This window comes from Dreissena polymorpha, chromosome 1 (assembly GCF_020536995.1).
Source record: "Dreissena polymorpha isolate Duluth1 chromosome 1, UMN_Dpol_1.0, whole genome shotgun sequence".
NCBI classification, from domain to species: Eukaryota; Metazoa; Mollusca; class Bivalvia; order Myida; family Dreissenidae; genus Dreissena; species Dreissena polymorpha.
In genome coordinates, this window is record NC_068355.1 from 120,459,626 (window position 1) to 120,603,804 (window position 144,179).

General features: G+C 34.0%; 6 protein-coding genes across 6 annotated transcripts; 5 read left to right on the forward strand and 1 right to left on the reverse strand.

Moving 5' to 3' along the window:
• The first annotated feature begins 18,997 nt into the window (after window positions 1-18,997).
• LOC127847164 (ctenidin-3-like) lies at window positions 18,998-21,031 on the forward strand. Its single transcript, XM_052378875.1, has 5 exons — window positions 18,998-19,051; window positions 19,186-19,255; window positions 20,067-20,387; window positions 20,565-20,705; window positions 20,953-21,031. The coding sequence occupies exons 2-4, from the start codon at window positions 19,207-19,209 to the stop codon at window positions 20,690-20,692; spliced, it is 498 nt and encodes a 165-aa protein (XP_052234835.1). The 5' UTR covers window positions 18,998-19,051; window positions 19,186-19,206; the 3' UTR covers window positions 20,693-20,705; window positions 20,953-21,031.
• Window positions 21,032-35,762: 14,731 nt separating this feature from the next.
• Window positions 35,763-36,515, forward strand: LOC127847028 (uncharacterized). Its single transcript, XM_052378576.1, has 2 exons — window positions 35,763-35,811; window positions 36,265-36,515. Exons 1-2 carry the CDS (start codon window positions 35,763-35,765, stop codon window positions 36,513-36,515), a joined length of 300 nt encoding a protein of 99 aa, XP_052234536.1.
• A 13-nt stretch (window positions 36,516-36,528) lies between these two features.
• On the forward strand, window positions 36,529-63,062 carry LOC127847071 (uncharacterized). Its single transcript, XM_052378706.1, has 3 exons — window positions 36,529-36,660; window positions 36,851-36,968; window positions 62,893-63,062. Exons 1-3 carry the CDS (start codon window positions 36,529-36,531, stop codon window positions 63,060-63,062), a joined length of 420 nt encoding a protein of 139 aa, XP_052234666.1.
• Window positions 63,063-70,762: 7,700 nt separating this feature from the next.
• On the forward strand, window positions 70,763-72,642 carry LOC127847157 (acanthoscurrin-2-like). Its single transcript, XM_052378863.1, has 4 exons — window positions 70,763-70,820; window positions 71,627-71,983; window positions 72,183-72,317; window positions 72,568-72,642. The coding sequence occupies exons 1-3, from the start codon at window positions 70,772-70,774 to the stop codon at window positions 72,302-72,304; spliced, it is 528 nt and encodes a 175-aa protein (XP_052234823.1). The 5' UTR covers window positions 70,763-70,771; the 3' UTR covers window positions 72,305-72,317; window positions 72,568-72,642.
• Window positions 72,643-89,182: 16,540 nt separating this feature from the next.
• LOC127866895 (acanthoscurrin-2-like) lies at window positions 89,183-91,045 on the reverse strand. The gene is made up of 4 exons (XM_052407750.1): window positions 90,967-91,045; window positions 89,836-90,159; window positions 89,507-89,641; window positions 89,183-89,257 (listed from the first exon to the last, which is right to left on the reverse strand). The coding sequence occupies exons 1-3, from the start codon at window positions 91,013-91,015 to the stop codon at window positions 89,520-89,522; spliced, it is 495 nt and encodes a 164-aa protein (XP_052263710.1). The 5' UTR covers window positions 91,016-91,045; the 3' UTR covers window positions 89,183-89,257; window positions 89,507-89,519.
• A 2,773-nt stretch (window positions 91,046-93,818) lies between these two features.
• On the forward strand, window positions 93,819-95,433 carry LOC127866905 (keratin-associated protein 21-1-like). The gene is made up of 4 exons (XM_052407760.1): window positions 93,819-93,885; window positions 94,552-94,848; window positions 95,041-95,172; window positions 95,356-95,433. The coding sequence occupies exons 1-3, from the start codon at window positions 93,837-93,839 to the stop codon at window positions 95,157-95,159; spliced, it is 465 nt and encodes a 154-aa protein (XP_052263720.1). The 5' UTR covers window positions 93,819-93,836; the 3' UTR covers window positions 95,160-95,172; window positions 95,356-95,433.
• The last annotated feature ends 48,746 nt before the right edge of the window (window positions 95,434-144,179 follow it).

Below are 144,179 nucleotides of genomic sequence, written 5' to 3' on the forward strand. Positions count from 1 at the left end.
ATATCCGTGTCCCACCATTTGAAATCTAGATTCATGATTGAACTTATATGCATATTAGCGTCATTGTCGCCTTCACTTCTTTTTAGTGACTTGATTGTTTCTCTCTCAAAATTACGATAATGCAATTTCCCATATTCAGTTACAGAAAAAGAGTAATTTATTAAGCTAATTACTGTAGCAAACTCTCAAATTAATGTTGAACTCAGTTTTAACAATTTTGTACATTCTGCTTTTATAAACTCTTTTTTGTCCACTGGCAAATACACAATCATTTTCTCTGAATCAATGACGTGACCCAAAAAGATTATAAGTTTTGTAGGTATCATTACAGATTTCTCATTGTGCATCAGGAAACCTAGCTTTGTTATCTTAGCATTGCTGTTTTGATTTTCCTGCAAGCAGACTAACATCTATAAATCCAGAGGAAACATTGCCTGCATTACGTAGAGTGGCATACAATGGCTTCATTATTTTAGTAAACCACAGAGGTCCGTGTGAAATTCCATTTTGACAGCCACGGAATTGATAAGTGTTGTTTCTCCATTAAAACCTTAAATATAACTGATCTTCCTCAGCCATTAAAATTGAATAATATGCATTAGGTATGTCTACGGCTGCCATGTACATATCTTTGGTAATCAAAGTGAGAGCGTTTTCAAAGTTGTCCATCGTAAAATGGCGATAAGAAATAAATGCATTCAAATCTTTGAGATTGAGTATTAATCTATACGCATTTCTTTTCTTTAATCTGAGAAATATTGGGGACAAAAATTGTTTTTGATCAAAGTCCACAAGCGTAATTACATCTTGATTCAGGAGTTTTTGTATTTCTGCATCAAAGATTCCTGGTCATTAAATTTCCTATTTTGCAAATAAGTTCGACATGGTTTGAGATTGTCTACAAATTCAATAAGACAATTTTCTATTATATCAAATACTTTTTTTATCTGATGTTATATTTTGCCATGCTGAAACAAAACTGGCTAATCTACAAGCTTAAATTTGTTCACTTACCGCGTTTAATTTCTGTGTTTGACCCCTTCTCTCAGAGGCAGATTTTATTCATCCTGCCCATACTTTGATGGCCCTTGTGAAGGGAAGGTGTAAGCAAAAGGACTCTGTTCACCTCCTCTCGTTTGGCCTTAGCCTCTATTCCGGCCCCGTAATCCAGGTCTACCCCTGTACATATAACTGCCTTGTCCGTAATGTCCAGACATTTTAAACCCAATCTTAGCCGATTCCTCAATTTATCTTGCTGTTTTGGATATGTTATCACCAAAAAGGTTCATTTTTATCCCATTTTTATACCGACATTGACGGTATAACACCTCATGGAATAAACTAGCCTGTCTCCCACCTTATTGAATATACCTGTCGCGTGCACAAACTACGTTTTATTCTACCACTGTATGATTTTTCATTACAAATCTTTATAGTCGAGAAAACCTTAGCTTTAAAATTATACGAACTTCAATCTTTTGATCGAGTCAAGGGACATAATTTTTCGCCATCCGTATAATGAATTAGCTGATTGATGGTGTCATAAAATGACATACTTATTGGGTCATTTTCCAAAAATATGTGATGTCATATTTTGGTGTATACGAAACTAGTATATACTACTCATCATTTGCTAAGGATCACTTTGTTTTGGTATGTGTAATTTGAAGTTGTTTTTTTTTAAAACAAAACAGCTTGTGTTTTCCAATATATGAGTGCGTATTCTACATAACCAATAACCTGTCTTATCGAATTTGTTTACACATGCTTGCTAATTTGCTCATAAAAAGCAATACCCACGAAAAAGCCATGACAATTGGCCTTGCACTTGACAAACACATTGGGAATATGCTTCAAATCTACACTTTTAGCTCAATCATTAATATTGAAAGTTGTTTGAAATGGCAAACTATTGCGTAAAAAGACGTCTTACCTTAGGAGAAATGAATAGAGGTGTTGGGATGCTGGAAGTAGCAGCGTCACAACGTCACATGGTACGTCAGCTTGGCGTTTCACAGAGCGTTGTAGCCAGGATGTGGAGCCGCTACCAAATGCATTTCGATGTTATCCCCAGATACAGGGTAGGTCGTCAGAGGGCTACTTCGCAGGCGCAAGACCGTTTTATCGTGGTACAAACCCGACGTCATCGCTTTATGAACGCCACGGCCCTTCAGAATGACTTGCAGAATGCATCAGGGGTTCGGGTTTCAACTCAAACCATTCGAAGCAGACTGCATAGTGTTGGCATGAGGGCGAGACGACCTGCCATTCCTATTCCATTGATGCGCAGCCACTTCCAGGCACGTCTCCAATGGTTACAAGATCACACAACCTGGTGTTTAAATGACCGGACACCAGTAATCTTCACAGACAAGTCTAGATTCTGTGTAGATTTTACAGATAGACGTGCCCGGGTGTGGAGAATAACCAATGAGCGATTCGCACCAGTATGCATGCAGGGGAAGACCGATCTGCATTTCATTGATAACGGAACTATGAAAGCTCAGAGATACGTCAGAGAGGTCTTGGATGTATACGTCCGTCCATATGCCGGTGCATCAGGTCCAGATTTCATTTTAATTGACGAAAATGTAAGACCTCACAGAGCCATGGTGACCAATGAGCACCTCCAGGCTGAAACATTCGTCAGGATTGAGTGACATGCAAGGACTCCGGACCTCAATCCCATAGAGCATGTCTGGGACATGCTTCAGGTTGCAATATCTGCACGCCCTGCCAAGCCTATTACAATCCAGGACCTACGACAAGCCCTCCTAGAGGAATGGGTTCGATGCCCACAAGACAGCATCCGTGGGCTTATCAGCAGCATGAGAAGGCGATGCCAATCAGTAATCAATGCCAATGGGAACCATACACGATATTGAAATGATCCTTGCACTGTTTGAAGACTTACAATAATTTCAATTCTGACACACATGCACTAAAACCTTAAAAAGTCACCCCTAGCTAGATTCAGCATGTGTCACGCATCAATAATAAATCAATACATAAAAATTAAATAAAAACACACATTCTAATATCAAAACCTGCAAAATAACAAATTAAAATGAACGTAATCGATAATTGAAGATTATGCGAAACAAAATTAAAAATGAACCTAATTTTGAGTAGTATATTATGCGATGTCTGGGAATAAAACATTAAAGACGCGCATTTTTGCGTTTAAATCCTGGATGTAATTATAAAAAACAATGCATATTCTATGGACTACTTACCTCGGATGGAACCGGTGAGAGAAAGGATTTAGATTACATGCAGATCTAGCTAATTCATGCTATTGATGTTCAGAATGTGCGTGCCTATTTGGGAGTAAAATTGTGTGTGTAGAACATATTGATGGGTGTGTATTTGGGTTGAGTAATCTATTCGACTTGTTTGTGTTTGGATTAAAGATGGCGTAAGGGTATTGTCTTTGATGAAAGAAATTTTATTCAGTAAGAATAACCCGTTTTCAACAAGTGTTTCAAAATTTAATAGAATTATGACGGATTATCTTGTGTTGGGTCACAAACTACATGATGTGAAGGCTAGATCTAGACGCCATCAAAAACTGCAGCGTCCATGAAAAAATAAGGCGAGTATAGTTTTTTTGTTAATTTATGTTTAGAACGACTCTGTGTGTATATCTACATGTACATGAATGTTGACATCGATATCACTTTGTCAGGAGCAATCGCCGCCATATTTGATTTTGATAATTTTCTTTAAAAATAAAATGACTTATATTAAAGTAAAATCTTCTTTTGGCGGTCGTTATGTGTTACAATTTGCATGCTGCGTAAAATTGAATCGAGGCATATGGTGATATTTTTTCTCGTTTAACAGTTTTTGTGTGATTTTTTTAAAGACTATTTTGCGTACTAGATCAAATACGTTCTATATCACTACGCATGGTTACATTCGTTATATTTTAAGCGCTTTTAAGAATGAATTAAAATTATTGTTAAGGTTATTAGATCTATTTATGTAAAATGTCACGTAGGAAAAAATCAAATGGGATAAATAGAATACTAGGATTAGCGTTGAATACAGAGAAGTTTCTGTTGCTCGGCTCGAACACGGAAATATTCGGTTTCAAGGCTCGCGCTCCCGGCGTTCTAAGCCTCGCAACATAATCTCTTCTGTATTAAACGCTAACCTAGTAAGAGTGTGGCCACCATTTTATTTGTATTAACCTTTTAATATAATGCGGTGACGATTAGAAAAAAACTGATTGAGTAAGAAAGCGGAAATAATCAAAGAGTCGTATTTTAAGAAATATAATGGTCATGACCCCAAACAATTATTCATATGTTATGTGTGCTTATTTACATTTTAGGACAATCATATACAAATTTTAGTATTAAATACATTTTGAAAAATGACCATGTTCATTATTAAGACAACTGTATTTCACAGTCATAGTGGACACAGCCGTATGAAGTATAACACAATGCAAGATAAGGAAATATACTGCGACTCTATGTGTTATGAAAAACGATATATTTCAATTCGATATTAAAAAAGATATACCAATATAAATAGAGTTCATTTCGTTTATCCTTTACTTGATAAGCGACTGCTTGAGATATACGATGAAAGAGTTTTAATTCAATCGGTCTTCGTCAACGTTGCAGGATTTATCAGAAAGCGTGACTTTATCGACAATCCAGCTACTTGGTATTCAGAATAAGTATCAACATAATTAATGAGCGCAACCAATGTATGATTATTAATCTTTTAAAAAACAATTAACGTATACACTTTTTACACTTTGTGTTTAAAGGCCGACCACATTAGCTCTCTATTAACTACAGAAAATAGCATAAATCATATTGCGTTATGGATGTCATAATATTAATAATCTCAAATGAAACAAACATACTTGGTGTAAAATGTTATCATTGGTGTGCAAATTAAAGAAGGAAATGTAATTAAAATATATAACGACGATAAAATCACAAAACAACAGCCCCGACGGTTAAAATAAAACGAATTTGAAAATCACGAATGTCTGTTACAGAAAATTATATATATATATATATATATATATATATATATATATATATATATATATATATATATATATATATATATATATCAGTGTCATATCAATAATACAATAGTATATTAACGTTAACAAATATGCAAACTTAATTAAATATCAAGGAAACATGTGCTTATTATACGGCAAACTGTTAGTACAAGTAATCAAAGCAAATATATATTCTTATGTAAGACATGTACATCGTTAAAGGTTATGCGAAACAGTGACAATTAAGGAATTTTACGAAACATATATTAAAGACAGTTATATCACGGGTGTAGCTTCACTTAGTAGATACAAATGTACGTGATTACTGTAAACGTTATTCCATTTAACATTCAAAATGTTCCTTTTGAAAAAAATTGCCAAAGCTTTTGTTCGTTGAAGTTTTCAAAACGGAAGGCTATTTTATTAATACATGTTCTAAATTGCTGATTCTGTCATTCAAACACGTCGCGTATGATGCAATTGTAAGCATATTAACGTATATACAGTCAAACCTGAATTCAGCGGTCAGTCAAGGGAAATGACCAAAGTGACCGTTGTTCACAGGTGACCGTTGAATTCGGATCACAATTTTAAGATGGTTTGTCAGTTGGTAGTATTGCGACGTCGTTACCCCACCCAGTCGTTTGCATACAGTGTTAAACAAATGCTCATTGCCGTTAACTAAGCATAATAACAGAATTTACTTACATTGAATAATACAGAATAATATTTTATAGATTTAATTTCATATTGTTATTAAACTAAAGCAATGACTTTATCAACGCTAGTATAATTGTTTAATCATGCATCTCGATCATTCAGTTAATAAAACTTGTCACGTTCCGTTGACGTCACGTCCGTACAAGTCTAAAAAGCGGATTCGCTTTCATAAACCAATAGTACGGTGATATTGTACCGTTCTAATTCAAAGAAAAGACGCAACAAGTTTGTTTAAATTTATTCGTACGCAAACATCACACAAAAAGCATTTTAATTCAACAACCTTATACAAAATACAACGCTTCAAACTCACATTTGCATTCGAATCATACTCCTCCATAATTTCTCGCTTACGCTTAAGCACACTCTGCATTTGCGTACGTCACAGAGCTCACTTGCTATTACACGCGAACTTTTTTCAGATTCAAATAGTTTCAAACACTTGACTCGCTCCTCTAATGTGAGGAACTTACGTTTACCACTCATTGTTATTCCGTGATTTATTATTCCGATTGCTTTTAGAAGTGTTGTGAACGCTAGAAAGCTCTTTTAAAGAATGATCCGAAATGTTATTTTAAAATCGATACTCAATGTTGTAAGTACAATGTACTAATTAGCGGTCATTTAATTAGCGATTATTACTTTAGACGTGTCAAAAACTCTGACATATTTTCTGTTGAAGAAACCCCCACAATTTTTCCCGGAAAACAAACCTTCTCAACACCTTATTATTTGTTTACTCGCAGCGAGCCGCTTTTATAATATCAAATGCAATTACCGCTATCAAACGCTTTAACCGCAAAATAGACGGACAAAAGATGTGCAGTGTTTTTAATTTTCGCGACTCGAGACGACTGACGCGCGACCGTTGATTTCAGTTCAAACATGAATTTCGGAGTTGAATATAGTGGCCGTTGGCCGTTATGGACAGTTGGCCGTTAAATTCAGGTGTAATCTAGAGTGTTTTTCGTCGGGGGGATTCCAGACTGACCGTTGTCTGCAGGTGACCGGTAAATTCAGGTGGCCGTTAGGTCAGTTTCGACTGTATTCTTTAAAACAGAATGACCAAATGAACAGTATAATCAACAAAGTATTAAACTCTTGTAAAAAATTATATTGTATTTTGATTGATTATGCTAAATGTTTTGACAGTATAAAACATTCATTACTACGGTAAAAATTAATTACAGCACACATAAGCTCTAAAATGGTTTCCGCACTCAAAGTCATGTATTCGTCAGTGAAATAAGCCGTGAGGCTACATAATCAAATATCCGAATAAATCAATTCATACTCTGGTGTTAAAAAAAGGAGACCCGTGCTCAAGCAACCAATTCTATTTTCGTTAATGACGTTAATGAAAATATTAATTCCAACGATATGAAATTCGTTTTATTGTCTTATATCGATGATCAAGTCCTATTTGTAACTTCGCCCGCATCAGCCCCACTAATGTTAAATGGCTTGAAACTTTGTTTAATAGATTAAAATTGAAAATCAATATTAGCAAAAAAAAAAGTTAAGGAAAAGTACGGAAACATAAAAAATGTGCGGGAACAAAAAACGTCACGTTACCACAAATGCGAACGACCACGGCTATTTTATGGACAAAACGTCAATCGAATGTATGTTTTTTTTTTATTTTCTCCATTTTAGCAGAATACATGTTACAATGCCTTGGTGCACCGTACACAGTGCAAATTCTACTTTTCATTGATGTATTGCTCATATTTTAGGCATAATACTTTTTGAGAACATTCAAAGAAAAATATCGAATTCGATGATGTAGACGACCACACATCTTGTTTCTGTGTGCGTTTCTCTTTTAAAAGACAATGTTGTCAATGTTAAACTATACGAAACAGACCAACAGAACAGCTTCGAAATCTAAATGGTTTTAAAAAGGTTATTAACAGTGTATATAGTATCATTATAAGGGGAAAAATAAATGTGCGAACGACCACCATGCCGCACAGTTCTGGTCACACTCTTATGGTAAATCCTTGGACTTTTCCAGCAGATGATATTTATGCGAACGTCCCGTACGGCTTATAAATGGTCTATAATAAAAATATATTGTTATATGCATGAATATTCTATGACTATATACTAAATTATACTAAAGTGTAAAAAGGTACTAAACAAAACGCATGTTTAATAATTAAGTGTGGTCGTTCGCATACATTTACATTTCAAGTGTGGTCGGTCGCAAACGTTTTTCAAGTGTGGTCCACTGCGGGGAATCACGTGGTTTTATTTTGATATGGAACACGGAAAATGGCGGCGTCATTGTCTCGGTAAGAGTAACTTTTTTGCTTCTCGTACTTAAATTCGAGATATTAGCTTAAAATGATGTAGCCCATCATATGCGGAATCGAAATCCGCGTCTAATGATATCTTACTTTTATAAATTAACAACCTACTTTTCTCATATACCTTTTGAATTTATTTCAAAGTGAATTATTTAAAATGATAGTTTTCACGGAATAAAGACATTGTGTCATATATTTCATAAAATAAACATAGGTCATACCATATTATTGCATGATAAATTTGAGAAACATAATTTGGAATATGTATGATATTCTGGACGGCTTACCATTTAATATGTAAATAAATAAACGCGTAAATAAAAATGATATTTTTCACGGAATAAAATGTGTATGATATGTTTCACGTAACAATTGTTAAAGAGCTAGGTTAATATTTATTTTCAGACTTTGGTTGTGTCGAATCTGCGGCAAAGCTTTTCAAAGCGCCTCATGGTTAATAGATCATGAAAGAAAACATACAGGGGTAGCGCCATACAAATGTTGTGGACGGATGTTCTACAGCAAAGCTAATTTAACAAGACACAGGTGAGATGGTATTGTGAATATTAGGCATTTTCAGAAATGTTAGTGCGAAAAACATTGTGTATTTAAGCACAGATGACTATTCCCCCCCCAATTATATTTTATAACTGTGTATAGCCGATTATTCCGACACATTGCAACCAAAATTATTTCGAAATCGGTATAATATTTACGTTGCCATTATTGTAATTGCTGAGGTGGCTCTTTAGAAATGTACATACACATTGACAACGCACGAAATGTATACTCCATTGGTACGAAGGATTTTCGAAAAAGAAAACCAAAATCACCAGGTTTATTCGATTGTGTTTTGTCATTTATGATAAAAAAACGTTTGGCATATAAAGATGGATCGATTTCTTGCCGGGACATGAGTTTCAAGACAATACTCAAACTTCGTTGCACCGTTTTTAGTGGCGGATGTGACAAATTGCGTATCTTCTAGAATGGCAAAAGTTTAAAAACATTCGCATTGGATCAAGTTAAATCCACTTTTTTTTTGCTTCACAAAACGTCAAGTCACCCGATAAAATATGAAATACTTGACCAGTTTAATGGTTACACAGCAATGTTTTGTATTGAATTACAGGAATGTGAGGCATCAAAGTCTAACGTGTAAATCTTTTTTTTTCTTGTATGTTTTCTTATGCACACTGGTCTTTTCTTTCATTTAGGTGCGCAGCACATAACGAAACTAAAGATTTTGCGTGCGAGACATGTGAGAGGTCATTCGCAATAATGGCAGACATAAGAACGTACAAGACACATCATCAAGAAGCGACGTTTAAATGTGACACATGCGGATATCAAATGAATAGGAGAGACCAAAATGATGATCACATGGCTATGCATCTTGGGGCCAAGAATCATGTATGCAAATGCGGAAAGACATACACTCACAAGCCGAATTTGTATAGGCATCCGAAATGCAAACATGATAAAAAGGGAATACTTCTGCAGTTGCAAGTTATAATACGCAATCAGCTTAAGAAACTGCAACAAATTTTGACCCAATGTATAGTAAGTGATTCATTTCAATTGATCGTATAGATGCAATTTGTACACAGCCATATTGTGATGATTATCCTCAGGGAGAGTGATACGCTTTTGTTTATTATTTTAGTTTTTGAAGGTGATTATGGTGATTTTGTTGTGCTATGTTCTCATTATTAACAATTTTGATTTAATTTAATTATCTGTGATATTGCTGATTAGTGAACACATAAACGCTAATCCATGTTTCCTATTATTGTTTTGAAATAAATAAAGCAAAATAGCGCTTTGTTATTGTACAATCATTTAGAAACAGCAATTTATAAGACATTCAAATTACGGCGGCAGTTTACATTTGAACAGCTTAACTTATCCTACACCCTTTTGAACGCATAGAATTTAATCTTGCATATTGAGTACATGACAATGTTACAAAATTCGTTTGCATGCAACAAAATATATAATAACATACCAGCATTAAATTGAAAATCTGTTCACCATTTGGATGAATATTCACAACACACTTCTTAGACATCAGTCAAAATGCTGCATCGGCGGCTATGTCTCAAACTCTATAGCATGTGATAATAACTCAAACAACGCTTATATAAGACGTAGGAATGACAAACAATATGTGAATAAATTGTACCCTGATTTTGAATAGTTTCAACTTTTAATTTGTAAACCAAACTGCCGTTTTTGAAAATTGTCAGATCAAAATTATTTATTCTTCCATACTGTCTTTTTTTTCGTTAATTAATGCCCATCTTGTCAGATGGCAGGATTTCTTCGCGCGTTTCCCAACGTAAACCGAAGGACCCGAGCTGTTAAGACGTCATTGAGGAAAACATTGTGCCCATCTTCTTTCTTCCCTTTTGATCTTCTTTTTCTTTTCGTACACAGTCGAAACGGGTGTGCCTTCTACGCAGATTCTGCATTGAACCTGGTTGCTCAAATACGATTTCCTCGGACTCTTCTGCAAGGTTGTAGAAGTGCGAGCTACTCGTGCGGTAGGAGAGACATCTGCGAAAATTAAGCATAATACGCATATTAAACACAATGCACTAAGGTTAGATATTCCATTATTAAGATAAAACTTCAGTTAAGTGAAGAGAGGGTCGCGGTTAATGTATGTGTTAGTTTACGCCATTTTCAAAACATGGTCGATCATACGTACATGTATCACGGCTGCCAAATAACCTAACCGCACTTTGTCCTGGGCTTTACCGGTACTAAGTGCTAAAACATATACTAGTAACTGAGAAAATATCCGACGTTTTATTTTTCGCCTTAAGACAATACGTGAAACATATCATACAATTAACGTGAAACATATCATAAATTTGTATTCCGTGAAACATATCATTTTTGGTTTTTTATTTATTGTGCAGAAAATGCGATGTTTTCAGACCCTCAGACAATTTGTTTGTAATGTAAAGAAAACCTGGTATATATTTAAAAAGAATAGGATTTGAGGAATGTCGATATTTCTCAAATTTGTGAAGAATTCATTTAAATCCGTGAAAACTATCACTGTCATGCATTCGCATGTGGACGAATTCAAAGGGTAAGCGAGAAAATTACTCAGTAATACATGAAATGTAAGGTACCATTACACGGGGAATTCGATTCCGCATATGATAGGCTACATCTTAGCAAGTTAAAATCAAACATTTAGGGACAATAAGAAAAAATAATACTCTTACCGAGACAATGACGCCGCCATTTTCCGTGTTCCATATCAAAATAAAACCACGTGATTCCCCGCAGTGGACCACACTTGAAAAACGTTTGCGAACGACCACACTTGAAATGTAAATGTATGCGAACGACCACACTTAATCATTAAACACGCGTTTTGTTTAGTACCTTTTTACACTTTAGTATAATTTAGTATATAGTCATAGAATATTCATGCATATAACAATATATTTTTATTATAGACCATTTATAAGCCGTACGGGACGTTCGCATAAATATCATCTGCTGGAAAAGTCCAAGGATTTACCATCAGAGTGTGACCAGAACTGTGCGGCATGCGTATCTAGATCCAGAGCAGTCGTTACTGATATTACAATCAAGTAAGTTAGTTGGCCTAACTGTAGGCTATGAAAACAAACTTCGTTTTGTTTATCCCGATAGTACATGTATGCTCAATTCCGATCTTTATGACAAAACAAATATCAAACGGAAACCACGTTAATTGTTTAACTTCGAAATAGGTTAGAAATGTTTTAACTTTGAAAATTTTGAAGTTACAAATACTTAAATACCAACTATATAAAATTGTTTCAATATATTTTATCATACTATTTGCGCTAACTGATGTTTACAATAATAAAGCTCAATGTGGTATGTAATTTTACAGGGACCATTTCTTTGATCATGAAAAGGGAGTAAGAAGAAAGGCGGGACTGTTGATACGGACAGAAACTCTCTACAAAAAGGCGCCCTTGGTGTTAGGTGGGAAAAAGCTAGAAAAAAATGAATCCAAAGTGCTGGTTACTTCTTAAATGGGCTAAACAGACGTCATCTAACTTTCATTGTGTTTTGTGTACTATATTGGAACAGCAAAACGGTGAATTCGAATGTAAATTATATAGAATATATACCAGCTAATGACATATTTATTTAAAGGTTAATACTTTTACGAACATATACCAACTGAATGTGCATTTTTTCTACATATTGTGTACGTATCCCATGCGTCAGTGGCGTTTTTGGATACGCAACTTATCGTTTAACTTGTTATAAGTGTTAATATATGCATATTAAATTTCATAAATAAGGTTGAAGTCTTATGAAATATGCAGTTATTTTCAATGGTGTTGAATGGTGAAACGAATGAAAATTAACATTAATATCCTTTCAATCACAAAACTGTAAATTTATTTTATTTACCACAAACATTTTTCATGAACTATTTATTATAAAAATAATCAAAGACAAAGATCACAGTGCGGATATTTGCAAACATAAAACTGTCTGTTTAAAATGTATATGTACGTTTTCCTGAATACATTATCACAGAACATAAAAAATAGCACTGAGTGTAAATAGTCATAAATCATCATATTAATGACTACGCCATATGGAACATCAAGTATGCATTAATATAATACAAAAGCAAAAGCAAACCATCAATGAAATTGTGTTGAAACTTTTGGCTAAAATGTTTATATTATATCTGTATTATTCAGGTTTTTGTATCATGTGACTCATTTCTACTTCAAATGAGCATAACAAATTGTATAAACTATTTTAATGAATCTACAGCATCGTCACGTTAACGCATTAACAATATTAACAAACGAAACATGAACTAAAGAACAATGTTTTTATAAACGATTTATCACAAGCACCAATTTATAACAAATACTATGGCACTAGAAAAAAAACACAACCGAAATGAAGATGCAAAATACCCCGAAATGGCTCCTTTCAAGCAGGTGTTGATGCCAAAATTGTGTTTCGTCTACACATTGATCACACACAACGATTAGGTGTTAGACGTAGATATTCGAATTAGTCGCCTAGTTTCATGGAGCAATACTCTGAATAAATGGACATATCGACGGTTACCCCCTCTATAAATACATATATAAAATACAATGATTGTAAGGTATATACCACAAAAATCAATACTATGTTGATGAAATAGTTAAGAAATATAAAAGCTAAAATATTGTTTAACCAACACGTCCTCTGGTCGATTTAAACTCACGCTTATGGAATCCGTTTGCATCACATCAAAGTATACAATAAGCATATTTACAAGTCCAGTATCTACAGTTCGCTTTTAGGTATTACAATGTACATTATATCACTTTAAACTACTACAATGTTGCAGCAGTTGCTAAAATATCCCATGGACAACTTTGTATAATGATTGAAATATGTATGCTACTAAGTGACTATCAACAAGAGATCTACGTTTTGAGCAATAATTCTAATATTTTTTAAAACTGTATAAGCTGCCAAGTCACTATTAAATAGTGTTACATCCACATAAATAACGTCTTGCACTTTTACAATTTGTCTGCCCATTTTCCCGCCGCATGTGCTTCTGCATGTCAGCATTTGTAGGAAATGGCTTACTGCACTTGATACTCACGAGTGCCTTCTCTTCGCCATGTATATGACATCTAAAATTATAATTATCATTACCATTTAATAGCGTTCAATTCTCAATTTTCATTACTACAAGCTGCTAATTAAGCTCATGTTGATCCCATTACAAACATAAGCAAGTAAGACTTTTGGCATGTGACATGGTATACTAGTTATTAAAAAGAAGAATTTAAAAGCCTATTTTTGTATTAATTACACTTTTTGACAAACATAATGCAATATATGATTTACAAAATGATTGCACCTGTGCCTGTTCAGATTCTCCTTGCTGAAATACACGTACTCGCATCAGGTATATCCCTTCCAAGTCCCACTGTGACTCATTTCATGCTGGCGCAGAGTCGACTTGCTTTTAAGAACGTTGTTACAATAGCGGCATATCTGTGGGTTTGCGTGATCCATCTGAAATATACATTTCATGGAATGCATACATGTGTCAAGCATACAGTGTGTGGTCGTTCACCTATAACTCGAGTGTGGTCGTTCGCCAATTTCAAAACAAATGTGGTCGGTCGTTCTAAATAATAAAACAATAATATGGAGACTTATATTTGGTCTTATTTGAAAAAAAATACACATACTGACAGAAATAAAACCTTCAGTTTTAATCGCTATAACAACAAACACAGATATTTATAAAAATTTGTGGTCGTTTGCATCGTCGAGTCCGATGTTTGTCTTTGAATGTTCTCAGAAAGTAATATACCTAAAAATATGAGCAATATATCGATGAAAAGTAGATTTCGCACTGCGTACGGTGCGCGATGACATTATATCATGTGTTCTGCTAAAACGGAGAAAATATAAGAAAACATACCTTCGATTGGCGTTTTGTCCGCAAAATAGCCGTGGTCGTTCGCATTTTTGGTCACTTGACAGTTTTTGTTCCTGCACGTTGTTAACCGACAAACAAGTTTTAACTTTACTCTATAAGGCGAAACATTAGAAATCGATACATCATTCAAATACAGGTGTTAACTTGATTTAAAAAATGGAAACCGGTATAAAACAATAAAAGCAATATCAGAACACGGAACAGAGCGCTTTATCGACTTTTATCTGTTGTAAACCGTTCCCAACTAAAGAAAAATTATATCCTTTCAATAAATTTGTAACCCCGGTTCTTTTTGTCAACAAATCAATAAATCTATCAGAGTTATTGGGGGAAATTAGGACGGTACTCCTTCTCTGTCATACGGAAATTAAACATATTTAATTATTGGTTTAAAATAATATCATGTACAAATGATACAAATGATAGTCTCATAAAAATAACATACAATGACGCAAATCAAAACATAACGTACAGCAAAAGAAACTTGGCTTATCATATCAAATCAAAACTAGAGCAGCTGGGTTTAACTTTTGCTTGGAGGAAACAAGATACACTAACAGAAAAATCTTTAAAAAACATCAGAAATACACTTACAATCTAATTAAACAAGGTTAATTTGATCATTACAAACAACACTGGTGCAGTAAAACTAATACTTCGTCAAGACTAGATACATATTGCCGCATCAAGAATACGTTTAATACAGAACAGTATCTAAACATAATTACAACGGATCAATTTAAAATAACACTAATTTATTCCGCCTATCATCACACAGATTAGAGATAGAATGAGGTCGATACCACAGTATTGCTCGGGATAACAGAAAATTAAAATTGTGTAATCTTAATGTCGTAGAAGTGAGTATCATTTCTTATTGATATGTCCAATTTACAAAGATATCAGAAAACATATTAAAAGTCATATTATAAAACATGGCAAACATTAAACAAGTTTGATTCATTAATAAGAAAACAAAATAAACAATAAATAATAAATCTTTCGAAATAAATTTGATGTAGATCAGAGTGTTCTTTATCTCATTTTTTATAAGAAACTGTCATTATCAATGTTAAAGTAACATATGCTATGCTATAAATCAGTTCATCTCTGTTAAAGTGAGTATGCACGATTTCATCATGTTAAAATTGTAATATATTAATAAAAATATGTTACAATAACACAAAATAGGCAAGAAATTTTTTACATTAAAGACGAATTTCATAAAATGCGACAAAGACAAATAAGCGCCGCGAGCCGATTGTGACGAAGATATTTTGTGCATATTTTCGTACAATAACCGAAGCATTCGTCTTTTTATTATGATCAGAGTTAGTGCTCGTGTGTCGTATGGATAAATATCGTTGCAGGAAATAAAAATGCACCGTTAAACTAAATTTAGATTCATATCGTTCATGCATGATACACATGCTGGCGAATTCGACTGTACAGACATTTTCGATTGCAGAATTAAATATCTGGCTTATTGCGCATTTTCGACACATGTTCTTCTTAACTTTTATTTTATTTTATATTGAAATATATGCATTTTATTTAAATTCAGAAATATTTGACAAAATCGTGCATACTCACTTGAACTTCTACCATGACTTAATTTTCAAATTTGTTATGATCCATGTCGTCAACCTTATGTTTTTTGGCAATTGGCTAAATAGCACTTGTAATGCTTAACAGCTAAAAAATGTTGTTGTTGTTGTTGTTGTTGCATGTATATACAAAGCAAATAGGATGATGAAGATGAAGATGTAAATGAAGATGAATATAGGGATAATACACGTTTTCGAGGGCATGATCATCTGCGGGCGCTCGAAAAATCCGTTCCTGCCCGAGTGCGCCGAGGCTTTACCTTCGGAAAGGCAGTTTTCGATTTAAAATGTGTTTAAACAGTGGATTAATGCAAAGTTGAAATGCAGCGCGCAAAGTAAGAAATGATGAATAATTTTGGAATTTACAGCAGGAACGTTGAAGGTACATAAACACTTACATTAACAGCATAGTCTTTTGAAAGTGTTGAGTAAATAACCTTAACTGCATTGACGTTGCCAATAAAATAAAGCTGATGTCAAGAGAGTGCAGATGGTATAACTTGAAAAGTGGATTGAAATAGTGATTATCCCTGCATGCATGAGGAAACTGGTGCTTATTCAGTTCCCCATTTATGCTTGGAAAGTCGTCGAAGGCTGGAGAAGGGAAGTAACTGCGCGTGGACCAGATTATGGATATGAAAAACACATTACAGGGCTTGAACGGCACGTGAATCGCATTGTTAATACACGATTTCTCCCGTTCAAGCCCTCCTTGTACCAAGTTTCTGCACCCCGCCAGAGGGCATTATAAATAGAGTTTATGCAATAATATATATTTATGATGATGATGATGATAACGTTCTTAAGCGGAGAAACAAGTTTAAGCCTGTTTACAAATACTAATAATATTTTGTAATATGCATTAGTTTCCTTATAAAGGAAACCAACCTGTTGCTTTTTACAAAGCCATGTCCCGTGCGCATAACCACATTATTTTGAACATTTTTGCTTTTTAATTTTTAAAATACATTTTGTTTAACATTTTAACTTTCTCATCTTCCTCGCTACTGATCTCTTTATGAAAATTAAGCAATTGAGCAATTAAATAAAAATACATTTACACATGGCAAGGGATTATTCAAGCAGGACGGACGTAAGTATGCACGTTCACCTAAATAAAATGCATCGTTTATCATTAAACTCACCTTCATAACACCTTCCTCTTTTCAATTTATGATTGTCGGACGCATTTTATAATCTTTATAACCTAGTTTGATGTGCAAACAAAATACTTGCTGATAAAAAAACTAAACACGTAATATCAACATTATTAGCGAATACTGACATCATATACATGACAACCTTCCAATAGACGATATAATTGTGTGCGGTCATTTCCAATGCAGTCTGCTGAAATAATTTTGAACACATGATAAGCCTAGATATATTTTAAAATATATTGTTTAACAAATATATATTTCTGTTTGCAAATATTTGATACAAATGTTGCTTCCAGCTTGTAGATAAAATGAAAAAAACAGTGTACCCTGTAGATTCATGAAGTTGGCACTGACATTAAAATTCGACATTCGAATATCGAGCTGGTTCGAATGTCGAGCCATCTCTGACATCGACATTCGGCAAAAGTCCCGAATATCGAGCTGGGACGAATGTCGAGCCAGCTCGATATTCGTTTTTTGCCGAATGTCGATGTCAGAGCTGGCTCGACATTCGTCACAGCTCGATATTCGAATGTCGTATGTCGATATCAGTGCCAACTTCACGCTACCGTACCCTATGATGCACTGTGGACTATGGCATAGCAAACGCTGCAATTTTCAAGGTCATCCAAGAAAATGTTATTTAATCTTAAAAAACAAAATCTTGGCGTTTATCTATGTTTTTTTTTAATTTAATATTTGTGATATCAAAATATAACTGCATAAAAGTATGCTGCTATTATATATAAATGAAGAAGATAATTAATATAAAGTACAGTTTCTAAAATAGAATGCTTATTACAATTTGCAGAAGTGAAAAAATGCAAATAAGACATTAAAGTTACAAAATATAAACATTTTTATCTTGCTCAAGTAGTTAAATGTAAAATATATCTGTTTAAGCGATGTTAATTTTATATTGAAAGTTTACTTAGCAAATCTATTTCTCTGAGACGAACTATTTAATTGTTAATATTTATTTTCTTTTTATATAACACAACTGCAATTTAACAATGAACTAACACACTTTTAAGGTACATTATTCTTTCTAATGTTGTTTCAACAAACCTTGACGACAAAAACGTAGTAAATTATATTCGATTTATACTATTTACATACTACTAAAATGTAATAGTACAATACTTGCGTTAATGTATTTATTTTGTGGGCGACGGCAAATGCGGTCGAAGTTCAAAGTCCCACACAGAAACATACATTAATTGTTTTCCATCAAATGCATATTTTATTAACAAATACATTTTTGAAGACCACATTAAGTTTTTTTTTTAATGTATGCATTACATTGAATATATATGTCCTACTAACAAAACCTTATTGTTGATCGAACCATTGTGGACACATGCGTAAAGTAGGAGTAAAGTATGAAATTACGAGAAAGAATTTCTTATTAGGTCATTCAATACATTTAAATAACTTTAAAAGTATACATGGTTCACCGGCTATTCACGTATAATCAAACAAATTTATCATGATCTCCAAAGACACAGAATCAACGTACACGAGTATTGACTAGGCTAGAGTCCGGAACATCCTAAAACACACGATACACTTCTGTTTGTCTATTTTTAGCTGACATGTGAATGCTTCTTATCAAAATGAACTAAAGATAATTATGACGCAAGTCAGTGGTAATTATCATAATTTATTCAGTTGGTAGCATACATTGAGCGTACTGAAGTAAAAAGACTGAATAAGTATGATTGATAATTTTGAATATTTTTTATGTGAAATCTGTCTATCAAATACAATTAAATAAATGCCAATTCATCTCTGGTATTTTCGGGCGATATAAGCCTATATAAGCGTGCATATTCTCCTTGATTGTCAGTCCTTCAGACCCATCTGCACCATGAACGCCTTTCTAGCGCTCGCTGTTTCGTGTGTCCTGCTTTGCACCGGTAGGTGATTATCTTATCTGTACAGTTTTGACTTACGTATCTTATGATTTTTATTTGTAATAACAATGCTATTGAATGCTTGTGTTTTCGTGTTTTAAGTGGACTTAACTGAATATCCTTCTAGGGATGATATTGCCATTGAACATGACCGACAGAAAAGCATTTATACGCATATCAATTTTCTATAAACGCCAACACATGCTGAATAAAAAATGGTAAACCATGTAAAACTTTGTATAAATATAACAAACAATGTTTATCCATATGAAACTATATATAGTCATTCCCCGCTACTGAAAAATGAATAAAGCATATATATTTGCGAAAGCCGTAAGCCAACAGTAATACCGTAAATGAATAATGTTTGCATTTTGATTAAGCCATAAAAATCTTATTGTAGTGTTATACATTTACTTGCCAGCATGACAGCAAACTCAGTAAATGAAATGATGTAAGCGAGGGATGATTTTAGTTTGACTTTCATGATACTTCTACTATACTATTAAGCTTACTTATATTCTTGATAATTTGCCATTCATTTTCGTTATAACATTCGCGCAACATTTTTGTTTTGTTTATCCAATATACAACAGAATGTAATTTAATAAGTTGTTTATGCACTTGCAAAGTGTATAGTATAGAAATTTAGTACTTACATTTGTATGAGAATGCAATTGACTTAACGGTATTTACAATTATGCGTATTTTTTCATGTAACATACATTTTTGAGGACCAAACGTTCGAAATGAAAACGCAATTATTTGATTATTACCCCTTATGTCTGAGCACAGTTTTCATTGCGAAATTCAGCCTTAGCCGTGCCAAAGAAAGGCCATGGAGGTGGTTACGGCGGTGGTTACGGCGATGGTTATGGCGGTTACGGTGGTTATGGCGGTAGCTACGGGGGCGATGGTGGTTACTTAAGCAGCTACGGCGGTGGATACGGAGACGGTGGTTATGGCGGTGGATATGGCGGTGGATATGGCGGTGGATATGGCGGTGGATATGGCGGTGGATATGGCGGTGGCTTCGATGGTGGCGTCGGATTCGGCGGTGGATATGGAGGATCATATGGAGGCGGATACGGCGGAGGATATGGAGGAGGCGGATACGGTGGATGGGGCGGCTTTGGTAAGTTTGACTATTCAACCACAATATTACAAATTGTATTGTTAAATGATAACATAGGAAACCCTGATAGCTAGAATTTATAGCGTTCATTAATACATTACTTGCGCTGTTGTGTGCGTTTCGTTGTTGTATTTCAACGAACTATAGGATATGCATTGTCCAGTTGTGTTTTAATAGGCATGCAAGCCCAATGCAAGTGTGCGCCTAAATGTGGAAAGTTCCAGAAGTTTGTTGGTAGATGCCCCTGGTGCAAAAAGGGATGCAAGCTCGTCTTCTGCTGCAGGAGGAAGAACACCAAGTATTAGACGCGATACAACGGTGCGATTCAGTGATTGATCAGATCTCTTTAAAGCTAAGAACAATGAAGAAATCTGAATAAAAAATAGTTAAGATTAATAAAATATTGATATGCAATCAATAACTTACAATACTTTTAGCGTGTTATACTGTTGAAAAAAAAACAACAACAACAGAATTCAAAACTCACAACAATCACAATCATCACACCATCTTTACTACAAAAAATGTGTGTTATTTTTGACAAGTGTTTACTTCTACACTTCAGGAGACCGACGGATTCCACTACATCGACAACATACTCAAATATTATGTGAAAATGTAAAATAAAGCATTTAAAAATCTGAGTTGTAGTTGTGAAATTGTTTAAATTTATGTGTAAAGGCAACAATGAAGCCACTAAGTACAACATAGTTAAATTGACGGTTTCTTACAAAGTGTGTTTGCATGTTTAATGGTTGGTACACTAGTATCATTAGGGAAGTATTTTACTATAACACTGTCCACTCATACTGAAGTACTGGTAAATAAAAATATTAATTACAAAAGGACAACATAATCATATCAAAATCAGCATGGTTGAGCATGTTTAAATATTTAAAACATTTTTATGACATTTAGTAAAGGCTTATGATATGGAAACGTATATGGTACACCCTGATACTGTGATGATGTCAACATTCTATGACGGCATGATATGAAAAAGGTGTCATGTCGTCAAAAATAACTCATCATGTCGACTAAAACAACGATGGCAAGTCATTTTCAAAAGAGCATGACGCCTAAAATTATGTTGATTTGTCGACATAAGATATGTTGTCAAGACGTGAACAATCCGCATGTTGGAATAAGAGCCTAAATCTCGTACAATATTTTATCCTTTAGCCGTTTTGTAAATTTAACTATTTCTGTGTTGTTTACTGTATGACGGCATCTATCTTGATGACTTGCAAGTAACAAAATGTTGACATGGCGATATAACTGAATGAGTCGATATAATTTATGTGGACAAATGGTGTTGTTTAAAAATTATGGAATCGTATATGGTACCCAAATAATATGGTCATGCCGGATTAGTTTATATCGACATACTGTGAAATAACATGGTATGTCGTCATTGTATTGGGTTTCAAAATCTGTGTTAGGGTTTTAAAAAATGCTCATAACTTCTATGTCACTTCAGATATAACCTTCATATTTGGTAAGCATGTGTATATGGACAAGACCTTACCATACGCACACAATGTTTGACCCCTTTTACCTTGACCTTGAACTTAGGGTCCGCGTTTAGGTTTCAAAATCAGCGTTCAGGTTTCGAAAATTTATGTATGTATGTATGTATGTATGTGTGTGTGTGTGTGTGTGTGTGTGTGTGTGTGTGTGTGTGTGTGTGTGTGTGTGTGTGTGTGTGTGTGTGTGTGTGTGTGTGTGTGTTGTGTGTGTGTGTGTGTGTGTGTGTGTGTGTGTGTGTGTGTGTGTGTGTGTGTGTGTGTGTGTGTGTGTGTGTGTGTGTGTGTGTGTGTGTGTGTGTGTGTGTGTGTGTGTGTGTGTGTGTGTGTGTGTGTGTGTGTGTGTGTGTGTGTGTGTGTGTGTGTGTGTGGTGTGTGTGTGTGTGGGTGTAGGTGTGTGTGTGTGTGTGTGTGTGTGTGTGTGTGTGGTGTGTGTGTGTGTGTGTGTGTGTGTGTGTGTGTGTGTGTGTGTGTGTGTGTGTGTGTGTGTGTGTGTATGTGTGTGTGTGTGTGTGTGTGCGTGCGTGCGTGCGTGCGTGCGTGCGTGCGTGCGTGTTTGTGTGTGTGTGTGTGTGCGTGTGTGTGCGCGCGCGCGTGCGTGTGTGTGTGTGTGTGTGCGCACGCGTGCGTGCATGTGTGCACGTTCGTTGGTGTGTGAGTGCGCGTGCGTATGTGTAAAGTGTGTGTTTGTAAAATGTAAACAGCTTATGTGTTTCGAGTCGTTAGTTCTCGATTTACACTATAACCAAAAAAAAAGGGGCTGTGTCATATAACAATAACAAAACAAGAAAAACAACACCATGGTACCTGTCGACTTAACGAAGCTACAATACTACTCGGTCCATACTAATATGCATACATAAACAAACGACTAATGTTTTACAAATATAATATTGTACAATGGCATATTACGGGTAATTGTTTTATCACGCTATATTCCCCATTAGTATATCAAGGCCTCTAAATGAGCAAATATAAAAGTATATATTACTACTACTTGCATGTGTGCGTGTGTGTGGGTAAGTAAGTGTGTGTGTGCGCGCGCGCGCAAGCGTGTGTGTGTGTGTGTGTTTGTACATGCGTGCGTGCGTTGCGTGTGTGAACTTACACCGTATGAGATTGTGTCTTATAACAATAGACATAGATTAAGATGGATTATATAAGTATGATATGCTTAAAAAAGTACGTATCTTTATCGAATTAGAGAGAGAAAAAAGTACTTAAGTTAGGAAATTACAAACAATAAAAAACCTAGAGAAAAACAGGACAAAAAAAACACACAACACAGATATTAGGGTGGTTTAGTTACAATGTCATGATTAAACTGGTTTGCACACGTATTACAAATACGTGAATATAGACTGTAAATGATATGATATAACATAAAAAAACCGTCAGTTCTAATACGGAGAGCCCTATGTTACAGGCGTCGATTTGTGCTAGCTGAAACCCTGCTGGCGTACGATAGTGAAGCTACCGCCTTCGGCCATGGTTTGTTGAGCCACGTCTGAAAATGTTCGTAATCGATTATCTCAGAGCGCTCTTTACCTCTCTGAAGCGTGCATAAAGCTTCCATCGAACGACCACGCTCGCTCCACAGTCTCAGGGTCCTTCAGCCTAACGATCGCTAGAACTTCAGCGTATAATTTTGTCAGGTCTTCATTCAAGAAAACACCGGAACCTTTGAGTAGCTTTGCATTTCGCATTACATCCGATTTTGTTTGGCGCCGTATGAACCTGACGATGACCGGTAGGATCTTCTCTCGGTGATATTTTCCTATCCTATGCGCTATGTCTATATCTTCTTTTTCAACGCGCAGACCAAGCTTGGAACTTAAAAGGGACGACACCTGTTCAGTCAACGCTATTGACGACTGAAATTCTTCGTCTCCTTGTAGACCCGTAATTCGCAAATTGTTTCTACGGCTATACTGCTCGTGCTTATTTAACATTTCTGCAGTATGCTTTTCTGAGTCATTCAGCTTTATTTTCAGGTCTTGTAGCTCTTTGTCTTTGCTTTTTATTTGACAATGTAACGATTCAATGTCCTTTGTCTGGTCGAATATGTTGCATTCATTGATTTCCAACCTTTTGACGACTGATCTCAAAAATTTATCTTTGACTTCATCGAACGTTTCCTTAATCATGGTACGAATAATGGAGGTGTAATCTTTCGTAAGGACTGTAGACAATTTGGAACTAATCTCTTCGAGCCGCGATATTATTGAGCGAATTGATAAACTTCCATAGATTGTTGCTTGGGACTTTCATGTTCAATTTTTTTCTTTTTCGAGTCTTTCTTGGACGTCTGCCCCTTTAAACTTTCGAATACAGACGAGTCTTATGAGCTATTGTCTGTTAACTCGCTCGCAGAAGATGAATGCTGGCGTTTGTTCATGATTTCACAACTAACACGGGATTAACGGGACAGTATTCACAATAAACCCTTAAACACTCTTGTTCACTTTAGCTACTGTCACGGTGAACTATTAACATTGATGCGTCACGGAGGCGCCAGACAATGACAATGACAATGGCAATCACAATGACCTTATGTGTGTATACTAATATTATGTCAATATCCAGGGTCTTTCTCACACCCCACCCGTCAATAGAAAAATACAAAAGCTTGAAAAAAGGCCTTCTCAAAGTCACAAACCTCGTTTTATTTTTTACATGTCACATCCTGTTCAATAAACTTCACATCACTCACAAATGTTATTTGTGTGCCTCACACGCGTTTTTTAGAATTACATTTTAAATTGATGCTCACTCAGCCAGAAGCGGATTGTCTTCATTATGAAATTGGTATTATTGATTTTTTCAGACAAGTTCGAAATTGGTACTGATAGGTGGAGCAAAAATGGCCGCCATGGGGTGGAGCAGTTTTCCCTTTTCGTTTATAATGTAAACATGTAAAAACTCTAGAAGTTGCATTTTTATCCCAATCTTCATGAACTTTGGTCAAAGCGTTTGTTTCCTTGATACTTTTGTATTGTAAAATGGTTTTTGTCAATCAGTATTAAAAACCAGGTCGGGTAATTTTCTATATATGCTTATATTAAATACTTTGGAAGATCTTAACCTCGACTTGAAATCAGCCTTTGTCATATAAATGCTCTGATATATTTGCACACGAGTTAAACTCGTCTTTAATTTTATCTCATTCCCTCGGGTGAGCGACCCAGTGCCTCTTAGCCCTCTTATTTGTGTTACTTGTTTTTGTTGTTTAAGGACATATCACTTTCTGAAATAGTCAGAAGTGGTTAGAGTAATGTCAAAAAATAATTCATCATATTAGCATTCTATATTAAGTTTGGAACAATATGCAGAACTAAAATGTCATATACTTCAGTGATACATGAACCAGTTCTAATGAAATCTTTCAAACAGAGTAAATAATCACATGATTTCACCTAATAAACCACTTTCTTCTTGTGCATTGTAAGTCCTTATTAATTTTATTTATTTTTTGTTCATAAATCCATTGACATCAGCTGGAACCTACACTACTGTAGAAGATAATGTTAGAGTATGATTAAATAAAACACATTAAAAACACTGAAAAACAAGATAATTTTTTGTAAGAAAAAAAAGGTAAACAACTTGAGTCTAAAATAGTTGGGAAAAGTATGGTTGACCAGGATGACAAATATAAATTTGATTAAAACTTTTGGAAACAGTGTAAAATATCACTTTAACAAACACATTGATGTATCATTTTTAAATTATCTTTTCTGGCCCACCTTACTTTTTAATTTCCCCCACCACTATAGTGGTGGGGACATATTGTTTTTGCGCTGTCTCTTGGTTTGTTTGTTTGCGTCAAACTTTAACATTTGCCATGACTTTTGCAATATTGAAGATAGCAACTTGATATTTGGCATGCATGTGTATCTCATGGAGCTGCACATTTTGAGCGGTGAAAGGTCAAGGTCATCCTTCAAGGTCAAAGGTCAAACATATAGCTTCAAAGCGGCGCAGAAGGGGACATAGTGTTTCTGACAAACACATTTTTGCTCAAGTTTACTATTTTTTTACTCTAGTTGTTTACATTTTTTCTTGCACAAAAGTATCCCTTTTTCAGTGTTTCTAGTGTATAATATTTAATAATACTCTAACATTATCTACTACAGTAGTGTAGGTTCCAGCTGGTGTCAACGGATTTATGAACAAAACAAGAAAATAAGGACTTCCAAAGCCCAAGAAGAAAGTGGTTTATAAGGTGAAAACATGTTATTATATACTCTTATTGAAAGATTTCATTAGAACTGGTTCATGTATCACTGAAGCATATGTTATTTTAATTGTGCACATTGTTCCAAACTTCATAATACAATGTTAATATAAGGAATTATTGTTTTACATTACCCCACTCACTTCTGACCATTTCAGAAAGTGATATGTCCTTAACTTTGTTTTCATTTGTCTTAGTTTTTCTGAATAAATACTGATGAACAGTTTGAAACTCATTAGCTGTTATGTGTTTTATAAATCATCTTTTTAAATTTGATATTTAGAATTAGAGATTTATCATTTAAATTATCAGCTTCTATGCGAAGATTTGAAGGTCAACTTATGTTAAATCTGAATAAAGTTTTTATTGAATCGTATATTAATGCTCACCATTATGTATCTGCTTGATACTTCACTGCAGCTATTAAAGTGTTACCTTGAACGCGCTTTCCGGGCTTTTAAATGTAAGATGTTTACATATCTCTAGTTGAAAATGTGCATGTTTTGTGTGAGAAACTAATTTGCATAAAGCCGAATTAAATACCAAAACTAACGTACTTACATCGATGAAGCGAAGAAAAGAGCGTTTCAATTCTTATACATGCAATTACGATTATCATTCTGCATATGTTTTCAATGGTTTGGCTCAAATACAATATAATTTGGGATTTATTCGTGCATGAATTTAGTAGGCGCCCCTTTTACAATACGCAGTTTTGACTGTGTGCATGTCGCACATGGCATAATTAAACCAAGTTGCCCCACGCTCGATTTCCTCGTGCGCTTCGTGGAGGCAACTCGCTTCATTGAATATTAAAGCCCAGTCAAATGATATACTATAGCCAATCAGAATAATGTACACTAGTGAAACATAGGGCAATTGTAATTATGTAATAAACTGCAAGAAAAATAAAATGTTATTAAAGTCAATCGTTACTTAAATATTCGCCGTGCATTTTTGTCGTTTTACAATGATGACTGCACATAAAATTGGCGATTAAATGCATAATTCGCTTTCAATAATCCAGTTGAGTATATATATATATATATATATATATATAGGGTCAGACCATAGACCGATCTAGTCAAAGGGTACGTGTATTACAACTCATGTAAAACTATACCGGGTCGTAAACAAATATTTCAAATTTTTGAAAACATTTTGATAAGTAATGTGCGATTTGGACATAATATGGAAATAAAAGCAAACTACAACCTTACTAGCTTTGAAGACTGTTCATGTTTTGGTATTATTGACACAGCTGTGTAGGTGATTTCGCTTTAGTGCAAATTTTGACGGACAATGAAGAAAGACCGATCACATTAACTAGCCCTAAAATTAATCTACAAATAACCCAATTTTGTGTCACATTTGAATAATTTTCCATTTCCTCAAAAACGAATTATTTGACCATTCAAAAAAAAAAATCTAATTGCAGTATGAACATTTATTTCAAACATGTACTATATACACTGGAGTTTCAGGAACAGAAAATCAAGTAAGAAAATACAAAATAAACATATCATATATTTGCGACAGTGTCAATATTAAATATAAGATTTACAATAGTCGTTTTGTTTAATATACTGAAGTTTGAAATAAAATGTTAATACATCTTTTAAAAGAACCATATTTTAAAAGGAACATTCCACAATTAACGAGGATTTCATAACAAAATGACCGCCATGTTTTCAAACAATTAGTAACGTTTCATTCATTCTTTTGCAATCTAACAATAAAATAAAGAACATTGTGAATCTGTTTTTGCCAAGTTTGCAATGTCTGTAAATGTGTACAACAATATGAGCTAATTTATTTTAGCAAACAAAATAACAACGTTTAACTACTTCAAGATCAATTCCAATAACAAGAATATCAATTTGTGTTGCTTATCGAAACATTGTAAATAAAACTCGAAACGAAACTAACTTGAACTAAACTAACTTAACAATTAAATTTGCAAAATATAACCAATTTTCAAGCATATATTTTTGCATATGTAATTAGTAACCATCCAATATTTCAGTGAAGGCCAATAACAAAGAAGTCGCACTTTCAATCGATTCAGGAACTGGCAGTTGCTCCCGCTGCATTTCACACACATGTTCTAGGACGGGTATGAAGTCATCTTTACACCCAAACTGCGGCTTCTTTACAAAGTATCTCTCTTGAATACAATCAATGGTTTCCAATTCGCAAGGAAGCCGAAATGAAAAACCTCAGTGCCACTAAGACACAAATCTGCAATATATAACAAAGTTTTGAGTCGTTAAACACACGTTTTGCATGTATTAGCTAAAGAGAAATATCTAAACGAATCAATCGAGATTTAAGCTCTCTAAATGCCCATAAAATCCAACTAACACATTAATATTTATTGTTTGCAAATGTTATTTTTACCTTTATACCAAGCATTCCTGATGTAAAAATTGACTGTCTGAGGCCTTGCGTGTTTCAAAAGAATATACCAGAGACTAAACATCTGTTCGACGCGGGAAGTCATGAACCAATCTTGCAATAATGTGATGATGTCAAAATTATATGACGACATGATATGAAAAAGGTGCCATGGGTTAAAGAGCATGACGTCAAAAATTATGTAGATTTGTCGACTTAGATCACGTCGACCAAATGTATTTTCGGGAAAAGCCGGAAACATTTACGTCGAGACTTCAACTTAATGTCGTTATGACGAGTAAAATGAAGGTGGGAAAAGCTACAAAACTATGTCAACATACCATGTTATTTCACAGTAAGTCGGTATAAATTATTCCGGCATGACCACATTATTGGGGTGTACCATATACGTTTCCGTACTTATGATGCTGCTTATTCATTGAAGTCGTTTAGAAATGAGTCGCGTTCTGAGAAAACTGTGCATAATGCTTGTGCGTAAAGTGTCGTCCCAGATTAGCCTGTGTAGTCCGCACAGGCTAATCAGAGACGACACTTTCCGCCTAAATTAGATTTTTACTAAAAAGAGACTTCATTTAAACGAAAAATGTCATAAAAGCGGAAAGTGTCGTCCCTGATAAGCCTGTGCGGAGTGCACAGGCTAATCTGGGACTGCACATTACGCACATGCATTATTCCCAGTTTTCTTAGAACACGACTCAATTTCATGGTCAATGAGCCGTTTTGGAGACTTTAGAACAGCCTCAATAACACTTTTCACGCCTACCCTAGTATGTTAATACTAATATTGCGTCTACTACTTATATTAATACATCCTCTTCTTCAACCACTACCAGTACAGCTGCTGTTGCTGCTGCCATTGCTGCACATATAATTGCAAAGTGTAAATATATTTTGCGTAAAGGGAAAACATGTTTCACAAATATATGTAAATACATGTTACATTTACATACATTGGTCCGAGTGTATATGGCATACACACTAATTATATATAAGCAATAACATATTTTATCCGTGTTACACAATTGATAATAACGGCATGTTTAAAAGTATTTACCTGACTTAAATGGTTCGTCGAGGTGTTAAGTAAGGCGTAAAAAATGTTTCCACTTTTTGTTTGGTTTGTCTAGTTATACAATTCAACAAACATAACAACATGTTTTCTAAGCTTCGCATATTGCTTACATCCTAGATTTATCCACATTACTTGTCTAAATGTGTTGGTTGTCACCGCGACAATTGATCCAAAAAATAATCATGTTCATGAAATTATGAAATCTAACAAAAAATGTTTATGCCAAGATGTTTTATATTTAATCCATTAACACAAAGCAAACAGTTGGCTTATTTTCAAGTGTTGAATATAAATGGTAAGTGCTCATGACGTCATATAAAATACGTATACTTTTAAGACATGCGCATTTATACAATGCTTCTAAATTATGTTTAATAATACAGTTTATTTCATATTACTCTTTCCATCTGCATAATACGCCATCGGAGTTGTATTTGATCAGAAATAAAAAACGACTAGAACATCACGCTAGTCAAGAATTCCAAGATTATATATAAGTCGAATGGCTCGAGCTGAACTTTAGTTCAAAACGCATATAGATGAAGGTATTTTACAATAAAATTATTATATGAGTTGTGTTCTGAGAAGACTGGGTATAATGCATGTGCGTAAAGTGTATTCCCAGATTAGCTTGTGCAGTCCGCAATGCTAATCAGGGACGACACTTTCCGCCTAAACAATATTTTCGGTAAGAAGTGTTGTCTCTGATTAGCCTGTTCGGACTGCACAGGCTATTCTGGTCTGACACTTTACGCACAAGCATAAAGCCCAGTTTTCTCAGAACACGACTCATGGTTGATAAGGTGTCTTTTTCTGTTGTGCTCAGTGTGTCGTTTCATGTTTTGGATTGTGCATGTTTACTTGTGATAGCCATGCAGCAATCTATATAATTATTTGAAGCTTCAGAGTGTTTAAAGGCTGTGTTCGTTGAGCTTACAAAAGAAAGTAAAAATTAAAGTCATATCATAAAGATATAAAGGGTGGTTATAACCACGGTTATTTTTGGAAATATTACTGTTCGTTTTTAACTTGATTCAATCTAATGTACGCATTAAATTAAACCTCACGATTGGCTTCAGCTATAATTCCAAATTACATGTATATTATGTTAGTTTTAAATAACCAAGATTTTGTCGGATGTCGGAATCGGAAAATATCGCGCAAAATACAACATTCTTTTTGTTCGTCGACGTATATTCATAGGATTAATAAATCATACAATTGGCAAACACATGTATTTCACATGTTTATTTAACATTCATGTATTATATTTTAAACATGTATACAATATGGTTTAAATATGTATGCATAGACACAAAAACAAGTGATTTACAAGTAAATCATATACACACTACATGTACACGTGCCACATCTTCTAAACATTGACAAGTAAAATATATACCTAACAGGTTAAGCATTTACATGCAACAAAGAAAATAATTAACATGTACCAAGTACATTATCTACAGGTTACAAAAACATCATCACGTTACAAGCAAAATACTTACATGATATAAATTAAAATGAAGAAAATCGTAAATTTTGAGTATGGTAAATCACACGACAAAGTACTCTTCCTAAGACCTTCAGAAATTATGACATTACACTCATATTGGCTTTTATAAAAAAAATGTTACATCATCGACGCATATGCGTCCGTTTATAACATTCGTTTCCATATCACAATATTCAACCATTGTTAGAAATGATTTGTGAAAGTCAGCAATACAACTTCTTGCTTGTGCAAGCGGAGATATTTTCGAGCGTTTTTGATCCTTCAACTCCATATGCCTTTTTAATGCACCGTACAATTTCTCCAATAACGCATCTGCAAGCACGTTTTAGTGTACATGTATATTTGATTAATTAAATATGACTTTTCTTTTGCTTGCCGTTTATCCTGTAGTTTTGGATGCAGTGTGTGTATCGAAATTATAAATAACCACAACTCATACTAATATGCAAGATTATTAATCCATTTAAAAAAATTGAAGTGTAATCATGTTCATGTACTTAACCGACGTTATTTTTATCCGAATCAAACATCACATACGCACATTTTGTAATGCATTATTAAGTTATTTGTCAAAACACACAACGTAAATATAGATATATTTCAAGGTCAGCCAACACTTGACGCACAATAAAGTACAGGAAAAGACATTCATTACGTTCGTTAAAAAGTCATAATTACGTGTATCATAACGTTTGCATCTTTGATGGTTAAGCGCATTCTTAACCCATTTATGCCCAGTGGACTCTCCCATCAAGCTAAATTGGATCAATTAATTTCCAAAATTAGGGATGTCAATTATACATTTATTTCTATATTTAGAATATTTCGTAAAGAAATTCCTTTAAGCAAACAGCGCATACCCTGATGAGACGCCGCATCATGCGGCGTCTCATCTGGGTCTACGCTGTTTGCCAAGGCCTTTTTTCTAGACGCTAGGCATAAATGGGTTAATATAAAAGGACATGAAGGAAGTGTGATATAAATGCATCATGACGGATCGTAATGCCATACACATTACCTTGTGAACAATTGAGTCTCAAAATCGTTAAGTGATGGTATCGTGTCGTTATTGATAACACTTAACCAGCCGAAACCCAAAATCGATTCACTAAGAAAATTAATTGATTGATGATTTGCTGTTAACTAATAAATAAATGTTTCGTTAAATACTGAAAAGGACATTAATTGTTCAATGCATATCAAGGTATTTGATTGGAATTATTTTAAACAATTTATTCCGCAGACCTACAGTGTTTGCTTTGATCTAAAATATTATTGTTCTCTTATTGATTTAAATATAGTTTAAAAGGCACCTAAAACCCAACCTGCAGAACAACATTATTTGCATTACAGCGCATGTTGAACATTTGACGTCGGCTAAATAATATATTGACAAGGATTTTAGTTATAATGACGTCTACAAGTTTATAATCGACGATACACGTTTTTTTTTCGCAAAATTTATACAAGAATAAGCAAATAACTAATTTCAGTGGGTAGTGTAAAAACCATGGGAATAAAATGAACAATCTTTTATCAGGGAAAATTTTATGACAACCCTTTAGCCTAAAAAGATTGATTTGAGCTCTGATTGCATCGATTAGATCGAAAGCCTAGGCCTTATTGTCCATTTACCGAGACAAAGACCCACTACTTCACAACCCTTTAAACGATACACAATATTTATATCATCAAATTTAGAAAACGACAACCACAATTTATTTCATATTTATTTATAAGCCGATAAAAGAACTGTACTAAAAGGAAAGTATCATTGAGTGCTGTTGTTTTTTTCATTAATTTTTTTGTGTGTCTGTTAATATGGTAAAGTTATAGTTCTGCTTCTGACAATTATCCATGCGTTAGCGGGCTGTGATAGAACATCAATGATGTTTAAAATTGGAAAATTTGCCGCGATTAAGCTTCTCCAGAAAACGTCATCCTTTCGTAAAATATGTGAGGATTTTCTGTCATCATCTAGCCATTAATCTATACAGGGAAATGTAAAATCATTGATTGCAACAATAAATGAGGGGCCATGTTTTAGAGTTTTTGCAATACAAAAGGTTCACAACCATAGTTATTACAAGCTGCTGTTCAATTCAAGTCCAATTTCTACCATCGACGTCTGGTGCAACATGATTGCACAGCATGAGGTTGTTTTACCAGGAAAAAAGTCTGGATGGAGAACGCAATCATCAACCCTCTTGATAATTGCTTGCATATTGTGAATTAAGTCATTCTTCCTGCTGAAACAACACTGCCACCAGCACATGAAAAACTAACGTCGTCAAGGCTAATCAGAGACTGATTGAATATGTTATGGACTTCCGGTGCCATAGTGCTGTCGGTGTTAAGAAGTTTATCAGGGACTTTCATTGCATGATCCAATTATAACAGATCCTTCCATAGTCGGGGAATAAAATTGTATTGTATTATATTTGTTAATGTATCATTTCTTAGAAATTATGCATTTGCTGTTTAAACTCAGCCTTGACAGATATTTGTTGCAAACTTAAATAATAAATTAATTCCAAACTTATTGTGCCTGTCGTTGGATAGCAACGTTTTTGCCGTTAACATGGTCTTGAATTCTCCATTGCGTGCAAATAGTTTAAAGGGGGTTCAAACTCGCTTAAATTCTATGACATACTAGAACATAAAAAAAATGTTGAGATCTAGATTGTGTTCACAATTAAAAACAATTCAAGTATGAAGAAATGAGGACATTTATTTATGCGGTATAAATGTGATTGTTTTCATAAATCACTTTCTTTTTACTGTAGTCGGTCCATCATTAATTCGTTATCGCAATCATGCCGGTTATTTTTGTATTGCTATATTTCTGTAAATGCTCATTCTTTTTAGTGTGTCTTAATATAAATGCTTTTGCCATAGCAATATGTTGAATGGTGCACATCTTTGCACTAGTACTTATATGGATTGGCATTAGTGGGTGATGCAATATTATCTATAATTTCAGTCTTTGTACGTATTTTCATGTGACATATACTGTTGAAATTGATTGAACAGCATTTGTTCAACCACTGTTGTTTTTTATTTGTTGTGAAGCATTTCACGCAAACTTCATAATGTAAGTACAAACAGGTAAAATCACTCGATCTTCGTAAATTTTGCGGGTCGTATCAGAAAGCGTGAGTGTTTCGACAATTAAATACTTGGTATTCAGAATAAGTATCAAAATAATTAATGAGCGCGACACATTTATGATTATTAATCCGTTTAAAACCAATTAACGTATGCACGTTTTACCGAAATTAGCAGCTTCCGCGCCTATGCACCTGCGGTAATTACAAAGAATATATGCGAAATAAAAACAAACAAAAAGATCGATCATTTTAAACATGTTTTAACAAGTATTCATCAAAACGCTGACAGCGCACAAATTGATACGTTTCAATGTCGGCAACATTGATCAAAGAAAAGAGAATTAATCAAATTGTACATGATTAATTAGTATATCGTCTTACTGGAAAACTATCTGTAATGCATTTACTTAGACCTTCAATACTAATATATTTTATTCTTAAAAATACATATTACCGCCACATTATTTTATATTTATTAACAAAATATACATCTATGTTTTAACGTCATATTTTAATCACAAATACGAAAAGCGAGTTTGCGTTTAGTTCTTTGCAAATATGGTACAATTCAAACATATTCTTGGTTACCAAATATTCGTGTATTATGTCGTGTATCAAATGTTTATCACGAGGAACAATGACACATACTCAATTATATTAAATGCATATCATGAGGAACAATGACACTCAATTTAAAATAGTTAAACTAGACTAAAGTCAGAAACTTTGTAAGACCACAATATATACATATCAGATTTAAGCTGACGTGTCCATGTTAGCACATAACTTGGAGATAATTTTAACATAAGTCAGTGAAAATTACAATATAACATTACTTAAAGTGATATTATGGGCTTTTTTCACTGTTGAATTGAGCTGAAAAGAATTAACAGGTCAAAATAATTAGTTAAAATGTGGTAACTGACCAATTATCTACAACTCATCTTGCTACCAGTTGTTTATAAATATATATATATTATTTTCGATATTTTACATGACTCACCCAGTCCTCTAAGCCGAAATGATCCGAAAAACAAAATTATGTCTGTGTGTCGTATGAACGAATCTGCATGAAAACTACATTTAGACTCTCATTGGACATAGAATCATTTCTGTCGTCAGTTGTCAAAACTTAAGTACGGTTGTTATTCAAATGGATTTTTTTCTCTTTCCGCGATATTGTTTTAGTATGTTGATGCTGCATTCACAAATATAAGTGTATATGAAGTGAAAACACCAAAAATAAACAACGGTTGCGATAGACACCTATATACTATTAGATGCCCATAATTTCACTTTAAGTAACGCGATTTGAGCGTACTTAAATGAAATAATCAATAAGCATGATTGATAATTTTATATATTTTCAAAATGCAATCTGTCTATCAAATACTATAACATAATTTTCGATTCATCTCTTGTACTTAAGTCCGATATAAGCCTATATAAGCGTGCACCTTCTTTTTGATTGTCAGTCCTTCAGACCCATATGCACAATGATCGCCTTTCTAGCGCTCGCTGTTTCCTGTGTCCTGCTCAGCAACGGTAAGTGAGTGTTTAATGTGAACTTATTTATCCTAAACATAGCATTTGTAATATGTTTTCAAATGCTATTGAATACTTGCAAGTCTATGTTCTTGTTTTTATGTGCGGTGTTGTATTACAATTGGACATTTATAGCGTATTCTTTCAGGGATGATTTCGCCTTTTTAAGTGTAACTATATATAGCCATTCTCAGCAAATGAATTGGGAAATAGGCGAATACGTTTGCGAAAGCTAAACGTAATATCATACATGCATAATGAATGGTATAATTATGTACTTACAAAAAATAAAGTATAATTATATAGAATTTACAAATAGTACTGACATAACGGTATTGGTAATAATAAGTATTATTTAAAATAAAAATATTTACTGAAAGTTCGAATTGAAAAAGTGAGTGTTTGAGTATTACCCCTTATGGCTTATGAGTATTTGTTAATTGTGAAATTCAGCATTTGCACTGCAAAAGAAAGGCTGTGGCCATGGAGGAGGCGGCTACGGTGGTAGCTTTGGCGGTGGCTACGGGGGTGGCGATGGTTTCGTAGGTGGTAGTGGCGGTGGTTATGGCGGTTACAATGGTTATGGCGGTGGTTATGGCGGTCACGATGATTATGGCGGCTACGGTGGTGCCGGTGGTTTCGTATGTGGTAGCGGCGGAGGTTATGGCGGCTACGGAGGCGGCGATTGTTACGTAGGCGGTTAAAGCGGTGGACACAATGACGGTGGTTATGGAAGTGTGTCTTGCTATGGCGGTGGCTTCGATGGTGGCGTCGGCTTTGGCGGTGGAGATGGAGGATTTGAAGGAGGATTTGGAGGCGGATACGACGGATTTGGTTTCGGTGGCTTTGGTAAGTTGGATAAGTAAACCATAAAAGTTAATATTTATTTTATTCAAATGATTCTGATTTCAGATAGGAAACACAACATTGATAGCTAAATGTATATTGTTTATTAATACAGTATTTGGGCTGTTGTTTGAGATTAGTTGTTGTATTCAATGAATTATAATGTATGCGTTAACCAGTTGTGTTTTAAAAGGCCTGCGAGTCCAATGCAAAAGTGCGCCCAAATGTGGAAAGTTCCAGAAGTACGTTGGTCGATGCCCGTGGTGCAACAAGGGATGCAAACTCGTCTTCTGCTGCAGAAAGACCAAGAAGTAGACGCGTTATGACGATGCGATTCAGTTATCGGTCAGTTCTTTTTTTTAAATGAGAATTTTGATAACATATTTGTAAAATAAATTTTCTAAAATTCAATTCAAATTGGTATTCACTTGATCACTGACCAATAATAATAGCGTGTTATATTTGTATGAAGAAACAATAGACATAAACACTCAAACATCAATACTACAACAATCTCCCTCTCTTTAATAGCAATAATGTGTTGTTATTTTTAACACGTGTTTCCTAATACATTTCAGGAAACAGACGGACTTCACTAAATGGATGACATGCTCAACTATTGTGTGGAAATGTAAATAAAGCATCTAAACAATTTTAGTTTCGGTTGTAAAACTGGTTTATTTGATTTTTAAACTCAACAACTAAGTCGCACCTTACGAGTCACTTGCAATTTAGTACCAAGTACGTGCACATGGTATTAACTTTTGCAATTTCATAATTATGAAGTAGTTTACTCTTTAACAGTGCCTACTCATAATGACCTACATGCCATCAAACAAATCAGTTACGCAAGACAGAGAAAACGAAAGGAGTGTCTGTTGCACTATATAACTAAAACAGGAGAGGGGTACCAGATTGAATGCGGTTTTACTGGCATTGAGGCAGACAGCGACATTGTTTTCAAAATATCAACGTATTTTGAGACACTTAAACAAAAGGTTTATGTAGATGCCCATTAAATACTTATACTTTTATATTGACGATTCCAATTACTACCACTACTCGGGTGCAGACTCAACATGGTTTTAATTAAGGGGTTTACACACGGGTTGGACGGTATGTTATCACACAATTAAGAAACTCATTGCTGCAAATATTGCAAGTTATTGAAACACATTTGGAACAATCCTAAGTGCATAAAAGTTTTTCTTGCAGTGTGTTTCGATATTTTGAGGTATAAGAATAAATCCTAATATACGTCTGAAATAGGTGACAAAATTTCACGTTGCGCTAAGCATAAGCGTGTACAATTAATGCAGTACAAAGGAAATGTTTTAACAAGAACATAGGGTTATTAAACAAAGTATTCTGATGTATTTCACATTGCCATACGCAGCATACAAATCTGTCTTTATGCACTAGTTGAAATTCTGAAGAAAAAATGTTAAAAAAAATTCTTGAAATATAGCATCACTTACCGTCGTGTATACATTGAAAGGGGAACCCCAAAAAGACACGTGATCCTGTACCCTGTCTACGACTTATTTAAGTACTACTACTACTACTACTACTACTACTACTACTACTACTACTACTACTACTACTACTACTACTACTACTACTACTACTACTACTACTACTACTACTACTACTACTACTACTACTACTACTACTACTACTATTACTACTTCTACTACTACTTCTACTACTACTTCTACTACTACTACTACTACTACTACTACTACTACTACTACTACTACAACGACTGCTACTACTACTACTACTACTACTACTACTACTACTACTACTACTACTACTACTACTACTACTAGTACTACTACTACTACTACGACTACTACTACTACTACTACTACTACTACTACTACTACTACTACTACTACTTCTACTACTACTACTACAACTACTACTACTACTACTACTATTACAACTACTTCTATTACTACTACTACTACTTCTACTACTTCTTCTACTACTACTACTACTACTACTACTACTACTACTACTACTACTACTACTACTGCTACTACTGCTACTGCTACTACTACTTCTACTACTACTACTACTACTACTACTACTACTACTACTACTACTACTACTACTACTACTACTACTACTACTACTACTACTACTACTACTACTACTACTACTACTACTACTACTACCTACTACAACTACTACAACTACTACAACTACTACTACTACTACTACTACTACTACTACTACTTCTACTACTACTTCTACTACTACTACTACTACTACTACTACTACAACGACTACTACTACTACTACTACTACTACACTACTACTACTACTACTACTACTACTACTACTACTACTACTACTACTACTACTAACTACTACTACGACTACGACGACTACGACTACTACGACTACTACGGCTACTACTACGACTACAACTACGACTACTACTACGACGACGACTACGACTACTACTACTACTACTACTACTACTACTACGACTACTACTCTACGACTACGACGACACTACCTACTACGACTACTATTACAACTACTTCTATACTACTACTACGACTTCTACTACTTCTTCGACTACTACTACTACAACTACTACTACGACTACTACGACTACTACTAATACTACTACTACTACTGCTACTGCTACGACTACTACTACTACTACTACTACTACGACTACTACTACTACTACTACGACTAAGACGACGACGACTACGACGACGAGACTACGACTACTACTACACGACTACTACGACTACGACTACCGACTACAACGACTACAACGACGACACTACTACTACTACTACTACGACGACTACGACTACGACTACTACTACTACTACTACTACTACTACTACGAATTTACAACTACGACTACTACTACGGCTACTACTACTACTACGACTACTACGACGACGACTACTACTACTACTACTACTACTACTACTACTACTACTACTACTACTACTACGACTTCGCTTACTACGACTACTACTACTACTACTACTACTACTACTACTACTACTACTACTACTACTACGACTACTACTACTACTACGACTACTACTCTCTACTAGCTAATACTCTACTACTACTACTACTACTACTACTACTACTACTTCTACTACTACTACTACTACTACTACTACTACGACTATACTACTACTACTACTACTACTACTACTACTACTACTACTACTACTACTACTACTACTTCTTTTACTACTACTACTACTAATGCAAGACTAAGTAATGCAAAATTATATTGGAAAATGTTAAGAAATAATAGTGTGAGAGATAATAAAATGTAAAGATTTTTTTAACTATTTTAAATCAATAAATGATCCAAATTCTTCATTTTATCAACCTAATGAAGATATTTTATTTTTTGAAGACAGATATTTGAATGGTGAACTGAATATCATGTTTGATGAATTAAATGTACCATTTTCTGACCAGGAAGTTATGAAAGCCTGTAAACAAATACACAATGGAAAATCAAGTGGTCCTGATTATCTACTCAATGAATTTTTTAAATTTGGGATTCACAGTTTTAGCTTTTTAAAAGTTGTGTGTACTTTATTTAATAAGCTGTTTGAAAATGGGCATTTCCCTGAAATGTGGAGTGAGGGTTTTATTGTACCATTATATAAAAAGGGAAGTAAGAATGATGTTAACAACTACAGGGGGGTTACATTATTAAGTACATTTGGGAAATTATTAACTAAAGTCATTAACAACAGACTGAATATTTGGGCAGAAAATTATCATGTATATATAGAATCACAGGCAGGTTTTAGACAAAACATGGGTACTATCGATAATATTTATGTATTACATGGTGTTATTAATTATTTACTTTATGAAAAAAAAGAGATTGTATGCTGTATTTGTGGATTTTACTAAAGCGTTCCGATTATTTGGTTCGAGATATTATTTGGTATAAACTTTTGAAACTAGGAGTTCGAGGAAAAATGATAAATATTATTAAATCTATGTATGTAAATGTGAAATCAAGAATCAAATTAGGTAATAGAATAAGTAATGAAGACTTCTCTTGTTTATTAGGAGTGAGACAGGGTGAATCTTTATCACCATTCCTTTTTTCTATTTATTTGAATGATATTGAGGAACATTATATGTTAAATGCTTTTAATGGGATTGATATTGAAATGTTGAAACTATTTCTGTTACTATATGCAGATGATATTGTTATTATGGCTGAATCGGAGGAAGAACTTAATAAAGGTTTGTGCTTGTTGGAAGAATACTGTGATAGGTGGAAACTTTGTGTAAATTCAAATAAAACTCAAGTTATGATTTTTAAAAAAGGGGGACAATTAAGGAGAAATATGAATTTTACATATAAAGGCGAGGTTATAGAAATTGTAAAATCTTTTACATATTTAGGAATTGTATTTACCACGGGAGGATCATTTACAAGTACTTTTGAAACTCTTGCTGGACAAGCTTCAAAAGCGGTTTTTAAATTAAATTCATATTTACTTAATTTTCCTTCAATCAATATTCAGACCAAATTACAGCTATTCGATCAACTTGTTTTACCCATTTTAAATTATGGCTCAGAAATATGGGGCTTAAATGAATCCATGATACTTGAGAGAGTACATTTAAGTTTCTGTAAAAAATTATAAGGTGTGAAAATTCAAACTCAAAATAATTTTGTGTATGGAGAACTTGGTAGAACATCCTTAATCGTGAGACGTGCAATTAATGTAATAAGGTATTGGCTAAAAGTTACCCAGTTAGAAAACCATAAATATGTTAAGTGTATTTATTTACATATGTGTAACTGTTTGATAATTAACCAAATATGCACACATGGGCTAAATCTGTTTGTAACTTGTTGCAGTCCTTGGGATTACATTATGCATGGATAAACCAAGGAGTAGGTGATGATAAGTGCTTTTTATCTCTTGTTAAATCCAGATTAAATGATGCTTTTATACAAAATTGGATGTCTGAACTGAGTAATTCATCAAGAGAAGTAAGTTATAATCTTTTTTGTAAATTTGAATTCCAGCCTTATTTAAATGATGTTACTATTGATAAGTTTAGGTTTAGTCTGTGCCGACTAAGAGTATCCTCTCATAGATAAGAAATAGAGTCAGGCAATGGCATAAACCAGAATCTATACCAGTCCAGGAAAGAAAATGTCAACATTGCAATGTCTTGGAGGATGAATTTCATTTTTTGTTTGAATGTTCCTAATACAATGATATTAGAAAAAAATACATAAAACACTATTACTGGACAAGACCAAATATTCCAAAATTTATAGAGTTAATGCAATCTGATAACCAAACAATTAACAGAAATTTAGCAAATTATGTTCATAAAGCATTTATTCAAAGAAATGTCTATAAATATTATTTTGAGTAAATTACATGTCAGAAAAGTTGTCAATAGCGCTATTTATGTTAACATTATGTTGAAATACATGTATCCTTTTAACAATGTATGTATAGAACATAATATAGTTTGAATATGATAAATCATGTCATGAACTTGTATTTATTGATGACCACTTGCATGCATTTTGTTTGTATAAATATATTCAACATACATGTGTACTCATGGACTGTAATGTCTAATGTATCTTGAATAAACCATATAAAACCATACTACTACTACTACTACCACTATTACCTGTACTACAACTAGACGCCAACAACTACTACAACTTCTAATACAAATTTTTCTATAACTTTTATTGCTATTTCTTCTACTCCTTTTACTACTATTAGTTGTTTATGCTTATACTCCTACCACTTATCCACAGGCACTTAAAGACATAGCGAAAACTATATTTTAAATCATAAAGACAATATTTACGCATGAAAACTAATCGCATTGCAAACACAATTAAGAAAACATCGCGAAATATAAACTTGGACTCTTTGTTATAAAAATTCTGCCACCCTAGAGGCAATTCTGTGCTCGGTTTTACGAGCTACGTTTCACCTATTACATTATTACACCAAAGAACATCTTGTACTATACATCTTCAAAAAGCGTTGACATGCACTTTTGACATATTTTTTTACATGTGTAAACACGAGTGAACATCATGTGCAACATATGATATCAACAGATTGATATAGAAACAAGTCACGCACCATTCTTGTGCATTTACCAACGGTAAGAAAACGTTTATTTAACACATGGACCATACTCAATTTAAATCGTCAAAATAATGAACAGGGTTATCAAACCTCAATGCTTTTGATTTACAGTCGTGAATGAATTCCAATTAATTAAATCATTTTGTAATCCAATGAAGTCATAAGTATTGCAGAGCGCCCACTCATCCGATGCAATGAATGGTATGTCCCACGTCTTAGGCCAGTGTGGGTGCAATAACCCATGAATACTTAAAGAGCATGCCAGACGCAAACAGACCACAGAGATAGTGATTTTTCGAGATTTAAATACTTTAAAAGAAACCATGTTCAATTTGTGTTAATGTTTGTTTATCTTCGAAGATTATTTGTATTTAAGTCATGCTTCGTTTCGCGAAAACTTACCGATTTTCTCTCGCCGGAAATAACATGATAGCAACTTCAATTAGCATATAGATATTTCTTTTATTAGTAATGCAGGTTTTACAACAGCATTTCAATATTTGCCTTTTCATGTAGTTGTACTTTATAAATGTCATGCAATTTAAATGAGTTGAATGCGTTTGTATTTTACACTAGCACATGTGTTGATCATTTATTGGAATAACGTGTCGAATATACCCAAACCCATATATTATACATTTTGATTATTAACAAAACGAATCATTATTGTTTCTATTAAGTGTTAGGGAAGACATATATCCAAGGTTTGAACAATTACGAAACAAAAATAAATCTAATATATATTCCACAATGAGGAAATAAGCTGTATTATATATCTGCTAAATTTTCTCAAGAAGCTGTGAATCTTTAATTGTGCAGGTTTGTATATTCACAATTAAATAATACATATGTAACACAAGTGTAAGGATCTGATGCAATAAATACGAAGAAAAACCCATAAGATTTCGAACTGATGACGCGAAAAGCCGATTCACACGAAAGGTCAGTCAACCGCACGTTCCTGTTTTCTGTTCAACAAGAGTACGATAATGTTCTACCTGTTAACACAATTAAACCATCGTAATGTTAGTATAACAATAAAACCGACTTGATGTCCTATCCGAAGTAGCGTGCTCGCTGTTATGTGTTGGAAAAAAACGTGCGTGTACTTAACTTCTTTACAATGCTCACATTCAAATGAACACAAACTGTTGACAATCAGATTACGTTTTAAAGTATGCTATACATGTGTAGTAATATATTCGTAATAATCATATTAAGTCGATAAACACAATTGAATTTTCTGCGTCAGATATTGTGTAGGGACTTCTTAAGTTACGTTTGAAATACAAACGATATAAGCTTATATTGTCATAGTGTCGATAACCACACTTGTATACGAGAATTGTAATGTCCGTTACTATCTTTAAAATATATGTTTTGATATTTTGTTGTGTTGAACATATTCAGTGAAATCAATGATAATCATCGTATTACTTGTTGACAAAGATATTTATTAATTATCAATAAATGCACCTTGTAAATTAAAAATACCACCGCTACCAGAAATAATATATATAAATATATATATATAAATATATAAATATATATATATAAATATATATATATAAATATATATAAAAAAAATAAAAAAATATATATTAACCTAAAGTGCATATTTTATTCGGTTTTCCTTTGTTCAATTACTTTACTCTGACTTTCCATTAACACCATTTACGGATAGTGGGTTTTTCTGCTCATCAGTTACGTAAATGGCAGTCGCACTGAAGTGCGGCGACTCGCATGTAATACGTTTTTTTTCGCTTATGGGAGGAGAAGTTATTTAACGGATCAATGTATATATTTTTGTTGTCAGAATATCTTGCATGGTGGTGATTTTATGTGTAAATTAGTGTAAATAAGTACTGCATTTGTGCCGATTACATTTACTACAACATTTATTCCCAATAATGCAAAGCTAATTCTTTTAATTAATAACTGATCACAGGGACTTGGCAATAATTAGAGATCACAGAAACTGGGCAATTACGCGAACCGGTGAAACTTTCTGGTTTTGCATAAAAACAAAACATAATCAAAATATATTTATTTTGTGGTTTTTCTTACAATAGCGCAGACTTTTGCTGTTCGAGTTTTTGTTAACGCGTATTTTCTTCAATTTTAGAATACGACAGCGATTACACGGTTTTTTGCTTTATTGATAACCGTTACACTACAGTCACTTATTAATATCTTAGTTAGAAGGTGCTTTTTCAAGCGGTTCCGTAGTGTAATGGTTACACGCTCGCTTCACATGTGAGAGGCCCAAGGTTCGAGCCCCAGTAGAATCAAATTATTTTATTTGTGTTCTATGTTTACTTTTTGTTTTGATGTAGACATTTTAGTTTAAATAAATATGCTGTTTTATTGTAACCATTTTTTTGTTTTTATTATGCCCATGAAATATATGTGTGAGAGGGTGGGGGGGGGGTTGTAAACACATTAAAACTTGTACAGTTTTTTCATATCAATGAGTACTCAACCCCTATCGTAAATGAGCAACGTAAGAATAAGTTCAGAATCATCTCCCCTTGAAGTTGAGAAAAATATGAAATTACGATTACAAGATGAAGCAGATTTTTTTTAAACCGACACACTTCTGTTCCATTAATGAAAACTGCACACGGATGCCAGTAAAAAAAGGAAACCAATGTAAATAAAATGAACTATGAAATATTTGGGGGTTACAACACAAAATCATAGATAATGGTTATTTGGGGATTATAACACAAAATCATAGATAATGGTTATACCAGTATCTTTTTCTATTTTGTTTAAAATATTCGGCCAATATATTAATATTTATAGTAGAAAAAATCGTTCCATGTAACTGCATTGAGTGACGTTTACACTGAAATTCTCGACGCCCTTTGATGCTTTGCATCAATACTTATCTTGTACAAATATTAAAATGGGCTTTTGGAAGCATTATGGTGTTTATGCACGGTGAATAAACCACGATGGTCTTTGAGTCCGCCTGTCCATGAAAACGGCTGAGAAAACTTTACAAATGACCTAAAATGCACATAAAACGAACCGTGTCAGTCGTAAGCAATCAGGCACTTGCGTGTAAAGTCTTCAATAACATTTTTAATATTGATAATCCATGTACAAGATTTATACCGAGGTTAAATGGATATCGTTAATCATCCTGCGCGTAAGGATAATATCGATTAAGTATGGTTAATGTTCTAGCCTTTGAAAAGTTCGGACGAAAACATCAATATTAACCGTTGGCTGCATTTTAAACACCAGTAAGTATTTTTAAGACTTACACTCTATCAGTCACTTCTGTACAATCCGCCTATGTCTATTATGACGGCATTTCAAAAAGCCCAGTTAGTTTTGGCAGTTGACATCGGAAAAAATACGTATACTAGTAATATTTCGAAAATGTGTACGTGTCAACTTATATTTATTGGATTAAATCAGAATGTATTATGTTTTGTACTACACATATCAATGTTGTCTCGTGTAAATGGTAAATAAAGTGTAGATTTGAAAAAAAATATGAAATCAACACCACAGTGTATTGTTGAAATTTTCATTTCAGGGCACATTAATGTAAAGCAAGTACATTTTTATTAATAGGTTTATTGTATTAATAATCTTACAACTGACCAATTTGGAAAGTCCAAGTCTTGGCAAATGGTGTGCTTTTGAAATTCCAAGGAGCACATCTTGGCAAGAAATGTTGGGCAAATTGGTGTTGTTAAATATCACTGAATGATTTATAAAGGTAGACATAGATTGAATGTGTTCACATTCCCAAAAGACAAGGTTAGGTTTCCTCATGTTTAAATAAAAGAAGGAACATAGATTGTCGTTTACAATTTTCATTTTATATAACAGATAATTTTTTCCAAGATTCTGTGTACAATTCTAGTTTGGTGCTATTGTTTATATGTATATCTGCAGTTTTTAAAAACAAAGTTATGTGTAAACTTCCAATCATTATTATTTAATATTTCATTGCATTTATTTTGACGTGTAGGTTTTTCTTTATTAAATGTGTATGTTCTATATATTGATGTATTTTGGTTTCGCTTCAAAACAATCACATTTGGATAGGAAGAGATATATACTCCAGTGGTGTTTGGCTTAATGGCAAAAGCAAAACTTGGCTTTTTAATGAAAACTGATACAGTTCTTTTAACTCCTTCATATATTTTTTTTTTATATTTTCCAGTGTAATTCCTAATATCATTCTAGGTCTTGAACCCTCCAGAGGCACATACTATGTCTATTACACGTCTTATTCCCTTTTTCATAAATGATCTTTTAATAAATGCAATTCAGACCGATGTTAAAGTTTTCATTGTAAAATAATCGCATGTTTAATACATCATCAAATGTTCAAACCTTAAATTCATTAACATATATGCTAAAATAGTTAAGAACATTTTTCCAAAATGTGTTAATTAATCTTTTATTTTTTTTTGCACGTTTGCATTACCCATATTTAACATTTTTTTAACATCAAACAATTAATAGACTAATGCAAAGCATTTACCCGTACATAGTGCAAGTTTCTTTATCCATGTTAGCTTCATACTTTGTTCGAATGAGTATATACCTATCATATTGAGCCCTCCTTCTTCATTAGGTTTGATAAGAACATGTTTTGATTTTTAAAGGACCGACCCAAATGAACTTGTAAAAACAATTGTGTATTTGATTTAATACATGTAATCCTGGGCTAGAAAGAGCAATAAATAAATTTGTAAAAGGGGGAAGTTACATGAATCTAACTACAGCTATCTCCCCTAATGGTGAGATATTTCTCCTTTTCCAAAATTGTGTGTTATTTTGTAACATTGCCAATGTTTCTCTAGGTTGACATCAAATATGATACCTTGTACTTTGACATTCAATTTGGTTGAACCCCACATTAGTTTGTATTTAGTTTTAGAGTGTGTACTATATTTCCTGGAGCTTATTCATATGAGTTTTGTTAATTTTTAGTCCAGATTCCAGGGCAAAGGTATGCAGTAGATCAAGTGCAGTATTAAGAGAAATTTCAGCATTGTCTAATAAAAGTTATATGTCGTCTGAAAATTGGGAAAGTTTTTATTAAATGTTATTCCTTTAATTTGTTTTGAGTTTTGCATTTTGATTGCCAGTATTTCGTCGCATAGTTTACAAATGTAAGAACTGATCGGATCGCCCTGACGGCAGCCTTTTCAATTTTGAATGATTCTTACAGGAACCCATTGATCTGAATGGCTGACATAGTTTTGTATAAAAAAGAGTGATCCATTTTCTGAACATTGGGCAAAATTTAAAATGAATTAGAGTGTTTTCGATGAAATTGAATACCAATGAGTCGAATGCAGACTGGTCTTTTTTAAGGCATGAACAGTTACTGGTAAATTCTTTTGAACTAATATGCAGACACCTCTTGAGTTTGAATTACAATGGCTAAAATAACATTCATCATCCCACTGAGTATAAATTTGGTTTAATAAAGATCGAATGAAGTAGCAATATTGTAAACAATAGATATTAGCTTGATTTTTGTTTAAAAATAAATAAATACATCATTACGTTTTCTACAATCATTTAGACCACGGCAGTTGTAAGATAGTATTTTTAGATCAGTCATCAGTAAATAAGCTCATTATATCCCTTTGATGTATTATACAAAAATGATCTCAATAATTAATAACCATGAAGTTATGACATGTATTGTTTTCATAATTGTAATGCACATGTACAGACAAAAATAGTTTGTTCAGTACACTTGTGGTCTGAACAGTGTTTGTATAAAACGTAAAACACATGAGCAAAGTACAACACAGTTTGCTGTTTGTTTGCAGAAATAATACTTAGTTTTTAAATATGAATGACACATATTCAATTGTAAGGCGTAATAACATCTACAGTCAACATTAAATTTGTGTTTGTTATTGTAACAGCACAGCGGTTCTGGAGCACAATATTTATGTACATTTGTGTTGTTTAATAACAATTTTTGTAAAAAAAAGGGGGAAAACACTGCTAATACATTAGCATTACTATTTATACTGAATTCTTGGGTAACAATGCTGCATGGATGTAAATATCAATTTAGGTAAGTTTTTGGAAAGGCCCTCTTCTAAAGATGGAATGTGTTAACAGTTATGCAAATTAAAATTGTCGTTATTGGAAAATCCATGTTCTAAAAAAAGCTTGTGATTTTAGTTTAGAGAGTAAATGCTGCAGTAAAGAAAGTGGTTTATGGGCACCGAGGGACATCAAACAAAAACATTTTCAACTACCAGTTAAATCATCCATTACTGAGGACCATGTGTATTTTGTTTACCAGATTAAAATTGACTCTATTATTGTAGTTTATAACTTATCCATACTTTTGTTAGCAATGCAATTATATAGATCAAATTAAATAGAGATGCTCCTATTCAGCCATTGTGCTTAATGTTATTTAAGTTAGTCCGTCGTAGTTAATCGCTTACCCAGACACTGTTTATTTTAATTAAATCAGTTCGTGCATGTTGTCTTTATGGAAATGTTGTAGATATATTGGTCGCAAACATATCGATTTACAACCAATGCATTTTGAATCTATCGACGCTTAACAACGAATCATTACTCGATAAAAGTAACGGATATATAACAGTGTACATGCTTTTGAAGCGCATTTTGTGCTGACCAAACAAAATTTTATCTCATCTCCAAATAATTTAGTATAGTTAATGGGAAATGACTCTAGTGTTGTTTATTCTTTGCTTACGAACGAGTTCATTCCCTTCTAATCAAGTGCACTTCGACAGTATACACATCTGTTTGAGTAAATGCGACTTGAGAAATGTGGTAAATGTGTACTTAACAACGGTGCTGTACAACTGGAAGGGCCTGATTAAGCTGTTTTGGGTCCTAAGGCTGCACATGTAACGGGGGCCCCCTTCCATCCGGTCCCCTTCTGTATATTGAAAATCAACTACAAATACAAAGATCAGAGAACTTGTTTTTTGTACACAGTTGACAGTTACATTATATATATATATATATATATATATATATATATATATATATATATATATATATATATATCAAAACAAGTTAAACAATGTATACCTGTTTTATTAACTGAACTTAACATACATGTTACATGTAACAGATTCCAGGCTATAATTCTCTTCTACGACACTTCTGCTGGCCAAAGTCGTCAATCAGCAGTGTGAAGTCTAGTTCTCGGAGGACATTCAATAGACAGTAGCCCCAATGCTGTAAACCTTTCCTAACTCATGGTATTCCTCAGATAGTTTTTCACGTGCAATAATGTTGAAACTGACCTCCAAATGTGACAGTTTTCAACTGGAATTGTTAAGTGTATTCGTACAGCGATGGCAACGTTTGGAAAGTTTGTCTGCAGTTTAACGTCAGCAGTTTACTCATGAGGTTGATGGTTCTGGCTTGGTTCGCTTCTAAGATGGCTTTGAACTGAACGAACTCGTCAACAAAAGACACCTCAATGTGATCTGGATAAGACTCCACTAGATGCGTTACACATTTCCCTAGATCATCTCAGGAGAGAGACTCAAACACTGTCACGGAACCAAACAGTTTGTCAAGACCAGAATATGCGCTCAACCGATTGCGAAATTCAACAGTGAGACAATATACTGTAGAATGTGTGGCGAAAAGGCGATATAATTTTTTTTAACATTTAGCCTATAATTCATGTCTGTGATCCGAGATGTATAAGTTTCAGAAACAGTGAGGTATCCTTGTGGCTCGTGTCAGTAATCCGATAAGTCAGTGAAATATCCTATAGGTTAATGTGGTAATCTGTCCATAGACCTATCGAGGAATGGTGCGTGTACAAAATTGTGCAGGTTATAAACATAAGGTAATTTGAGCTTTAAAACCACCACACGGTTTTAACAACGTAATGAAGCCAGCGATTGGCAACGCTACTATTCGATATGAATCAGAGGCTCGATAACATAAAGAAGCAATGTTGTGCGTGCTACATATCTTAAGAGGTCCCCACTGGTGCATCCAGATAGCATTATAAATCAAAGCAAACTAAAGGGTCCAGATGTTGTCATGACCACACGGGCATGTTGTATAATAAACAGAGAAACAAATGATTTTGAATAGATATCCAATACAGAAAGAAAATTGATAGCATAGTAAATCAAAGTGAACTAAACGGTTACAGTTGGATATAAATCGGAAAACTTGCGAAACTTGCCTTCCATTGGGGACCCCTTAAAATCGGGGGCACAAGGCTGCAGCCTTGTTAGCCTAGTGCTTAATCCGGCCATGACAACTGGATAACTATTCTGTTTTAAACTGATATACACAATGATACATAATATTGACAATACTTGGGAAATAGAGGCGACCACCCATGCAGTACTTTCCTTAACTAAACCCAGAAAGTGAATGAATATACAGTTGCGGTCGGATTATATCCATAAACACAAAGAAGTACTATGTTGGCAGATCTGACGAAGTAAATTTGACGTATTTTTGTTCCCGTGAAATCACGAAATATTTTGACTGCTTTTGATTATTAATTATCCAATTGGATTGTCTATTTCTTAATTAATTTCATCGTACAATATTTTCGTAGAGTCAAATATCTCATTATGCACATCTGTTGTAAGACTTAATACTATTTACAATAAGCACACATTATATTTTACTGTTTTTTTCCTCTTTCTAAATACAAAAACAATGCAGAAGTAATATAACTATTAAGGATATACTCTCAATATCAAGACCATAAATCTATGTTTCTCTGATAGGTTGGCAAAGAAGTTCACTTAGATACAAGCTTCTATCGGTTAACAGATCGTAAAGTGTAGCTTGTTTCAAAGGGTGAAGGGTACATATTTGTAAGACTTTACATATGCCTTACCTTATGTGAGAATAAGACTGGTGTCATATGAATAATTTAGAAAGTTAGACAGCTAATTAATAAAGCTGTAAGAGAAAGGAGAATACTGTGTTAGTGTGATAGTGTACTTTAATTTATCCCACACGGAAAGAAAGGTTAGCATGGCGAGGCTTGCCGAGCCTTGTAAGCCTTTCTGAGACGAGTGGGATAAATTAAAGAACACAATCACACTAACATAGAATTCTATTTATCCTAAAATATTGTTTTCATTAAATTTATTCCCGATGCAATTATAATAGCACTCTTTAATTGATAAAATAAAAGCAAAAAAAAACATTAAATTAACTGAATCTTACATTGCGTAGTAATATTAATTGTGATCTTTCCCGTTTACGGAACTCGAAATAGTCCATAAGAATTCCACGCAAAAGAAGAGTAACGAGACAAAATATCGCTATACGCGTCGCTTCAAATTTAATCAGAGTTCCAAATGTTACACACTGAAGTAGAACACAGACGGTTGTGTTTAAACTACAATTCTTGTTTCACTACTGTAAAATACCAAAAACAAAAATGGCTGCCAGATTGAAATTTACAAAATGTGTAGATACCAACGTGAAGCATGATTCAGCATTTATCCACGCCGATATTGTTAATTTTAGTCTATAAACAACTCTTCTTTTTACACACTTTTTACTTACTGAAATAAAAAAGTAAAACATCTACTGGTTATTTTCCTACTCGCCGAAGTTGTGTAATAACCATGTAATGTTTATTTTCGTAAAGTTTTATTTGCTTCCATGACGAGTTGAAATTCTGGACACATTTCTTCATCGCCAACCATCTTTTCCATTTGAAAGTACTGGATGTAAGCAGGCAATTATTGGTGGATAGACATTCTTTGATCGGCTGACAAAGGAACGACTTATTCATAAAACAAATTACCCTATTAATTCAACATCGATTTCCTTCGAAAATTTAAAGAACAATTCACTGACACTTTTCTTAAATTTAATCCATCAATTGTTCAACAAAATATCGCGTTATTCGAGTACAAACGACATTTTAACGAAATCGAAAATGCAGTCTCACCACTGTCATTCCAGTTTTATATCCCGTTTATTTAAATAAAAAACGTTGCATTTTAGTCATAAGAGATTGAAACTATACAAATAAAATGTGTTTAGTTAATAGGTTTTATTTTTTAATTAGAAAACATGTTTCTTATTGTACCATTGGCTTTGTATCTGCAATATATATCACTGCACAAGGCTGGGTTTTATACAAACATTTCCATCATTATATTGATTTGTTTTTTATTTTATTTGCATTAAACGATTTTTTAATGTCAAATACTAACTATTTTTTATGCGTGTATAATAAAAAGCCATGGACATATGATGAAGAAAATATGTAAAATCATGTATTTGCGTTAAAAGCAATTAATGCTGTGCTAAATCATGTTGCAAACTTTATCAGTTAGATAATATATAAATATAAATTATTCTTGATTTTCAACGAAAATTTCAAAACAAATGTTTAAAAGACACAACAACAAAAGCTTACTATTACGAGTCAGTTTTGTTCTGTAAAGGCTACATGTATTATTGTTTGTAGCTTCCTAATAAACGCTTAATTGCGGGTTAAACTACAGATGAGAGTGCTGCATTTTTATTCTCACAAGCTGTTTGGGTTTTAGTGTTAATAGATGCTGTATGATGCAGCCTTTCAAAATCAAGGTCATATACTATTCCATTCAGAATAAGCATTTCGAATACATACATGCTCAAGTATTAAAACATTAATGTACATAAATATATAGCTTAAACATGTCGGACAGTGTGGACGTAAAAATATAGCCGGAGAACATTTTAGAATTTTAAACGTGGATATTGAACATATAGTACACTGAAACTATATATTATTGACAGTATATTAGACGTTGAGTGAATTAAAGGTATCGTTTTATGGAATTTTAAGTGATTGCATGTGATTACATGCGAAATATAGACTAATATAAACTATCCATTGTGAACATTTCAATTATTTCATCGAGCGGGAGTACATGTGACATACGGATTTATAAAAATGGCCAACCTAAGCAGGCAAGATTTTATTGATAGTAAACCTGATAATCAACTATTGCACATGTTTGATGAGCTTAGGTACATAAGAAACGAGCAATCAAATTGTAGCAAAAATCTTGAAGAGTTTCAAAAATCGTTAACACAGGTAGATCAGAAAATTGGACAGGTAATCAATGTGACAAATTCACAAACAGAGCTCTTGAGAGCAGTGGCGTATAAGTCGATAGACCTGGAGGCTCGTTCAAGACGAAACAATCTTATATTCAGAGGAATTATGGAAACCCGGGAGGAAGATTGTTACGCGGTAATTGCTGACTTTCTAGAATCAAAATTGGACGTAAATTCGAGAGACGTGTACATGGCACGTGCACACAGACTAGGAAAGCGAGTCCAAGGTAAAAAATTCAACAGGAGGCCGATAATCGTAAATTTTAGACTATGGAGATATTAGCTATGTGATGAGCAAAGTAAGCCGGTTGAAAGACCATCCGGGTTATTCAGTTGACTATGACTACCCAAAAGAAATTCAAAGTGCAAGATCTCGACTCTGGCCATTGTTAAAAAAACAACGTGCCGAATATCCAAGGTCAAAAGTATCAATTGTCTTCCCTGCCAAATTGTTAGCAGATGGCCGGCTTATTCAGGACGAATTTCCCAATTGGAACTTTTACGTCGGTTACGACAGAATGACATATATAAATGTGATTGATCAAAATGAACAAGTGAAACAAACGCATGCTCAACAACAGGTATTTACGAATGTCGTACCAGAACAGCGCGCTAAAATGAACACTTCGACTATAAACCCCCTCCTGGTTTCCCACCTGGATACGCCCCGCTCATGATCAGACAACACATTCCGCTCACTAATAATGTCGGACCAAATAACTATAACAGTAAATGGATTTCAGCAAAATAACACATATATTAATGATATGGACTCTCCGTTAGCCAACACTAATTACAGTCCAGGATTATCAGTTGTGTCAAATGTAGAAAACACGGGTTTTGTGCAATTGTTAAATTTGCAGAGTGTCCAAGTGAGCGATGGGTCATTAAATAGAGCGGACCAGACAGACAAAGTTGTGAACTCCGAATGTTTTCATGGGAGTCATTTTGGAACGATGCCTTCCCTGCTAAAAGATACATGTGCACTATTATTACCCAATACTACCCCTGCGTCCGATAGCATTAACACCCAGTCGCCGGTCGTTAGTGAGCAAAATCAGTGTAATATTTCTGAAAACAATACGCTTTTTAATGATCAGACATATGCTAAGGTGGTGACAGGTAGTGGCTCGCATGTATCCCGTACAAGAAACCGTACATCTCGGCGGACTTACTCCGCTAGTCCATATAGTCGAAATTTGACAGCTGTCAAAAATGGGAATTTCCCAGTTTCTAAAAATAGAAACGAGACGAACGATGGGCAACAGGGTGAGCCGGAGGTCAAGAAGTAAGACGGAGAGGAGAAGATCAAAGTTCGATGCGCGTATATGAACATTAACGGGCTATGTAGTAAAAGGACTGATAAATTGAAATCGGATTTTGTAAAGAAATTATTCGAAAACAATGAATGTATTTTATTTACAGAAACATGGACGGATGCTTTTTCAAATTTACATGTAGATGGTTTCAAACATTACGTTTTAAATACAGAAGATATTAAAAGCACAGCAAAACGAAACTCAGGCGGTATTATTGTTAATATAAGAAATAATCTAGTGTCAGATGATAGTTTAGTTTTTACTTCGAAGGATGACATTATTTGGGTTAAATTTTCTGCCAAAAAGTTAGGTACAGTGAGAGACTTGTTTATAGGTTTATGTTATGTTGTTCCAGATGATAGTAGCCGCCAATCTATGGATGAGACTAATGTTTTTGATAGGTTAATTGATTCCGTTATATATGTAGAAAGTTTGTAGAAAATGAAAATAATTATGCAATTTTTTGAGACTTTAACTCACGCACGTCAACTTTGCCTGATTATGTAGAAAATGATATTGTGAACAACTGCAATATTGATTTACTGTCTGAGGGGAACCAGTCTGATATTGAATTACGTAGGTTTTCATTAGATAAAACGTCTGTCAACAATAATGGAAGACGTATGTTAGATTTTTGTAAGCAAACGGGCTATAGAATTGTAAATGGTAGAAAAGGCAATGATAATACGATAGGGAAACATAAATTTGTAAGCAATAGGGGATGTAGCGTGGTGGACTATTTGTTATGCAAATATGCTATGTTCAAGAATATTTCCATATTTTATATCGATGTTCCAAATATTGTCTAAGACCACTGTTGAATGAGCGTTACATATACATTAGACTCAGTAATCAGTAAAAATACAAGTGATAGGTGTGATACAAAAGAGTTTGAAAGTGTAAACTATAAATATATATGGAAGCCCGACTTGAAAAATACTTATATTGAAAATTTAGAGAGTGAAGAATGTTTAGAAAGCTTAGATGTTTTTACGAATAATATAAGGGGTAGCATGACATGTGATGATATAGATGTGTGTATAAATAATTTCGAAACTATTTTAGACAATGTTGCCTCACCTTTTGTTAAAAATATATGTACAGAAAATAGTAATTATGTTGTTAACTCGGAAAGTTCACAGCCATGGTTTAACGAGGAGTGTTTTGAGAAAAGGAATATTTTCTTAAGATGTCTTAATCAGTATAGAATTAATCAAAATGAAAACACAAGAGTGAATATGGTGAAATCTAGGTCGGATTATAAGTTGACAATACGAAAATGTAGATACAATTATGATACAGAAAAAACAAATAAACTGTTGAGTAACAGGCACAAAAATGCTCGTTTATATTGGAATATGTTAAAGGAATCTGCTGGTATCAACAAGTCAAATATATCAATGTCAATTTTTGAAAATTATTCTAAAGCTGTTAATAATCCAGAAGATAGGTATTTTACACCTGATGAAGATATTATGTATTTTATTGATAGGTACGAAAATGACGAATTTAAAATTATGTTCAGTGAATTAAACACATGTATAACTATTACGGAAATAACAGCAGCCATTAACCAGTTGAAAACCAACAGGTCAGGTGGTCCTGAATGTTTAATAAACGAAATGTTCACTGTCGGTAAAAATGCATTGATGAACGTTTTTTATACATTGTTTAATAAGATTTTTGAAAACGCATATTTCCCTAAGCGATGGTCGGAAGGCTTTGTGATTCCACTGCATAAAAAAGGCAGTATAAATAATGTGGATAATTATCGTGGTATAACTTTATTGAGTAGTTTAGGTAAGCTGTTTACTAGGAATATAGATAATAGATTGAAATCATGGGCCGAAAAGTATAACGTGTATATAGAATTCCAATCAGGATTTAGGGCAAATATGAGTACGGTAGATAATATATTTGTGCTTAACGGTTTAATAACACATGTTCTGAATCAAGGGAAACAACTGTATACATTATGTGTTGATTATACTAAAGCGTTTGACTATGTGGTTCGTGAAAATCTTTGGTTTAAGCTGATAGAGCTGGGACTTAGAAGTCATATACTCAACATTGTTAAATCAATATACGATTCTGTTAAGTCTAGAGTTAAGTATTGCAATAAGTTAAGTGATGAATACACATGCACTCTTGGGGTACGTCAGGGGGAGTGCTTATCTCCCTTTTTATTTTCGATGTTTATTAATGATTTAGAAGATATGTTTATTCATGACAATGCAGATGGTATAGATATTAATATGTTTAAGATATTTATGTTACTGTTTGCCGACGACATTGTCATTTTTGCAAATTCGGCTGAATCATTACAGCGTAGTATTGATATATTATATGATTATTGTTTAACATGGAAACTGAAGGTAAATGTTGCTAAAACAAAAGTTATTATATTTAAAAAAGGCGGTTCTATTCCAAATGACATTGCTTTTTATTATAATGGCGAACCAATTGAAATAGTTTATAAATTCTGTTATTTAGGTGTGGTTCTTACTACAGGGGGTTCGCTTAGTACCGCACAAAGTACTTTGGCCGGACAGGCACAGAAAGCCATTTTTACTATGAATAAATACTTGTATAAATTTACTTATATACCGCCAAAGCACAAGTTGGAACCTTTCGATAAGCTTGTATCGCCAGTTTTGAATTATTGTTGTGAAATATGTTATTTTCGAATGACTAATCAATTGAGACATTACATATGAGATTTTGCAAAAAACTGCTTGGTGTGAAGAAAACTACACAGAACGATTTTATATACGGCGAATTAGGCAGAGTATCTTTTAAAACTATACATATGTATAAGGCTATTAAATATTGGTTACGAATTCCTCAAACGAAAGAAAATAAGTATATTCTTCTTGTGTATAATTTATTAAAGAATGATTTAGAATATTATCCCAATAAAACAAATTGGTGCTCCTTATTGAAGAACTTATTATGTTCGCTTGGTTTTGTTGATGCCTGGACTTTTCAAGGTGTAGGTTATAATGACATGTTTCTATATATTGTTAATCAGAGATTAAATGACCAATTTATACAGAACTGGTACGCCAGATTAACTCTAGTAGAGCTTTATTCTACAACACAATTTCATCTTTTAGATTTCAACCATATCTCGAATCTTTAACTATAAGTAAGTTTTGTCAATCGTTTTCTCGTTTTCGAGTCTCATCGCATAGATTACATATTGAGGCTGGTCGATGGACCAGACCTTTGAGTAACCCAATAAGTGATAGAAAATGTGCAAGATGCAATACAATTGAGGATGAATATCATTTTGTTATGGAATGTGTTATGTATACTGACATTAGGAAAAAATAGTTTGGCAGAAAATATTGGTTTAGACCTAGCATGGCTAAATTTGTAGATCTTATAAAGTCAGAAAATGAGAATATACTTAGAAACTTAGGAACCTATATTCATAAAGCATTTATTATTAGAAATGAGGTAATGTATAGAAATTGACATGGTCAAATTGATGCACAATGTGTTTCGTGTGATACTGTAACTACATGCTTTCTATGTGTTTCTTTGTACTTGAATTGTATATAGTTCATGTTCTCTATGTGTTTTTGCTGAAACTGTTAATATGTCTGATGTACTATGTATGTTCCTTGGTATATTACAGAAACCATACGCAAACTATGTTTACTTGATTGTTGGTTACTGTTACATACATTTTGTAATACGAATAATAAATATGATATGAGGCCTTTATGCCTCATGTTTTCTATGTGTTTCTGCTGGAACTGTTAATATGTCTGATGTACTATGTATGTTCCTTGGTTTATTACAGAAACCATACGCAAACTATGTTTATATGATTGTTGGTTACTGTTATATACATTTTGTAATACGGATAATAAATATGATATGAGGCCTTTATGCCGTTTTAATTGTTTAAATTGTTAAGTATACAAGACTACCATAGCGTTGCTATTTACAACTGTAATGTATTGTAGTGAAATACGATTACATGTACATTATAACATATACATGCATCTTTCTATTACGATTAATAGATAAGACATGTTGCCTTAATACCCTTTGTATTATTATATTGACCAGGCTATAATAGCGTTGCTCTGTACAATTTTATAGTATTGTAGTGAACTAATCTGAAATTGTTAAAGCAAAATTAATTTCTGCTGTTTATGTTAATATCATACCATATAAGCGTTCTATCGTATGAATAGATATGACAAAACATCTATAATGTCAATCTTACTCGTTAAATCATAATGTAGTTCACGATCTTAAAATTAATGTATTATAACGTGTCATTATAAGTCTAGTTTCCACAATATTTGTCTTACATGTTTCTTTCGGTAAGACAAATATATGAAAAGTGGATATAAATTGTTAAGTACAGATATTAGTGATAGCAGTCTTACATTTTCGTTTCGGTAAGACATATATATCTATGGCACTCTTAATGTTAAGTCCATAGATGTTAAAATACCATCTGTGATAGATATATAACTCATACATGTTAAATAATTAAACTATATTATATTTTTTGTATTTAAAGGTTTCTTTGCGATTGGTTGTTTTACTTGTTTTGCGTAATAGTAAAATTGAACTGAATTTATAAACATATCCGAAGAGGCCAATATAGAGAAACCATTTAATGCAGGATAAAGTGGTGTAATACGGCATACTTATATAAATGTGTATGTCATGTCGTTGCTGTTAAATGGATGCATATGTTTAGAATACAGCCCGAAAATGCTTCCTTTAAACAACATTCTATCATGCTTATATGATGATATTTGATAGTACGTAACAAATTAGGATAAATGTATGCTACATTTTAAAAGCCTATTTCTATGTTTATAGATTGTTAATAGAATATCATCCAGTAAATCGGTACAAGGACAAAAATAAATAAAGGCAGCTATACTACCCAAAGTAGTTGATTGAAGAAACCTCTAAGATAAGAACATATTGTATTATAGTTTAAAATAGATAGGTTAAATGCTTAGAAAACGTTCCAGAATTATCTTGCATGTATGCTTTTTGAAATATTGTTCTCAAAGCGATCTTCTCCAAATGTTGGAAACATACAACTACAACGTTTGTTAAAATTTTGTATTCTAGTCCACACTGTTCGTCAACACTTGTATTGTATATATGTCCTCGTGGGCTTAAATGCCTTATTGGATTGAAATAAACTGTCTGTCTGTCTGTCATAAAATTGTTGTTCAAACGATTTCCCGTAAAAGCTCCCAACGCTTTGGTAATGCAAAACATAAAATACAATTTTAGCAATTCATAATTTATATGCTTTATTTATATACTTTATAAAAAATATATCAAATAAACAATCAATATAACCCGATTTCACCATTATAACATCATGAGATCTTTTCTGAGTATTTTTCTTCTGAATAATATGTATAGATTACGCAAATAGGCCTTATACTAGTATCTTAAAAATGCCATTCTATAAATAAAAAGGCCACACATGACAAAACATACTCCTATGCAGACATTTTTAGATACTGTTGTCAACTTTTAATGTACTCGCTTTTGGTTTGGTAACCATTAAATAATTAATGTTAATATTTGAAGAAAATCGTTTCATTACATTGTTTGGCAAATACTATTGTTATTAAATTAATTAATAAAATGAGTATTTTTCATTTTAAGACCACCGGTATAAAACAAATAAAAGTATTTAAGCATTTAAGTGCGGCTGTTTGTGTTTTGTCAGTGTATGCATTTGAACAAACATATCATACACTTAACAATATGAAGTAAGTGATCGACAATTATTGATCTGTTTGTGTACATTAAGTGAACATATAACAGTATCACACAATTGTTACATGTTTTGAGATTCCTTATAAATAACAGCGAACGAAACTGCCTACGAATATTCGGTTTTTGGTTTTGTGTGACATGTATTGGGTATTTAAAATATACATCAAAATATTATAATTGATTTAATGCAGTTTTAGATATAAGTTCAAGTGATTAGACAGCCAGACATATTCATCAACTTTGCGCGTTATTTCGTTTGTTCTGTTTTTGTAACTTGTGTCACGTTTTATGCAGAACGCGACTTGACGTGATTATTGAACATAATCGTTTAAAAATTTATGGTTATAAATCCGTTGAAAACCACCTTACATACAGTTTTTGACGGAAATTAACAACGTTCACGCACATAATTATTTGGCACTTGCGATTATTGATTATAACGGAAAGAAAAACACATAATTGATCAATTAAGCTATTTAAAATTTTATTTGTCAAAAAACGCAAACACCGCACATGTGAAAACGTTTAAGGACAAAACAATAACCACTCAATTAACTTGAGAGAAGTGCATACATCATGCTGCGATAGTGATGTCATCATAAATTTTTAAAATATATATAAAGTATCTTTGGTGTAGAATTTAATGATTGATCGCTAAAGTTATGGAGGGAGTGTTTTTGAAATTAGTATGACGAGAAACTTACAATTCGAGTGCGCAATTAATAAAAAAACAATTGTGCATAAACATTTTTTCATGAACACCGTTCCTTCCACAATTCAACCAATAAACCAGGTTGCAAATAACAAGAATTGGACAATTTGTGTTTTCGTTTGGCAACATGTTTTATTTATTAACACATCATTAAATTGTGATATATTGAATTATCAATGCCTGTTCAAGAAATAATATATATTAGGTCCATATAATCATCATCCAGGTCTACGCATTAACAGTTGACTACGACGCCGTTTAGACGAAAAGTTATAAGAAGAAATAGAGCGCATCAAAGTCAAGGTCCTTAAGAAAGACATCCGCATTGGCATAAGTGACTTGTCAGGCACAGTATCTAGATTTGGGTTTAGGAGAGACCAACGACAGAGGGTTGAGACAGCTTGAATTCGCCAGAAGCCAAAACTAACCCTGGCTGACACGCTGCACCAGACCTAAGTCTCCGTCAGAACGATCCAAGACCAGAAGCGGACGGCGAAATCCATTTAAAGCAAGACAATCTCCTGGATAGGACAACTATCCGAGGATATTAAGCACGGAAGAGAGGCAACGACTGCAGCAATAAAGACAATAATCAACAACAATCTGAAGAAATATACCAAAGAGTAGACCGAGTGTCTGCCCCCCCCCCCCCCTACCTAACAGGGCAACCTCAAGCTGAGCGAGAATAACCGCAACATAAGCCTCATCCGTTGTCCCAGGATAGTAAATCCTAGCATCATCCTCAAACAATTGCAAAGTTTGGCTGAGGAACTACCTCTGATGAGCAAACTAGATTCAGAGCTAGACATAGCACAGTAATACGAATCTTAAACTTCAGTGGCATCGTTAGAAACAACTTAAATACAAACGTGACCGCTTCCATTACATCACGACTTATGAAATATTTTGACCTCATGAGTAGCACCAGCAGTAAACTTCAATATTTTACCAACAGGCGCTATGAAAAAGCATTAACATAATGGATGGAGGCCATCACGAAGAAGTAAAAGAGCATGATGAACAGCACGATCCACTTCATTAAGGAAATCACCACGAACAAGAATAAGCTGGAAGACGTGACCAGCTTCAAGTAATTGGTAACATTCCTGCCCTACTGCTGAGTTCCGTTTATGAATTACCATGGCGATCTCAGCGATAGCTAGATTCAGCAGGTTATGGACAAGCAGATCCATCATCTTCCCCACCAAGTACAGGCTACACAAGTCCCTCGTAGTCACCATCCTATTGTACGGCTGCGACACATGGACGCTTCACGCGGACACAAAACGCAGGATCAAGGCCTTTGAACATAACTGTCAGTAGGGACTCTTGTAGACTAACACATTTTTATTTCTTGTCATCAACTTATCTCAAATAAGAGATGATTCCGCCACCAATTGTGATGGATTGAGTTTTATTTTTGTGTGACGATCACTAAATTTAAGTCAATGTACAAGTTCTCGGAAGCTACTATGTGATATCTCTTTAAACGAAGTCGAAAGTTTGTTATAAGTAGATGCTGCCATTTTTGGTAGAGAGATGAACTTCTACTAAGTTCCTTCAAAGTACATGTAAATACGTAATGTTCAGTTAAACGAATGCATTGGAAACAAAAGCCACAAAGTATACGCAGTGATCGGTGTGTGTATAACTTCCTATGTATTAGTTCTTGTTTAAACATAATTGTAGGCAATTTGAAGAGCGATCGATTTGAATGAGATTCCAAATTTTATTTTTATTGTGTCTTGATTTCTTTGACAATTTGTAAAGACAAAATTCATGAACGTGCATGAGAATGGACATCAAAAGAATATAAAATATAAATCATATTATCGGAAACATTGTCAATTGATTTCGCACTTGTATTCAAGTGCGTTAATATTAGCCTACTGACGAATTGTCGCCTATAGGATGTCGGTGCCTGTGCCTGTAAAAGCGATCCCTTGCCGTGGTTGCCCGTAGAAAGGTTCGATGACGTCAATGACGGTTAATACGTTAAGGTCTAAATTTTATAACTTTATTTACTATGACTCATGCAGGTGTATGTGTTTTGTATAAGTGCACAATGTATCTCGTTTTTTTTTTTGGGGGGGGGGGGGGGGTCATCTTTAAGTAAAGTGATGCTGCTCATATTCTTGACGATATTCTTGATATCACTAGTTTTCACTTACTTGTTACATGTCTACAAGAACAAGTTTGACTTTTAATTCATTTCATTAAATAATGTGGATACATATTATACATGAAATATGTGAAACTAATTTATTCTTATGTTTATAAAAATACATTACACAAACAAATCAACTTTATAAAAATTCCTATCACGTCTTTATAATGATGAATGCAAGGAATTCTCACACAAGAACCTTTCAATGCACATGATAGTAACATGAACATATAATATTATTTGATATTTGTGTTAGATTGCATACCAACATCAACCTTAAAGCCACATACCTTGAAATAATTTACATGTTAATCAATACATATAAATGCAATTTGAAAGTGTGCAAAATTGTCATTAAATATATTGCCTAGTTAGCAAGTAATGGATTATTTTGTTAAATTTTAAAACCGAAAGTAGGATTTTTATACTTATACGTCGATTTCGACAAACACGATTTTTTTAGTTTTAAAGCGCAAACAATACGGATTTCTACCTTGTAACCACCATATATATTCTTACTGAGATAGATACAATTAAATGTATAGCCTAATTAGCAAGTAATTTTTTTTTCAAAAGGCAACGCTTTTTAAACCGAAAGTAATATATGGCATGGGTTACACACATTGTCTTTTTAAAAGGTTTCTTGAAAACTAGTATATGCTTATAATAGAGATCCGCTTAAGAAAATGTATTGAAATGATAAACATCTATGAAAGCTTAATTTTGAAAAGGAAATATTCTTATTACCGACTTGTTTTTTTTTCAAACCATAGCTTTAGGTTTGTTTTAGTATATAACCATGTAATGCGAGGTGCGGTGATCAGTTAACAGTTCCTCATCTTCATTCCTCCCTCGAAGAGAAATATCAGTATAGTTGAAATTACATTTCTCTATGTTACACGTGAATACCTATTAACTGCCAATGTTTTTCCAAAAATATTACAATGAAATGCTATTTTGTGTTTTTATTTCCTCCTAAATAATTGCTAATATATTCATACGTTTGAATGTATACAATAATATTACCAAACAGCATGCAATTCTTATAAACTATATTCGAATTTAAGTATTCGTGGTTATTTACATGCTTTATAAATGCAACCATAGTATGTGTTATATATTGATAGTTGTTGTACGTAAATATGCATTACTTATATGGTAATTGGTATATAAAAGCGGAATCTGATAGAAGGCATATTATTCCGAAAGATACGCATTTTCCGCTAAGTATGTAAAATACAAAATGGATTTGTCGTATTATTAATACTGTTGCTTCAATTGCGTTAAGTTAGATTGACTTTTTGTCATTTTAAACTACATAAAGTAGAACTTTAATCTGGGCTAGTCTACTCAACCGATCCAGAATGCACGCAGCAGTTACTTGCATTTATGTTCTGCCTCCTTTGCGCCTCTTAGACGGTGTTTGATTGTATCATATTGTTTTGTGTTAGTTGCTTTATAATATTCAGTTCATTGCCGTTTAAAAATACACGTTTAAAATGCAACGCACAATTATAATACCATACATGAATAATTTTTGACGATGCTGCTTCAGCAGCTCGTCTAAGTTATTGCACCATGAAAACAATCTTCACAATTGCGATGTATATAAGAGACCGTGCCAGTCCGATTGAGTTAGCTAAATTTTCACAATCCGCATACCTCGTTGATTATAAATGATAAAGGTAAAGGCAGCTTGGTTCCCGTCGTCTTTCAAATTTATCGAGAGGTTCGGGTCAGGAACCAGACACAAAACTGCCAAGTGGCACTTCAAACGCTGTGACGCTGGGAAAACCCCAAATGCACTTATTTTTAGATTTAATCGAGAATGTAACCCGCCTCCCAGTTTCGCTGAATGGATCAAGTTTTCCACGGCCACTACTTTCTCGTACCCCCATTCTATTTTCGTACCCAAAATTGTTCGTACCCATTTTATTTGCTACCCAAATTTGTGTTCGTAACCACATTTTGTGTCGTTCTCAAATATTTTTTCGTACCAAAATTATTTTGCATATATTTTCGTACCCAAAGTTTTCGTACTCAAATTTTTTTCGTACCCAAATTTTCATACCCACCTACACAATTTTGGTGATGAAAAAAAACTTAAATTGATGCTTTTATATGCATCCTCTTCGAAAGCATCGTTACACAAGTACTGTCAGTACTTTGATTTGTAAATCTAATTCATTTAGTGTAGGTATAAACGATAATTTATCAATTAAAAATACTAACATACACATCAAACTGATACATTAGACCAAGTTACACATTTCATTCATCAAAACGACAAAATCGATTCATCCGAATTACAAAATGATTATACCAACGGGTTTTTGTGTCCATTTACACGATAGCCAAGCTGTGGAAACAAAAAGCTAGTAGAACGGACGATTTCTATCTGTTCAATAAAACAATAAACAAAGTAAATGCGTCATTCTGTTGAAATTGTTTGATAAAGTAATTATTGTATGATGCCGTGGTCAGAAAAGCGCGACTTAATTGTGTCGTGTAAAAAGCCAAAAGTTTTGTTTAAAAGATAATTATAATGGAATTATATGGTTAATGTATATGCTACACAATTCGTTAAAAAATCGACAACTAATATTCAGTTAACATACCATTAGTGGATCGTTTATATTGGTTTTGTGTTTCCTTTTTTGTTCAAAAAGGAGTAAAATATAATTTAATAATTATGAATATGAAAGACCGTTTTGATCAGATTAGTGATGTCTGGAAATGTTTTCATCTCCACACTGACACGATATCAGCGTACTAAAACTGAGTTCGATTGAACGTATTTCAGTTTTCTTTTATTTATTTAATTTGAATTGCGAAGCTCTGTGGTGAATGTTAATTGGCGATTGTTTTGTTTTTCAATTTCTTCTGGTCTAAGTCTGAATACATTCGCTTCAAAACCCCGTTGCTGTACATTGACAGTTCTACGGCGGAGAATCATGTTTTATTCTTTATATGTTTAGTTTTTATCTGTATGCATTGCTTCGATTACACAAGCACTAAGACACTCTTCTTGTAAATCATACACGTTCAAAGATTAACAAGAAGTGTTCTATTGGTCATGGCTCAGTCATTGCATGCTTTCATTATGCAAACATTAAGTAAAGAGTCCAAGTCAATGTTTGTTTCGTGGGTAGAAGACTTTTAAGCAATATAGACTCGTGTATTAGAAGTGGTCTTAAGTGACATAGTTGAAACTATCTCTTAGATGTTTGAAGCAGAAATTCATGCCTAAAATCACTTCAAATATTTAGAGCATTTCTACTATACTTAGTTGTTTTAAAAACACATTTTGTTTTATCTTTTACCGTGACTTTGATTTGAAGCAAAACGGACAAGCGCAACTTATTATCTTATGAAAATTAAGCAATATAGGATTATTATAGAAACGCATTAACATATTACACGAGAGAATTCAATAAGGGCGGTCGCAGGTACGCGCACATACCTTCAGCACCGAAAAGCTTTCCAAGTTGATTATATAACTCACATTCACATTCACATTCACATTCCTTGTTCAATGTCATCAGTAGTACTCATAACAACGTCGATATCCCGAAATGTGTTCCTTTGATTACATGTACAATGCATAACGATGAACCAAAACAAACTGCGTTCGACATTTATACTCAAAACTTGATGATGCAATGCTATAAACTAGTATTGAAATCATTTGCGAAACAGACATCGCCTACCTGACATCCTTGCAATGACCTTTATAATTGAATGACGCCTTTTCCAATGCGATGATGTTTGTGTCCTATATAATCCTAAACAAATAAATACTTTACAATATTAATTAAAAACTGGTATCTATAAATTTGATCAATACTATTTTATTGTATATATATATTGGCATTTAAACTGGTTTTGCTGAAAATTACATGGTTGTATGATAAAAGCTACAAATAATGTTTCAGCATCCATGGCATATGTTAATGTTTCATACTTCAGTCCTTGAATCAATCAGATAATCGCAAACCAGCATTTGACCCAATAAAAAGGTTTAAAGACTACGCTGGTAGTGAATAAAAAATAACATTCAAACCCATAATGCGGGGCTGAGTTCCGAATCAAGCGCTGCAATATCACACGTCCAATAAGTCTCTTAATTGCAGAAGATTGTATGTGTTATAAAAAAACTGAAATATTTCGTTCAAATATGTTTGTAATACCAATTTTGATGTTTCTGCTATAACTAATTACAAAAGTATTCGTTGTAATATAATTTTCCTTTTAATGTAATTATTCTCTTTAAGTATTTATATAAAAATAATCAGTATAGTTTGCCAAAACAAAAGCTGAGTACAAATGCCAAATGGGAATACGATTTCAATGTAACAATAATGTTACAATATTGTCTTGTTGAAGTCTAGAGAATTAAACTTAAGGTAGAGCCACTGTAATGGGCACCTTTCCAAATATAATCTAATGTACTATTTTCTTAATCAGCATCATTTCACTGAACAACATGCAGATTTTAAGGTAGGCTTTCAATGCTTGTTAAAAAATATACCGATTTTTTTCAAAACCACCCCCACATTCGGCTTTTGTCCAGTTTATTTGCACCCCTGGGGTATATGAAAGTTCCATAATTCATCCAGATTTCCAAATATGGGCATGCTTTGGTGTGTTCAGATGCAGTAAAGGTGTTTTAAGTTTAAACAAAATGTAAGTGGTTTCAGCCAAGTAGAAATTGGGTTGGTTAAAAACAAAGTGTCATTAATTCAAAATAGTATTATTTAAGTAATATTTTTAACTAAGTTGTTATAGATACACTATATACAGCAAAATAACAAAGAAATAGACAGATTTACCGTTTACTTTTTGATATTTTCACGAGCGCATGGCGCTATTGAAAATATGAAAAGTGTGTACTTCGATGCAAATCTTGGTTTATACAGGTAGTTATTGAAATGTTTGTGTAATTGCTGGAAAACCGGACTATTATTTAACAATAAACATAGGTAATATGCTATATTAAATCAAATTACGTTAGAAAAAATAAAAATAAAACGCGTCGCAAAAAGTATGCGTTGTCGGCAGGATTCGAACCTGCGCGGGAAGATCCCTAAAGATTTGAAGTATATCGCCTTCACAACTCGACCACGACAACTTCACAGTAGTATCTGCTTAAATTGAATATCCATATGAAAACACGTAAAAAGGCTCTTCAATCTTCGAAGTAATCGCGGGAAATCATTACTGTGGCTCTACCTTCAGCCGTTCAAGCGATATTTAGGTTTGTTGACAATACATTTCGCAATGAAATGTCTTTTACGGGGACAAAATGTTTATATTAATTTAATTACTTATCATAATTGTTGTTATACATAAAACAGCAATATATTAATTTAACTTTCAACGGAATAACAAATAAAGGTACACAAATACTATGTAATGTGTTGTTTAACTTCAAGAAACCATATGGTAACAGTATTCGGTTCATCATATTTAAGCACCGCAAGAGTTTCAAATATTTCGTACGGATGACCTAGTTGTTAGGGCATTTGCATACCGAAAATGTGGTCGAAGGACTCAGTCTCACAAGGGATCCGTTCTGAAATGGCATTTGCCTCGCCCTGAGCTTAATCTTTGCGTATAGCTTGTTTTTTGCCATCTGCAAACAGAACGATTGTAATCGGAAGTAAACATGATCACCAGTCGAATCGCCTAGAAGTCATTTATCGCTATTTAAAACATACTTGTAGCAAACAATTATAGAGCTGAAATCTTTGTGAAAGGTAGAAACCCTTTAAAGCTAGACTAACAAGCTCAAAAGCAAACTTATACGAACATAATTATCCCGCTGATTATCTAGTTATAGCATACTCTCCGAAATGTACTTTCAAAGAAACTAGATTCGACCCCAAGCCAAAATTAATGTGATAGTATGCGCATCTATCAGTATATGCGTTGTTTATAGGTGTCTATCGCAACCGTTGTTTATTTTTGGTGTTTTCACTTCATATACACTTATATTTGTTAATGCAGCATCAACATAATAAAACAATAGCACAGAAAGAGAAAATTAATGCATTTGAATATCAACCGTAATTTCGTTTGACAACTGATCATTCATGTACGATGTGAATCTAAATTTAGTTTTAGTGCAGACTCGTTCATACGACTCACGAACACTAACTCCGATCCTAATAAAAAGACAGTTCCGCTCGGCTTACAGTCATGTAAAATATCGAATATATTATATATATTTTTTATAAACAACTAGTAGAAAGAAGAGTTGCAGATAATTAGTCAGTTACCACATTTTAACTAACCCTGTTGACCTGTTAATTCTTTTCAGCTCAATTCAGCAGTGAAAAATGCAGCAATACTGAAATGTGTGCATAATGCATACATATTATTACTGCAAATATATTTGTAAAGAACTTAATTATATTTTAAAAACTAATGTTTCTATGTCTTTAAATATAATATATCACCACAATAAGTTAATTTTTTTGAGATCACATAAATAAAATATATATTTTACCTCACGTATATATTATGAATATATTCAGAATTCAGAAACAGTTTAAGACCATTCCTTATACTTACTTTCTCAGGTTTTAGGTATTAGGTATTGTGTGATTTGTTTTTTCTAATCGTAATACTTAAACGATAATTATGGCGTAAGAAAGTTTAAAATTACCATATTTTATTACTTTGGTAACAGGCGGGGATCGCATTGAACAAAATAATGAATAAGTATAATTGAAAATGGATTACAGTTTTAAAATGCAGTTTTTCTATCACATAAATCAAATTTATGTCGAATCATTCCATGTAGTAAGATGTTAAAGCCTATATAAGCTTGCGCATCATAAATGAATGTCATTCCTGCACCATGAACGCCTGTGTAGCGCTCGCTGTGTCCTGCGTCCTGCTTTGCACGGGTAAGTAATTAACTTTTTTGTTAAATAATTGCTTATTTAATATAGAACTGACTTTAACTCTTCATGAATATGCTACGGAAGGCTTTAAAGTAAATATTAACAAGTGTATGTGTGTGTGATGTTTGTTTTGTGTCAATTTGAATTGTATAGTATATTCTTTAAGGTATGGTATTTCCTTTTCAATATGTTCAATCATTTATACGTATAACAATGTTCAGACTACAAACGTTAACAATACATACAACTTTGTCAAACAATGTATTATCATATAAAACTATGTATATCCATATACTACTATGAATATGCGTATAAAGCTATGAAAACACAATCCCAATGAAAGGAAAGGGATTTAATTATTTATGTTTCCAAAAGATAAACATAATACCGTTCATGCATATTGTATGCGTTTTGTGAAGCCATACAAATTTAGTGTTATTAACTTCATTACCAGCACAACTGGTAAATGAATTATTTTTTCGGAGAAAAAAAAGCGTTTTACTCCGACGTTATTTCATATGATACTTCATGTAAACTAAAAACAATTAACCACATAACTTGAGAATTTGCAATACATGTATGTTTTAAACTCCGCTATTTAAATAGTTGTACATCTACTTGCAAAGTACATAGTATATATAGTACTCACAGTTGTAAAACATTGCAACTGACATAACGGTGTTGACAATTATACTAGTCATTTTATGTCACATGCATCGTAGAAACCAAGAGTTCCTGGAAATTTTTGGAAACTAAATTGTTTGATTATTACTCCGTATGTCATAGCATATTTTCATTGCGGAATTCAGTATTTGCCGTGCCAAAGAAAGGCCATGGTTACGTAGGAGGTTACGGCGGTGGTTATGGCGGTTACGGTGGTTATGGCGGTAGCTACGGGGGCGGCGATGGTTACGTAGGCGGTTACGGCGGTGGATACGGAGGCGGTGGATACGGAGGCGGTGGATACGGAGGCGGTGGGTACGGAGGCGGTGGATACGGAGGTGGTGGATACGGAGGCGGTGGATACGGAGGCGGTGGTTATGGCGTTGGGTATGGATATGGCGGTGGCTTCGATGGTGGCGTCGGATTTGGCGGTGGAGATGGAGGATACGGAGGAGGATTCGGAGGCGGATACGGTGGATATGGATGGGGTGGCAAAAAACCTAGTAAGTTTGATACGTAAACCACACAAGTATAAATGTTTTTGTCTAATGTATCGCAACAACGCTGATTTACGAAATGAAACACTGATGACTAAAACAGCTAGTGTTATTTCATTCATACAACTGTTTGTCTGTAGTGTGCGAATCGTTGATGTATTCATGGAAATATCAAGTTATAGGTTTGCAAGTTTTGTTTCTATAGCTATGCGAGCGCAATGCAAGTGTGTGAAAAAATGTGGAAAGTTCCAGAAGTATGTTGGCCGATGCCCGTGGTGCAAGAAGGGATGCAAACTCGTCTTCTGCTGCAGAAGAAAGTGGCCGTAGACGCAAAACAACGGTATGATCCCTTGATCTGTCATATCCTTTTAATAAAAGTAAGAATATCGAGAACAATTTAGTGAAATAAAATGTTATTCGATTCATTTGTTTAATAAGTGTAAACCTGTTCACTTACCATTACTTATAGTGTTATGTACTTATCAAGAAACAACACACATAAACATTCGCAAAACAACACCACAACAATCACACCAACCTTAACAATACTATTGTGTTATTTTTGACAAGTGTTGCCTTATACATTTCAGGAGACAGGCGGATTCCTACAAAACACATCATGCTCAATTAATGTGTGACAATGTAAATAAAGCATTTAAACAATATATGTTGTAGTTTTTAAACTGGTTAAATAGATTTTCAAATGCAACAATAAAGCCGTAACGTACACAGTAGATTCGTTGAACTACTTGACGGTTTCGTACAAAGGGCGTTTACTTGTTTTGATCCATAGTATTAATAGAGCAGTATTTGACTATAATACATTGCCGATGCATACTGAAGCACGTGTCAACAAATGCATTAGTTCGGAGAGGCAAGAACTGTCTCTCACACGCAACTTACTACACAAAAAGGGGGACCAGATCAAAATCGACCATTTTGAGCATACAACACGCAGCGATAATGTTAAAATATTCAAAACATTTTTGATGACATATAATACAGGCTCACCAAGATGCCAATTCATTGAATTCGTTTATAAATTAATCACATGGTTTGTGAGACGTTTTGGAGACTTAAGAACAGCCTCAAGCTTCCTTTAACGTACACACTACTACTACTACTACTACTACTATTCCTGCTACAACGTACACCATTACTTCTATGTACTACTGCTTCCACCACTACTATTGAAAATGCATCCAATTCCACTAGTATTGCTTCTTTAAGTACAACAGTGCAACCGCTACCAGAACTACTATTACGCTGCTGTTGCTGCTGCTGCTGCTGCAACGACTACACTTCGGGAATATGTATTTTGCGAAAAACTGTTTCACAAATTAATGTAAATTAAATGTTACATTGACATTTAGTGTTCCGAATAGATAGGGTATACACATGAATTATTGCTAAGCAACAGATAATTAATAAGTTTTACAAATAATTGTTAATTGAATGTTTAAAAGTAATTGCCTCACTTAAATAGATGGGCAATGTGTTCATGTAGGCTAAACAATGTTTCCACCTAATGTGCATGTGTTTTTTCGTCCTCGCACATTACAAAAATCCTAGGCCTAACCAATTGAATTGTAAGTAAAATATGCACGTAGGTACATTAATAAAGGATAACAGTCTCAAATGTATTAAATGTCACCACGACACTTAATTCTCAAAATAAGTCATGTTCATAAAATTATCGACAACTTACTAGATGAATCATCTGTATATGTATCCCGATAATTGTCTGATACAAATGTGCTTGATTTATATTTATATATAATGTCAACAGGGTTTCTGGTTAAGTGAAGGTATATATATATAATTCTCAATAATAAAGACATTCGATTTGTATTTCATGAGCTACATGTACGTGTGTTTGAAAAAATAAGACTTGGAAAATATAAAGGGACAAGAATTTGTAAAGTTCGAGCGGCTCGAGCTAAGCTATCAGTTATGCGAAATACAAATGACTGATACAAAGTTTGAAAAAAGACTTACGTAGTATTCCTCTTTTTATTTATCCCAAAGCAATTAAATGGACATTTATGAACTTTGACTTTAAACAATTTACAATAACGACTGTTTGTCGTTTTTCGAGTGACTCGTGCGCATTTATGACGTGATCATGCAATGCCTGTAATTGCATACACAATCACGGAACGGTGTGAAAGCAAAACATACGAATTGTATAGATGGTAATTTCGTAAATAGATTAAGGTAATTAATCCTGCGAAACTCATGCCTGAGGGCAATGGACCATAATATTTGCGTAAATAACCATGTATAACGGTAGAAAACAATCGCTTTAACCAAGAGCATTTAAAATGATATCTTCCTATTAAGGAAGCAGTTAATGTTTCATTTTTAACTTTTTCGTTCTGTGTCATTTCAGGTAAAAGTACGCAAAGGTGTGAAGTTGCTTTTATTTTAAAGTAGAACCACTATTGTTCATTGATTTATTGCTTTTATTTCAATAAAGTTATAATTTAATTTTCGGACATTTTTTTGTCTCTGAATTTTCGAACACCTTAATTTTTTGAAAAATTTCCGTATCTAAATTTTCGGACACAAAAATAATTATTTAATGTGTTCGAAAACTGAGATAACATGAATATATATATTATGCTTTACATATAATGTATATATAACATTAACACATGAACACATTACAAGTACAATATCTTCTTGATACTAGTAAAACATCAACACGTAAAATAAGGCAAATTGTCAACATGATCTTCTCTAAAAAAAAAAGAAGGAACTTGTAAGAAATGTTGTGGTTAATCACAAGACAAAGTATACCGTCTTGACTAAGTCCTTATTATTTATTTAATTACATTCATGTTGGCTGAAAAAAGTACTATCATCGATGTATATTAAACCGTTAATAACATTCGTTGCGATCTCACAATATTCATCTATAATTATAAAAGATTTGTTCAAGTCAGTAATGAAACTTCACGGTAATAGTGCAAAAACAGTATATTAAAGTTAAAATGATAATGTTATATGTGTCAAACGTTGGCTTGAATGGATACAACTGTGATATTTACGATCGTAATTGATTGCTGCTGCTTGTCATTTAACTCTCACTTACATTTTAAGACACCTATCATTTTTACAACAAAACATCTTCACGAAGTTTGTTTATTTTTGTTTATGAATATGAGCTTTTTTTTGCCGTTCATCCTACAGCATGGGGTGCAGTGTGTGTATCGAAGTTATTCATAACCACAAATAATACTAAGATGCATAATGATTAATCAAATTGAAACCAGTTGACGTTTTCGTTTTTCTTTTATTTAAGGGAAGTTAGCTTCATTCGATTGAAACATTACATTCGCACATTATTTCGTTACTGGGAAGCATAGACGTGATTTAAAACATTATTAAGCTATTTGTCAAACCACAGATAACGTAAAAAATTATATTGTTTAAGGTCAACCACCAATAGACACTCAGTAAAGTACAGAAACAGACATCAATTATGTTCGAAAGACAGTAATACTATGTCCATCAATCATATTTGTTCATACTTGTTGTAAAAACAAATCATTGATATGCAAATAAATGAAGGGAATGTAATGTAAATGCATTTTGACGTATATTGATGTCAAAATCATTTCTATGTGAAAAACTGGGGTCTCAAGGCGGTGAAGTGTCTTGTCGTTATAATTGATAAAACCATCCGAAATCAAATCGATTAAATAAACTTTATATATATATATATATATATATATATATATATATATATATATATATATATATATATATATATATATCAAGTGGTAAAACGTAGAGTAACATTTTTTTATGTATCATAGACCAGTCAATGTTTAAAGCATGGTAAGGTACTTTATAGTAAATATCGTTAAAGACATCGTATTCCGAATGCAAGGTAAATTAAATAATGTTCGAATATATCAATACCAACGTTTACTTGTTTGGGTTCATTGAACACTTATCGGATGTTCTTAATACTATTTAAGTTTTACTTTGTTTAATGTATACAACACTATAACGGTCTTATGAACGTCAATTTAGTTCCGTGCTTGAACATTCTTCCGCGAACTGCTAAATGTCCTTTAATGTGATCGGCTTCTTTATTAATGTAATGTTATAACTATATGTTTCGTTCTGATATATTCCGCTGTTCGTTCTTACCTTAAACTTTTTACATGTTATATTTTGTTAAATTCAATGAAAACATATTAAGTCAATAAATCCATGTGTCTATGGGTAATAACTGGGAACACCGTTTTCTGATATAATCATGTGTTGCTTTGAAGGCTTTATTTATACAAACATAATCATATAAAATTATTACAGTGTTTTCATCATATAAGTAGATTTTTTAATTATAGTGTGAGCATACTTTCCTCGAACCGAATATTTAAACTATCTACCTTACAGCATTTGTCTATTCCAGATCGCGTTCACCATTTACGTATGCATTTCTAGACTTATATGTTATTGTTATCGATATCTAATTTATAATTACCACATTCCGATGTTTTGGGTATGAGTTGCCGATAAACAATTTTGTATGGACCTATCGGATTAAATTTGCAAATTATGATCGCTTAACATATTTGGCAAGTATTGCGGTAACAGGTAATGTTATACACCATGAAACACAACCGACTATGCCGGATGGAACACGGGCTGATTCCGATAGTTCCAAAATTTATGCCGACTTTTTAAGGATCTTTCTGAAAGGTTGTGGATATTTTGCTTAATCATGCTGAAAATTTGGTCAACTATTATAGACAGAATGCTCAAGTATTTCCGATTGGAGAATAACGATGTAAAACGATACCAAACTATTTGATATCGGTTGCTACTGGGGCGCTCTGGGTCGTATAATTATAATTTGTGGTTTAATAATGCTTATATTACATGGCCCTAAAAGAGTGAGATTTGATTATGCTTCAATTACATTATCACTATTCGACCATACAGATAGAGCCTACAGATAGGAGATTGATGTACCAACATGCAATTCGCAATCAGATTGGTTTTAACGGTTAAATTGCAATGTGCATATGTGCATATGTTCATAAAAACTGATAATTGCTGGCATTGACAAAACAATGGTCATCCATAACCACAAAGCAATCAATTTCGCTCATGTGTTTCTTCTTACGAAAAACGTTAGGCATGACTTTGGCGAGCTTGATCATGTCAATAATTATAAACGTAATTCAGATGTATAATTTTCAAGGAAAATGGTTTGTAAAAAATAATTTAATGCAAATGTGATTGCAGAAAAAACAGTTTTATTACCACAGACATGTCATAATGAAGGTCATTCGTTAAAATGTAAGTTAAATGAACATTAGTACGGCAATCATTCAAACTGAAAGTCAACACTATCACGCTAATTAACAACAACGTATATTATTGCAGACATCGTAATGTGGTACAGTGTTTGCTTTAATCTAAAATATTATATTTGTCTGATTGATTCGTTACTAAATATATACTGAAACATGATTTTAAAATGCATCACAATTATTAATGCTTTAATATAACAAAGGTACTAAAAGTTATGGATATTTTTCAAAGCAATAAAGACATACAAACAACAATCAACAATAAACCCAATACAATTATCACAGGCATCAAAACATGCACAGACCTGTACGTCTTTAATATCCTAGATTGCTTAAAAAAATGACTAAATTTGAATTCGATAATTACCATAACGTAATTGTATTGCAAATGCATTACACTTGTCTTGTTGCGACTTAGTTGGTCAGATATGGACTAATATGAACATTTCACTGATCAATATCTTGGAGGGAAAAAGCCCCCGACACTTAAAATTCTAAGCAACGTATGTTTTGTTAATCGGTCAACGTTTTGCATTATTTAAAGCCGCCCGAGTTGATATTTCTCACAACAATTCGGTAAATTCAACTGACCAGAATTGATTAGTGTTCGTCAGATACATTCCAAAAGCTTTACACGTCCATACTGATTTTCGCGAAAATTGTCCCCGAAAAATGCAAAAATCATTAAATATACGAAACCTAATCATGTACATAACGGAATCCTCAAGACTTTTTTTTAACCTGTGACGTATGCACGCTTTGGGCCACTTGAGCGCCAATTTCATAACAAAGAAGAACTACTTAATAATACAAGCAATTTTCAAACGAATTATGTCTACGGGGAGCCCTAGCAAAGTGATTATAAAACATGTTTTTGTCTTAATGGAAAAACGAGGATCAGTGTGTATGGAATATCATGTTCGTAAAAAGGCAGAAGCAAGCTGATTGCATAAAAATGATTTCTCAGATCAGAGCAAATTCAATAAGGCCGATTTGTGGATTGAAAACAAAAGTTTTTATCCAGCTTGATGAAAGTTTATTGAGATTTGTCGAGAAATATGCATAAGATATTGACAAAAAATCACGCTGTAAAAAACATTACGCTGCAATGTCCTGTCTGTTTGCTTGTCCCATTTTAAACGGGTAATAACATGATTATTCATCATTCATGCAAATGGCGTTGTAAACAATGATGCAATGGCCACGTGGTTTTACATGTGATTTTTCAATGTAAAATTAGATAATTCTGTGCATGCACATAAATTAAAAAGCCCTATCTATGAACTGAACATTTCTTGACCGATTTTTACCAAATTGTTTGTACATCTGACATAAATACAAACACATTTTGACTCATAATCACTTTTTTTGCGACACATAACAAAAATGGCAAAAAGTAAAGTAAACAATGATGACACACAATATTTTAATATTAATGTTATACAAAAACATAACATATTTAATACGGATTTTAGTTTTTAAAAGAAAAAGTATGTGTTTTGGTAAGGAGTGAAATATTCAAAAACTTATTCAGGAATACAAGTTTAGATAGTAGTAAAATTAAAGGTTTTCTTTTTAACCATGTACGATGTGATATATGATCAGTTAATGAATGAATAACACATACATTGTATATAGTGATAGTAATATAATGTTAACATTTATGTACCGAATACTTTAAGTGTAGGTAAAATTGTTTTTTATATCTACATATTTGATAACATCACTACATCGTGCTTGATTTCACAAAACGTATAGATTGATGCGTGTTAATTTCTATATCCTTTACTACGTTTGACTGAATACTATTTTGTTAAATGATACTGTAATGAACCAACTCGAAATTAAATCAAATAAAACGATCACATAGTATCTGCGTATTTGATCAGACTGAACAAAAGTGGTGCCAAAATGTATTAATCGCCACAACATTACTCGGAGGAAGAAACACATACATATTTCCTTTGAAATCGACACTTTTGAAAGTTTTAATTATTAATATAAGAATTAAGTGATTCATCGCTATTACATGTACAAATTTGAATTGTGTTTGCATAATGTCTAGCTTTTTTATTTAATTTCGTATCAAGTTTAATGTTGTGGATCGTTTCTAATAAAGAAGGTTTCAAACCAATGATTCGGTTTATTCCTTAATACCCTGTGTTTAGCCTCGATTTAAAACACGTGCGCGCATATACATGCTGTAAGATTGTAAACAAAAACATGCATTCGCGGTATAAATATTGCTTTTGGTGGTAAAGATCAAGTTTAATATCCCGAACATGATTTTTTTTACACTTGCTAGCTTAGTTTGTAAAGAGCTTGTCCGAGAATCATGGGCTCGATACCCGGCACAATGCGTGTGGGGATTGGTTATGACATGTTTTGCACAGATATTCTCCAAATACATCCTATTCAAGTAGGGCAGTTAACAGTTACCGGCAGTTCGTACAATTACAAACGGTAAAACCAACTACTGCAAGGAAAAAAACAGTATCATGACCTGATAAATTAATCGCCGTGATATGAATGAAATACCATAACAACGGCACAAAGTACAACTTTACAAAATAACAAAATTAACATCATATTGCTAGACGTAAAAAAACATGAAAATGCGTCAACTGGTGTGAAAGTACCAGAAATGTTTGCTGCAAGAATAGCTGCAAACTTTTCCGCGGCCGAACAACCACGTTGTGAACGGTAGGTTGAGTTTATTAATGAATCTTTTGTCTGCTTTAGTAATGGTTGTATAGTATTGTCTGCATTTGTTTACGTGCACCAGAACAAGTTTTCATTTTAAATGGATAAATATGTGTGTGCTTGATTTATGTAACGGTGCAATTCCCAACTGAAGTACCATTACAACAGTTTAAATATATTTTTGCGTACATACATTATGACTGAATATTGTTAAAACATCTGTGCTTATCCACCCTGCATAGCATTCAAATACTGCAATATGATTTGCCCCCTATATTTTGGCATTTCATGGTACTCATTTCTCTTGAGAAACAATTACATGTTTACATGCCATGAATGCAGCAACATGTAAAATCTTATTTTAAGGGTAAACAGCATTCTGTCTATAAAAAAGCTTTGCTAGGGCTATCCGTAGACATAATTCGTTTGAAAATTGCTTGTATTATTATGTAGTTCTTCTTTGTTTTAAAATTGGCGCTCAAGTGACCCAAAGCGTGCATACGTCACAGATTAAAAATAGTCTTGAGGATTCCGTTATGTACATGATTAGGTTTCGTATATTTGATGATTTTGGCATTTTTTGGGGACAATTTTTGCGAAAAACAGTATGGACGAGTTAAGCTTTATGAATGTATCTGACGAATAATGATCAATTCTGGTCAGTTGAATTTACCGAATTGTTGTGGGAAATATCAACTCGGGCGGCTTTAAATGATGCAAAACGTTGACCGATTAACAAAACATACGTTGCTTAGAATTTTAAGTGTCGGGGGCTTTTTCCCTCCAGACAACAATGCTTCCCTTGTTGCACCACTGAAGTTGACCTTCGAACTTCCTACACTGTCCACATCTTGGCGCAAAATTGCTGTGGGATCTCAACCTTATTAATAAACCATGGGTGTAGTATAAATGATGAAGATTATCACTATACTTGTTATATATAAGCGTGTTTATTCACATATTTTTCATATTTTGGTCATAATAGTGAGCAGTTCTCCAATATTCATGAACATCTTCAAATTATACCAAACTTTCAGTATAATCTTATAAATCGTTTAGTCTTTAGCCTCAATTGCATATAAGCTAGGATGGGCATAGCAGTCCCCGATCGTCCTTGATCCAATCGGATCAAGATTCGGGACGATTCGAGGACGTTTTGTTAATTTTTGAGCATTGAATGACTTCCAAAGACCTTTTACCCGGTGAAAACACGGTATCTACAAAGTCCGGAATCACCACACAATCAACCCGGCGTCAACACGGAGTGTCGCGGACCAACACGGCGGAGATAATGATAGCCGTCATAAACACGGATCAACATGTCATTTACACGGACCATCCCGGACCTACACGACAGCCACATGAAAAAACACGACAGCGATACTACGAAACACAATTTGCCCCGAACCGACAATAATTTATATAAAAGCAGGTTGATTTTTGGTGTGTCCATTAATTCGGCTGTCCGGTAAGCGCAGTTATATGTACATGCGATTCTCATCTTTGCGACCCGGATTCAATACCCGTTCCCGGAAATTGCGGATATCATATGATTCCACATTCGTCCGAATTTTCGAATGAAGTAATTAAATGTGTAAGTGCTGGGTCACACTCCAGGTCCTTACAAAATTCGGCCTTTGGCGCGGAAGGACCTAATGAACTCCAAAATGCACACACGCGCATACACACTCGGTGATTCCATTAATATGCAATCGGATCTAGAATGTGTATTTCATGTACCAAGCTTACACTTCGAAATGCCAGCCAAAATAAAACGAATCGAAAAAGTGGGCCAAACGATCTAAACGAGCACCATCCGCTACTGATTAAGAACAACAGAAACAAGATGAAACAAGCTCGAGATCCGGATCAAGATTTCCATCAGCTTCAAAAGTAGATCTACATTCATCAGCACAGAACAGAAACTGACGCTAACAAAATGAAGTCGTCCCTTGTCCTTTCAGAAGAATGGGGACTGACGCCGTGCACGATAAATTATCCCATTTTTACACTAACAACCTGTTCTATATATTATTGATACCATATAATTACGACGTCTTTAACTGAAAAGTGTTCCCGGACTTTCAAAAACGCGGCGAACCAAAAGGACATTCCGGGACTTTCCAAGACCTACAAGGATCGACAGGGAGCTGCACAGCGACGCCACGGTTCAAATGCTGGATCGTGCCGGATATGATCCGTGTTAATCCGGCATCTATATGGCACTTGGGCTTAATATGAAGAGCGTTCAGTTAAGTGCAATGAGTCCTTTATCGTGTAGTAGCTGGAGCCTTGCCTTTATCCGTGGTTTAGTTTATTATTTGTAATCTGGAAGTTGATGTTGAAACTTCCGGTTATATCGATGCTACCCGCGTTTACTGTTGATTAATTCTTTAACGGACGAATTTATTGCACAGAGTGGCCTGTTAAAAAATATGTGTTTTTTTTTTAAATATAACTTATTCGACCACGGTTGATAGCGTTCCATTTTTTTTCAAGGTCAAACACTTTTAAAGTAGGACTGAAACCATTTATCTTCAGTGAATATAGCTATTGTTTACGTTAACGCTAAAACGAATCGTACATTGAAGGGTGTAACTGATATTCAAATAAATGCATATCGGCAAAAACATCGAGTGCGATAGATCATTCGTTTGAATCGAAGGGATTTACATGTATATGAGTCAAACATCTCATTATGTTGCTTTTGACAACATGTACGTTCTTTGCCCTTAATGCATTTCCCAAAATTGGGAGACTTTTATTCATTGCAGATGAATTGTATTTAAGTCAGATAATGACAATTTGCATTTGTTCAACAACATTTTCGTTTTAAATTTGACCTATCAAATTGAATGATGATGATATTGTTTTTACATTTAAATTTTCTCTCATTACGTGTTTCCTTTATAACAAACGCTTTCATATTTAACTGCTCCAATACTACTACTTTTAAAAACATAATGACATTAATATAACTTCATGACACGAATGCATCCAACTTTGGGCGTTTTGGTAGTGTAAATACTTACCAAATATTGTGTGAGTATTATATGTGTTTTTGTATTTTTCCACGGCTATTTAAATCGATGTATTTGAATGCTACGAATGTCATATCTGGACCGGTTCGAGCGAAATCATCCATTATACAATTTTTCTCTACAAGAATCAAAAATACACTTGAAGACCTTTCTGACGCAACATTTTTCAAACTTTAAATTTTTAATATTATTATTCGACTAAATTCTGAGCAAGTTCACGATAAAATCATTCATCCGTTACAATCGGACGCTTTAGCAAGTGGGGTATGTATAGCATCGTTTCGTCTTTTGGCACGTTTTATACATTTATTTCAATTACTTAATTTTATGTGGGTTCTTACACCAGAAACACATAAAATTATTTATTTTTAAATGTATAGCTGATTTAAATAATCAGAAGCGCAAACCCGCATTTTGGCTAATTGCATGCTATCCACCCCACGCAATAAAGCGACCGATCGTCTGTGATGAATGATGTTATCGTTAGCTTGCGCTGAATGTAGTCAAATGATTACACCTACAATTTTGAATGAAAATCGTAATTTGTAAGAAAGATATTAAAGTTAGAAAAGTGTTGCGTTAGAAAAATATCCAATACACTTGCAGGTAATCTGCAATTTGCCAAAATGCGCGTTTGCGCTCTGAACTATTTATATGAGCCATACATTTTCAAAAACTAGCTGTATGTTATCCTGCTGTAAGAACCCACCTTAAATGATGAAATTGAAATAAATTTAGACTAGTTTTTCTTTTCGTCATTTCCACGTGCAAACAGATGAAACTAACATACCCCACGTGCTTAAGCGTCCAATCGTCTAGGCTGAATGATTTTATCGTGCGCTTGCTCAGACTGTAGTCAAATGATCACACGCTAAATTTTAAATCAAAATCTTAACTAATAATTGAAATATTCAAGTTTGAAAAGTGTTGCGTTAGAAAAGTCTCCGAGTGTAGATAATGGGTAGCATTGAAAAATAAAAGTTTATCAAATTCGGTCACAGATCCGCAGCAATATTTGATTGAGAAGCTACCCTCAATGAAACATTTATTTGAGTACATAATCGTTGTTATTTGCTGATGAACAAATCAAGTTGTGGTTTATTTTATACATTCAAGATATTATATTTTGTTTAAATATAGTTTAAAGTGTTGTCATCATATCTTCCATTTGAAAGATTGTGCATTTCATTGGAATTGTTTTACCACACACTATCGAATTAATTATTTGCAAGTGTACGTTTCTTTTAAATATCGCGAAAAAAGTGTATTTTTGATTTTAAACTTGTTATCGTAATAACTAATTGTGTTCTCAATAAATGTTTTAACTGTTGTTAAATTATCGGCATGCGTCACAAAGTTTTGTTAAATTATGCTTACAACGGGTTTTCCTTATTTTGTGATGCATTTTAAAATCATGTTTCAGTATATATTTAGTAACGAATCAATCAGACAAATATAATATTTTAGATTAAAGCAAACACTGTACCACATTACGATGTCTGCAATAATATACGTTGTTGTTAATTAGCGTGTTAGTGTTGACTTTCAGTTTGATTGATCGCCGTACTAATTTTCATTTAACTTTCATTTTAACGAATGACCTTCATTTTTGACATGTCTGTGGTAATAAAACTGTTTTTTCTGCAATCACATTTGCATTTAATTATTTTTTACAAACCATTTTCCTTGAACATAATACATCTGAATTACGTATATAATTAATGACGAGATCAAGCTCGCCAAAGTCATGCCTAACGTTTTTCGTAAGAAGAAACACATGAGCGAAATTGATTGCTTTGTGGTTATGGATGACCATTGTTTTGTCAATGCCAGCAATTATCAGTTTTTTTATGTACATATGCACATTGCAATTTAACCGTTAAAACCAACCTGTTTGCGAATTGCATGTCGGTACACCAATCTCATATCTGTAGGCTCTAGCTGTATGGTCAAATAGTGATAATGTAATTGAAGCATAATCAAATCTCACTCTTTTAGGGCCATGTAAGTATATGATGGCATTATTAAACCACAAATTATAATTATACGACATAGAGCGCTCCAGTAGCAACCGATATCAAATAGTTTGGTATCGTTTTACACCGTTATTCTCCGATCGGAAATACTTGAGCATTCTGTCTATAATAGTTGACCGAATTTTCAGCATGATTAAGCAAAATATCCACAAACTTTTAGAAAGATCCTTAAAAAGTCGGCATAAATTTTGGAACTATCGGAATCAGCCCGTGTCCCATCCGGCATAGTCGGTTGTGTTTCATGGTGTATAACATTACCTGTTACCGCAATACTTGCCTAATATTTTAGCGATCATAATTTGCAAATTTAATCCGATAGGTCCATACAAAATTGTTTATCGGCAACTCATACCCAAAACATCGGAATGTGGTAATTATAAATTAGATATCGATTACAATAACATATAAGTCTAGCAATGCATACGTAAATGGTGAACGCGATCTAGTAAAGACAAATACTGTAAGGTAGGTAGTTTGAATATTCGGTTCGAGGAAAGTCTGCTCAAACTGTAATTAAAAAATCTACTTATATGATGAAAACACTGTAATAATTTTATATGATTATGTTTGTATAAATTAAGCCTTCAAAGCAACACATGATTATATCAGAAAACGGTGTTCCCAGTTATTACCCATAGACACATGGATTTATTGACTTAATATGTTTTCATTGAATTTAACAAAATATAACATGTAAAAAGTTTAAGGTAAGAACGAACAGCGGAACATATCAGAACGAAACATATAGTTATAACATTACATTAATAAAGAAGCCGATCACATTAAAGGACATTTAGCAGTTCGCGGAAGAATGTTCAAGCACGGAACTAAATTGACGTTCATAAGACCGTTATAGTGTTGTATACATTAAACACATTCAAATTTAAATGGTATTAAGAACATCCGATTAGTGTTCAATGAACCAAAACAAGTAAACGTTGGTATTGATATATTAGAACATTATTTAATTAACCTTGCATTCGGAATACGATGTCTTTAACGATATTTACTTTAAAGTACCTTACCATGCTTAAAACATTGACTGGTCTATGATACATAAAAAAATGTTACTCTACGTTTTACCGCTTGATATATATATAAAGTTTATTTAATCGATTTGATTTCGGATGGTTTTATCAATTATAACGACAAGACACGTCACCGCCTTGAGACCCCAGTTTTTCATATAGAAATGATTTTGACATCAATATACGTCAAAATGCATTTACATTACATTCCCTTCATTTATTTGCATATCAATGATTTGTTTTTACAACAAGTATGAACAAATATGATTGATGGACATAGTATTACCGTCTTTCGAACATAAGTGATGTCTCTTTCTGTACTTTACTAAGTGTCTATTGGTGGTTGACCTTAAACAATATAATTTTTTACGTTATCTGTGGTTTGACAAATAGCTTAATAATGTTTTAAATCACGTCTATGCTTCCCAGTAACGAAATAATGTGCGAATGTAATGTTTCAATCCAATGAAGCTAACTTCCCTTAAATAAAAGAAAAAAGAAAACGTCAACTGGTTTCAATTTGATTAATCATTATGCATCTTAGTATTATTTGTGGTTATGAATAACTTCGATTCGCACACTGCACCCCATGCTGTATGATGAACGGCAAAAAAAGCTGATATTCATAAAACAAAAATAAACAAACTTCGTGAAGATGTTTTGTTGTAAAAATGATACGGTGTCTTGGAATGTAAGTGAGAGTTAAATGACAAGCAGCAGCAATCAATTACGATCGTAAATATCACAGCTGTATCCATTCAAGCCAACGTTTGACACATATAACATTATCATTTTAACTTTAATATACTGTTTTTGCACTGTTACCGTGAAGTTACATTACTGACTTGAACAAATCTTTTTTAATTATAGATGTATATTGTGAGATCGCAACGAATGTTATTAACGGTTTAATATACATCGATGATAGTACTTTTTTCAGCCAACATGAATGTAATTAAATAAATAATAAGGACTTAGTCAAGACGGTATACTTTGTCTTGTGATTAACCACAACATTTCTTACAAGTTCCTTCTTTTTTTTAGAGAAGATCATGTTGACAATTTGCCTTCTTTTACGTGTTGATGTTTTACTAGTAACAAGAAGATATTGTACTTGTAATGTGTTCATGTGTTAATGTTATATATACATGTCCGAAAATTTAGATACGGAAATTTTTCAAAAAATTAAGGTGTTCGAAAATTCAGAGACAAAATAATGTCCGAAAATTAAATTATAACTTTATTGAAATAAAAGCAATAAATCAATGAACAATAGTGGTTCTACTTTAAAATAAAAGCAACTTCACACCTTTGCGTACTTTTACCTGAAATGACACAGAACGAAAAAGTTAAAAATGAAACATTAACTGCTTCCTTAATAGGAAGATATCATTTTAAATGCTCTTGGTTAAAGCGATTGTTTTCTACCGTTATACATGGTTATTTACCCAATTACGCAAATGTTATGGTCCATTGCCCTCAGGCATGCGTTTCGCAGGATTAATTATCTTAATCTATTTACGAAATTACCATCTATACAATTCGTATGTTTTGCTTTCACATCGTTCCGTGATTGTGTATGCAATTGCAGGAATTGCATGATCACGTCATAAATGCGCACGAGTCACTCGAAAAACGACAAACAGTCGTTATTGTAAATTGTTTAAAGTCAAAGTTCATAAATGTCCATTTAATTGCTTTGTGATAAATAAAAAAAGGAATACTACGTAAGTCTTTTTTCAAACTTTGTATCAGTCATTTATATTTCGCATAACTGATAGCTTAGCTCGAGCCGCTCGAACTTTACAAATTCTTGTCCCTTTATATTTTCCAAGTCTTATTTTTTCAAACACACGTACATGTAGCTCATGAAATACAAATCGAATGTCTTTATTATTGAGAATTATATATATATACCTTCACTTAAACAGAAACCCTGTTGACATTATATATAAAAATAAATCAAGCACATTTGTATCAGACAATTATCGGGATACATATACAGATGATTCATCTAGTAAGTTGTCGATAATTTTATGAACATGACTTATTTTGAGAATTAAGTGTCGTGGTGACATTTAATACATTTGAGACTGTTATCCTTTATTAATGTACCTACGTGCATATTTTACTTACAATTCAATTGGTTAGGCCTATGATTTTTGTAATGTGCGAGGGTGAAAAAACACATGCACATTAGGTGGAAACATTGTTTAGCCTACATGAACACATTGCCCATCTATTAAAGTGAGGCAATTACTTTTAAACATTCAATTAACAATTATTTGTAAAACTTATTAATTATCTGTTGCTTAGCAATAATTCATGTGTATACCCTATCTATTCGGAACACTAAATGTCAATGTAACATTTAATTTACATTAATTTGTGAAACAGTTTTTCGCAAAATACATATTCCCGAAGTGTAGTCGTTGCAGCAGCAGCAGCAGCAACAGCAGCGTAGTAGTAGTTCTGGTAGCGGTTGCACTGTTGTACTTAAAGAAGCAATACTAGTGGAATTGGTTGCATTTTTAATAGTAGTGGTGGAAGCAGTAGTACATAGAAGTAATGGTGTACGTTGTAGCAGGAATTGTAGTAGTAGTAGTAGTAGTAGTGTGTACGTTAAAAGGAAGCTTGAGGCTGTTCTTAAGTCTCCAAAACGTCTCACAAACCATGTGATTAATTTATAAACGAATTCAATGAATTGGCATCTTGGTGAGCCTGTATTATATGTCATCAAAAATGTTTTGAATATTTTAACATTATCGCTGCGTGTTGTATGCTCAAAATGGTCGATTTTGATCTGGTCCCCCATTTTGTGTAGTAAGTTGCGTGTGAGAGACACTTCTTGCCTCTCCTAACTAATGTATTTGTTGACACGTGCTTCAGTATGCATCGGCAATGTATTATAGTCAAATACTGCTCTATTAATACTATGGAACAAAACAAGTAAACGCCCTTTGTACGAAACCGTCAAGTAGTTCAACGAATCTACTGTGTACGTTACGGCTTCATTGTTGCATTTGAAAATCTATTTAACCAGTTTAACAACTACAACATATATTGTTTAAATGCTTTATTTACATTGTCACACATTAATTGAGCATGATGTGTTTTGTAGGAATCCGTCTGTCTCCTGAAATGTATAAGGCAACACTTGTCAAAAATAACACAATAGTATTGTTAAGGTTGGTGTGAGTGTTGTGGTGTTGTTTTGCGAATGTTTATGTGTGTTGTTTCTTGATAGGTACATAACACACTATAAGTAATAGTAAGTGAACAGGTTTACACTTATTAAACAAATGAATCGAATAACATTTTATTTCACTAAATTGTTCTCGATATGCTTACTTTTAAAAGGATATGACAGATCAAGGGATCATACCGTTGTTTTGCGTCTACGGCCACTTTCTTCTGCAGCAGAAGACGAGTTTGCATCCCTTCTTGCACCACGGGCATCGACCAACATACTTCTGGAACTTTCCACATTTTTTCACACACTTGCATTGCGCTCGCATAGCTATAGAAACAAAACTTGCAAACCTATAACTTGATATTTCCATGAATACATCAACGATTCGCACACAACAGACAAACAGTTGTATGAATGAAATAACACTAGCTTTTTTAGTCATCAGTGTTTCATTTCTAAAATCAGCGTTGTTGCGATACATTAGACAACGTATACTGTTGTGGTTTACGTGTCAAACTTACTAGGTTTTTTGCCACCCCATCCATATCCACCGTATCCGCCTCCGAATCCTCCACCGCCAAATCCGACGCCACCATCGAAGCCACCGCCATATCCATACCCAACGCCATAACCACCGCCTCCGTATCCACCGCCTCCGTATCCACCACCTCCGTATCCACCGCCTCCGTATCCACCGCCTCCGTATCCACCGCCTCCGTATCCACCGCCGTAACCGCCTACGTAACCATCGCCGCCCCCGTAGCTACCGCCATAACCACCGTAACCGCCATAACCACCGCCGTAACCTCCTCCGTAACCATGGCCTTTCTTTGGCACGGCAAATACTGAATTCCGCAATGAAAATATGCTATGACATACGGAGTAATAATCAAACAATTAAGTTTTCAAAAATTTCCAGGAACTCTTGGTTTCTACGATGCATGTGACATAAAATGACTAGTATAATTGTCAACTACGTTATGTCAGTTGCAATGTTTTACAACTGTGAGTACTATATATACTATGTACTTTGCAAGTATGTAGATGTACAACTATTTAAATAGCGGAGTTTAAAACATACATGTATTGCACATTCTCAAGTTATGTGGTTAATTTTTTAGTTTACATGAAGTATAATATGAAATAACGTCGGAGTAAAACGCTTTTTTTCTCCGAGAAAATAATTCATTTACCAGTTGTGCTGGTAATGAAGTTAATAACACTAAATTTGTATGGCTTCACAAAACGCATACAATATGCATGAACGGTATTATGTTTATCTTTTGGAAACATAAATAATTAAATCCCTTTCCTTTCATTGGGATTGTGTTTTCATAGCTTTATACGCATATTCATTGTAGTATATGGATATACATAGTTTTATATGATAATACATTGTTTGACAAAGTTGTATGTATTGTTTACGTTTGTAGTCTGAACATTGTTATACTATAAATGATTGAACATATTGAAAAAGGAAATACCATACCTTAAAGAATATACTATACAATTCAAATTGACACAAAACAAAAATCACACACACAAACACTTGTTAATATTTACTTTAAAGCCTTCCGTAGCATATTAATGAAGAGTTAAAGTCAGTTCTATACTAAATAAGCAATTATTTAACAAATAAGCTAATTACTTACCCGTGCAAAGCAGGACGCAGGACACAGCGAGCGCTACACAGGCGTTCATGGTGCAGGAATGACATTCATTTATGATGCGCAAGCTTATATAGGCTTTAACATCTTACTACATGGAATGATTAGACATTAATTTGATAGTATGTGATAGAAAAACTGCATTTTAAAACTGTAATCAATTATCAATCATACTTATTCATTATTTTGTTAAATGCGATCCCCGCCTGTTACCAACGTAATAAAATTTGGTAATTTTAAACTTTCTTATGCCATAATTATCGTTTAAGTATTGCGATTAGAAAAAAACAAATCACACAATACCTAATACCTTAAACCTGAGAAAGTAAATATAATGATTAGTCTTAAACTGTTTCTGAATTCTGAATATATTCATAATATATATGTGGGGTAAAAAATATATTTTATTTATTTGATCTCAAAATAAACTTATTGTGGTGATATATTATATTTAAAGACATAGAATAATTAGTTTTTAAACTTTAATTAAATTCTTTACAAATATATTTGCAGTAATAATATGTATGCAGTATGCACACATTTCAGTATAATTGCATTTTTCACTGCTGAATTGAGCTGAAAAGAATTAACAGGTCAACAGAGTTGAGTATATATATATATATATATATATATATATATATATATATATATATATATATATATATATATATATATATTCGGAGTTTTGGTAAGATATGGAAAAGTATGAGTTTGGTATCGATACATTTTAAACATTAACCATGTTATTTTGAATTTACAAATAATTAGTAATTGATAGTATACTGAATGGATAGCAGTGTGATTGGACTAAAACACATATGGTCATATCGACTGATATATCGAAGCATATGAAGAACACACATATAATGTAAGTACAAATATGTATAACTATTACCGATTATAGCTTTGCGGGACAATGTTCATGCGGTACAACCCAATAAATGATTAACAGTTGCCTTGGGTGAAGTAATATTTTGCATCTGAATTAAGTAATATAAGAAATATTGTTCGGAGAATTAATGCCTTGGAGTTTCGCAATGTCTTAGGTGAGAAGGGGCATAGCCTGCCTCGGAGGATTGCGCCTTCAATGCTGGATAGGTATATTACCTTCCATTGACTTTTGAGTCACTTGTGATGAATAGGTGAATCATCTGCTCTCGAATTGTTTGGCCGTCATTGACAAAAATGGGCATGGTTTGCCTCGCAGATTTCGGCTTCCGTAAATAGAAATATAATTACTTTCATCGGCGATATGCGCTGTCCGTGTTGACAAAGTATTGTACCTGTCTGAAAAGTTGAGCTGTTCGTGGCGAGCAGGAAGATTATATGCCTAGACGTTTGAACTGTTGAAGATGGGAATGGCAATCATCTGTTTTTGAGGTTTTTGTGTTATTAAAATACTTTCAATCATTATAGTACTCTGAGTCTCTAATTTTCTTTTGAAGGAAAACAGGACAAACATGGAGAGGTACAGGCGTCCTTGTTGATAATAGAATATATAAAAAGCAATGTTTATATCTTTTAGTATAAAAATATAAAAAGATGAGAAAACCACAATGCCATCGTTCCATTACTATAGGTTTGAAAGCTATGTTGATATATGCAGAACCGCCTGTCAAGGTTGAGAAAATGATTATTATTTATTTAAGGATCTGATTAAGATACATTATGATGTTGCGAGATTGCTCTGAATTCATAATGCAATGATTCAATTGTTTTGTAAACACGTTTCAAAACGTTTTTAAGTCTCGCCGAGATTTATGTTTCTTTGTCAGTTAAATCTATTGATGATTCCCAAATTTGCATTTCATGGTAAGATTAATTGATGTCTGCCTTAATTGCGTCTTTTAAATGTTTGCCGCGTCATGTCGAATTCTCGATTTGTCGATCAGCACACCTGAACAATACAATTGTTAAGTGTATGACTGTTTACCTACTTTTAAGTTTATATATCTATTCTTATCTCATAATAGTTTTATTTTAACTGACTGTAACTGCAACTTACTATAGTAAGGTTTTGTATTCGAAACAATTTAACTTAACTGAAACTATTGAACTTTTCTATTATGTGTGCTCCACGATGAACATACAAAAATAATATTTGGCCTTTTATAACCTTATTGCAGCTTCTTCCCTCGTTTCACGAAACTGATCTTAATGTAAATATGATATAATGCTTTTTGTATCTAGCTTTCCAATAAAGGCGATATGAAGTTGTTACTCATTGTGATTTTCTCTCGTCGTGCCTCAAACTTAACGTTTCTGGGTACCGATTGTTAGAAATACATACTTTCATAAATCAAACGTTAGTTCAAAACGTTAATTTAGTAGCTTTTCTTTAAAATTCGTAAATTTACGTATATATATATGAAATCAAGTAATTGACATATACTTCCATTCTTAACAACAGAAAAACACCCCCCTTGAGCATTGTGAAAAACAAAACCTCACACTGTGATCGTGCAAATTGCATATTGTGTGTGACCGCAAACATGGCTAAAAATGCGAGTCGTGGTCGCAACTATAATATGACGTATTATCATTTCTTTTCTTTTGAAAGAAAAAAAAATGATTATAGCCGTAAAGTATCATCAGTCTTCCGATCGTTATTGATCATTTTGGTACCTGGAGGTGCAATACAATTCAGATTGTTTACGAAATAATTCTTCCGAGCGTAATTTATTATTGTGGTACCACGAGGTGCAGGGCAATTAAGATTGAGTATCAAAACTTTTATGATTATGCAATTTTATTACCGATGCAATTCAAAAAAATTATTAGCAGGATAGGGCAACCTAGCCTATATAAGCGGGCGCACTATCACTGATTGTCAGTCTTCAAGATCCATCTGCGACATGAACACCTTTGTAGCGCTAGCTCTTTCCTGTGTCCTGCTCAGCACCGGTAAGTGATATCTTATTTGTAAAAGGATTATCTATTTCATAAACAACTGTTACGTTTAATATAAACGCTACTGAATATGTATAATACAATGTTTGTATGTGTACATACCAAGTTTGTTTTCGATTTTATTCATGGACTTACATCGCCGTTTGGACATTTGCAAACAGATAATCAACAAATGATAAGATGTTAAATTAGTCAACACAGTTCAACATAAAACGTGTCGACATATGCCCAAGCATGCATAACATGAGAAAGGTAATTATGGCGAATTATGGATACGTGTATGCGAAATTACAAAATACCACGAATATATACATTTATGCACACACTTTTATGTCGACTTTAACCATCGAAACACTATGCAAAATTATGCTGTACATGAAAAAGTAGTATATCTTGCGAGAAAATTATGTAAATATAAACTGTTCAGAAAAATAACATAGATTTTACAAAAGTACAATATTACTGCAGTGTTCGTATACGTTTTATACGATAATTTAATATATATATTGCGATATATGATTTTTAACTATACAAACTGAATATATTACCCGATAAGTGAAGACAAATAGACAAATACAATTGAAACGGTTTTTGGTGCGTGATTGTATACAACTCACTTATAATGTCTTAGGGTATATATTTCTGCGTTATGTTACTCAGCCTTTGCCGTGCGCAAAAAGGGCTTTTGGTGGGGAGGCGGCCACGGAGGGGGTTATGGTTACGGTGCTGGTTACGGAGGAGGTTATGGTGACGATGGAGGCTACGGAGCTGTAGGCTTTGCAGGCGGGTATGGAGGCGGATATGGCGGTGGTTACGGTGGCGGTTATGGCGGCGGTTACGACGACGGTTATGGATATGGAGGTGGATCTTTTAGTGGTGTCGGATTTGGTGGAGGATACGGAGGCGGATATGGTGGATACGGAGGCGGATATGGTGGATTTGGATGGGGAAATTGGGGTAAGTGGGCCATATTGACTTTAATTACATACGTTCTTTGTAAAATAAAAGAAATGCTTACTACTTTTAGTCTTATATAAAATATTGGTACCGCAACAATGTAGAAACAAAACCTTACATATAGCTTATACGTTGTTTGTGATTATCTGTGGTTTTTATCAAGATCTCAGTTTCATAGTTGTGTTTTAATAGGTATTCGAGCCCAATGCAAATGCGCACCGAGATGTGGAAAGTTCCAGAAGTACGTTGGTCGATGCCCGTGGTGCAAGAAGGGATGCAAACTCGTCTTCTGCTGCAGAAGAAAGTGGTAGACGCTATAAAACGGTACAATGGTCAATTTACTAATGGTTCCTGATAATACTGTGAATATTTATCTCACATTATAAACTACGTACTGTTTTTTATAATTACGATGCAAAGTATGCATGATCGAAAATAGCAATGACGTTTTAGGCATGTATTTGATTTAAAGTATTTTTAATACAAACGTGTCCTTATACATTTCAGGACCTTGGCTTATCCCATGACACAGATCACATTTTTTTATATGTTGAATTACTCTCAATAAAGCATTTTAAAAAGTAATTGTATTTGCTTAAATGGTATTGCTTTTTTACGCAGAAATTAAGTTGCACCCAATAATGAAATACAACAATATTTCATGTCAAAAGCGTTTACGTGTTTTGACTGTTGCAAGTATAAAATGAAAGCAGTTTCAAGAATAAAACGCAGCTTAATGTCGATTCACACATAGATTACAAATGCAAAGAATGACTGTATGTAACCTTTGAAAGTACAAAAAAAAGTATCATTATCATAATGAAATCAAAAAGCTGTTAAGGTCAGCGTTGTATTAATACGCGACCATACACAAAAGGAAGGCATTTAGTAAATGGTCAACCACATAAACATTTAGTGATTTAGAAATTTTATATGTGGGTCAGCGACGTATTTCTAACGTTTAAATAAAGGCCATATAAGAAACACGTGTATAGTCGGACCAGAAAAATTCCATCAGCTTTGATATAAAGTGATTTTGTTTTTCAAAGAACATTATTACCCCATTATTTTACTAATGGATTTATAAGGACAGCATTCAAATATCTCATATCATGAGCAGCAGATATATACTAATTACAAAAACAAAGACTACACGAGGTGACATTTTAATAGTTTCGTCGCTTAATGACATGACATTTAATTACACTAAACAATGTCTACGCAAAACAATGAATAATCATAAAACTCAATGTATATAGTATCATTGAAACAATTCGAAACATAATAAAACAACTATGGATTACATGTAGAGGCATAAGCTATAAGTTGCAAGTGTTTTATGTTTTATGTACAAATTTACAAATGGTGTTGTCCCTCGAACAACTGTGCTTTTGTGTTGTGTGATTGATGTGTATTGTCAACTTTTAAAAGGTCTCATCAGAATACACTGATCGCAAACAAAAATTTCACAGAAATAGGTTTCTAGTGGTTAATTATAAAAATTGCTAAAATTGATCTGCTCTGTCCATAACCTGAGATGCAATGTTTATTGGTCATCGTGCCTTTTATACGTATATTTAACATTTGAAAAACAACTGTAAACTGTCGATTAAAATTAATTGTTTTCGCACTTCATAAAGTAATTACCAAGATAATATATCTAATAAATAACATTTTGAATTTAATACATCGGGTTTAATGTAACAGAACAACACAAGGAAATGAGCTATATAAATAAAACTATTCCGACACCAACAATTTTAGAAATATTATATGTTGTACTGGAAATAACCAACATATAAAACACAGTGAACCTTTAACTGCACCATATACATGGCGGTGAAAACGTTCCATTTCCATTCCATTACATCTATATTGGATCCAAATAAATCTACATTTGGATTAATGTGTATGATAATTCGCTGCAAATTAAAATTCCCAGAACGATTAAACGTTGATGACATATTTTGCAAAGGAAGACTAAAACTGAGTGCATTATTTATAAATTATTTGAGCTTTAAAATTTAACATATTAATTTCAGAAATTCTTAGAAATTATAATACTTTTTTAAGAAAGATAACGGTCCGTTACGGCTGTTGCCTTCCGAAACGCGCAGTATATTTGGAAGCAGCATAAAATAACACATGTAGCGTTGCTGTTATGGATCGTCTCTTAAACTGTGAATTTGAATTATTTAACAATGTTCAGACTAAGTGGGGGAAACGCACAAAAATGTGCGTACTGTCTTAGTGTTGTTCACTAGATTAAACCTTTGATGTAATAAGCGGTATGCACTTTTATTTTACAATAAAATATAAATTAATCGTCATGGTATGCTTTGTTATGTCAATTTTAATGGTTATAACTTAGAAATCACAATGTATTCTATTCGACATACATTTTAAATATATATCACGCAGACATCGTATATATAATATATGAAACGTATGTTTTATTTCAGCACTTACCAAACGTGTACTAATTTAGTTAAACATATTTTAAGACTAATACACATGGGTTACAGGTCCGTATTTACCAATTTCCTAAGAGAAAACATAACATAAGGTTTTAATTTTCCCCAAGTTTGTTGCTGTATTTCCCTAAAATTTGAGGAAATGCCTTAACTCATATTCAAATATTCATTACGTTCGAAATACGCCTTATGTTCACCGTGTTTTCCTTAAAAGAACTCGCCTAAAAAGTGACGTCATAGCGGATGTTTTTTAATGGCTTTCTACGATGTTTAACAAAATTCATCATTCCTGTATTTCAACTTTAACATTTATCAACACTCTATATACAGACCGATATGAGTACTTAGATAACAATAAAATCCGACATTTACACAGTATAGCGGAAGTAAATTAGTTGTCATTTTTCGTTGGACGTGGTTTCTATTCTTACAATAATAATTTAAGTTCTGTGGTTTTTTAACATCATTTCTGTCGATGCATCATAGTTCAAACAAGATGTATTTTTGAAACACTATGTCCCCCATATATTTGACCTTTGACCTTGAAGGATGACCTTGACCTTGACATTTCACCACTCAAAATGTGCAGCTCCATGAGATTCACATGAATGCCAAATATCGAGTTGTTATCTTCAATATTGCAAACGTTATTGTCAATATTAGTTTGACGCAAACAAACAAACCAACACAGAGACAGGGAACATAAAAATGGAGGGAACGTGATTTAAAGGAGGCAATGGCAGTCTTTGTACCTGCGACCGGAATATGTTTACATATCAGATATTGTGGGTATGCTGTATCGCGCGCCAGATTGTGTCTGTTTTTCCTATTTGTATTTAGTTTTCAATAAAAGTATTGATAGTTAAAAAAAAATACACAGATTAGATTTGTGTGTCATCAAAAGATTCTCAATCTTAATGTAAACAAACGTTACCGGCATTATGTCACATCCTGAAAAGGTACAATTGACTCTTAAAAAATAGCGTTTGTATGTTACCTAAAAATGTTTGGGAAATCTAATCTGTTGATAAGTCCTCCTTCCGTTCACGGTTGTTGGAAAACTAATTGTTTAGCTACAACAATCGTGTTATGTGTAATTACACTATTACTGTAGTGCAGGTTTAGAAATCTCATGGAAGTCTACACCATTTAGTTGAATGCTGAACGTTGCAAAATATCTTAGTGAAATAAGTATTGTTTCAATCCTGTTTTAACTTTTGTTCAAGTTGTCTGTTTAAGCTTTAAGATGTGGTATTATGCCATAAAGAAACAAAATCCATTGTCTGTTGAAATGTTGGCCTTTAACGAGTTAAGCATGGCGTTGTTGATCAAGAATATCTACTATATTTACAAAACATCAGTTATCAAATAAACACATATTTAGTACTTACTCTGTAGTATCGAGGTGAACCACACATTTGTTCTAAAATACAACAACAATTAGGAAAAACATGTATTACTGCATTAAAAACTATTACTTTACCTTACATAATCAAAACATATCAATATTCCATACATGTTTTAATTATCTTGGGCCCCTTGAAAACATTTGATAGATTGCAAAGTGACAACACTAGTGTAAACAGAGCACAGCATTTCTGCAATAAGTTCATCATGTTTTAAATAAGATATATTTGCCATTACAATATTTTATAGTCAATTTAAATTTGCATCAAAGTTAAATGCAACCAATAACGTTGTGTGATAGTACTTTATACCCAAAGTATACAGTATAATATTGATGTTTATCGGGTGAGCCGAAGGCGAACCCAAAAAGATCCTCCGACGAGCCAGATAACCATTCTCTATCTACGTCACCAACCTATTATTCTATTTATCCTGTCACATTTACAACATTCGTTGAAATGTTTCTAAAATATCTAGTTTTCGAGTATTTTGTGTTTAAATATGTTATCACGCGCGAAAAAAAACACATTGTGACGTCACGTCAGGCAACGAGCTTAGGCTAGCTTCCATCTTGTTAAAACACACAGAAATCGAGTTACTCGAAATTAATTCAATACATAAAGACGAAATTATGCTGTTTAAATAAAACAAAATTACATGTATTTGGTATCTTATTAATAGAAAAAAGTATATTTTCTTAATAGTAAATGCATGCGCATGCGCGGATAGCAACTGACGGATATTCGAGGTCACGTGGTCATCTTGCCTAATATCTTTTAAGATATTAGGTTACCTGGTTATCGGGCTGATTTAAAGGCATGTGACAGGATAAATAGAGAATACTAGGTTAGCGTTGAATACAGAGAAAAATCGCTTAAATTCTAAAGTATGTAACCATGCGTAGTGATATAAATTAGGGATGTCAACGAATATCCGAATATTCGGATACTATTTTCCGAATCGAATATTCGGAAGAAAAAAATAAAAAAAATCGAGTAATTTCAAAGACTTTGTTTTCGTGAAATTTGCTTCAAACATTGTAAAAAAGTTGTTCCTCGTGTCATAATGTTTAGTCCGGATAATTCGTCGCTATAGTGATGACAGTATACCGGTCATAAATCCCGCTAATTGCCTAACAAAGACAGTCACTTTGTGTCAAAATTATGATAGGTTCAAATCGCATCGGCAATCAAAACACCGACCTGCACTTGATCAAATGACTCGAATTACATTTACAATTATCAAATATTAAAGTGTAAAGGAAAAGCCGACTTGGTGTAAAAAAACAAATAAGACCGTATGGCAATTAAAACACCGACCCGTCTTGATCTAACAACTCGAATTACATTGAACATGATCAAAGATTAAATAAGTAAAGGAAGTGTCGACTCGGTGTGAAAAACAAAAAAGATCGTATGGTTATAATCACGTTGTCCAATCAAAAAAGCTTTTAGAATATAATTTACTTAACCTCTAATGAGTATTTGCGTATCGTATGGTCCAAACTTTAATTAATTACTCAATATTCAATCAGGTATTATATTTGAAGAAATGTTTTTGGTATTTCGCCCTCATTTAATTGAAAATATTATCATTGCTACACGCATAAAGTAAATCTCTGTCCAATCAAAATGCCACCCACACCTTCCGCTGCTTGGAAGTATTTCACGAGATCATCCGATAAGAAGTCGGCAACGTGTAACTTGTGTGGAGTTAATCTTACGTACATTCAGGGTGGTACGACGTCCAATCTTCTCAATCATATTAATAACAAACATCCATCTTCTGCATCTTCGAATGATGTTGGGGACTCTAAGAAACAGTCGTCAATGTCATCGTTTTTGAGTACTCCTAAGAAAGTGTCTGTTTCCGAAAGTGAACGGATTACATGTGCTATTGCGGACATGATAGTGAAGGATTATGTGCCATTAAGTATTGTTGAAGGTGAAGGTTTCCGTAACCTGATGCAAATTGTTGCACCGGATTATAAAGTGCCTTGTAGGAATACTGTGCGCTCGCGTATCGTACACAAATACGAAAGTGAAAAGGAAGTGTTAACCTCAGAACTCGCGTCCGTGCAGTCAGCCTCAATCACAACTGACACTTGGACTTCCAACTCCACGGAAAGTTACATTACTGTAACTGAACACCACATAAACAGTGATTGGGATATAAAATCAAATGTGCTGCTCACTAGGGCAATGCCAGAGCGTCATACTGGTGAGAACCTCGCGAATAGGTTAACTTACTGTGTGTCCGAGTTCGGTCTAGGCGGGAAGATAGACACTTGTGTTCATGACAACGCGCGTAACATGAAATGTGCCGGTGATATGTGCGATGAGTGGGGAGATCTAGGTTGATTTGGACATACTGTACAGTTATGCGTTAAGCCTGCTCTGGAGCTCGCATCCGTATCTAAGACAATCGCGAGGTGTAGGAAGCTTGTTGGTCACTTCAAGCATTCAACAACGTTAACTGCGGGAATGAAAAAACGACAACAGGTGTTGGGCGAAAAGGAGCACGTGTTAATGCAGGACGTGCCCACGCGTTGGAACTCCACGCAGTTTATGCTTGAAAGGCTGCACGAACAACGGCGCGTCGTGACGGACATAATGCTTGACGGGAAATTCACGAACAAAAATGACGCTGGGTTGCTTTTGAAGGATTACGAGTGGGAAGTTGTTTCTGAACTTTCGGAGTGTCTCAGTGTGTTAACTGACGCGACCGCGTACATGTGCAGTGAAAGTGATGTAACATATTCTGTGATCTATCCTATGGTGTGTGGATTAATTAACACGTGCTTAGTGGTTGAGGACAAAGACAGTTCTCTGATCTCGCGCGTTAAGGAGACAATTAGTGGTGAACTTGATAAACGCTATCAGCCGACTTCAACGGAAACCGCGAAATCAACACCTGTGCTCGCATCTCTTCTAGATCCACGTTACAAGGGCCTCCCGTTCTTGTCACGTGATCAACGTAAGATCGCGGAGGAGACCTTAGAGAGTCGTATGGACGAGGCACCGTTGAGATTGCCGTCTCGTTCTCACGATTCTGATAAAGACTGTGATGAAATGCCGCGCAAACGTAGGAAGTTAGACTTTCTAGTGTATAGTTCAACCGAGCAAGAGAATTCTGACGAACTTCAGAGATATTTGCTTGTGAAAATGGAGCCAAACGCTAAACCTCTTGACTGGTGGAAACGTCACGAGAGCGAATTTCCGAAAGTCGCGTATGTTGCTAGGAGTGTTCTATCTGTACCTGCAACTTCTGTGCCATCTGAGCGCATATTCTCAACCACTGGATTGCTCATCAATAAACTAAGAAATAGACTCGCCAGTGATCTGGTCGACGCAATCGTGTTTTTAAATAAGAACAATGTTCATGTGCCCAGTGACGCCGATCCGAGTGACTTTTAAATGTGGCAACGGTGTTTTGTTAGCATGTGTTCGCTATGTAAATAATACGTTTAAGTTCTGTTTAAATTATTTATAGATCTAACTGTTTTGTCATGTAATTATTTTGTCGTCATGTAAATATTATGTTTCTCGTTCTATTGTTGATGTACAATATTAAAGCACGTGTTCGCTATGTAAATACTACGTTTAAGTTCAGCTTAAACTATTTATAGATCTAACTGTTTTGTTATGTAATTGTTTTGTCGTCATGTAAATATTATGTTTCTCGTTCAATTGTTGATGTACAATATTAAAAGTTTAAAAACAGTTTTCGTCATTCAATTTTAACAATAAGCGACGGCAATGCTGTGCCAATATTTAGTCACTTCCGGGGAACTTCCGGTAAAAACGTAAGTAGAATTCATGGAGTAATGGTACGGTAAACTAAGTTGATTTTTTTCTAACAGATGTTGACCGAATACCCGAATATTCGTTCGGAAGGATGACCGAATATCCGAATACCAATTTCGGTATTCGTTGCCATCCCTAATATAAATGTATTTGTTCTGGTACGCAAAATAGTCTTTAAAAAATTCACACAAACTGTAAAACTAGTAAAAATATCACCTCATGCCTCGATTCAATTTTACGCAGCATGCGATTTGTAACACATTACGACCGCGAAAAGATTTTACTTTACTATAATTCATTTTATTTTCGAAAGAAAATGATCAAAATCAAATATGGCGCCGATTGCTCCTGACAAAATGATGTCGATGTCAACATAGATTCTACATGTACACTATCGACGAGTAAACAGACAATTGCAGCGACTGACACTTTATTTGACTTAACATGCAGGGCAATACGTTTTCCGAATTCGGACGACGAATTTAATGACGCGCATAACGTATTTTTATATAATGTTATGGGTATGCCGTGTGTGATCCAATGCACCCATGTTAAAATCATTTCACCGAGAACAGGGGACGACAAAAGTACAAACAAAAACCAAAACACGTTCGAACTAGTATCTTACCTTTAATTATCCTTTAAAATCCATCTAATAATCCATTTAACTCAATAATTAGCGATTTTGCATCTATGGTATTTAATAATTGTTTTAGCATAGTTAAATAAAAACCCTTATGCCATCCTATCACTATTTTCAAATGAATTTATGAACTCGATAAACTTTCTTATTCGTCACACGCTACGTCATGTACTCTATGAACATTACTGCTGTTAAAATGAACCGGAGCAGTTTATCAAATAATAGCCGTTGGTAAACTCGGATGCATTTGCAGATTTCTGCATACAAACATAATTATGTTTAAACTTGCACAATGCTATTTGTCTATGATAAATGCCCTTATTGTGTACAAGAAAATACTTTAATATATAAATACACAAAGAATGGAAAACATTCCATTACACAACAGATAAATCAGTATATAATACCCGTGTACAAAATGGGACGTTCCGAATTCCAGTGTGGTGCTATTTTTACCATATACTTTACACAGCTCTATGCTTAACGTGAATTAAATCGGATAGCAAATATTGCAGATTATTTATGAATTGTGCGATATTTGTATGGCTTGTACATTCTTAAATGTCAAAAGTATATGCATGGATTATAAACAATGCACATTACAAGAAATAAGAAAAATGTGATTAATTGACAATTCAAATACCGTATGTCGATATACAGTACATGTACATGTGAAATAAGTCGCGTTTATAATAAATCGTCAAATTGTTTTGGGAAATAAGTGTCATTTTATGACGCCATCAATCAGCTGATTCATCATACGGATGTCGACAAATTTATGTCATATGACTAGATTTAAAGGTTGAAGGTCGTATAATTTTGAAGCTAAAGATTTCTCGACTTTATTAATTATGAAAAATCATTCAGCGGTAAAGTAAAAAGTAGTCCGTGCACGTGACAGGTATACCCCACAGTGTTGAATTAAGGCTAGTATATTCCATAAGGTGTTATACCGTCAATGTCGCGTTGAAAATGGGATAAACTATTTTACTTCTGAATTTACTTCTGTATTTTGTCAAAATGTGATAAGTGTTTGTTGTTGACAATGCGATCGACAACAACAGCATAAAATCGATATAGATATGCTTTGACAGATGCCGGAAGCGTAATCCTCGTACATAATGCATCGTGTTCCATAACTTAACTATCATATACCTAAACTATTACGAATAAGTATCATAACACACCTGTAAGTGAACAAGTTCCGCCATTTTGCGAGCACTTTCCAGCGTCAAAGTCCTAAGATAGTAATAGTTCTGACTGAACGTGTCAAGTTTAAGCAGGGATGTATAATACCAAGTCACAACTTCCATCTGAAATTGCTTATCTTTAATTTAAGTTAAAATTCAATCACTGCCATACTGTCTGGCATATCTATATGCCATTTTCTTTTTATAACACGTGCAGTTTATGCCTCTTTTCTTGAAGTCACTTTTTACCAGTACTGAAAATAACCCAAGTTTTCTGGTGGTAATCAGACTAATAAGGAATAATAAAGAGCAAATACTTCACATCAATTTAATATCCATATTAGAATTTTACATCAATTCAATATCTATCTAATTTTGCGAAAACATAACAATATGAACAAGAACTATTTTGCAATATGATGAATAATACTTCTAATTCTGTAAACTTTACACAAGTCAAGCTGAAAATACAGTTTGTCACAATACAAATCTCAAAACTTATTTCACTCCAGAATACAATATAGCTTGAAGCATTTTCAAAAATATACATATCTCATTAATATTCACTTATATAGGTTAAAGTGAGAAACATATCAGTTCCGTTTTTCATATCGCCTATTTACAAAATTTATATACAATTTTTGTATTACATTTCAGTATCTGCATATCGAAAAGGGAACACTAACACAGACAAAGCTGAACCTTTCAATCTTGACAGTACACAGTTTTCAAACATATTCTCATGTGTCTTCTCTCAATCTCTCGAGAATGTAAGAAAAAACAAGTTTCGGAACATGAAACGCTCAGTTAATGGACGAAATATAATAGATATCATCACAAAAATTCAAGAAAATGAAAATGTTCTTAGTCAACTTGCTAGTTATCTTGAACCTAGGTATCATGAGGTTTTCAACTCGGCAGCTTCAAGTGAAAGTAGTACTAGTGAATCACTCTTACAGAAATTTCATGAACTCATGTATATGGAGGATTCTATAGATCAAATATCAAAAATATGTGAAGTTGCTGTGGGATCAATTCCTACTAGACAGTTCATTGCAGTTTTACACCGTCAGTTGCTAACAGATCTAATAGAAAATAGGGCATCTATGTACAAAATACCTTATAAAAAAGGCATTACAACACCTTTGAATGATACTGAACAGTCTGTGATTCTTCATATTAGCGGGTATGTATTGTACCAGTTGAAGAAGAAGACCAATGCAAGAGACACAGAAGCCATCACCAGTCTTATAAAAAACTGTAATGACTCAGAAAAGACTTTCATAGATGAATATTCATGTTGGACAACAACCATTAGTCGTGGCGGGCTTGTAGTCCCGAGTGATGATTTCTTCTTATTCATGCGGGAATGTGAAATTTGTCTCAGAAGAAATGTGAATGAATGTGAAATCAGCAAGGACTCCTTCATTAGTGCTAAAGAAATTATCATGGAAGATCATATGGTCAAGTTCTACTCAGAAAAACTTCTAAATGATAAAATATCCCAACATGTTATTGAACAATGTATTACAATATTTTTGAATGTTCGTGGTCCTGCAGTGGCAAAACTTAAACGTAGACAATTCATAGGGGACAAAAAAGATGCTGCCAAATCATTGAGAAAAGTGCTTCATGACAAAACAAACTCTGAGAAATAGAATGACTTTGAAAAGACTTGAAAAAGCTTACTTGATGATATCCTGTATGAAAGAACAAGTTACTGCTATCACTAACATCTATACTTAACAATATTATGGATACCAGAACAAGTTCTCAATAATATTAGTTAACCCTTTCAGTGCGGGAACCGAATTTTAAAGGCCTTTGCAAACAGTTTGGATTCAGATGAGACGCCACAGAACGTGGCGTCTCATCAGGATACAAACTGTTTGCTATTCTGATAGTATTCTTTGAAAACAAATCAAAGAAAATGCTAATTTTAGAAATTCAGCAGACGACATTTTAGCAGACGACAAATTTCCCAGCATGGAAAGGTTAAATCAAAATTAAGTTATACTGTTTTCAAAGCAAGCTGCACACCATCAGATGAGCATAGAACTCTTAAATGTAATTTTTGAGATAAATACTAAATGTAGTAAAATTATATTTACTAACATAATATTTTATGTAAATTAAATTGTTTAGACATTTTTCTACACCTTGAAAGAATTAACAAATTTTATTATTATAATTTCATTTCTATCTAGTGACATATACATGTAGAGAGTAACTGCAAACAAGATCTTATGATATTTTGACTTATCGTATGGTTGCTATAAAAAGTGATGTTAACAAGTGATTTAAGATTGAAAAAACTTTATTTGCTTCAGAATTTGTTAATTATTTTGATTTTTTTTCTTTAAATGTTCATAAACTTCTGTACACTGATAAATCTGAGGGTATGCTGCTGTACATGATGTAATAATTATTAATTAGTACACATAGTACATAAAAAAATCTTTATCCGAAATTAAAACAAAATGCTTTTTCTATTAATCATAACCCTATCATTATCATATTACTGTCATCAATATTAAATAAATTGATTGTAGGAAGTAATGATGTAGATTTCAAGTTGTATTTCCAAATGTCATTTTATCTATATATTGATTTCAGAACAACAATACAATAGCATTTCCTTTTACTTTACAGTCAAATAAAAGTTTTGCAAGCAGTTAATTTGGCCTTCTTTTTCATATGTTTTATTCTTTTCCGAAGTGGCAAGTCATCTAATGGAGCCAATTCTATTCTTCGCTTCGTATTTCCACGAAAAGGTTCTATTGCTTGGCTTCCTGCAGTGCGGATTTTAACCATCGAATTGTTAAAGTCATACAACCGTGGATTTGTATTGCTGCCCAAACTAGCTCGATGGATTCCGAAGTGTTGTTCGATTGTGTCTTGATTAAATTTTTCCGTCAAAACAAATTCCATTCCGTGATTTAAACAAAATTTGACACAATTGATCACGGAATTTACGGTGATGTTAAACCCATCTAATGTTTGGAAGCTGAGCATCATTCCATTTATCTGACCCTTAGTGAATGTACCCGGTCTATTTTCAACACTTCTCTTCCAATCTTCAAAGTATTCTAGAAACTCTTGTTTCAAATATAGCAATCTACTGTCATTTACATCTCTGTATTCTCTCAAATTTTCATTGCGAGTCCGACTGGCTTCACCAAGATGCCTGGTATTTAGACAATCGAAAAATTTATCCATGTGTCTAATAAATTTGACCGTTTCTGTCACACGATCATCATAATTTAGCTCTAAAGCATGGGCAACAGTAGATGAAAGGACTTGAGTCGCTAGTTTAACTTTCATCGCACCAAACGAAGTAATATCGATGTGTTCTTGTGTCAGTTTTGGACAAAGTCTGTAAAGGCCACAACAATGGTCCTTATACAGGTTGATAATCTGCATCCATGATATATCATGACCGTCTTTCCACATTTTGCGACTATTTCGATGAGAATATGAATTCGAAAAGCAATTTCTTGTAGTTTTTATGAGGTGGGGTACATCACTGATAAAGAATATCTCTCTAGGTTCATGGGGAAATACATTGTTACTTTTGTACACAGTGCCATTTCCGCCTCCATGAAGCCGAATAAAGCGCCTATTTGGTGATGCCCCATCGCTTGTGATAAAGAGCACTTTGAGACCAACATCCACTTCACATATCTCAACTGCTTCCCATAATATGCAGAACAACTGGTCGGAAGTTACTCCATTAGTTGCAAAATGAGCCAGTGGGAATTTCAAAGTTGACGATATACCACGTACCATTACAACCAACACATATTTGGCTAAACAGTCACATTCATTTTTTAGATCGTTCAAATTGTTATTAATTGAGCCAAGATTCACAAATCCTATGAGTTCACCAGTATGTCTGTCACTTTTAATTTTAACTTCATCCTGAAGCAACCCAACTATCCTTTGGTGATCTGTGTAGCCTGAAAGACAATTATTGGAAAGTTAAATTTATATAATATTAATATGTATATTAAAGCTGCACTCCTCCAGATTTAGGGCAATACAAAAACGCGATCTTACAATCTTAAGGCACTTATTTTTATTAAAAACAACAACAGATATAAGCGATTAGTTTCCTTCTTTGTTAATGAAGTACCAGAAAACGGCATATCAAGTAAAAATGTCATAAAATATGCCTTACTCCTTTAGTAACGGGGTAGAACTATGGTAATAAAATCAGTACATTCTGTCATATTATACAAAAGGCATGTAAAACGTCTGATAAGATTGTGCATATTTACACATTTGTTAACATGCAGATATATTATGTGTTATGTTTGGAGAAAACTGGGCATAGTGCATGTGCGTAAAGTGTCGTCCCAGATAAGCCTGTGCAGTCCGCAGACACTTTCCGCTTTTATGAAATTTTTCGTTTAAATGATGTCTCTTCTTAGCGAAAATTAAGGTTTAGGTTCAGTTCAGGCTAAAAGTGTCATCCCGGATTAGCCTGTGCGGACTGCACAGGCTAATCTGAGACGACACTTTTCGCACATGCATTTTGTCCAGTTTTCTCAAAATGCGACACATATTTTTCTTACGTTTAGTTTCTTTTTTTTTCATTTACTTATCTGGAGGAGTGCAGCTTGAAAGTAATAAAATAAATAATTATGATTAATTAACAACGATTAACTCAAGTACATTGTTTACAAAACCATTTACGAAATTGAAGACTATTCAGTGTTTCCCTAGAGTTCCATTTATTTGATAAGCTGTATAACTCTGGGGGACTATACACTAACTAAACCAGAACTTTTTATATACAAGTAAGTGAACATGAGCACAAGAGTTTGGATGTCTGTTTTTTTTTTTAGTGTTTTGTTTTATTCAGACCCAAAATATTCCGGATTATACTCAAATTTATTAATAAATGGTCTCATATACTGCTATGAGACAGAAGTAGTGAAGATAGTATATGTGTAATAAATAATAAAAATAAATTATAATAGGTATGTTGGTCTGTGAATTGTGGAAAAAATCCACTGGGAATAATATTTTAAATACTTAGAAATTAAAACTATATTTACCTTCCGTTTCATCTATAAGCATGTCAATGTTGCCCTCAAGGAACCCTACTCCTTTAGCATTCGCATTTGTGTAGTCAAACAGAGTTCGCTCGGAGGGTAGTTTAACAAAACCAGAATTCCTCAAAGTGTCGTATGTTGTAGCACTTTTACTTTTTAAATAAATGCACCATTTTATAATTGATGGGTGCCAGCGCATGCCCCGATTGTCGTTTAGTTGCGAATACTTGAATTGTTCTTCCCAGAACAAACGCTGATATGAAGATTCATCCGGGTGACTCTTTTTAACGTCCCCTTTCACAACTTTGCATCAGTTCAGATAAGTCTTTACTTTCTTTTTCCGACAAGCAGACACCTTCACTTCTAATTTTGTTAGCAATTTCACGTCTCAAACGGGCATTTTCCAATTGCAACTGGGAGGTAATGTCTTTCAGTTGTTTAATTTTATGCAATTTTTGATGTTCTGTTAAGTTCTTGTTGGAAGTTTTACATTTAGTCCAATCCTTCTTGGGTGTAGAAACTTTAGGAGAACTTTTTCTTCGATTCAAAACTTTGCGAAGTGTTCGACGGTAAGTTTGACAACCAATACAGCGACTACCTTTCCTTTGTACAAACAAGTCACATCTCTTTGATCTTATCGTTGACTGGCTGTAGAAAGAGTCACGGTAACCTTGATACTTGTATCCATTGGATATATCCATACAAGATCCAACTGGAATGAGATCCTGAAGCTCTGCATCATTGTTTCCTTCACAAATGTGATAGTCACTGATAATGTCAAACACTTTTTGAATAGTCTTCATAGAATAGCATGAGCTTCCAATTCTTCTATAAATTGTGTGACTGTCAGGTAAAGACTTGCCATGCACCATGATTTTTATTGCCAGGTCTTTATCTACACTTATGCATGTCTTAACTCTTGGCGTTTCCCAGTGCTCATCACTGTCATACAGTTCTACACATTTCAAATTTGAAGAGTTAGTCATATACATAAATTTCTTATCACTTTTTAAAGCCTGCTCACAGCTTTCTCTCAGTTTGCTCAATATAAAGTCCTCCAAAACAACATCCGGTGAGTATTTGTATGGTTTATCCAAACAAACTATGAATTCATTTGCAGAAAACCCATCACTATCAATATCTTCAACAGGAATGACATCAGTTAAGCTATTAATGTCCTCCGCATCGGACAAAAAGAAGCACAGTGGCTTTGCAAAGAATGCATCAGATTCTGCTGCGACAATGTCTGCAAGAAAACAAAACATACACAATAAAGTTATACTTAAAACAGTATCAGAATCAATCAATGTGAAAATTGGTGACCATATTGTTTCTAATTATTGCCCAAGATGTTGCATTATCTAAAAGGGACGTTTATAAGTGGGCAGTCACTTAAACCAGACAAACAAAGTCTCTTTTAAATGAAACAATTACAAAAAATATAAATATTTATCAATAAAAACATTCTGAAGTATTAAGTGGTGGGGGTGGTGGATGTTAAAGGGGAGAGGGGGGTGGGTCCCACGCCGAAACCCTGTAGATCGAACATGTTGTTCAATTTTATTTTAATATGCGTTTTTATAGCGATTTACTTGAATGCCATAACTATATTGCTGGTGTATGGAATGATATTATTGTTGTTGGGTTTATGCAGTAATGAATGTTAAGTGCTGACATAAGAAGTTGATATGATATATCAACTTCCAAAAAGAGAAAGATTTACTAAAGTCTTGCACTAAACCCTTGATATATAATAAATACAGAAATAAGAAAATGTTACACATACCTTCAATCTTAAACACTTTGGACTTCTTCTGAACAGATGCGTATTTCTTTCTTTGGCCGACTCTGATCTTCCTTCGTGCTGGCATTTTGAATATTCTTCCAGTAGTCAACAATGAAGATGTCTTTGCAAAGTTATACTTGCATGGTTAGGTGAACATCAACCTGAAATGTATGGTAACATAAATTTTATCAGAGCAGAAATTACAACGTAAATAAAATTGGCAAGTATGCAACGGCTATTTATCAGTAAGCACATTAAAATGTGACATTCCTGGCATGTGAGCAATATCCGTACAGGAACAACTAACATAATTTTTTTTTATATATATTAAACACTTTATTTTTACATTGATCACATGATCATTGGTATACATTGATACGCATGAACTGTCAAGATATAAAATAAATTGATTGCCAATAAGTCTCATAAATTTCGATACTAAAGGGTTCACATACACCTATTGCAGACGGTACGGTTCGGGTTTAAAATATTCCAAAACATCATCTACCTTATGAAAGCGTTTACAAACTATCCATAAATGTAACTCGAAAAGAATAAACCAGTAGTAAATGGAGTTTAAATAGATGTAAACATGTTTTTATTTTATTGTAAAATGTGCAATTGGAAAAAAATCTGCCATTCCAACTTAAATAGCATTAAAATTGAACGTAGAAACACACATTTTTTTTTAAAAATAATTCAGTAACATGAGTTTAGTAAATTTGCAGCTTCCATTTATATTTTTAAGATGTTTAAATACATTTGATGCTTCAAGAAAATATGCCATTAACTCCTTGTTTCACATACAATTCTGCCATTTTCCCCCAAATTCCAATAAAAAAAAATAACAGAATAAATATCGTATATGCTTTTCAAATATGTCCACGACTCAATTCGATACATTGTCTATCGGTTTATATAAGGTTTAATAATCAGTATAATCTGATATAAAACTGATGATTCAAATAAATTGGTACATGTCGGCTTGTTTAACATGCATTTCCGCCATTTTCCCCCCAAATTCAAATCCAGAAAACTATCATAATTAATATCGCATATGCCTTTAAAATATGTCCACGACTCAATTCGATACATTGTCTATCGGTTTATATAAGGTTTAATAATCAGTATAATTTGATATAAACCTGATGATTCAAATAAATTGGTACATGTCGGCTTGTTTAACATGCATTTCCGTCATTTTCCCCCAAATTCAAATCCAGAAAACTAACATAATTACATGTAATATCGTATATGCCTTTAAAATATGTCCACGACTCAATTCGATACATTGTCTATCGGTTTATATAAAGTTTAATAATCAGTATAATCTAATATAAACCTGATGATTCAAATAAATTGGTACATGTCGGCTTGTTTAACATACATTTCCGCCATTTTGAAATCTATCCTCTACCGAAGGCTATTATTTGCAACCTGATTTTATGACTTTATCATCATAATCTAACATAAATATACATGCGTAACTGATTTTGAAAACATACCTGTCATTGTTCCATGTGTATTTAGTCTCGATGATGGTTTAATAACGATGATTATGATGATTTTTTAACCTAACAAAAGTCGTCTGATCCACCATTTCGTTTTCAGCTTTAGACGAGTGCGCATGCGCGAAAACTGCACGACAGCATATTCGGCATAAAATCGAGTTTCGGATCCCTCTATTATACATCCCTGGTTTAAGAATTATTAAGAATCGAACGAATATTAATTTTGCCTAAGTATTTAAGCGTAAATCATTCCTTATGTGATACCTTAGGAACGTATTTAATAACAAAGATATGGAAATCCTTGCCTTAGGTACATTGTTAAATAAGTAAGGAAAGTGTGTACTCAATACTTAGGAAGTTGGTGAATACGATCCTGGGACGATTACCTAAGACTTTTGGGATTTTTTTTGCTCTGAAAATGCAGACACCATTTTCACCTTAAGCCGCGGTACCGTTAGAAGAAGTGCGACAATGCGATGATACGATGACGTCAGTACGATATGACTATCGCATTGTCGCCATCGTACTATCGCGTTGTCGCATTGTCGCCATCGTACTATCGCGTTGTCGCCATCGTACTATCGTGTTGTCGCATTGTCGCCATCGAATTTTGCATCGTCGCAACGTACTATCGCATTGTCGCCATTGTGCTATCGCAATATCGCATTGTCGCCCTCTGGATTTTAATGTGTAACCACGATGGTCTAACGGTATTCCGTAACAATAACTCAGACGTGCTCTGGACTTGCCTGCTCGGTCTGGTTATTAAGTTAGGCAATATACCTAAAAATAGACTAACTGCAGGCCATGCATAACTTTGTTCATCCTATAATGACAAAAAATCGACAGGATTTCAAAACGTCGCGACACATATTTTTTAAGCCTTATTCACCAGCTCCTAATTTGTGTTTGATTTGTATGTATATGTTCATTGCTATTCAATTTGAAGTCACTAAAATGTATAATGTATATGCAGTTTTAAAGTGTAAAGTTTTTATTATGTATGCATCAGAACAATTCCTGATTTATGCATTCAGATTCCCCCTCCCCCCACAAAAAAACGTAATAAAATAATTATAAATACTGCAATAACGGTAAGTTATTAACAGTCTTAACTGTATAATTTCAGATATAATGTAAACAGTACATGCATTTATTTCAAACACTTGCGCCTCATTTAGAGATGATTTATTTGGATCTGAAATTCTTAAAATAATCGAGTATGAATAAATTGATATTAATTGCTTTGATATTAACCATAACATTTCAGTGAACAATGATAGAAATAAGCACACTGAATATCTGATAGGAAGAAAACATCGGACAACTGTATCATATTTACATCGTGTGCATGCAGGTGGAAGCATTAAAGAACAACAATTATACATGATTTGAAAACGTTCTGTAGTTTTAAAACAAAAAGCTTATATTTTTTAGCTTTTGCTTACAGCTGAGGTGAACTTCTGAAAAATCCGACCTGCTTATTCCGTGGATAGCAGCATTTGAGGAGGAAGCTTCCCCTTGGCAATATACCTCAATTATGCTACAATCTTGAAAACAAAGAATACAGTAACATACACTTCTTCTTGCCCACGTTACAAACGCAAACGAAGGGGACACATGCAAACACTACGAGTAAATGTAGAAAACATGCCATATCAATATGATAAAATTAAATAACTTGGATTGGGTTGCAGATTTATAGCATGGTTTGAATTTAGTACTGCAGTATGAATTTAACACATAAACGCATTATAAGCAAATGAAAACAATATAGAAACAAGTATGGCGATTGTTTGTGAATTTAGCAAATACATAACGTACCATCTACTCGACTCACTCATACTATAAACGTGTTGACAATAGCAAACACAAACCGTATTGTAATGTCATAAAATCCTATCCATTTTCATGAGCACGATGGTATTGGTATGAATCATGAATAAAAGAGGGATTTAAACGAAACATTGATACTATTATTTGTTTCACAGAAAAGCTGCACCATTCATCTTTATATAATTAGACTATTTTAATTTTATGAGACTCGATAGTTGAACATGTCATTTTCAACACTATTGTGGATAACTACTGTTCAATCACAACTTGTAGAAGTATTAATAGTTCAACATTAGCTGGTAGGGTATTTACTAAATCAGTATTTATAAATTTACATCGATAAATTCACGTCGACCAAAAAAATAGGTTAAACATATATCATTCATAAAGCAAAACAGCAATTAAAGATAAACTTGATTATCATCGTAGCTGTTATTTATACCAGATAAAACACTCATCGTTAAAATGTTTTGCAAAAAACAAGTCATGTCTTGCAAAATGCTATGTAAACAAAGGGAAATTCTTCTAAAGTTTTTGGGCAAATTCTACTGATATTTGTAATTTGAATATCAATACACTTTTACGATAATAATGTTGTTTAAGGGATTATTCGCCCTATTTACATACCGTCGTTACGGGATCAATGAAATGAGATCGTCGACAAGTAGGTTCTATGAATTCCGCGATTAAAATCAACAAACGCTCGCTTACGCCCCTACATAAACAATATCTTGAAACAATTTCGACAGCTCTAAGGTTTTCGAGACAATATTTTCCATTTAAAGCCTTGAAATCGGTATTTTTGTCATATATCATCCTAGATGAGGACAACGACCGCTATGTATGGAATTAATCTAATCCTATTTTACGTTCTTTGAAGGAGGGTCGGTTTTAACTTTAGCCGAAGCGTTCGACTAGTAGTAATACCGTTAACGAAACGGGGTCCTGTCCCAAGTTTTAGTATACATGTCTGTACAATACTAAATATAGTGTACGTACCGGTTAATAAAATTCAACAGTTTTTAATCATACATACACGTTTTGTTTATTATGAAAATCATGCAACATATGAAAAACATATATGCAGCTATTTATTAAATTTTCACATTGCATTGTTTGCATTATCGCGAAGCTAGCAACTTAAACTCAACAAGTAAAAAACAACGAACACACAATCAAAACTCTTAATGATTGCAATACTGATATGGTATACACAATCAAGTTAGGCTCTTCAGAATTAAACGAATGAAGAAAGTGTTGAATATAGCAGGTGATGACCGAGCCAGTCCGATTGAGATAGCTCGATTTTTCTACCGTACCCAGGACATTTAACGCTCAATAAGTTGTAGTCGGCTATTTGTTTAATTAATATTCACATTTATGTCAATTTTCTGTAAAATGGCCTCTATATTATCGGAACACAGTCTTTTTTACAAAGAGAAGCTTGTTTAAATCTAATCGGCATACCTTCCCTGATTATCATTGATAAAGGTAAAGGAAGCTCATCTATAAATAGGACAGCATATTCTGGGGAATAAAATTAATAATAGTATGAAAACGTTAATTTTAAATCAGTTATATGCAATCCATTATATGTTTATAAATCAATGAAATAACTATGCATTTTCTGTATTGTATTTGACATTTGTCGTGATTCTGTAAATAAATTACGAATGAAAACGTGTTCAATTAACGTTAAACGCGATCATGAGTGTAAAGAAAACGAATTATTTCGAACCTGCCATTTGTAAACGTCAACGCGAGTATAGTATATAAACAGCATATAGGTGTGCGATAACTACGAAACTCATTCTTTTGCGTGCTCTCTCATTTTGCATATTTAATAAAGTTTTCAAACAGAAATTACAGAGCCACATCAGTGCACACACTTTGTTTGATAATTCATTCGTTTGTTGGGTAGTGTTTTCTGTTATAAACACATATTAGGTCATATCGCGGAGATTTAGTTAACCTTACCATGTGTTCATGGGCGAACTCACGTATTCAAGTCGTATTCGACTATGTGCTCATACCTACTTTCGGGAATCATCATAACATTATTGCAGAACTTAACGAACAAACATGCCTAAGCTTATTGAATTAGAGAAAAAACAATAATCAAAAGATAAAAAGTATATGTTCATGCGCATGGGCATGTGAAATCACGTCCGTACACATTGCGTCATTAACTTAGGAAAGGAAACAGCGAAATTTAAGGTTTGGCATGATATACACGTAAAATTAAAGAGCATGGTGTCATTAAAGCGCATGTCAAGTTTTGAATATATCTGATACGTAACGTATAGTAATGTAACAACCCACAAACGTTTTACTGTAACAGGACGTTTTTTTTTAAATAAGTGGTACAGAAAATACACGTCGAATATCTTTTTAATTTTTTTCGTACCCAATTTGTTTTTTTCTAACAATTTTTTTTTCGTGACCAATTTTTTTTCTTATCCAATTTTTTTTTTGCATAATTTTTGTACCCAAAATTTTCGTACCCATTTTATTTTCGTTCCCAAAATTGTCATACCCACATACACAATTGTGGTGATGCAGATAAACTTAAAATTAAGCTTTTATATCCATCCTCTTTAAAAACATCGACACACCAGTACTGTCAGTACTTTGATTTACTGCTAGAACTCGCAGGAAGTTGTAATATTGTTGTTAAATTTGACTGAATGACTTGACAAAGTATACACATTCACGTAATATATGTTAAATAATACATGCATACTGGTAATCCCCTTACAATTAAATAGCTACTAGCAATGCTCTTGAATGCCTGGTTTATTTTTTATTTTGGTTTTGTATTGCTTCTCGTTTTTTTAAACTACTTCACTTTTTATCCGAGATCTATTTGACACGTTAAAAAACTGGCCACGAACAATCCCTTATTTTGTTTGGGAAGCGGCCAACGACAACGAGCGAGCCATGGTATTGTAATGCGCACGGGATTGGGGGGGGGGGTTAGAGGGTTAAGGCAAGGGTTAGGGTTAGGGGTCGGGCTCGGGTTAGAGTTAGCCTTAACCCATACCTTTACCCAAACCCGACCCCTAATCCTAACCCTAACATAGCCATAATCCAGGGTTATCTACCCTATACCATGCCTCGCTCGTTGTAATTGTCCTCTTCCCATTTTGTTTGCCTTGTCTTCCGCTACATCAGTCCACCAGCGCGCGCGTACACGCGTGAGTGCGTACGTGCGGGCGTGTGAGTGTGTGTCTGTTTTTTAACAGAAATAATTAGTGATATACAGCGTGCTCATGTTTTAGTTGGTATTTTTTCCAAAGAACAACATTATACATTATTTACGATATATAAACAAGCGAATGAACAGTACTATTGGAAAAGTTATCATGTTCTTTTAAAGAAAATATCACGTGATACACAAACATAATTTTTCCAGTTAGGCTGTCTTTATTAAACTTATCACAATATAACAAGTATGATCATTACGACAAATTGTAGCATTAAACAAATAACATCAATTTATGTACATGCTTTGAAAAAAAAATGATTCAAACAATTATTTTTTATGCATGATTTACGAATAAAGACAAAAAAACATAATAAAACATTAGTAATGAAGATATATTTTATCTCAAGATAATTTGTCTAGAATAAATGTTCATTACATAATCTATTTAAAATGATTGGTGAAGATTGTGTTTATGTTATTGTGATTGCATCGAATGCAAATGAATATGTGAGCTCTATACGTCATAAAACAACGTGTAACGTTCACTTCCCAGAATAAAAGAAATAAAACGTCTGCGCGTCAAATCATCCATCAAATAATGCGTTTACGGAGTTAAATTGTGTAGAACTGTATGATTGCAATTAAACGTTAAAACAAGACAGATCGCGGTGGTGTAGTGGATTAGGTGTCCGCCTAGCGATCGGGAGCTCGTGTGTTCGCTCCCTACTCTGGGAGCGTTCTCAATATCTCCTCCAAAGACACCAAGTAATGGTTCTTCCCAGGAAAATGACTCGATAATGTCCCTCTTCCTATAATACTCGAAAGGGCGCTTGGCAGTATATATAGATAGATAAGACTACTCAATCATACAGATAAATAAAGGAGATGTTGACAGTTTTCTGTCAAGCCGTCTAACGTCACTCGACAACTGGACTCTCTGCGTGCAAGTTATAACATTCATATGTATATTATATTTGTAAAATGTAATCAAACAAAATATAAACAGTTTAGCCATCTTTTACTTTGAGTTTAAAATGCGTGCTTTTTTATTATATGATTTACAAAGTGATCTCCCTTGTATGTCGTGGTTTGTTTCTTTACGCATGTTTGCATATGGGGATTTACCGAGTTTAGTTAAATCACTAGATGTTACTTCTCTTGTGAGAGTGATTCGCATGGAAGGCAACTCATTTAAAAAAAGTAATTTTAGTAGATATTGTCCTTGCCCCAGAGTAAAGCAAAACGTTGTCAACGTGACGTCCATTATTCTACTACATTCTTTATTGAAAGCGCTGTAGGCACTGAAGGCCTTGGGCTAGATTTAGTGTGACGTAAAATGCATTAAGGATGTTTTGTCCGAATTTCTCCCTTTGTCCGAATTTCTCTCTTTGTCCGATTTTATACAGATTAACCCTAGCAGTTGAGTGCAGAAGGTCACATAACCCCAAACCGACACTCCTGTTTTTAGGTAACATGCAGTCAGTTTGATTCTTAGCACACATTGTTGAGTGCATGCTGCCTAGGATTTGTAAAGTACATTGCAAATGGTTAGTTTTGGTATCAAATTGAAGGTATATTTGTAAGCAATAAGAAAATAAGCCATTTTTGTGGTCTACTTTTTGTGTTGATGATTCCCGGCTTTGAAAATAGGTCATACTATTTGAGCCCAAAATGGTTGTCTGCACAGCTGTCAAAACCGGTTTGCCTATTCTAAGGTAAATATTTTGAGTTAGAACACATAGAATTTAATGACATGCATTTTGTTCTAAGATTATGCATTTATCTTTCCAATGATATATGATGATATAGTGGGTATGCGCTTGATCATGGTAAAAATTGATATCGAACTTGAACTATTTTATATGTAATATAGAAGGAAATTAATTGCGTATGCGTAACCAGAAGGGGGCACACTACAGTTTTTCACAAATCGGCTACTGGCTGACGGGGTGGGGGCACTGTCCGTCCTCACTGCTGACACAACGTCTACAACTGAAATAATACAAAACATATCTTCAGTATTGTTGGGGATATGACTTCCTAAAATACATGGATAGCCATGCACCCACTTGCTCTATATTCTTATCATAGAAAATCAGCCAGTTTGGGGGTCTGATTGTCACCTGTTTTGGCGACCATTTCCGTGATTTTCAACACAAATTTACCACTTTACTGCAAAAACCAGTTCATTAAACACTTTCTGGTTTACTGCATCACTAACCAGATATTTGAGCGACACCGAAGAATCATAGGGTCATCCACGTGGTTTTTCATAGAAATTCAGTTGAGTGGAGGCACCTTTCAAATTCATGCAAAATCAGCCCTCAGAGCTAGGAACCAGCATGGACGTATTTCATGACCTTGGCAGCCCAGCAGAGACTCTGGCTTTGCACTGGACACATTTTCGAATTCACTAAGCATGAATTTTAAACCTCCAACACTCAAATCTGATACTTTAAACGTGTAAAGCACTATTATTGCTGCTCAGTTTCATTGTATCCCTATTTATTAGAAATTCTGTAAGAAAAGACAATATTTGTGTATATACTACAGTGTACATAGACGGTGGAGGACAACACAATACTGGTTGTGGGAACGATAACCTTTTGTTTAACTCTACAGATCTGGTAGAGGTTCGTCTACATAGGCGGTGAAGATAAACAACAACAACATGGCCGCAAACAACGGTTATTGTTGGCGTCAAATAAATCACTTTCAATAGCCTTAAATAGCTTTCTATAACATAATAAACAGATCGGGAAAACATTCATACTTCCTTCGTAATGTGTTTACAAAATAAAATACCATTAAGCCCAAGTCTCACTATTGCCGGTAGAGCCCCGCTCCATCCCGGTTTGCTAACGCCGGTCGACCGGCGAGGACCGGGATGATTTGTATAAATTTTTTAACGCAGTCACACTATTTCCTGGTGCCGCCTCGGTTAAAGCCGGTCAACAGCCCGGCAGAGTCCCGGTCAACCCGGACTGGCTACGGTTTATCCCGGTGAATCCTCGGCAGATCCCTGGTTGTCGCCGGTAGTGCCCAGGTTGAGCCCCGGGTAAAGCCGGCAGCGTCCCGGCATAGCCCCGGTTGTCGCCGGTAGTGCCCCGGTGGAAGCCGGCAGCGTCAATGCAGAGCCCTGGTATACCGTAACACCGCCGGCACTCACCGGGTGTATACCGGCATCAGACCCCGGCAGAGCTACGGCAACGCCCCGGTTTCATCCCGGTCGTCGCCGGTAAAGCCCCGGCGGAGCTCCATTGAATGCCGGTGGCGTCCCGGCAGAGCGCTGGTTTATTTATGTACCGTAGCTATACTGGGACTCTAACGGCATTCACCGGGGCGTTGCCGTAGCTCTGCCGGGTCTGTATGGGGTGGAGCTACGGTGCCGTCCCAGTTGTTCCCGGTGCCGTCTCGGTTGTTCCCCGTGCCATGCCGGTCCTTCCCGGTAACTCCCGGTTCATCCCGGAGGTATTAAACATTTTTAAACTTTCCCGGTGGAGCTCCGGTTTTCCCCGGTTCATCCCGGTCGTACCCGGTGAAGCCCCGCTTAATCCCGGTAGATCCCGGATCACGCACCGGAGGGCACCGGGAAAAAGTGAGACTGGGCCTTTACCCTGATAACAAACGGTGTACAGATTGTGTACGTTGTCTCATGTAGAACTTTTCGCTCTCGATTTGCGCGCTCGATCTGCGCAGTGATATATCATATCTGGTAACTTTGAATATTTCCGAGAATGATCATGAATATGTGTTTTTTCTTTTTTCTTGAATGTCTCGTTAACGCAAAATAAAATAACAATATCTTTAAATATGTTTATAAATACCAAATATAATGTCTTAAAAAATGTATCAGAACACAATTTTTCTTACTATCTCCGTAGACACTCGCATCTTTTCGGCCTAGACCGTCAAGTGAGGAACTGATTCTCGCATGAATATGCAAACAATAAAAACTATGCTTGTAGCCAAATGAATGCTTAGCAATTTTGCTTCAATAATATTTTTTACAACTTTAATGACACGGTCATGTTATATAGTGATGTTCTGTATTTACAAGGCGGATAATTGAGATCTGCGAAGAACTTCTTTTATTGCGCATGAATGAAGGGGTAAATCGAAGTTTTGGGAATTTTGTTTTTTGGCAGCCAGCCAGAAAAACGACATTTTATTGACATTGCATGCTCCAGAGTATTTCCAATTATTTTGGCCGTGCTCTGTGAAAAGGGGGTTAAATGCATGTGCGTTAAGTGCCATACAAGAAAGGCCTGTGCAATCAGCACAGGCTGATCAGGGACGACATTTTCCGCTTTTATGAAATTTGTCGTTTTAAAAGCGTCCCTTCGTAGCAAAAATCGAGTTTTTTTGCGGAATATTTTGGTCCCTGATAAGGGGACGACACTTTACTCACATGCTTTAAACCCCCTTTTCACAGCGCTGTTCAATTAAATGTTTGATTGTGTTTTGATTTCAACTGCGTATGCGCTGTGTGACCGGGCCTTAAGTGTAATGTATCCGTACTTTGCTGGCTATTCAACTAAAACAATCAGATCATGAAATATGTAGTGCACGCCATCAAAATCAAAATAAGTCGGAACAAAGCATTATGTCAACTTTTAAACTTCATCGAAACCAATATAAACTCAAATACGCTATGCTTTTATGATTTCCCGGGGAAACTTGTGCTAACTAAATATCGTTGTCATGAATAGTTAAGGACTTCTCTATGGTTTTCATTCCTTTATTCTGTTTGGTAATTCAACAAATATAGCGACGCGTTTTCAAACCAGTAACATTTCACGGTAAAAAAAAAAAGAAAAATTCTATTTTGACTCTGGGAAACCCTTTGATGACATCAGAGATTTTGTAAACACAAAATACGATTGGTCGGTGTTCATCAATTTCTCACTCACCTTTTTTACGGAGATCCTCGGGTAAGTCCGTCAAACCAATAAAAAGAACGCATGCGAACACATTGCTTTATCGAATGACGTCAGAGGATTCCCACACTTCCTTAACAAATTAAACCTCTTGCTTATTTACCTACACATCGGAGTGAAAAACACTTTTGATGATGTGCGAATGACTATAAAATGTATTAATATCGATTCATTAATGTTTATTGAACGGGAAATAACCGTTTAAATGACGAATAGTCAGGTAATCTTTGTGTTTCTGCTGTTTGAAACGATCGGAAAATGAAGCTTTATTGGACACTACGGTGTCCGACCAAAATGTTTTCCGTGAGTGTCAACTTCCGAGGGCTGGTATCGAAATACTGCTGGATCAATGGTAATGATATTAATTTTTTTCCTGATAAATTATTTCATTAGCTTTCGAAAACAACCGGTGTGTAGTTGATTCGTTAAAAATTGTTCGAGTTACATGGTTTACAGTAAAGATGGTGTTGTTTTTCGGCAAATGAAGTTGCACTCCTTGTTTCTTTTATAGCATATATATGGAAAAAAATAATAATACTATGGGCTTCCCTCCTGTGTTGTCATCGAGGTGTGTATTTCACTATAACTTTTGCAGTTTGATGACACTTGTTAAAGCTCAAATGGAGCATGTAGAGGCATCAATCTAATGTACAGAAGAGTTGAATTTCTATCGATATTGTATTATCCAAATTTTGTGCTACATGTCTTTATAAATATGTTCGATTCTTTCGTTAAGTTTGGTTTAATTGTATTGATCGCCGTTGGTTAAGATTAAATGCGGACACCATTTAATTCAGTTGAACCCGCGTGATCCGATTCATTTCAGACATGAAAAATTGGCCCGCTAGATAAGAATAACGGCACGCCCGCCACTTTATGTTGTTACTTTTTATAATAACGATATGTTATAAATATAATGTATTTGGTATACCTAGTAATCGTAGCATGATATGAGAATATCACCTGGCTTCTTTACTGTTTGACTCCAACTCGAGGAAACACACATTTTAATCGGACGACATTGCCGATATTCTAAACTGTTGGTCTATGTTTTCTATGACAATAATCCATGTATCTATGTAATGCAATAATGCACATTATTCATGGATAACTTTCCGGGTTATTGCCTTTTATTTTCACACCGTGATAGTGAAGCTCAAGCAAATGAACCTTGCGCTTGAACCTTTAATATCGTTACTAATGAAAATAAAGTGTTAACGTATGGTGATTCTATCTCAACTATGCTTGGATACTAGATACTAGGTCATTTTTTACATGTCAAAGTATCAGCAAGTTAAGGAGAGAGAAGCGGCAAAACATAGCACATTTGTTGGCAGGCACCTCGTTATTCTATGTTTGTGCTTTATATTATTACAGCATATGTAAATCATCTTTGTTGGGGTTAATAGATTTTTAGAGTGAATCATAATAAAAGCCGGTTGCAATAGTGAAGGTACAAGACATGATACGCTGAAATGTGATGGACGTTTGTACGAAAGACGGTACAAAATGACAGTGCTGTACTTTAAGAATTACATGACAATGATTGTTTTTTATAATGCAAGTTTGAATAAAGTTCGTGAGCGGAATGTCTTTGAACGCTGCCTTAGACCTTCAGAAACCGAAATATATAGTTCATAGAAATTACACGTACTATCTCAATATAAATGTAATTGAATTGTTACTGCGTCAGTGCAGCATTCTTATAAGTATCGCCTTCCGGTGTGTGCGCGGACCAGGATAATCGTTTACATAATGATACTAATCTGGGTCTGCGTTATCAGGACGTTTCGTCTTTGTCGATCCCCGTGTTTGCTCTATATTTACAGGTTAAATACTAGTTACGAGCATTACTGACTATTATTTTCCGAGTACCACCTTATTTTGAGCTTGATCTTTAAGCTAGTTACATATCTGGTGAATATGACATGTGGAATTGATAATGTATGCTGATACCAATTATTTTTGAAATCGAAAAATGCTCAACAATGTAAGCAAGTCACGAACATAGTTGTCGTTTAATGTTATCACTATAAAAAGTATACACAAACTGCATGTGTCTACTGTGACCGTGACATTTAAGAAAATAACTAAAAGCTTGAAAAAGGCGAATCGTCTTTTGGTGCGTCCCAAAGCTTGTGATTTTTAACGTTATAAAGTTTTTACTGCATTAAAAAGAAATATCACACTACTTCACAAACAGTTTATTAACATGCAATACACATAATTAAACATATTCCGCAATTGTATACTGAACAAGGCAACATAATTCGTATGTAATTTAACCTTAATTAATACCACAGCTTAGTCAAGTTGATTAATAAATGCAAAGCATAATCTTATGAGCACACATTAAACATATGCCTAAATTATTCACGCGTTTCAGTTTTCAAAAAAGACATTGGATTATGTTTGACATATTATTTGGAAAAAACGAATGTACTATGGTAAATCAATAGCACATCAATTAACACAATTACAACATCGGAACGTTTAGTTCAAGGCATTTTCTCAAGCATGCACGCAGATTTTGTCTGATGCATCTGATTAGTGAAGACTTGTTTTGTTTGTAGTTGTGAGTGTGTTGAATAAACATGCTGAGTCGTTTATGGCCATTAATCATAAAACAACGAGTAATGTAGTTAACATAATGTGGTTCATGTGCGTGAAGCAATGCATCAACCGAGTAATTTTTTAAATAAATTTATGTCGTGAAAACAGGCGTTACCTTCCTGTTTTCCTCGTGATAACCAATTTTAGATTACAACAAATCGCTTTTTCGTATTCAATACGTGTATTTGTTGCATACATATAAGTACGACAAACAATTATTTTACATATTGCTATACGATAATCACAAACACGGTTAAAGACAACAAATAATTTGAAATATTTATAGATTTAAAAACAATGGATTAATTGGAATTAAGCAAGGTTATTAACGCTCTTGACTAAAACAATTATTAAAACTATTTAGTTTCCCAGACTGGACCAAAGGCGGAGATGAGTTGGGATTATGTAAGGAATGAATACATATGATATGCACTGGTAATGATCTCAGCACAGATGATTGCAGTAGTTAAGTGACAATAAAAGATATGTTTGTGCTAGAAGTGAGACTAATAACATTTAAATTCATTGCCATTCGCCACATAATTTTCTTTCTTCTTGTATATACACATATTTACGGCAAAGAGTATTAACTGCTTTGATCAATGTACGTTTAAATAAGTTGGAGAGATTACATTTGATATGTTTAAAATCACCCTTTCCTGTTTGCCTCAACTCACAACTATCTGACTAATCCGATTTTTCAAAATGGAAACGATCTCTCCACTTACATTAAAAGAATATATTTGAGAAAAGTTGTAAATGAATGATGAGGCATAGAAATATTTTGATATATACAAACAGAAGAAAACTATTACGTCTTATTTCCCATATGCGTTCAATATTAATGGTTACACCTAATTTGCACTGTGTTAAAATACATTGTTTTGACATAGCCTGTGCGCCGTTTTTCTGGAAAAACAACACGAGGTGTTATTATCGTGTAAAACATACATGAAAACAAATCTTATTTCAAAACTGATATTTCGATTTAGATATAATACACAACGTGATTGATAAATACAAAGCCCTATCATTCCTGGAAGAAGACACTTTTCCAATACAGAAGGATTAAAGATGAGGCTAAAGAATCGGTAATAAGAAAAGACAACAGCGCTGTTTTGTAATTAGAGCAATATATCTTCCAGGGAATAGAACTTTTAAGTGAGTTTTGAAAGACAAAGTTATGGCCGGCAGAAGATCGCCCAATGTTTTTGTCTGTACTTTGACGGACAGATTTTCTTAACACCGACACCCGTCAGTTTTATCTACTTGTGTAAAAAGATATTTAAAAACGAAATTATTACTGCATAAGTTAGAATAAAGCAAAGTAGTATTGTTTCTCATTTCTACTGAAATAATTTAAAAACCGATGCTTATTTTAATTACTTCGAAAGTAATATACAAATATCACTTAGTATTTAAATGTGATGTTATTAAATATGCTGTAAGTTTAAACCAAACAATAAATGTCTTGTCATAAAAACTTTTAAAAATGTATCTAACTAATCTAACTAATATTAAAACAGCTTGACCATTACTCATGATTTTAAGATTACACAATAAGCTATTCTAAATCCGGCACTAATTGTGTTGGTATTTACAGTTATTATCATATTGAATAATTCTACATAGAATTTGGTTTGTATGCATTAATAAGCCCTGGTAGATAGTAAACGATATTGATAATTAACGGTACTCTTTAACATTATATGTGTTTTTGTTTTCATATTTGGATGTTAAAAACTACGTCGTCAGCTCGGCAATATTCAGTCAACTTCAAAATACACATAGAAAGCTCTATATGTGCAGAATACAGACTTGCCTCTTAATAACCGCCCCACACATCATAATCAAACTGTAAGCAAACGATGGGTTCATTAAGTAGCGTTGATATTTATACTATACGTGGCTCCTAACGCGAACATCACTAACATATACGTAAAGTCGTTATACTTTCAGATATGTGATTCGCTGAAAAACAATACACACTCAAAGAATGGTTACGCACTTGTATACTTCATTTGTAATACATGCATTGTAGTATTGCTGAATCACCTTAGTGCTCGTAAAGCTTTACATCTTGATTTCGGATGAGCCCCATTAGTAAACAAACGCACGTACACACACGGTTCAACTGGAAAGGTCTTTTTAATAAATGACTAAAACAACTGAAAAAAAAGAATACACACTATTATATAATACATATGATTTTATATGAAATAAATATGTATTACATATGAGTATACCTACATGTAATTTCATATAATTATGTAGCATATAAATATAATCATTAAATACATCTTTGTCTTTGCTTCAGACAGTCTCGTATCCCGTATTTGATCTAAAATAACAAATTGAATTAATTAAATTAATTTAAATCCGCGAAATAAAGCCGCTGCTCTGGGGAACGGGACTTCATGCACGTGCATAAAGTGCCTACCCAGATCAGCCTGGGCCGTGTTCTGTGAAAAGAGGGTTAAATGAATGTGCGCAAAGTGTCGTCCCAGATTAGCCTGTGTAGTCCGCACAGGCTAATCAGGGACTACACTTTCCGCTTTTATAATATTTTTTGTTTACAGAAAGTCTCTTCTTTGCATAAATCAAATTTAGGCGAAAATTGTCGTCCCTGATTGGCCTGTGAGGACTGCACAGGCTCATCTTGGACAACACTTTACGTACATGCATTATATCCTCTTTTCACAGAACATAGCTTAGCCGGTGTAGCCAGTATGGACCACACACGCCGATCTGATACGACACTTTACGCACTTGCGTTAAGCCCTGTTTTCTAAGACCGATGGCTTAATCATATCTTTATAACATGCATACACTTCAAGCAAATATTGCTATTTCAAGTTAATAATGTCATGCAAAAAGACAATATTTATTCTTGATGTTTAACCAGCATATTTAACTCGTGACGATCGCCTCTGTTGTGTTGCTATATTTGTATATTGTTCATAATGAATGGTCCGTTTTGGTATATTAAAATTATCATGTGTGAACATATATTTAGTCTCTTAGTAAAGAACCGATAATAAATGTACATGTAGAAAATTTTCGATTAGATGCGTGTTCAAGTGAACTAAAGGACAGTCACTCAAATTCAGTTATAAATCGAGAGTAATACTTATTACCACCCTCGAATTCAGTTGACAGACCAAATCGTTGGAAGCTTTTTAAATGTTCAAAATATATTTACATATGTGGTTGTACTCGCAATAATGTTTATTACCATTTTTGATTATTAATAAGTTTACATGGTTATTTACAATATGAAATATATAAATATTGTGCGTTTGTGTTTTGTGCTTAAATTGGGAATAAATCGGTATATATGTTGTAATACCATTTAGATATAAAACATTTGAATAAAAATACATATTTTACACAAGTTTATGCTACAATATTCAACAGTTACTCGTTATATTTTAAATGACAATATATATAAATCTATATATGTATTTATATTAATAATATTATAAGTTATAAATTATTTCCAAACCTTACAATTTAGTATTCCCTTATTTTCATTTAAACTGTTGCATTTCATACACACATACATAAGGTTCGGAAATAATTAATCTCGTCATCAAATACATTGAAGTTCTTGTTTAAAGAGTTTGCCCGGCTATTATACATGACACTTACCTAAATTAAGACCTTTGCATATTGAATTTCAATGTGCTTTTGTAGGTAATACTCGTATTAAAACTATGTGATTACCTACATCTTTGTGATTACCTACGGCTGATTAATCTTGACATTGGAATATTAAAATGAATCGCTGTCTGAGTTTAAAAAAGCGACAAATATGTGAATCTGCATAGATGTGTCCGTTTATATGGCCATAAAATACATCATATCTAAACATTCAGTCTTAATTCGGCATTAAGGCGGTATATTGTCGATTATAGGCGTCAGTCCCAGGTCTGAATAGTGTTATCGTTTTAAAAACAAACTAAATTACTTTGTTTCTTTACTACACTTTACGTTCAAACCAGTATTCCGTTTGTTATATTATGATTAGAATTATTCAGTAATTTATGTCGTATGACGAATCACGTAATTATAAAAGTGGCAAATAGACAAAGATTAAAATAATCGCTGCGTTTTCCATAGACTTTAAGGGATAATTTCATTATAGGTTACAAGAATGCAAACAGACTCTGGAATTTGTGTTTGTCGTATATTATATGACATTGAAATAAGAATGCATTAACTCGATCTGAACAATCATTCGATTTTAAAAATCGTATTTCTGTTTGGAATGGTTAACTTGCGGTGTGCTTTATATCTTTAATTACATGTGGTGGTTAAAATCAAATGAACTAGAACATATAAAGAACAATTGTTTAATTGTTAAAAACGCTTGATAATAAGATAAAGACAATTCTTATGCTATTCAAAGATTTCTTTTTTAAGCAAATCTACTGAATCTAAACATTTACTTTTATTCAGTAGTTTCACTTACTTATTAAATGGTGTGGTTGTTTTCGTATCACTTTTATTGTATTATGTAACTTTTAGTTAGGCCTTATACACATTGACTAAGAATTAGTTTAGACACCTTTTTGTTCAGTTGAAGGAGCGCCACCAGACTCTAGTCAAATATATAGAAAATCAACCATAGACCAATATGCTCATATTAGCCATGTAGAATCGAATAACGTCCAGCTCATGATGACTGTTTGTTACTTTATTTAAGTGCACTTTGCATTATCTGCTTGTAAGGGACGCTTATATTTAATTAAAAGTGGCAAACACACATAAATGTACGTATGTTTTATAAGTGTTATTCACTTTATACTTATAATTAATGCAAAGCAAATTAAAGGATGTTTGCATTAAATAAGTCAATTTTTAATCGAATATATGGATGCATTAAGATGTGTTAATATATTCTCAATATCAACCAGACGCTTTTAAATTATAATCAAATGCATTGTCAATGAGTCAGTGCCATCGTTTGTTTAGTTTCAGTGAACATTTTGGTGCACGTTTTATACAAACTAATACTTTTCCTATCTAATGATTATTAGACAGTTTTTTGCCTATATAAGTTCCTATTACAGAAGTCGCGGAATTCGATATAGAATTGTTATTTGTAATGTTCGATATGGCGATATATGTAAATACGTGAATGTTAATACATGTATCGGACTGGAATAAAAAAGCTGTGTCAATTAGAGCAAGAATGCAGAACACGAAGCAAGTGTACTTGGTTACTGCGTGCAATGTCTTCTTTGTTAAAAATCATTTACAGCATTACTTTGCATGCAAATTGCTTTATTCTACTTCGCCACTCCCAAAATCGAAATGAATATATAATTCTGACACTAGGGACGTCGGAATATGGTGTTTATGAGATGAAATCACGCACAATACGAATGTTATGTTTATAATGCTAAGAGCATTGGCTGATGTTATCATAACACACGGTACCGGATGTTCATATTACATCCAGCATATGTATGCTTTATCTGAATAATTCTTCAGGCGCAGATTAACGATACACTATGGAATAGAAGACAACGTCATTTCATAAAAGGATATTTTAAAATACTCTCTTATTTGATATGCTGTTTACATGATAATGCTGCTATAATAAAACGTAAAAATAACTCATGAATAATAGATTCGATCTGAAACAGCTTTCTATATGAAACAAATCACACAATGCAATGCCATAAGGATCTTATCTGAGACGCGGTGTCATAGTTACGTTAAACTAAATTATACTAGCTCTATAGTCTCAAGCCATTTGGAATTTCATTGTTTTTTAACCGTTTTACTTCACATACATTCTGTTTTGGTGTAGATAACCGGTAATTTATGGCGCACCAAAAGTAATGAAATGAAAAACATAGTAACGACAGTACATTTACTTTATCTTGTTTTCTTATTATTTTAATGGAAAATAGTTTATGTCAAAATGATATTGTAACTGGGTTTCTGTTAAAACCTTAATAAGTAGAACTAACTTTATTAAGTTGTATACTGTATTTAAATCCTGAATATTTGAGAGCATGGCGTGTATGTCAACACTTTTAATAACGTTTCCATGAGGAAAACACACAAATCAATTCTGACACGTCGAAACAATTTGTCAAAATTAGTGTCTCACTCAGTCTGTGAAATACATCACGATATGGTTGTTCAAGTGCGAGTATTCTTGTGGCACACGGCGGGCAGCAAATGTTTCAATGTTTGCAAAAAGTTAGATTGACTTCAGTGGCTTCAAATAGCATGTTCTTTAGTCTGTATGATTGTATCGCCGTTAAATGTCGCATCGTCGTTTTATGTCGCAGGCTACGAGTTTTGTCGCAACGTTGACGATAAATATCGCAAGGCACGATAAATGTCGCAAATCTGACGATTTTTCGCAACTTTAACGATAAAGATCGCACAAATTTCAACTAAAATACATCACTCGTTGTATGAGCACGGATGGCTGAGCGTTAGACTTTTACTCCAGGGGTCAGTGGTTCGAGTCCAGTTGAGGGTTACTCTTTCTTTTGTTTTATTTTAGTTTTTTTTTACTGGAGCTTTGTTGATCCCATGTTTAAATTTATCAATATAGAACATTTAATGACAAACTTCAAACCTGTGAAAAGGTCCTTTTAAGGTTAGATCTAGTTTACCCGACGAGGTTCTTTGGGCCGACTTTCACCAGAATGGTCAGTTTTTAGTAAGTATTGTCCGAAAGTGTCAGTAGTGGTCAGTATTGTCCATAATTGTCAGCTGTGGTGAGGATCGACCGAAGCGGTCACATTTATTCATTTTCGACCAACAACGTTAAGTTGTAATAAAAAATGACAACAATCCTTTTTTTAAATTGGTCGGAAATCGGAAAACCGAGATGACCGTAAGTTTTTGCTTTCGGTTTAAGGCCGTTTTGATAAGTTTGGTTTTATAAGGTCAGTCTTACAATAACCGTCTGGGTAGAACAACATGTAAATTCCTCGGTGCAGACTGACAGCTTTGCAATCTCTGACTCAGCGATAGAAGGCGAATATTCTTGGATGGAATCATCGATCCAGGATCAAACCGAGACCTCTCGTCCCAACCTTTGTGCTCATCTCTTTAAGGGGCCTGCAAAGAAAAATGTCTTTCTGTGAAAACTGCCAGATATTACGGATTCTCTTCTTATACGGGTGGTCGTTCGGGTGCAACTGCGCAATGCATCAGATGCTAAACCCATAATCAAATTATCGCCGAATACAGCTCACTTTACTCTGTAAACGGCTTCACACCCAACGTTAGAAATAAGGCTAAATTGACAAGGGCTCCGTGTTAGTCGTTATTAACAGCTACCTGAAAATTCCATTCGATTTTCATACCTAAATTTGAAGAAAAATTGCTCTAGGGTCTGCTTCAATTCAATATTCTTGCACGGCGATAAGTCCAGTAGCTGAAAAAAGTATCTAAACCGACACATACATTAATGTTGCCATTGACAAAAATAAGATACAACAAATATTTTTTCATAGGAATCTGAATATATTTATGTCATGTTTTCTGAATTCCATTTATGATAATTTCACCAGAGTATTTACTAATATTAACAGTTGTGAAACAAATGTGTCGCTTTGGTGCTCCCATGAACGTTTTGAAACCTTTGCATGTGTGGATTTTAGGAGGGCAAAAGCGGCTCGCGTCCCCCCTATACAATCAGCCAAGATTAAAAAAATTAAAATGTGAATATTCGGGGCCTTAAAATCGAAAGCCATGGGTTGCTTAACCGATTTTTTTTATATAAAAAGGCTTCTATCAACCTTTTTTAGAGTTGTCAATTTTTCACTAAAGTATCTGCTCCTTTAAAACGACCTACGCCCTCACCCACCCTATTCGAAAACACTGGACCCGCACCTGCTTTGGTAGCACAAACATGACATCACGAAATTACAGATGTGAGTTGTCAGCCACTGTACGAAGGTCTTATTGCTAACAATCATCTTTAATAGACAATCCATTTATTAAAAAAATGGCAGCAAAATGAGATCGTCCATTCGGTTTACATTTAGTTAAGACTATTTATGTTTCTACAAGATGCGAACACGATTCGCAATTAAAACTTAATTGGATGAAGTCTTTTTATCCAACAGTTGACTTATCTGGGATTTAAATTTGGCACACTTACTGGAGAACAAACCATGAAGACAGCGATGCAAATTTTGATGTTTTTATATTAATTTTGACGTTATGTTATGTTTGATTTTAGTAAGGCTTGAATATACCACAGTTGCTCGTGTAATTAAACCATGGTAAATATAGCTCACTTTTATATACCCCGATTTAATAAAAAGCTTTGCAAAGTCATATACATAAAGTAAACATCATTGCATGGCCTTTGTTGGTGAATTTTGACTTTATTTTAAATTTTATTTTAAAGATATTTTAATTTTGAAAGGCGATTGCAATACATTCATTTAAACAAATGACGCTAAAAATCACTTGTTGTTTTCCGAGGCGAACATTTAATTTCCTCAAACCGTAGTACACGGTTGCAATATTATTGATTGTTCATTTTCTTTTATCTTTAAGACGTTTCCAATAGTCTTTAAACGAAATATTCAAATACATAAATCCCGTCTATTTACTAAATGATTTTACTATTAATATAAAATGCATTGAAATGTATATGCATCGCCTGCCTATTCCACGTTTAAATATTACAATAAATAAATAAATAAATATATAAATATATATGATATTTGACACTGTTACTTTATATTCACGAGAGTAAAATAAATAAATAATAGAAGGCAATGTTCACTGATAAACGGGGATGAGGTTATTTTACTTGAAAAAATATATCTGCAGCGAGCCAGTGAATCGGCGACATAGAACACCGCAGCCTATATTTAAAGCATTAATTTAAGGCAACGATATAGAAAAAATAAAAAAGTAGACATTCTTCAGTCAGTTCATCAGTATGCCAGTACAAACTCCGGCATATGCCAGAGCACTGTCTTCATAACAGTAATGCATTAACTAAAATAATGATAAATGTACTACAGTCATGTAACATTCAATATTCAATACAACTTTATCGTAATGTGTGTTGCTGAAATAATGTTACAGTTTTATTAAATCTTACAACATTTGTCCAATCTTGATAAAATCAATCCATTTAGCGCTGGCAAATCAACAACCTATAAATTTAGTCATTTTACTTCAACTTTCGACATGTATCGTACCTTGCGACAATTATCGTCAACGTTGCGACATATCTCGTAGCTTGCGACATATAACGGCGATGCGACATATAACGGCGATGCGACATATAACGGCGATGCGACATATAACGACGATGCGACACATAACGGCGATGCGACATATAACAGCGATGCGACATATAACGGCGATGCAACATATAACGGCGATGCGATGGTGTTGCTTGGTTACGGATCATTCAAGCGCCATACATTTTAGCTTCGCTTTCCATTGCTGGTAATTCGTTATATGTCATTGAATTTAAGTGTCTTAATTTGCTTACTTCGCATAAAGATTTCTTACATCCGTGAAAGCGAAAATCCAATTTGCCATAGACTACAATTATTACATTTAACGATCCAACTCAATTTCAAATGAGAACCCGTGCTTACATAGTCTAGAAAATAACATTGAAACCAATTGCATTGCATCTGCTCCAATAACCATGCTTGTCGGAAAATACAGACGCACAACTAACAGGATTAACAAGCGCTACAAACCGTAATCTTGAAACTAGAAACTTGCTAATTTGATGAAACTCCTATTTATATAATTATATTCAATGGCGTTGTACAAAACATATAAATATGTTGAAATAAGAATGATTGATACTGTTATGCAGCATTAATTAAAGGATTAATCATCTAAAAATGTGTGAAATAAATAAAAATGCTTTAAGAAACTTAAGCAATAAAACAATACAGGCTACGATATTAAAACACAGGAAAAATAAAATATTATGTAATAAATTTATATAACTAGGGTTAAGACAATAATTATAATGATATTATGAGCAAAGTTTTGGCAACATAAAGATACTGTTTTTCATTAACTGAAAGGATACGTGAAAGGATATTTCTGCACTCTGGCTGTCGGATCCCACAGCTACCGGTCGCCTGTCACCCTTACGAACACTTCTTTTGGGTTTTGACCGTATTTGAACTATTGTGACTACAAGTCACAAATAGACTGACCAAGTGTGACTACAAGACACACCTTGAAGGTTAAAATTTTAGTGTGACTATAAGACACAATTAGAGGGGCTAGGCGTGACTAAAAGACCGCTGGATGATGTCATTCAATCATTGAGCAAAGAAGCCCTAATGATTTTTGGTTACCGGTCACTTGTACAATAAATATCCTTTTCGAGCAAAGAAGACCGCACAATTCTTTAATTTCTTAGTCCTCTGAGTCATGGTTGTTGGACAAATAAGCCCATACAACTGAGCCTCGATTTGTTTTGAAATCACAGGTATTCAAATTAAAAGAGGTTGTAAAAGTCTCTGAAGAGAAATGTTTTCAAATTCCTTTTGAAAATGTCTATTGAGAAAGAAGCCCGAATGCTTGATGGTAGATCATTCCACAGTTTCGGACCAACAACTCCGAAACTCCTGTCCATGAAAGTTTTTCTCTTTGTGCGTTTCACATCATAACATCCGTCATACGAGACGGTAGATCGTAGGTTACGTGCTGGTACTTTTTCTTTTAAAAGTTCTGTAAGGTATTTTGGCGCGTGACCAACAGAACAATTGTACATGAAGTTCAGTAATTTGAATGTTATCCTAGCCTTTACTGGTAGCCGGTGTAGTTCATACTAGGCATCTTTTGAACTGTCATACTTCTGTCGGCCGAGTAACAATTTGGCACACATGTTTTGGATGCGTTGCATTTTGTTTATTTCGCATTGAGCTGTTCCATACAAGATGAGATTACAATAATCCAGATGGGATATTACCAAAGACAAAACGAGTATTTCTGTTGCTTCTTTTGTTAAGTATTTCCTTATGCTTTTGATTTTAAGGTAGTTGTACATGGCTGTACGGCACTTAATTTTGATGTGTTCTTTAAAATTTAGTGTTTCGTCTAAATATGCACCCAAATACCGTATGCATTTTCCTGCTTTAACAGTGTCACCAGCAATATCTATTTCTTTAGATTGACATTTATTTAATTGGGGTCTACTACCGAACATGATGAATTCCGTTTTTGATGCGTTCATTTTCAGTTTATTCTCGTTCATCCAGTTGTTAATAACGAGTGCACAACTTTCAAGTCTTTGAATGGCAGTTCTTTCAACAGAAGAAGATGTAGGTTTGAATCGCTTGTTTGCGGTGTGGTCGTCTGCAAAACCGTAGACTGTGATGGAGGGAGGAACGACATCAAACAGTGTTCCAGCGTACGTCAGGTAGAGCCATGGACCAAGACAACTACCCTGGGGGACACTACACTCCAAAGAACGTGCCGCTGATAAAGCTGAATTAACACTTATGCGACAGCTTCTTGGACGAAGATACGAGTCCATCCAGTTTAGTGCCGTGCCACATGCACCGTAATCAGGAATCGATATCATTGAAACTCATTTACAATCATATCAATAAATATATTTTTGATGTTAATGTAAACGCTTGTGAATATTTTCCAGTGCATTATTCATTGTTTACGGAATACTCTTCATATATTTCGTTGCACGAATCGATCTATAAGCGAAGCTAGCCCAACCCTGTTTAACAATTAGATTAGTTTCATCGATGGCGGACATGAATATATACTTTGCGGTATAGTGGGAATACATCGGCCTCGAGTGTTCTCGTGACATCGAGTCATCGCGTGTTGCCACGCACTAAGGCAGCTGTATTTATAAAAGTATATCCAATATTAGTGTAGTTATTGTTCTACTGAGCAAGGAAGAGCACATGCACGGCGCTCAAACAACGGTCTCACATTGGTTTTACAGAAACCGTGGTTTTCCCAAAAGGCCCGATTTAAATCTTGAAGCCGTGTCTTAAGTGTGAGTAATCTGTTCTGCCGACTCTAATATGCGTTTAGTTAACAGGGATAATCTTATATTGTTCTTCAGTCTCTAAAATGCATTCAGTTAATCGGGATCATCTCAGATTGTTCTGCAAACCCTTAAAATGCATTTAGTTAACCTGGACAATCTTATATTGTTTACCGACCCATATACTGCATTTAGTGAACCGGGATAATCTTATATTGTTTTACCGACCCTTATAAGGCATTTAGTTAACCGGGATAATCTTAGACTGTTTCACTGACCCTTATAATGAAATTAGTTAACCGGAATAATCTTAGATTGTTCTGTCGACCGTTATAATGCATTTAGTTAACCGGGATAAACTTAGACTATTCTAACGATTTATATAATGCATTTAGATAACCGGGAAAATCTTAGATTGTTCTGTCGACTCTATATTGCATTCAGTTAACTGGGATAATCTTAAGATTGTTCTACGGACCCGTATAATGCCTTTATTTAACCGGGATAATCTAGATTGTTTTGCCGACTCTATAATGCATTTAGTTAATCGGAATAATCTTAGATTGTTTTACCGACCAGTATAATGAATTTTGTTAACCGTGATAATCTTAGATTGTTCTGCCGACCCATATAATGCATTTAGCAAACCGTGATAATCTAAGATCGTTTTACCGACCCATATAATGCATTTAGCTAACCGTAATAATCTAAGATTGTTTTACCGACCCATACAATGAATCTAGTTAACCTGGATAATCTTATATTACTTTACCGACCCATATAATGCACTAAGTTAACCGGGATAATCTTATATTGTTGTACCGACCCTTATAATTCATTTAGTTAAGAGGACAATCTGAGATTGTTTTACCGACCCTTATACTGCATGTAGTTGACCGGGATAATCTTAGTTTGTTCTGCCGACCCTTATAATGCATTTAATTAACCGGGATAATCTTAGATTGCTCTACCGACCCTTAAAATGCATTAAGTCATCTTGGGTAATCAAACACACGAAATCAGATTTCACGCGAATTATAAAAGCATCATGTGGTACACTTGTGGTGATTGGCCATTTATTTAAGTTACTCAAAATGCCCGATATATTGAAAACATGGCCAACAGGGGATGGGCATGTTTTCGAGCCAAACGAAGTATTTCGAATGCGAGTATGCGACTAAAGTGGCGGTTTCCAGCAGGGCTTAGTACGACGATCGAATATTACATTCATGTACTTGTGTTCCTTTATAAAATACATATTGTGCCTGTCACGATAAGTTTTCACTACGTTTTGCGTAGTCGAATGAAAAACAATCATGATTTAAAATATTATTCCGAAAATAAAACCCTATATTATTGTACGAAATTCTTCCTGAATCTTCTATCCGTAAGCACGAATATAACAGAAACACGGATCAAGATCGTTTATGTTTCAGTTAAAATGGGTCATTTACTTATAATTCACATCCGCCTGTTAATGTACTAGAACAATTGTATGTTCGTGAAGTTAAACTGTAATTGTAAAAGTTCCATGCCGAGGCAACCAGTATCTGGTTTGTTTTCGAATCCTTTCTTAAGGATGCGTCTCAAACGCAAGGGCTTAGTCTAACTTTTGTGAGCATTTAAAGTTTTATAAAATTTGAGAAAACGCAAATTTAATGCAGAAAACAAATGTGTTACAAAAGTGCATTTGTTTTTGACGAGAAAAAAAATTATTTTGTGAAAATATAACAATATAACAATATAACAATATAACGGTATAACAATATAACAATATAACAATATAACAATTTAGCAAAATAAAAAACGAAGGCGTGTAATGCATTTTATTAGAGTTTAATCTGAACTGTTATAATCATCATATCCTCAATAAAATATATCTTTAATACTACACATTCTTTGATACACGACATATCAACATTGTGTACGCTGTGCTTATGGGGTTTTAAGGTATACATGTAACTACATCCTCAAACACTGGAAAACACTAAGAACTTAATTGTCAAAGAGGCCGTTTACATCACCAGCGGTTGCTAGGCTGTCTGCCGATGTAGCCACAATCCACGCGTTAGTCATTATTACCACACAGACCGCCGCTACTACGCCTGAAACCACCAGGATATCCGCAATATGGTACTCCTTTGTAGCAATATACACACATTTTATTATTTCATAGTCGAAGGTACTTAACTGCAACAAGAGATATACATATGGTTAAAACAACAACAATAAATGTTTTATTAAAAAAACTACAACATTACAACTTTTAACAGTGTTATAGACAGTGTTGTTTTGTATTGTACCAGTTTTACTGTACTCCAATATGACACATATCAATTGCTATCTAAACTGAATGACTCTGGCGTTATCATTTCACCGACGTGTATTATGAACATAAACACGTTCCTAAATTATACGGACAGGCGGTGGCTAATGCGACCAATGCCAAAATAACCAGAAAGAGCGACATTCATATAAGATTTTTGTTTAGAACCCAAAAATAAAACGACATTTACGCACAAGTTACATGTACCTTTTTTAAGGTCACAGATTAGTATACTACTTACAAGACAGAGTGCAAATCACAGTTAATGTAGAATATATAAGTTTGAATGTTACAGTAGTGGACAACGGATACTATAACAAGAGTGCCAAACTGTCCAAAAATACGCCCGTTTAAAGGGTTTGGTCACTATGCTAAATGCTTGAAATGCACTAAGTAACCTAGTGACCTAGTTTTTGACCCGGCATGACCCATATTTTAACTTGACCTATATATCATTTAGACACATCTTCTGCCCAAATTTGGTGAAGATCGGATGAAAACTACTTCAATTAGAGAGCGGACACCATGTCTACTCCTTGAAATGCACTAAGTGACCCCGTAACCTAGTTTTTGACCCGGCATGGCCCCTATTCGAACTTGACCTAGATATTGTTTAGATACATTTTCTGACCAAAGTTGTTGAAGATCAGATGAAAACTACTTCAATAAGAAAGCGGACGCCATGCTACATGCTTGAAATGCACTGAGTTACCTTGTGACTTAGTTTTTGACCCGGCATGACCCATTTTTAAACTTGACCTAGATATCATTTAGACATAACTTCTGACCAAGTTTGGTAAAGATCTGATTAATACAATTCTATTAGAGAGCGGACATATTGCTATATTCTTGAAATGCACGAAGTGACCCCGTGACCTAGTTTATGACCCGGCATGACCCATAATATTCGAACTTCACCTAGAGATTGTGTAGATACAACTTCTGACCAAGTTCGTTGAAGATCGGATAAAAACTACTTCATTTACAGAGCGGACACCGTGCTAAATGCTTGAAATGCACTGAGTAACCTCGTGTCCTAGTTTTTGACCTGGCATGACCCATATTTGTACTTAACCTAGAAATTGTCTAGATACAACTTCTGACCACATTTGGTGTAGATCGAATAAAAACTACTTCAATTAGAGAGCGGACACTATGCTTAATCCTTAAAATGCACTAAGTGATCTCGTGACCAAGTTTTTGACCCGGCATGTCCCATATTTCAACATGACTTAGATATTGTCTAGATACAACGTCTGATTACATTAGGTGAAGATCGGATGAAAACTACTTCAATTAGAGAGCGGACACCATGTTAAATGCTTGAAATGCACTAAGTGACCACGTGACCTAGTTTTTGACTCAGCATGACCCATATTCGAACTTGACCTCGATATTGTCTAGATACAACTTCTGATCAATTTGTGTTAAGATCGGATGAAAACTTTTTTAATAAGAGAGCGGACACTGCTGTGGACGCCGCCGCCGCCCGCCGGCCGGCCCGCCAAGGGTGAAACTATAATACGTTCCGTTTTTTTTAAACGGGCGTATAAAAAGCTGGTTATTACCATTCAATTTATTAAATATAGAACAATAATGTTTCAGGAAAATTATCAGATGTAACTTTTATGTTCTTACAATGTTATAACAGAACAGCAACTAAAAACATATAAATATTTGGACTTGGATTACCGCCCTTGAACCGTAAATTCAAAGCATTTTGCATTTAAACCAGTGTGAGTATGAGCCCATTTTAAACCTAATATCCAATTTGTCATAAATCATAAAAGCGTCTAAAACTAATCCAATCATGTGTACCTATGCAGACGAAACAAACGATAAATATGTTTGGGTTATTTGCTATTAGAATTTTGAAAAGCATTCCTATGGCTGCAGTTTATACTGCAATGTTGTTTTTTCTTAGGCATTAGGTCCATTAACATATAAATCGCGTTCGGAGAAGAAGGCCATTAAATATGTTGGATTTAAAGAGGGACACCGGGAAAAATCATAAATGCTAATATTATTAAAGGTTAGACAACGGAAATTCATTATAAGATTTATCTTATATTCGAAGTTGGCCTAGCCATCGCTCCCGAACATATTTTCTTTCGGTTGTATGTAGATCAAATATTAACCGCTGGACTACGCACCAAATTAGCCCCCACCCCGCTATATTGACTTAACCACAAATTACCAATACGTCTTAGGATAACGGTATATCAAACCATCATAAGGAGTATAATGCACTCCGTCTATGAAAGTATATGCTCTATATAAAATGTGTAAACGTTCAGTAATGACTTTAAATAACAGGTATGCCTACTAGTCTAGTGCGTAAATATATGTGTTCAAGCTATACCCAACAATATTAAGTTTCATACCAATGAAACCTCTTACCTGATTAAAAACCATTGCTCCTATGTGGTGTAACGGTAACCTAACGTTAGATCATGTACTGGAAGGCAGCAAAAAAGAAATCTTCGAGGTTAAATCAAGATGTTACTTTACACTTTATCAATTTCAAATGAACCAAATTGATCAGGAATCTAATTAAGTTTTGTTATAAACATGACCCGTACAAGTTTAAGTGTTCATGTTTTCAACCTTAAGATGCACATGTAAATAACGTACAAAAGGTTTACATGTTACATGATAAGCCATAAAACGTACAAATCCTTACCTCCCTTGACTCTGCTTTGTTCCGCGTTCCGACTGTATTTCATTTGAAAAGGCTGCTTTTTAAACGACTTTGCAAAAGTGACCCACTTCTGGTTTTGTTTTCTCGAAGATATGCAAGATTTAAATTGTAAACCTCGAAATGTGAAACTTAATCTGCGATTTGCACCTGTTTAAACAAACATTTGAACATATGAATATCTCCATTGGTTATGCGCGTTGATCCCAGATTTATGTTTGTCATGTGTTGTTGTGTGTTGGGTTTAATGTTTAGCCGCATTTAGTAAATAAAGACTGCGATTTACATTTCCTCCATGTAAGTTCAGCTGACGTTTCAAAAGTGTTTTATGCGTTTTGCCCGAAGGTGCGTCCCGTACAATAACAAGAGACACACATTGGTAAGGCGTAGTACTAAGTGTTCGGGAAAAAATCAATTTTGAAGTACTGAGTATAATTAAGATAAAAATATATAACTAATTCATTTACATAGGTCATGACAAACGGAAATAGAGAAGTAAGTTTATGTTGGCAATGAATTAAGTGGTACGGTATTTATCACTCGCTTACTGAGTATTGCGAATTCTTATTATGACGCATTGTCTGTGTGTTACCTAACTACATGTTCAATTTGTATAATTTGTATAACAGGGAGCGTCCGTTAATACAAACAGTAAAACGATTTCTTGATAAACAAAATCGGGGCTGTAAAACACAGGCGCAACCTCTTTTTTGCGATGCATAACTAATAATATAATATAGACCTATTAACCCTGTAGAATTATCCGTGACACGTCAAACATCCGATTCTTAGCGCCACCTCGACAGTAGCCTTGGCTCATTTATCAACGCATCGCAAAATGAGGTTGCACACGTGATTAACGGACGTGAATAATTTATAGGTTATTAGGCGTTTATATGTACAACGGCTCGTCCAATATGACGTCAAACTGTGTGCTCGTCAAAATATATCACTATTGTACAGTTAAAACGTCTTATAAGATTTTTATTCTATATCCATTTCTTCAGCTCTTTGTTCCATTTTAAGTTTAATTTGGATTTTAAAATGCTTTAATTGCATTTATGCTATTTTCAAAACAAGCGCCCATGTGAATCGATTATTGTACATTCGGATACTTTTTCTTGGTTATGGCTTTTATCGTTATAAAACAATTGCTTAGTGCATTTGTACTCAACTGTCCAATATGGAAAAATACAGACTTTTTTGGATCCAATACCGGAATATATTGGACGGTCGCGTGGTACATATGAAAAATGCCGATTGGATGAATTTATTGGATGTAGAATAATTGGTTATACATTTGGCATGATTGAAATTTTAACGTTTGAAATATGTCTTGTCTTTTCAAAACTGTCGAAATTCCCATAACCAGCCTAAAGACCGCGATTGGGCTCATATTAAAACGGCTCAAAACCTTGTGCTGAATTTTCACATTTATATTCACTTGAGCGTGATCACGTGTATTATATCTTTGAAAAATCGATTATGGAGTATTTAGGGGTTAAGTATAAACAAATGAACATGTTTTCCGCGTGTTTACGGAGATTGAAAACTACGACAAAGTGGTAAGGTGTCAAACACATTAAATTCGAAACAAAGAGTGTCCCATGGTATGCGCAACATTTGTTTTTATACTCTAATCATTTTGCCATGCTCTGCATCTCAACACAAACAGTATGGTTTCAGTTATTGTGTATACGCACTCTTAATTTCAACCTTAATCGCATTGCTGTTAACTTCATCGACAGTTACACTGTTGCGTTGAACTGTGTCCATTTGTATTAATCCGCGGCAGAAAATTGTATGTTGGTTCCCGATTTCAGTTTCCAACACGA

Excerpts from the sequence above, each read along its gene's own strand:
- LOC127847164 (XM_052378875.1), top strand. The coding sequence starts at position 19,207 with ATGAACGCCTTTCTAGCGCTCGCTGTTTCGTGTGTCCTGCTTTGCACC. Across the intron at positions 19,256-20,066 it reads GTGTGTCCTGCTTTGCACCG|CCTTAGCCGTGCCAAAGAAA; the intron begins GTAGGTGATTAT and ends TGCGAAATTCAG. Across the intron at positions 20,388-20,564 it reads CGGTGGATGGGGCGGCTTTG|GCATGCAAGCCCAATGCAAG; the intron begins GTAAGTTTGACT and ends GTGTTTTAATAG.
- LOC127847028 (XM_052378576.1), top strand. The coding sequence starts at position 35,763 with ATGATCGCCTTTCTAGCGCTCGCTGTTTCCTGTGTCCTGCTCAGCAAC. Across the intron at positions 35,812-36,264 it reads CTGTGTCCTGCTCAGCAACG|CATTTGCACTGCAAAAGAAA; the intron begins GTAAGTGAGTGT and ends TGTGAAATTCAG.
- LOC127847071 (XM_052378706.1), top strand. The coding sequence starts at position 36,529 with ATGACGGTGGTTATGGAAGTGTGTCTTGCTATGGCGGTGGCTTCGATG. Across the intron at positions 36,661-36,850 it reads ATTTGGTTTCGGTGGCTTTG|GCCTGCGAGTCCAATGCAAA; the intron begins GTAAGTTGGATA and ends GTGTTTTAAAAG. Across the intron at positions 36,969-62,892 it reads TGCTGCAGAAAGACCAAGAA|CGATAGCTAGATTCAGCAGG; the intron begins GTAGACGCGTTA and ends TGGCGATCTCAG.
- LOC127847157 (XM_052378863.1), top strand. The coding sequence starts at position 70,772 with ATGAACGCCTGTGTAGCGCTCGCTGTGTCCTGCGTCCTGCTTTGCACG. Across the intron at positions 70,821-71,626 it reads CTGCGTCCTGCTTTGCACGG|TATTTGCCGTGCCAAAGAAA; the intron begins GTAAGTAATTAA and ends TGCGGAATTCAG. Across the intron at positions 71,984-72,182 it reads ATGGGGTGGCAAAAAACCTA|CTATGCGAGCGCAATGCAAG; the intron begins GTAAGTTTGATA and ends TTGTTTCTATAG.
- LOC127866895 (XM_052407750.1), bottom strand. The coding sequence starts at position 91,015 with ATGAACGCCTGTGTAGCGCTCGCTGTGTCCTGCGTCCTGCTTTGCACG. Across the intron at positions 90,160-90,966 it reads CTGCGTCCTGCTTTGCACGG|TATTTGCCGTGCCAAAGAAA; the intron begins GTAAGTAATTAG and ends TGCGGAATTCAG. Across the intron at positions 89,642-89,835 it reads ATGGGGTGGCAAAAAACCTA|CTATGCGAGCGCAATGCAAG; the intron begins GTAAGTTTGACA and ends TTGTTTCTATAG.
- LOC127866905 (XM_052407760.1), top strand. The coding sequence starts at position 93,837 with ATGAACACCTTTGTAGCGCTAGCTCTTTCCTGTGTCCTGCTCAGCACC. Across the intron at positions 93,886-94,551 it reads CTGTGTCCTGCTCAGCACCG|CCTTTGCCGTGCGCAAAAAG; the intron begins GTAAGTGATATC and ends TATGTTACTCAG. Across the intron at positions 94,849-95,040 it reads ATTTGGATGGGGAAATTGGG|GTATTCGAGCCCAATGCAAA; the intron begins GTAAGTGGGCCA and ends GTGTTTTAATAG.